The sequence below is a fragment of the Pholis gunnellus genome (genome assembly GCF_910591455.1).
Source record: "Pholis gunnellus genome assembly, chromosome: 24".
Taxonomy (NCBI): domain Eukaryota; kingdom Metazoa; phylum Chordata; class Actinopteri; order Perciformes; family Pholidae; genus Pholis; species Pholis gunnellus.
Window position 1 is genome coordinate 5,012,210 of NC_136551.1, and position 144,179 is coordinate 5,156,388.

The 144,179-nt window shown below is 46.6% G+C and overlaps 6 protein-coding genes across 9 annotated transcripts; all 6 read right to left on the bottom strand.

Annotated features, from left to right (window-relative positions):
- Positions 1-7,419: 7,419 nt before the first annotated feature.
- atp5pf (ATP synthase peripheral stalk subunit F6) lies at positions 7,420-9,071 on the bottom strand. The gene is made up of 4 exons (XM_079186058.1): positions 9,002-9,071; positions 8,350-8,519; positions 7,708-7,832; positions 7,420-7,524 (listed from the first exon to the last, which is right to left on the bottom strand). Exons 2-4 carry the CDS (start codon positions 8,517-8,519, stop codon positions 7,496-7,498), a joined length of 324 nt encoding a protein of 107 aa, XP_079042184.1. The 5' UTR covers positions 9,002-9,071; the 3' UTR covers positions 7,420-7,495.
- A 647-nt stretch (positions 9,072-9,718) lies between these two features.
- On the bottom strand, positions 9,719-38,575 carry appa (amyloid beta (A4) precursor protein a). 4 transcript variants are annotated; one of them, XM_079185859.1, is made up of 18 exons: positions 38,426-38,575; positions 24,687-24,854; positions 22,784-22,913; positions 22,542-22,654; positions 22,224-22,414; positions 21,844-21,895; positions 21,567-21,780; positions 20,499-20,666; positions 17,853-17,986; positions 16,760-16,834; positions 16,510-16,668; positions 16,265-16,393; positions 16,070-16,169; positions 15,061-15,273; positions 14,914-14,967; positions 14,393-14,484; positions 12,808-12,954; positions 9,719-12,276 (listed from the first exon to the last, which is right to left on the bottom strand). In XM_079185859.1, exons 1-18 carry the CDS (start codon positions 38,483-38,485, stop codon positions 12,175-12,177), a joined length of 2,301 nt encoding a protein of 766 aa, XP_079041985.1. In that variant the 5' UTR covers positions 38,486-38,575; the 3' UTR covers positions 9,719-12,174. The 4 variants fall into 4 exon arrangements, with proteins under 4 accessions (XP_079041985.1, XP_079041984.1, XP_079041983.1 ...); XM_079185858.1 differs by having other exon boundaries at positions 16,510-16,659; positions 21,567-21,895; XM_079185857.1 differs by having other exon boundaries at positions 21,567-21,895.
- A 1,220-nt stretch (positions 38,576-39,795) lies between these two features.
- cyyr1 (cysteine/tyrosine-rich 1) lies at positions 39,796-44,143 on the bottom strand (the record flags this gene model as incomplete). The annotated part of the gene is made up of 4 exons (XM_079185467.1): positions 39,796-39,929; positions 41,256-41,416; positions 41,769-41,868; positions 44,062-44,143. The coding sequence occupies 4 exons, from the start codon at positions 44,141-44,143 to the stop codon at positions 39,796-39,798; spliced, it is 477 nt and encodes a 158-aa protein (XP_079041593.1).
- A 4,135-nt stretch (positions 44,144-48,278) lies between these two features.
- On the bottom strand, positions 48,279-52,876 carry adamts1 (ADAM metallopeptidase with thrombospondin type 1 motif, 1; the record flags this gene model as incomplete). Its single annotated transcript, XM_079185943.1, has 8 exons — positions 48,279-49,020; positions 49,140-49,315; positions 49,518-49,696; positions 49,919-50,105; positions 50,293-50,750; positions 50,837-50,969; positions 51,097-51,437; positions 52,252-52,876. The coding sequence occupies 8 exons, from the start codon at positions 52,874-52,876 to the stop codon at positions 48,279-48,281; spliced, it is 2,841 nt and encodes a 946-aa protein (XP_079042069.1).
- Positions 52,877-58,820: 5,944 nt separating this feature from the next.
- adamts5 (ADAM metallopeptidase with thrombospondin type 1 motif, 5 (aggrecanase-2)) lies at positions 58,821-69,114 on the bottom strand (the record flags this gene model as incomplete). The annotated part of the gene is made up of 8 exons (XM_079186024.1): positions 58,821-59,508; positions 59,706-59,881; positions 60,328-60,503; positions 60,613-60,796; positions 61,845-62,128; positions 62,660-62,827; positions 63,104-63,236; positions 68,011-69,114. 8 exons carry the CDS (start codon positions 69,112-69,114, stop codon positions 58,821-58,823), a joined length of 2,913 nt encoding a protein of 970 aa, XP_079042150.1.
- A 3,571-nt stretch (positions 69,115-72,685) lies between these two features.
- On the bottom strand, positions 72,686-88,715 carry LOC306715451 (sodium- and chloride-dependent GABA transporter 2-like). Its single transcript, XM_079185827.1, has 15 exons — positions 88,671-88,715; positions 81,672-81,916; positions 81,060-81,194; positions 79,699-79,839; positions 79,501-79,591; positions 79,272-79,404; positions 78,749-78,883; positions 78,539-78,642; positions 78,063-78,187; positions 77,574-77,686; positions 77,332-77,469; positions 77,117-77,219; positions 75,283-75,383; positions 73,914-74,084; positions 72,686-73,825 (listed from the first exon to the last, which is right to left on the bottom strand). Exons 2-15 carry the CDS (start codon positions 81,883-81,885, stop codon positions 73,730-73,732), a joined length of 1,800 nt encoding a protein of 599 aa, XP_079041953.1. The 5' UTR covers positions 81,886-81,916; positions 88,671-88,715; the 3' UTR covers positions 72,686-73,729.
- Between the last annotated feature and the right edge of the window lie 55,464 nt (positions 88,716-144,179).

The following is a 144,179-nucleotide window of genomic DNA, read 5'->3' on the forward strand; positions in this document are numbered from 1 at the left end:
ATAGCATGTCAAAAACAGTCAAAAACAGTCATAAACAGTCATAAACAGTCAAAAACAGTCATAGTATAGCATGTCGAAAAAAGTCAAAAACAGTCGAAAACAGTCATAGTATAGCATGTTGAAAAAAGTCAAAAACAGTCATAGTATAGCATGTCGAAAAAAGTCAAAAACAGTCATAGTATAGCATGTCGAAAAAAGTCAAAAACAGTCATAGTATAGTATGTTGAAAAAAGTCAAAAACAGTTATAGTATAGCATGTCGAAAAAAGTCAAAAACAGTCATAGCACTGGAGCCGCTTTAGCAGATACTGTGTAAAACGAAAATAGACACATGAAGAAATGTGTCTTTTTCACAATAATTAGCATTTTAGTCAGTTTAAAAAGTCAAAAACAGTCATAGCATGTCAAAAACACTCATAGTATAGCATGTCGAAAAACAGTCATAGTATAGCATGTCGAAAAAAGTCAAAAACAGTCATAGTATAGCATGTCAAAAACAGTCAAAAACAGTCAAAAACAGTCATAGTATAGCATGTCGAAAAACAGTCATAGTATAGCATGTCGAAAAAAGTCAAAAACAGTCATAGTATAGCATGTCGAAAAAAGTCAAAAACAGCCATAGTATAGCATGTCGAAAAATGTTATAATAAAGTCATAGTATAGCATGTCGAAAAATAAATAAATATAGTCATAATATACTTTGCCATAAAAATGTACTGATATAAAACGTTGATAACCTTTGTTGTAGTAGTCATACTTGTATGTGAATGGTTGTGTGTCTGTAATGTGTTTTCTTTGCATCTCTGTCCTTCAGAAAACGCTAGCGGAGCAGCTGGAGAACCTCAGGGAGGCTCGTGAGAAGCAGCTCAGCTGTCCCAGATCTCAGACAGAGGAAGCTGTAAGTATATTTACGAATACGAATAAAGTTTGCACTCATGAAAACGTTGATAACCGTTGTTGTATTTATTGTTGTAGTATTAGTAATAATAATACATGTATGTGATGCATTTTATAATGTTGTCTTCTCTTCTCCTCAGATGAGTGCAGACCAGACCTGAGGACGACGGGGTTTCTGCTGCTGTGCGGTTACTCTGAGATCTAAAATGAGAGAGTGGGGGGTGGTTCAAAAGTTGAAAATTTGCTGTGCAGCTGACTTTTTAATAAACAAAACTTCCATAACCCTCTCCGTTCACTTCTCTGAAAACCCGGGAGGAGACGGACGTCTCGACTCAACCGGGGTAGTGGACATTGACGTCCTCACACAGGTGAGGAGCGAACCCGGGAACCTAGGATCCAAACCGGGAACTGTGTCACAACACCATCAAGTCACTCACGCTTTGAACTGTTCTCTTGGTATATTTGACTTCTGCCTTTGGCTGTTAGACCTCAAAAGCCACTGCACCACATAAGGATTGAACCCACAAACTCCTGTCTTCTAAGCAGTCGTCCATCACCTCACGCTATCTGATCTGTCACTCATGTGTGTTTCATTGCATATTTGTCTCCTCTGTTTTGACTGGTTGACCTAAACATGTAACGCACTACTGAAGGTACAAACTCATAACCTCCAGTAACTCATAACCCAGCCTCACTTGCGTCAAGTCGTACATCTTCATAGAATATTTAACTTCCTCATCTTTGCTGTTGGACTTTATAATTCACCGCACCCCGGGATCGAGCCCACAACCTCCAGACTCCTGATCAGTCCTCTATCACCCTGAGCCATCGGATCTGACACGCCGACCTGCTGCAGCGTCACACATTCTTCTGCAAAAATAAACTATCACTCTTCTCTATAAAGCTGCTTCAGCTTTGTTGTCAGTGTTTCACGTGTGGAGGAAACAGACTGGACCTTCCTGAAACACAGTTAGGGTTTCATCCTTTCACCTCATGTTGTCACGCACCACTTGTGTCGGAAGTTTCACTCAAAAATCTCTGCACCTCACAAGGAGCGAGCTCATGAACTCAGGTCTTCTGAGCAGTCTGCTAACTGACTGAGCTGTTTGGTCACACCACCTTCACGCAGCTCTGAAACACAGAAAACCTCTGAAAAAAACTAACATTTAAGCTACTTTCCAACAATGAGAGATTGTTCTGCACATTTACAAATAAAACACCAGCTCACATTATGAGTCATCTTCAGTTGTGGTGTCTCTAATCGGTGGTGGAAACAGACCGGACCTTCCTGAACCTGAGTCTGGATTCGGTCCCTTCTCCTCAGGGTGCCACGCGTCACTCACTGTCAGCTACTTTTCTCGGTGAGCTATCCCTGAAGCTCGAGGCCCGTTTGTTCTGGGCTTTGTTCTCCACACTGCTGCTATATGAGCTTCTTCAAATCACACTTCCAGACCGCGAGTCGAGAACCGGGCAGCATGAGAAAACCAGGAATCCTTACCGCTTGACCATCTATGACGTTTTTAACGCTAATGATAACCTATACTAAGTAAACGATGTGAAACATGCAAACATTTAAAGAAACACAAGGTTTGATAAAATACAACATTATATACACAGTTAGTAAGAATACATATTTTAAAATAATAATTTAGATGTTAATATTGGATGTTTAAGACATACTATACTGTAAGTTTAGTATACTTACTATTGTTTACTTAGGATTAAAAACGTCATAGATGGTCAAGCGGTAAGGATTCCTGGTTTTCTCATGCTGCCCGGTTCTCGACTCGCGGTCTGGAAGTTTGATTTGAAGAAGCTCATATAGCAGCAGTGTGGAGAACAAAGCCCAGAACAAACGGGCCTCGAGCTTCAGGGATAGCTCACCGAGATAAGCAGCTGACAGTGAGTGACGCGTGGCACCCTGAGGAGAAGGGATCAAATCCAGACTCTGGTTCAGGAAGGTCCGGTCTGTTTCCACCACCGATTAGAGACACCACAACTGAAGATGACTCATAATGTGATCTGGTGTTTTATTTGTAAATGTGCAGAACAATCTCTCATTGTTGGAAAGTAGCTTAAATGTTAGTTTTTTTCAGAGGTTTTCTGTGTTTCAGAGCTGAGTGAAGGCGGTGTGACCAAACAGCTCAGTCAGTTAGCAGACTGCTCAGAAGACCTGAGTTCATGAGCTCGCTCCTTGTGAGGTGCAGAGATTTTTGAGTGAAAGTTCCGACACAAGTGGTGCGTGACAACATGAGGTGAAAGGATGAAACCCTAACTGTGTTTCAGGAAGGTCCAGTCTGTTTCCTCCACACATGTGAAACACTGACAACAAAACTGAAGCAGCTTTATAGAGAAGAGTGATAGTTTATTTTTGCAGAAGAAAGTGTGACGCTGCAGCAGGTCGGCGTGTCAGATCCGATGGCTCAGGGTGATAGAGGACTGATCAGGAGTCTGGAGGTTGTGGGCTCGATCCCGGGGTGCGGTGAATTTTAAAGTCCAACAGCAAAGATGAGGAAGTTAAATATTCTATGAAGATGTACGACTTGACGCAAGTGAGGCTGGGTTATGAGTGACTGGAGGTTATGAGTTTGTACCTTCAGTAGTGCCTTACATGTTTAGGTCAACCAGTCAAAACAGAGGAGACAAATATGCAATGAAACACACATGAGTGTCAGATCAGATAGCGTGAGGTGATGGACGACTGGTTAGAAGACAGGAGGTTGTGGGTTCAATCCTTATGTGGTGCAGTGGCTTTTGAGGTCTAACAGCCAAAGGCAGAAGTCAAATATACCAAGAGAACAGTTCAAAGCGGGAGAGACTTGATGGTGTGGTTACACAGTTCCCGGTTTGAATCGCAGGGTTCCCGGGTTCGCTCCTCACCTGTGTGAGGACGTCAATGTCCAGTACCCCGGTTGAGTCGAGGCGTCCGTCTCCTCCCGGGTTTTCAGAGAAGTGAATGGAGAGGGTTATGGAAGTTTTGTTTATTAAAAAGTGTTGTTGTTGTGGTGGTTGTGGTTGTGGTTGTGGTTGTGGTTGTGGTTGTGGTTGTGGTTGTGGTTGTGGTGGTGGTTGTGGTTGTGGTGGTGGTTGTTGTTGTGGTTGTTGTGGTGGTGGTTGTTGTGGTGGTGGTTGTGGTTGTGGTTGTGGTTGTTGTGGTGTTGTGTTGTTGTTTGTGTAGTTGTTGTGTTGTGTGTGTAGTTGTTGTGTTGAGTGCAGACTTTCCAGACCAGACCTGAGGACGACTGGGTTTCTGCTCTTCATCCACGTCGTCGTCGTCGTCTTCTGCTGCTGCGCGGTTACTGTGTAACCACACCATCACTCACGCTTTGAACTGTTCTCTTGGTATATTTGACTTCTTCCTTTGGCTGTTAGACCTCAAAAGCCACTGCACCACATAAGGATTGAACCCACAACCTCCTGTCTTCTAACCAGTCGTCCATCACCTCACGCTATCTGATCTGACACTCATGTGTGTTTCATTGCATATTTGTCTCCTCTGTTTTGACTGGTTGACCTAAACATGTAACAGTCAGTCAAAAACACTCAAAGTATAGTATGTCGAAAAATTTTCAAAACAGTCATAGTATAGCATGTCGAAAAAAGTCAAAAACAGTCATAGTATAGCATGTCGAAAAATAAATAAATAAAGTCATAGTATAGCATGTTGAAAAATAAACAAATAAAGTCATAGTATAGCATGTCGAAAAATAAATAAATAAAGTCATAGTATAGCATGTCAAAAGCACTCATAGTATAGCATGTCGAAAAATGTTAAAAACAGTCATAGTATAGCATGTCGAAAAATGTTTAAAACAGTCATAGTATAGCATTTCAAGAACACTCATAGTATAGCATGTCAAAAACACTCATAGTATAGCATGTCAAAAACACTCATAGTATAGCATGTCGAAAAATGTTAAAAACAGTCATAGTATAGCATGTCGAAAAATGTTTAAAACAGTCATAGTATAGCATTTCAAGAACACTCATAGTATAGCATGTCAAAAACACTCATAGTATAGCATGTCGAAAAATGTTAAAAACAGTCATAGTATAGCATGTCAAAAACAGTCATAGTATAGCATGTCAAAAACACTCATAGTATAGTATGTCGAAAAAAGTCAAAAACAGTCATAGTATAGCATGTCAAAAACAGTCATAGTATAGTATGTCGAAAAAAGTCAAAAACAGTCATAGTATAGCATGTCAAAAACAGTCATAGTATAGCATGTCGAAAACAGTCAAAAACAGTCATAGTATAGCATGTCGAAAAACAGTCATAGTATAGCATGTCGAAAAACAGTCATAGTATAGCATGTCAAAAACAGTCATAGTATAGCATGTCAAAAACACTCATAGTATAGCATGTCAAAAACAGTCATAGTATAGCATGTCGAAAAATGTTTAAAACAGTCATAGTATAGCATTTCAAGAACACTCATAGTATAGCATGTCAAAAACACTCATAGTATAGCATGTCGAAAAATGTTAAAAACAGTCATAGTATAGCATGTCAAAAACAGTCATAGTATAGCATGTCAAAAACACTCATAGTATAGTATGTCGAAAAAAGTCAAAAACAGTCATAGTATAGCATGTCAAAAACAGTCATAGTATAGCCTGTCGAAAAATGTTAAAAACAGTCATAGTATAGCATGTCAAAAACACTCATAGTATAGTATGTCGAAAACACTCATAGTATAGCATGTCAAAAACACTCATAGTATAGCATGTCGAAAAATGTTAAAAACAGTCATAGTATAGCATGTCGAAAAATGTTTAAAACAGTCATAGTATAGCATTTCAAGAACACTCATAGTATAGCATGTCAAAAACACTCATAGTATAGCATGTCAAAAACACTCATAGTATAGCATGTCGAAAAATGTTAAAAACAGTCATAGTATAGCATGTCAAAAACAGTCATAGTATAGCATGTCAAAAACACTCATAGTATAGTATGTCGAAAAAAGTCAAAAACAGTCATAGTATAGCATGTCAAAAACAGTCATAGTATAGCCTGTCGAAAAATGTTAAAAACAGTCATAGTATAGCATGTCAAAAACACTCATAGTATAGTATGTCGAAAACACTCATAGTATAGCATGTCAAAAACACTCATAGTATAGCATGTCGAAAAATGTTAAAAACAGTCATAGTATAGCATGTCGAAAAATGTTTAAAACAGTCATAGTATAGCATTTCAAGAACACTCATAGTATAGCATGTCAAAAACACTCATAGTATAGCATGTCGAAAAATGTTAAAAACAGTCATAGTATAGCATGTCAAAAACAGTCATAGTATAGCATGTCAAAAACACTCATAGTATAGTATGTCGAAAAAAGTCAAAAATAGTCATAGTATAGCATGTCAAAAACAGTCATAGTATAGCCTGTCGAAAAATGTTAAAAACAGTCATAGTATAGTATGTCAAAAACACTCATAGTATAGTATGTCGAAAAAAGTCAAAAACAGTCACAGTATAGCATGTCGAAAAATGTTAAAAACAGTCATAGTATAGCATGTCAAAAACACTCATAGTATAGTATGTCGAAAAAAGTCAAAAACAGTCATAGTATAGCATGTCGAAAAACAGTCATAGCATAGCATGTCGAAAAACAGTCATAGTATAGCATGTCAAAAACAGTCATAGTATAGCATGTCAAAAACAGTCATAGTATAGCATGTCAAAAACAGTCATAGTATAGCATGTCAAAAACAGTCATAGTATAGCATGTCAAAAACAGTCATAGTATAGCATGTCGAAAAAAGTCAAAAACAGTCATAGTATAGCATGTCGAAAAACAGTCATAGTATAGCATGTCGAAAAACAGTCATAGTATAGCATGTCAAAAACAGTCATAGTATACCATGTCGAAAAATAAATAAATAAAGTCATAGTATAGCATGTCGAAAAATGTTATAATAAAGTCATAGTATAGCATGTTGGAAAAATGTTATAATAAAGTCATAGTATAGCATGTTGAAAAATAAATAAATAAAGTCAAAGTATTATATATAGTTTGCCATAATAATGTCAAACAGGAGGTCTGGTGTTCACTCTGTCTGTGGGAACTCTGGAGGAGTCTCCAGAGTCCAGGTTTGTCCAAATCCTGCATATTTGTATCAATTCTCCACTTTCCTGTGTTAATGCTAACTAACTATACATTATTGTTGAATGGTTTCTACTACTGACTGTGTAGACTTTTTTCCAGTTATAATTTAAGCATCACACAAAAGTATAGACAGAAATTGAATATTTGATTTTATCCATATTCATACAACAGAGTGATAGTATGTGGTAACCATCAGGGGCAGCTTAAAAGGTACAATATACAGGAGTGGGTGCATTAATATAGCAACAGACTGTGACAACACCGCCGTGGAAGCGAAGCACCCACCCTACGGTTAGCGCTGTTAGCACAGTTACCTCAGCCGTCGGCCATGTTGAGCGTCCTTCGGAGGCAATAGATGAACTCCAAATCTCATACCAAGTACCTTTAATTGACAACCAGTGTAACATGGTTCAACTCATTATCTTTTTATTAAATACAACACATGTGTGACATGTAGGAGATATACAACATGGACAGCATTCACTTGGCCGCTTCTTCAAGCTTGGGCTCTGTAAAAAAACAAAGAACCGTTAGTGATAGAAATCTCTGAATGTCACGTATTTAAAAACAGTCAAGTCATTTTAAGCATTTTATTGTAATTTCAAAGCTGTGGCCGATCACAATTCATGATTTTACCCACTCACTCACTCACTCACGGTACACAATGTAAACCAACATAAGCTCAAACTAACCTGTGAATGTGATAGTAGGGAACTTGGCGAGGTCTCCTCCGCCATAGAGCCTCTGCAGTTTGGTTACCTCTTCGGACACGTTCTTCTGGTAAGCTGGTCCGGCTTCCACAATGCCACCCGAAGACCTGCGGTGAGCCAAGGCATCACATAATATTCAATAGATGAGCGTGACGGCGATGATGGAGAAGTAAATGCAGAAAGCAGCAAGGACTGAAATTCAAACGGCATGCTGAAGAAGCCAAAAAAGTAGCTTTTGTCATTTTTTTTTTAAGGCTAAACTCTGAGTGTCTATCTTTTAGGGATGCCGCAAGAGAATGACTGATTAAGATGTGGTTGGTATGTTGTGGATGTTGAGCTCCTCATGTCCAGCCAGTGGCTTCTTCAGCGAATATGCAGCTGGTTACTGCAGTCAGAGATTGACCACAAATGACCCGACACAATATATAGCTGGCGCAAAATTGATGCAACACAGGGGATAAAAATCGGCCACTGCCATCGGCGAATGTACCTTATTTGCCGATGGCAGCCAACATGGCGAATATCGACAAAACGATTCATCCCTACTGTCCTCATATCTGGACTCTGATCAGTCCAACAACGGACATGTGGGTATTTGACAAGAGTTATACATCATCTACTGACTTGCTCTTGGTTTTGTAGTCCCGGATCTTGTCCAGGAACAGCTTCTGGATCGGGTCGAGGTCCTTGGTCCGGTTGAAGAGGACCGCAGAGAGCCCGATGTTCCTGCGCAGGGTCAGGCTCACGGCGGAGCGCAGCACGGAGGACAGCTGGAATAAACGGTGAAGCGCCATCTGAAGGAACAAGAATGCCCAACAGTTACGTTACGTTGTTATCTGGACAACGAGCTGTGCCGTTGGTTAGCTGGAGCAAATAATCGTTAAGCGCTAGCATTGCTAACGTTCGATGAGCTGCCGTCGTACCTAGCTAACTATAGCTGAATGACTTTGAATTGGCTAACATTACATACTTAACATGTGCCACGTTATATTGTTACTTATAATACTGAAACAAATATTTAGTTGTTTCAACACCATCGTGCAAAGTTCATTCTAGCAGCTAGCTAAAGATATTGTTTGCGTCAATCACACACCTGCTAATGCTAACATGCTAAGATAGCTTTAGCTTTCAAGTGTCCTAAGTAGTCTGCAGTAAGCCATGCTAACGTAACACTCACTAAAGATAACATTTATTCATCAGTATGTACAGTTATGACAAATAGGGCACAGTTACATGTTTAATTGCATTTGTTTTAAACCTCAGTAACGTTACTCACCTTGGGTTTGACACTTTCAGTACACGATCCAAGTGTAGATGGATGACCGCGGTGGATTGTGGGTGTTGTGGCATTCGTGGACGTCAACATGGCGCCTCCTTTGCGCAGCGCTGCGCATATATAGGTTGACCTCACATGACACCAAATTATCCCAAATCGACCAGAGCGGAATATGCAAATAAAAACCATTGAATTTAAATAATTGTTTTACAACATCTGTTGCTGTTTGACTTGTGATAATCACACCATAAGGCACAATGTAGTATGGGCATTTCATTAACCTCGGGAACATATAATCTTCTACTTTTTATTTAGACTTTTCCCACTGCTATTGTAGTTTTTACTTTTACTGTATGTAATTTCACCATGGCTAAGGTCAGGCACCCCAATCTAAAGAGTGTGGATGCGGTCGACCTAAATCATAGATTTGACTTCAGTTTAATGCAAAGTAATTTAACTTTAGGCAAGAATACCTGGGTTCATCTGTGTCATGAAGCCCTCTGATGTGTCCATGAGCAACACACTGAATCCCGGTCAGCTCCAGTGTGCGGTTTTATGTCTGAGACTGACCTCTCCTCTCCTTCAGAGTATCATTTTTCACATTGACACCTTTCCAATTATTAATACTAAAGATCTAGACATCAAAGTATTAGAATAAAACAGGACGCACGAAGAAAGCTGGTGTGCGTTAAACATCAAAAACACAACGACACAGCATTTGTATGTACATTCAAAACTTTATTATGGAATACAGTGTAGAAAGCGTTTTCCCAGTCAATGCAAATGGCCTGCACAATATTACACAGCGGAAATCGAAACCAATATTTAACCCACAGAAAAAAAAAAAAGATAGAAAGAAAATCCTGCTTCCTCTTCTACTCTACTGCCCTCTGTTGGGCTTCTAATGAGCACACTCTGAAAACCAAGGACCCACCCCACTGCAGCCTCCATATGAACACCATTTCCTCACAGATCTTACTCGCCATTAAATGTATTCAGAGTGAGAGGTGACTGTATTTATTTCCATGTAACGTTGGGATGGTGACAAACCATTAACATGAGCTGACTGAATGAAGACGAACGGGAGACTCATATTTCATCCCTGCTTTCACATCGCTGCCCCCTGACTCGCTTGCGGCTCTCTCAATGGTGAACGCCGACCATCTAGATACAGGCGACGGCGCACTGCCTCCCGAGGAGTCAAGTGTGCGTTGATGGCGGAGAGGTGAGCAGCATGCCTGGAGGGAAAGGAAGGCAAAGGAGGGAGGGGAAAGGAGGTGCTGGGGAGGGAAAATCCATTACAGGCTGGCTGGCTATCCATCTGGAACTGCAAGTCATTTCCTCTCTACCTTGCCCTCTCTTTCCTCCTCCTCCTCCTCCTCCTCCTCTCAGCACTCCACTTGTTCTACCAGCAAAATGATTACCAAACCAAAAAATAGACCGTCGGCTTACAACTGGACGAAACACCAGACTGAGAATGAGAAAACATACACGCAGAGATAATCCTAACCCATCCCCCATGCCGGATGCCTCCCATTTTTTTCATTTCCTTTCCCGCTCCCTGTAACCTTCACGCCCACAACATGCCCTTTTCCAGAAACAAAGCAACATGAAATCAAATAAAAAGCAAAAGAAATAATAGATATATTTATATATAAGGGGGTGATTTCTGAGAGCCCCCTATGCATGAGGATTTTTAACACAATATATTTCAGTGAATGAGAATAATATACAAACAGAGATGAAGCCAGCCCCCCTCCTGTAGCTCCAGGAACGTAGCGTGGTTTTAAAAAAGAAAAGAAAATAAGAAAGAAAAGACATGAGGAACACACTTAAATTCCAAAATCACAGATCTCTTTTAAATGTGTATTTTACATGATATCAAAGCAGAGCCCGTTCATCTAGATTTATATATATTTTTTTCCATTGTTTGAAGTCACGTGACCACGAGAAGATACTAAATGTACAATCTTGCTAGAATGACAATCTATACGTGAGAAAGGATCTCAAGAGAGAGCAGCGTTAAGATCTTGGTTTGTTTTTTTTTGTGTTTTTTTTCCTCCAAATCCTGTTGTCATTGTTGTCATGCACTACATAGGAACAGCTAAGACTTCAGCATTACTTCAGTAACATTACACGCAATTTAAAAAAAGGACTTTACATCGGTTGACTTTTTTTTCTTTTTTTTCTCTCTCCTCCGTTTTCATTCTTTTTTGAAAAAAAACCTTGAAACGAAAAGAGAAAAAACTCTAAAATAAAAACAGCTCATTCAGAATACATAGTTATTACCGTCGTCATCAACATATTCATTATCATCAGCATCTCCAAATATCCTTAAGAGCCTCGTGTGACTTAACACAGCGCAGCTATCGTAAGAATGCCTAAAGAAAAGAGGATGGAGGGGAGGGATAGAGGGGAGGGAGGGAGGAGGGAGGAGGGAGGGGGTACTCCAGTGTAGACTGTACACAGTAGTGCAGTAGTGGTGCAGTTAGTGGGGAAACAATGGGCTTCATTTAGAACAATTCATTGCCCGATTTAGGCCTACTTTCATCATATAATCATTACAAAGAATATGATAGAAACAAATGAATATGTCCAAAGTTTGAATCATGATTTCTGCAACCAATTTTTGTCAATGAGGCCCAGGGTCAGCGTGCGCCTAAAATCCCACTGATCCAGTGGTCAGATTTGCCTACACAAGTCCACACCGAAAACTGTCCCACGGCAAAAAAAGAAAGAAAAAAAAACCCGACTATGCACTGGCCCTGAATTCAGCGTGGAGAGAAAGCGCTTCTTTCCCCGGAGAGAGGGTTTGTTTCAAAGCGCTGGGCGGGGCCTTTCTCTCTTTCCGTTATGTCAGCAGGCCCAGACGGAGCAACGTGTAAAAACGCCTTCTTTAATTAAAAGGCGTCTCGCTCCGATAAAGTGAACTGGCTTGGCCACAGCGTCCGCCCAGGCAGAAATGAAAGCAAACCCCCCCCGGCTACAAGTCGCTCCAGGCATGGTCGTAACCGACTATTTCAGTCACTCAATGATCTAAGACACACTGCCTTGTGGAGATGTTGGGGTTATTCGAGGAGGGGGTGGGGGAGGTTTGGGAAGGGATGGGAGGGGAAGGGAGGGGAGGGGTTTGATGTGTGGGAGGAGATGTCTGTGTACACGTGACAGTCTCCTCAGTTCTGCATCTGCTCGAAGAACTTGTAGGTCGGGTTCTCGTAGCCGTTCTGCTGCATCTTAGACAGGTGGCGCTCCTCGGGTGTGACGGCAGCGTCCACCTGGAGGGGAGCCAGAGAGAGAGGGTGGGGGGGAGGTTAAACACACACACACACACACACACATACACAATGTGGTGTTTACAAATGTAAAGACAAACTACATTTTTAAGACCTTTTTAATGCCTCATTGGAAGAGTAATCGGCAAAAATAAAGAAACACGGCCGCCATAACCACCGCATTTTTTAAAAATTAAACGGCTAATGGAAGTTCTGGAGTGATAAATGAGGATACTTAGAAAAAAGAGGCAGGAAATTAATTGTTAACTGGCATTAATCCCCTCAAATTTAGTGAGCAGAGTGTACAATACCATCCCAACTCCACATTCGACTCTGACAACACCTGTACACCCGATTCATACATCCACAAATACACACATTCATTACCGAGGAGCAGCATGTGCACAGCAATCACCCCCCCACACACCAGATTGACGGCGTCTAGAACAGCTTGTGTGCGCACACACACACACACACACACACACACACACACACACACACACACGCACACACGCGGGGTCAGCCGCTTCCCACCTCGATGACTCCGTGGTGGATGGAGGTGTACTGCTTCTTCCTCAGCATCACCAAGGTGATGACGATCACGGTTGCTATGACGACGCCTCCGACCATCAGGCCGATGATGGCGCCCTTGTTGGAGCCCACGTCCTCGGCGAAGAAGACCTGCGGGGAGTCGAAGGACACCACCTGATCGGAAACCGGCGCGATGGTTTTTCATAGACCTTCAATGCACACCAAGGACTCTCATCGTGCACCGTGGACATTATGCGCTATTGTGTGCTTGTGACACTGCTGAGTAGCGAGTGCGGCGTCAGCGCAGCAGGCCTGAGAGTTAATTGTGCTCAGATGGTTTGCATGTTACGTCTCCCAGAGATCCAATGTGCTTTGAGTCGCCGCGTCTAGTTTCATTCCACCATCTTTGAATACCACTGAAGGAGGAGAATGCTGCCGGCATTCAGAGTTACAGCCCATTTACTGCTGTTTTCGTCTACCCAAAGCATTTTGCAGTGCATGCTGTGCATAATTACCAGTACATTTCCCGAAAATGTACCTGTGTTTGTCATTAGAGAGGCAAATTTAGCTCGAAAACAACTGACGGGGAACAAAGACGCAACACATAAGAGCACATCGACAGTCTGTAAGGTGACTTGTTTTTGAGAGGGGGTTTTTTTTCATGGTGGAGAATTTTGGCTGTTAGGTGATTTACAGGAAGCAGAGCACACCATAAAGCGACACTGATGCAGTATGACTCAGCTCCAACACAATACTAAGACACGTGATTAAAAAATAAAAAGCAAATGAAGGCTTCAGCTCCTCTGTCATGGATTACGCTGCTCCGTGGGAATAAATAGAAGCAAATGGCAGCTTCTGAAGGGAGGAAAACAACCTATGCGGACGCCAGCAGGGATAATGGGACGGAAGCCTTCGCCACCGCCACTAAACTGCAGATAATCTGACAAAAACACAGCTCGACTTCGAAGCGCTGCTACCTCTGCTGGTGTCAAACACTGCAGCGAGTGTGGACTTAATTTCAGGCTGGCGAGCCTCCTCCAGAGGACTCCTGCAGAGCGCTGATTGGGGTTACGGCGAATATCAAATGAAGGAGCTGACTCAAGGAGAGCAGCCTGACGCACGCCGGCTGCTCGAATGCAAGAAATGTGATATGTAATAAAATGCAGGGATTAAAGAGATTAAAGCCTTTAGGTGAGAAGAATAAGGTACGCGGATTTGGATTTGACAGAGGACGGAGTGAGGTTTTTTGTGCTGGCGTTACAATACTGGATGAGATTAATGAATGAATGCAGAACTGGGTTAGCGCCTGGTATCGTTTTTAGCACTTATGGCTAACCACAAAAATACACGCACACACGATCAGAGGCCGGTGGAATTTAGAGAGGAGCAGAAGTGTGACGCACGCATTACCGCGGTTGTCTCCACGCCTGTGTGTGTGTGTGTGTGTACTTGCAGAAGGCAGAGTGACTGCATGTGTCCGTAAATTCACCTTCATGTGTGTGTGTGTGGTGTCCCTTCTCTCTGTCTGGTCTGCAGATACAATGGATCGGTGAATATCAAATGAGCTTGCTCCCTGTCGTGTGTTTACCAGTTTCTGGTGGTGAACTTCGTATTCGGTGCTCTGCCTGTCCTCTGTCTCCATCCGCAGCTCAGGAACAGCTTCCATCTTCATTCCAGTCACTGGCAAAGGGAAGGAAAAGGACCATCTATTATGGATGGTGACACTCGGCCGCTTTCCCCTTCTTAAACTCACTCGCTAAAGCGGGACGGACAGCCGAGTGTTGGCTGCGACAGCGGCATGAATTGAATATAGCCCATATATAGCACAGCATTAACAGCACAGTATGGACTCTGTTCCTGCGTCACAAATCTAACAACCCCGGCGAACGCCTTAATGGAGGTCAAGTGGAGTTGGCTGTGTGCAAACAATGGCGGAGCGAAGGAGAGGTAATGGAAAAATACTGTGCTGACTCTACTTCAAAGCAACCTTTTAAGAGGAGACATTACTTAACCAGAAGAAACATTTGATATTATTAGCCTGAAAGCTACTTTAACATAGCAATAATGGTGAAAGTTAATCTGAAGCGGTGTACAATAAACAGTACCAACCTGGCCGTGTGGGAATGCCTCTGTCAAGACTGGGGCGAGAGTCAACTGGCTCAACTAGAGAGAGAGCAAAAACATTTTGGGTGTCATTTTTGTTTGTCAACTTTGAACCAAAATGTAACCGACAACCCCCGGTGCTTCAGTAAGTACCCTGGTTCTCGGTGTTGGGCTGGTTGAAGCTCTCAGGGTGGACGAAGCCGACTCCCCCCAGGCCAAGTGTGTCCTCCTGGGTCAGCAGGTCGGTCTGGCCGTCCCCCATCTCCTGGTCGGGCATCAGGGCGTCGTTGCCGTAGCTCACCCTCACGTCCGTCTGCAGGTTGGCCAGCTGCTGGGCCATCTCGGTCTGCTCCTTCTGCAGAAGCTCTGGACGGAGGCAGGGAGGAAGGAAGGAAGGACAGAGGTCAGAGGACGCGAGGGAAGTGGAAGTAGACAGAGGGAAGGAAGGAAGTCTCACTTCATTTATCAAACTTCTTGTATCTTGTCAGTTAGTTTCAACATAAAATGCTCCCTATGGTGAAAATATGATTGTGTTTCTATTTATTTGTGCTTAAAGAAAATATTTTATCCAACTGTTGCTCAACCAGGAGGGACAGACGGCCTCCAAGAAATGTTATGGAACGCGGTGCTTTTTCTTCTGTGCATGTTTGTCCCGGTGTGTGTTTTGCCGAGGCAGCGCAGACTGTGACAGTCTCCGAGACAGAGACACAGATGGCTGCGTGACGCACTCAACTCCAATAAACCCAAAAACACACAGAAAACATAGCGATTGCAGAAGCGGGAGGGAGGGAGGGAGGGAGGGAGGGAGGGGATTTATCTTCCCGCGGAACAGTTTCATTTGACTCCGAACAGAAGAATTAGGCCAAATCGCTCCCATGCCCTTATCAACACAAAAAACATTGCATTTTTGGGGCGAGCTGGAATTTGGAACATTCAATCTCTCCATAACACAATCAGGACATTGTGTCTTCTAATATATCTTTCTCATGCCAGGGTCAACAGTCACATTTGTTTTGTCTTGTCTCTCTACCGACACTGCTCTCTCAGCTCAAACCACCTTTCCATCTTTCTCTTAGTTTCTACTATGAATTGGATTCTATTTTTACACACATGTCATGTTTTAGAGTGAAAAAAACGAGCGTCTTAATTGTCACAAACTCACCAACTTGGTCCTGGATGTCGTCGGCCACGCCGGGCACCTTGTAGAGAAGTCCCAGAGACTGGTTCATACGCTCCTCAATGACACGCAGGTGGGTCAGCACCTTTTATACGCACATAGACATAGGTAAATACAAAGAAAAAAACCCTTCATAATACATGGAGTAAAGTGGCAAGATGACATCATTTACAAGGCTACCTGAGGTCTGATCTGCGCGGCCTTCTTGGGATCCACCATGCGGACGTGTTCAAAGTGTTTGAGGGTGTGCTGCCTGTCCTTCTGCTCCGCACGCACATACTTCTTCAGCAGGCTGAAGACGTGGCGAGGCTGCAAAAGACAATGACGGGTGGTTAGGAGCCGGAGGAAGGACGGGGCGATATATTCATATACAACGCAATCCAAAATCAGTCAGCGTTGCCGAACGGTGTATGTATATATCGTACCCTGGGTGGGTCCTGCTGCAGCGCCGTCAGGTAGCTCTCCAGAGCCAGGCGGCGGCGGTCATTCAGCAGAGCCTCCACCCGGGCCATGTGGGTCTCCACCAGCTGCTGCCGCTCGCTGGCCGCCTCCTGCTCCAGCGCCTCCACCTTCTCCTGGAAACGCTGCACACATTGCAACATATAGGTAACATTTTCTTTCTTTAAAAAAAAAAAAAAAAGGACGCGACGCATGTCCTGTATGCGCATGCATTACCTGGATGACGGCCTTCTTGTCTGCACGGGGAAGATTCTTAGCTTCCCTCTCGGCCTCCTCCCACTCTCTCATCACCTGGGTACAGCAAATTGAACGCAACTTGTCAATCGGCTGTATCTTTGCACACGTTCGGCCACAGGTTGATTTTACACTTGAGGGAAACATCTCGTTGCTCTTTGTGGTCTTTTCACGGCTGTCCAAATGGTAGAAAATCTGACATTTTACACGGCTTTGAAAAGATAACATCTGAGCTGCAGGGGGAGGGGGGAATATCAGCTCCTTCTGGTCTGTGTAAATAACCCTTTCTGATGGAGAATGTTGAAATGGTGGAGTGTCTGCTTTTTAAATCACAGGGGGATTTACGTGCCAGGTCAAAGTGCAGTGTGACGAAGGAAGCAGAAGTCCCAAATCAACAGTTTCTGTTCCCTTTTCGGTCGGCTTCGCCCGCTCTGACTCACTGGGTGAATTCTTTAGTTCGACCCAGGCCTTTACCAAACACATGACCTCAAGAGTATCTGTAAGGATGAAGTGAACTGTGTGGAATCCGATGATACTGCGGCTGTAGCTACCCACGCAAGAAAAGCCATCTAGAGCGGTGCACATACTCTGGCAACAAAAAAAAGAAAAGAAAAGGAAAATAGCGCTTTTAGAGCCACTAGGTTGTTATTGCTCCTGTCTGGAGCTTTGAAACCGTGACATTGCTGTCGGACCATCTGGCTCTCTGCCGGAGCGCGAGCCGGTTGATTAAAGAACACAATTAAAGTTGAATTGGCTCGGTCGGCTTACCCGGGAGGGATTAAAAAAAAACAAAAAAAAAACGCACCTATTCGTTTTTACTTGACACACCCTTTCTCCCTCCACTTTCAATTGATGGGGGGAAAAAAAAAAAAAATCTTTGTCCTCTCTCTGCAACAAAGGAAATCCACCTCTCTGTTCTCCCTGCTCAGCCACCGTCACGGATTCATGTGTACACAGTGACTGCTGATGAGCTTTCAGTCTGCTGAACTATCAAAACAAACAGCAAAAACATAAAATCCTCCCTCCTCATTTATTCCCTTTCCTTCCTTCCTTCCTCTCCCCTCTCCGTCAGTACCTGGGACATCCTCTCGCGATGCTTGGCCTCCAGGCTCTCTTTGGCCTTCTGGAAGTGGGCGTGTTCGTTTTCATCAGCAGGCGTCTCCAGGTAGTGGTCCACGGCGTCGGGGGAGCTGGGCGTGGCTGTGGGTACTGCGTGAAATGGAAGTAGAGGGAGAGAAAGAGGAGGCAGGTGGATGAAAAGACTTTCTACTGCACGCTTTCACTTGGATGATCTGGGGACTGGCTCCGTGTTTTGAAAAACACAAACCACAGAGCCTGAAATGGGTTAATATAGGGTTAGTGTGAGATCAGGAGAGAAGGAAGATGAGATAGCAGCTGTAGCTGGAAGCCAGCACCCTCCAAAAAGCAATCAAATGAATGCTTCAGATGACCCGTAGTCTTTTGTAGAATAGGGACAAAACCCATCTCTCACTTATATAACTTCATTCAGAGCGTGATGCGGCTCACATGCCAAGAACACCGACGCTGGAATTTATCCTCTGGGCTCAAAAGCAGGGACTGGATTTTGGTCGACTTAGCAGCAAGAAACAGAAATGGACCACATACAGCGTGAAACCTGGATTTAAATCCGTGGAAAGTTGATTATCTTCCACAAGTATGCTATCAAGAGTGGTTGGTAGTACTCGTGTGCGTGTGTGTGTGTTTGCATGCATGCGTGAAGGTCGCACGTCATGTGAAATCGGTTATGTCTGATGAGAGCGCATGACTGCACAAGACACAACAACAACGGAGAGATGTTATTCACTTTGACCCAAGCCCGAGTGCTTTTGTTAGCCTCCATTCCTCAAAATCATTTAAAGGATCAGTTCTCCCCAATTAAGATTTCTCACTTGCCTCTCGTGGTATCATGCAGAGAGTCTGGTTATTGATGGGGTTTAGAGCGGTCTATCAATGAAGTACAACTTGTGTCCTTGTTATTTTGGATAATCCCTCAAATACACTGAATGGTTTTTTCATTGGGACTATTTATTTGGTGGAAAGTAATGAAAATTGATTGAGGTCGGTGATAATGTTCTTTTTTTTTTTTAAAGCTGCACTTTCTCACCTCCACTATACTCCGCAGAGCAGAAATCCCAAACCTAAGCACGCATGCACACACACACTATCGCACGTAAACACACACCGTGGATCAAATTAGATCACAATATACGGAGATAGCATGACTCCATTTTGCTGCAGGGCAGATCGTGCACTTCCTGTCTGAGATGCGCGTGCACACACACACACACACACACACACACACACACTCACACATATATCAAGCTAGGTCACTGAACCTTACACAACACTAAAATCAGCATCAGAGGCAAACACTTAAACCGCCTTCCGCTCCCCATCTATAACACAAAACTCCCCTCTGCGCGCAGCGCGCAACACACACACACACACACACACACACACACACACACACACACGGTAATGAAAAAAGCCAGAAGAAAAATAGGTTGGCAATCCAAGACTGAGCAACTATTTGAGATCCAATCACTTCCCTTTGTGACTGAATGATCACGCCTGGCTCATCAGCAAGTGGCGAGAAGTACTTCTCCTTTTAAAGCCTTCGTCTTTCAGAAATAACCTAAAGGCCAAATATAGCAACACGGTGTGAAAGCCATCAAGCAATCATCCCCATTTTCAGCCTCGCCACCGATAATCAATCATCACAATGTGATGCCGAAGGCGGGTATCCAGGAGCGTAATGACGCATTGATGAGTATTTCCTTACCGCTACCTAGTGAACGTGTTGCATTTTTCTAAATTGCAGCAGGGTAATTTGACATCTGATTGAAGCGAATGCAATGAATTAACCAGAACCTATATTTCCTCAGTGATGTGGAATAATGTAAGCAAGCCTGCAACACGTCAGGGATGTAAAAGGACAAGGTGCAGCGAGGGGAGGATTATTGTTAAAGAATTCCTGCATGGATGGTTTTAAAACTCATATTCACGTTAAAGAAATACATTAGTTTATGGCCATGAAACGACTGTAATCATGGAAAAGACAGCAGATGCTCTATAGGACAACAACGCTGTGCCCATGAGTGTCATTAAGCCTTTAAAGCAAACTGTCCATGAAAATGAATCCTCTGCATCGAAGCGCTGTAGTTGGAGCGTATAGCTTCTGGTGCCACGTTGCACGGCTTAATTCTAATGGAAACCTTATTCTGAAACATCAAACCTCGTCACAGAGGATTCAGAGAAGCCATGTTGTAATACAGGATTTCTTTTCATCGCTTTAATATTTCTGTCTCCAGCTCTATAAAACAAAACTCGGTCCAGTGGTCCAAACTGAAATGTACTGCAAAATGTAAATGCCTCACAAATAGAAGGAGCTGTGAGTGTGACAGTGACGGGAACAGGCAGCGTACAGACGGTCAGGTTGGCGACTTTAAGGATCCACGAGGGATTAGTCTGTTTTTAGTGCAAACACATTTATTTGTGACAGACACGGAGAGACGGCGGCGGCGGGGAAAAGGTGAGCCAGGAAGGGACCCGACAGGTAGGGAAGCGTCTAGAAGAGAAGCACGCCGTTAGTGGACAGCCGCTAGTGGACAGCTTGGAAAGACGGCGAGTAAAAAAAAGCGAGGGTGAGAGACAAACCCGGCTGCTGGGCGGGGTTTGCCGCTGTTCGGGCGGGACTTACTGACGCTGCTGCAGACAGACAGGCAGTACTCCTCTGAGTCAAAGTTATTCCTGTTGCCTCCGCAGCCGCCGTAGATAAACTGAGCACAGCGGCCCTCCTCGTGGTCAAAGTACCAGCGGGACAGCATGGCCCGGCACGGACCGGTCTCTGCATTGGCCCAGCACACATCTTGGAGGACACACACACACACACACACACACACACACACACACACACACACTTCGTCATCACTCACAAAGCAGTACACGGCCACAAAAGTCTCTTCAGCTCACCAGACACCATGTAAGTGCCTCATCGTTTTCTCGTCTGTTCACTTGTAAAATATGCCACTAAAATCCAAGGACGTATCAAAATAAAACGTTTTATGTCTCACACACACACACACACACACACACACACGCACACACACACACACACGCACACACAGTGGCATGTGAAGAAAGCCAGGTTTGAATTTACACATTTAACAATAAAGAAACAAAGCCGGAACAAGCAGTTCTGACGCTAATGGAACGTAGCTAATGAACGCTCTGGAATGATAGATGAGCGCAGTAAGAAAAATGACAGCTGGGAAATTAATTGCTGGGGAACATGAAGTTCAATTGTGTTGAGCAAAGCATAACAAATTGAGAGAGAAGCACGTTTTTGTATGTTGTACAACTAAGCTTGTTCCACCCTAATCCATATGAAAAGAAACCTGTCATCTGATTAAAGGGACAGTTCACCCCACAGTCAAAAATACATCCTCTTGCCTCTAGTGCTATTCATCCATCTACATTGTTTTGTTTAAATGGTTTTGGACTACTATAAGGGGACTATATGGTACTCTGCTTGTGGCGCTCAAATGACCCAGTTATACGAAATAATCCACGGACCTCGTCGTGAGCCGTTTCATGTAGGAACTAGTATCTACACAGATAAATAGCACTGCAGGTAAGATTGATTTGGGGTGAACTGTCCCTTTAAAAGAAGCCCTCCAGATACCCCGATTATGAAAACATAAAACGAGGTCTATTTAGAACAGAAGACGAGAACCAAAACTAGACACACGTAAGAAATGCTCCTCACCCCTGACGACCTCTTCCACAGACTCGGTGGTGGTGGTAGTGGTGGTGGTTGTCATGGCAACATTGGTGGTGGGCTCGTCGGCGTCATCGCCGTCGTCGAGCGCGTCGACGATATCGTCGTCGTCTCCCTCCTCCTCTTCCTCCACCACCTCTTCATCCTCCTCCCCGTCTCCATCCTGGTCGTTGTCCAGCGCGTCCTCTTCCTCCTCCTCTTCCTCGTCATTTTCCTCAGCCACCTCCTCCTCCTCCTCCTCCTCGTCCACGTCCTCCTCTACCACAGATGGCCTGGCTTCCTCTTGCTGCTCCGCTGGCTCCGGCTCCCGCACCATACTGGGAGAGAAAAGGGGGAGAGGGGGGGAGGGAGGGAAAGGGAGTAAGGGGACATATGGAGGAAACAAGAGCAAATGGGCGGAGGAGAGGTGACAGAGAGAGAGAGGGATGAGGAAATAAGGAAGGCAAAGAGGATGAATGTGAAGGAGGGAAGGACAAAGACTGTAAATTACAACCAACCTGCAGTTTTACTTCAAAGGAGAGAAATATATCCTAATGGCAAAGGTTCAAAATGAAAGTGGCAGTATCTCATCTGAGCGCTGATGTATTACTCTGCCGCTGCCTCATTTATCCGTGTATGCGATTGTGTGAGTGTGTGTGTGTGTACCTGTTGTCGGAGTAATCAGTCTCCGCTCCACCCCACCAGACGTCGGAATCATCAGCGTCCTGCTCGGCGCTGTCGGCGTCGCGCTCCGCCTCAGCGGGACAGCACACAAACTCCACTCCTCGGAAACGGTCGATGCCGCACGGCAACAGCATCCCGTAGTCGTGGAGATTCATGGTGCGGTCTCCGCAAGACTGCGCAGACACAGGGACGAGAAAGACACACACGCACACACACACACACACACACACGGGCAGAAGAATAGATCAGTAACTGTTCCTGCTCGTCGGTGCAGCAGCGTTGGTATCGGCGTGTGCTCACCTCCTTAGCCACGGTGTGCCAGTGCAGGTGGCTCTCACACTGGTCCATGCGCTCCTGGTGCAGGAACTTGCACTTGTCAGGAACGAGCAGGGCGTCGCTCACAAACTCTCCCACTGCAGCAAAAAAAAACCCAACAAAAACAACATCCATATTTATAATAATTCATACCCGATGGGCAGCGTAAAAGCATAACTGACTCCTTGTCTGTAGTAACTTGGAGTAAACACATATGTGGGCCTCACCCAGGCAGCGGTAGGGCACCACGATGTGGATGTGACTGCGACACTGCTTGCGTCCCTTCTTGCACCAGTTCTGGATGCTGATTGGCTGGTTGGCCTCCACCACATTGGTAATCTGGACCTCTGGGTACACCTACACACACACACACACACACACACACACACAGTATTATATTTATCGTAAACGAGACGAAGCTGAATGAGGGTATAGTTTCGTCTGCCTCCTACACACACTTACAGCTGCAATTATTTTGGACAATTTCTACTAATTTACTTTGTTACGTAACATATCCTGCTCCCTTACTTGAGGGATGTGTTTTTTCAGTTTTTTTATTGTTGCATTGCAGCTTTCCCAGGTCTCTGCTTGGCAGACTCGGCTGTGTTTACCTCCACGTTCCTCTCATGCCAATGCACGACATCTGCCTCTGCACATTATTCATAGTCGGCGTGTCATCCCTCTCCAAGCACATCGCCCCTCCGTCTTCATCGTGACACCACCCTCCTACGTTTCCGCTCCCCTCGTGCCTCTCCCAACGCAGAGGAAAATCATAATAATTCCAAAATGCCGGATCATCAAATCCCATTCTTGGTTTGGCGACACTCTCACATTTGCACGTCGACTCTTCTATTCGGCTTTGGGCAGAAAAAGTCTGGAGGTTCTCCATATCTCCATTTCTCTTTCTGATATTTGAAGTTGAACGTGTGGAAACAGTTTGAACCTGGGCCCTCAGGCTGATTCGGTGAGCATTTGTTTGTTTATCACTGGATTTGTTATCGGCGGTAACAATGGAGGACTTATCTTGCATGCTTTTCGGAGAAATCTCATTATGCATCACTTCTGCTTATCAGTAAACTCCCCTTTTTTCATTTTTTTCCCTCTTACACAGTGTATTCATGCAGGGATCACCTACAGTACACTGCTGGAATATTCCCCAAAGGAATGTGGTCTTGTGGTTGGAGTTTTGTTTTCGGCCAAACAACAACACAGAGGTTCACTGTGTTGCATGTGGTACGTTCGGTTAGCTTCACGCTGCCTAATTAAAAGCCATCCAGAGCTTTTAAAGTAAAGTCACATGGACTTAAGCAGCTTGTTTACTGAGCCGAGTTTCGGCATCATGTCATCCTGCCAAATTAGGGATTTCGGTGAATAAAAACAAATCTGCTTGCAGTTCCTGCTACCCACTCATGATGCACTTCTGTGCTCTTATATTCTCTCGAACCAGCAACAACACATTCCTCCGCTCTAATATCTATCTAATAGTTTGTGCTTTGGGTTAGTTGGTTCGGATTGTAAAGAAGACAGAAACTCATGCATTGTTTTGGTACCACCAAACACACCAAAAAATTAAACTGTAAATCTGCCAGAAAAAGAAAATGAAGATCGTCTCATCCTGCTTGCTGCACTGCTACCCGCTCAATCATTGCAATTTGCTCTAAGAGACTCAGCTTGATCGCTAAAATGTAAATGATCAGACCCAAAAAGAATCCAACTACAATGCCATGACTGTAAAAGTTTATCATCGAGGCTTATTGCGCACTCAAAAACAAACACTGGGTAATTACAGTTTGAGTATTTCATATATCGCAGCATACGTGGCCAAATGAGAGCCGTTTCCAAGGCATGTCACGCACTACAAATGATTTCAAACGGTCTGGGAGGAAATGACTTCTCTAACCCCTGCTGCAGCCTAAAAGACACCGTTTTACCGTCACACTATTATGGTTTGTTCAGTACTATCTGCACCCCTTTAGGCTTGTTACTATAATACATACATTAACGATTCATATCAGCTTTAAAAGGGTGGATTAATATGATCCTGTAATATCAGACTTAATTAATTCCACAGGGAGGGGGGGGGGGGGGGGGGGGGGGGACAAACAAGTTAGACCACTCCCACCACTTTACCTCCTGGCAGTACTGCAGGATGCCCTCCTTGGTGCCGATGCAGCTCTTGGTGCCCGAGGGGTCCGGCTCCCACTTGCCGCTCTGCACGTTGATGTGCATGTTGAGTTTGCCGCAAAACATGGCCACCTGGGGCTCTGCCAACAGACCCATAGAAACATCTGTAGGCACCTAGTGGGGGGGGGGGGGGGGGGGGGGGGGGAGAGAGACAGGCAAGGGAGAGATTTAATGAGATGTACCGCTCACGTCTTCTGGAGCACTTGCGCTGAAAAATGCAAGACGGATGCAATTAAATTTCATTACTCAGATAGAGGGGGAGGAGGGGAGATTAGCGTGTGTGATGAAAAGTTAGATGAGGTAAGCTGGTTTAAGATGAGAGGAGAGAGAGAGAGAGAGAGCGAGAGAGAGAGAGAGAGAGAGAGAGAGAGAGAGAGAGAGAAGAGGAAAGCGAGAGGAGTGTAGGAACAGATTCTCCTCCTCTCCTGATTCTATTTCACATTGTGGGTTTCATTTCTGTGCTCCTATAATCAGGCATCAGATCATCACGTTCAAGGCCTCGGTTCATGTTTGCCATCGGGTGTTGTCAAGTGTTGCCAAAGATCTCACTGAAGAACGCTAAGAGAACAGAGCGAAAAGAAGGCATGGAACGTCAAAAATCAATAGCTTTGGAGGAATAAATTGCCTCAAACAGGCCTGGAGCAATCCAATACACCCTCTATTGTTTATGATGTCCACGCACAGGCACACACACACACACACCCACTCACTCAATGTGCAATGCCATTTATGGGAAGAGTGTACATCTCTGTGCCCATGCTGGCTTTTTCGTAGACGGTTCGGTGTTTATATAACCCTCTGTTGATTCATTTTGGGGTTTGTTTCTCTCCGTCAGTGCAGCGACACAGAGAGCAAGCTGCCTGCAGGCGAGGGGAGGGTGTGTGAGCAAAACATGTGTGTGACAGAGGAAAGCCCGCCTTTGGCATGAATGTATTAATTTACGTGTTAATTTCTGTGTTGGTTTGTGTGTGTGTGTGTGCTGTCTGCCTGCATAAGGAGGTTTTGTGCTCCCGCAGGAGAGGAGGCGCAGACAAACCACTGAATGTCTGCATTGTACTGGCAAATGAGCTAGAACAAAATGGGAGGGAATACAGGAGGGGGGGGGGGGGGGGGGGGGGGGGGGGGGAGAGAAGTAGAGAGAGGGAGGGGGAGGAGAGGGACTGTCGCCATTGTGTGCTCCCTAATCTTGTTAATGGTTTTGAAGGCCCTGGCAGGCAAACAAATGTTGTTTTGTGAGACGGAGAGCATATTTTTTCCTCCAGACTTGATTCTCTCCAAAACAGCCGGGGGCATAAAGTCCTCTTCCAATCTGAGAACAGCTAAAAGGGGAAAGGGAGGGGGGGAGGGGGGGAGGGAGGGAGGGAGGGAGGCAGGGGGGCACATCGATGTAGCTCAATTTGAAGTCGAAACCTCAAGTGTTTGGATCGATTTAGCAGGCATGTATCTGGTGTATCGGGGGAAAGATAAACTCTGCCAGCTTTCATTATATTGAATTTAAAAGATATCGACAGAATTTACACACTTGGCAGAAGGAGACCAGACAGCGTTCTCTGGTTATTATACATTTTAGAGTGCACTTAATATTTTGTGCAGCCTCCATAAGTGAAGCTGTAAGGGTTGCTATGCATCCACTACCAGTAAACACAGGCTTTGTTGTCATGTATTCTAAACAGCTGATATGGAGCATATGATCCGCCGGACAAAAACACGTTTACGGCAGTCAAATGAGGATGAAAAGATCACAGATCAGCGCACAGGTCCAAAAGTTCGCAGGTCAACATGCTGCGGGAGGGAATCAGTAAATCCCGCCTCAGCTCCAACACATGGCAACTTAACACTGGTGGCAATCAGTGTTGACACCGGGCCATCTGCACCTCGTCGGGTTATTTAGAGGCTTTGCGGCTCGATTCCCACACGGCCATCTGTGAGTGAGGAGCGCCCAACGGGGGGAGCAGAGCCGATCCCGTCCCGCTCATTAACAGTTAAACCCAAGGGCGAAGTGGGAGCCTAAACTTTTCAAATAATCTTTAAAAAAAAAAAAAAGAAGAAAAGTTGTGTGCTATCTTTTAATTAATTCACTTTCCCGGTGCCCGGTTTCATTTTGACCTTATCCGCTCACCCTCTGGCCTCTCTCTGTCGCTTATTGAAAGAGATAAACCAACTTCCTCTCTGCTCGAGGCACAGGTAGTTAAATCGGAGCCAACTGCTCGCTGACATTCAAATTCTTTGTGTCGTCCTCTTTTGGCCGGCAAATCATATCCTCGCCAATCGCTCCTTCTTCTCCTTCCTGCGTCTCAGCCTTTCCACCGCTATCTCTGCACCGCTCTGTCTTCTTCTGAAGCAGGAGGAGGAGGAGGAGGAGGAGGGGATCAGCCAAGGCTTCGCTGCAAGCTTATAAATCAGAGTCCCAGGATGATGGCGGAGGCAGGAGCGGGAGGAGAAAGTGAGAGGAAGAACAATAACCACAATGGCGAGAGACGGGGAGAGATTGGAGAACAGATGAATTGGACAATAAGCCTTCGGGCTCGAGTAGAAGGTCAAGCGCTCTGTGAAACCGAAAAGGATGTTAGGGATGGAGGGCCAGGGACAGAGAGGGAGGCTGATGGAAAATCACGGGGAGGCTTTAAAATGGGAAAAGAGTGGTAATTCTGGTGTCAGAAAGAGGGATTTTTTTACGTCTCCGGTCAGTTAAGCTTGGTGCCGGCTTCGTCGACATTTCCCAAAAAGATCCTCAGTGGCAGCAACGCCACTGATTATACCGCGTGCCGAAATAATCACTGCAATCACGACGGGAGAAAAGATAAGAGCGGTGGGAAGAGGAAATGGCTTCTTTTTCAAGCTAGAATCTACTCTGAGCAGGCAACAGATGGACTCAAAAGAAAAGCCAGACTGACAAATGGTGAGACACGTCGGGCGGCAGAGTGGTAGACAAATGTATATCGTAAGAGGAGACACCAGGCTTCCCTCTTCTTCTCCTCCTCCTCTCTCCGTCTTTATCCTAGCTCAGCCCTGGTTCACATTACTGCCAGTCTACCAGCCGGCAGGGAGAGGAAGGAGCTGTAATCTGGGCACTGAGGATTAGGACGGCAGCCTGGTCAGGAGAAATATCCCCCTTTGGTCTCAATCTGGCATGATAGCCATCACCGGAGCGACGGGGAGTAAGCCAAGGGGGAGATGATCCATCAGATTGACCCCTGAGTCAATTAAGAACCCCCCCCGTCCCGTCCCGTCCCGTCACATATTGCTTAGCGAGCTACTTCTCCCCCCAGCACAAATTACAAGGGATGCAAATAAAACCCTGATCCATCAAAAAAACCTTCTCCAGCTTCTTGCCGCTCTTATTAATCATGCTAGTTGATGAAACCCCACGGGGGTTGACAAAAAAAAAAATGAGAGCAAAAAAGTTGCAGTGGAGAAAAAGCTGGCAACGCCCGAACAAATTCCACCATAAAAAGCATTTAAGGAGGGTGAGATTCATGGCCGTGTTTTGGTGCGCTACTCGGAGAAAAAAACATGGCAAAATCGAGTCAGTCACGGAGAGAAAATACAGACTTAAGCTAGCGGGCCTGCTGACCCATATGGGACCACAAAATTAAGTTGCAAATAGCCCGTGTCCAAGTTGTTAAAGCTTGGCATGCCATGATGGCTTTTAAACTACACGGAGCGTTCAATGTCCTCATAATAATTTGAGGTTGAAATGGAATTAGTTCCCCCCCCCCCCCGAGGGAGGCTCATAAAAAGGAAAACAGACACTAAAGAAAAAAAGACACAAAACAGACAAACCGACAATCTAATAATGTAATGCAATAACATCCAAGTTTGTCGTACTAAAGCGATTAAAGTCAGATTATTTGCTACTGCAATTTGATAGAGTGGGTCGCTACTCCAAGGAGGTTTACCGCGAGCTCACGGCCTGCGGCCCACGTGAAGCGTCCACCCGTGCGCGTGTGTGTGTGCGCGTGTTGTGATTTTGCAATCACAGTTCCCATCTCAGACGGGCGACCCGGTTCCACAGCTGGGAACCGTGACCCAGATCACATCCAGGCGAACCCGAGACACACGCAACGTGATCTTCGCCTCGTCATCGTCCGCCTGAGTGTCGTATGTTCAGCCGTAAAAAGGATTACTAAACACGTTTATATCTAACAAAAAAAACCCCTTACAAGCCTGTCCTCCCCTTGGACTATTTTGACTTTGGGAGAAATTCTACAAACTCAAAATATTCAGCCAGAAAAAGTCCTTTATCGTCGGAGTTTCTGCCCCTCGCCTCTCAGAGGCGAGAACATTCTCATCGATCAACGCAACCGCGCAGCACTCCCCGTGTGTAGGAGTTTGTAAAGACACAATAACTCTTCTTCTCCCTTTATGTAAAGTCCCATCTCAAAAGTCATTTTGTAAAGGGACTGTAAAATGTGCTGATATGTGTGAATGAGCCCGCTTACGGCTGGCGCCCCTCACAGATGAGATCGGCGGATAAAAAAAAAGAAAAAAAAGCCGGGGAAGATGTTTATTACCCATTAAATGTAAATGGGGGGTTGTCAGAAAGAGAAATATCGCATCAAACACTTACAAACTGCAAATATATCCATTCTACACACACACACACACACACACACACACACACACACACACACACACACACACACACACACACACACACACACACACACACACACACACACACACACACACACACACACACACACACACACACACACACACACACACACAGACAATCTTTGAAGTGTCCCCCCATGGCTGCTGGTCCTGCGGTGCTATTAATTGTGCAGTCTTATCTGAGTGGCCCAGGCCTGCCATGGGGAGTTGGAGGTGGTGGGGGTGGTGGGGGAGGGAGGGGTGTCTTAGATCATCTCTCATCCCACGGGGGGATCTCCCCCCCACGGAGAGCGAGATGTGTCGCAGGAGCCCTACACACACACACACACACACTCTCTTTGACACACATCTTTGGCTCAGTCCAAGCTAGCAAGCTAACAAGACAGGGCTCTATTGTCCGGGCTGGGACACACTGAGCGACAAGATAATGTCAACTGGTGACACGGCTGTGTGTGACTCAGACACACAATCGCTGCGTCGACGAGACAAGAGGCGCATCTCCTCCTGCGAGTGGCAGTGACACAATGCAAATAAGGCCTTTATTGTGTTATCGCTGGCAGCCCTTAAACATTTACGAGCGGGATAACGCGTTATGTGACACGGCAAACTTATATTGCCTCGCCCCCGGGGTCGTTCATCAATCAATCGCGGTGGAATCGAGCACCGGGCCCCCGGCTGTCTGTGGGGTTGTTTACAAGACGCATCGCAGTGGGGAATGTGTTTGCTTAGCTTGGGAGGATGTGTGACGGCGGAATTAGATAAGACTGGCGAGGTGACAGACGTGCCCGGCGCTCTCACGCACAGCGGCCAAGACACACACACACACACACTCTGTAATCACCATGGCAAGCAGGCCCTGCTGTTACTTAAAACCTTCAGATCGTCTTTGACTGGATTTAAAGTGAGACTGCAATGCTACCCCACTCTGGTGTGTGTGTGTGTGTGTGTGTGTGTGTGTGTGTGTGTGTGTGTGTGTGTGTGTGTGTGTGTGTAAAGCGATCTGTGCCTGATTTAGTGGGAAGTGTGTTTCAATGATTACAGGGCAGCCAGACCCTCCTTCCCCCCCCTCCCACGCCTTGCCGGACAAAAGTGCAATTACAGAGCAGCTGTAATATCAGACAGAACGCCTTTCTTCAAATAAATAAATACACGCTCTGAATATGTGAAAGAAACAAGGGAATAAACATCTGGATGTGGGATGGATTGACTCGAGCGCCTCAAGAAACACAGAATGCGTCTCAGATCTGTTGTCAGTTTGGGAAAAATATCGATCTCCTCGCTTGCTGGGCTTAAGAAGGTCAAACTGGCACAATGAAGCGGTTCCTTCAAGTCAAACGACCAATCAATGAAGTGACCCCCCCCCCCCCCTCCCCCTCACATTTAGAGAATCTGCCGCCGTGCCTTTTATTTCTCCGTCTCGAAAAGTTCTCATCGAGTTTGTGCGGCGGTTAGTTTGAAGCGTCATCTTCATTCATATTCAATTCAAGCTTTTTGAAATCTGATTAGAAGGGTGTAAGAACTCATGCCCATTTAATTTCTCTCGCCGTGATGGGGGGGGGGGGGGGGGGGGACTCTCGGTTTCCTTAGTAATAATCACCATGGATACAGAGCCTGCTCTCAGCCCCGAGGGGACTGCCTGTTATAACCCCCCCTCTGTCATCGCTGTGGCAACCCGAGGCAACACCATTATCCGAGTCACCTGGGAGGAGGAATTTCATCAGCAGGGTTGGTGCTTTTGTGTGTGTGTGTGTGTGTGTGTGTGTGTGACCTGCATGTAGCCGGGCGTGCATGCAGGTGCGTCTGTGTGCCGAAAAAGCGTAATGACCGGCTCATTCAGTAACGACCTGCTAAACTGCCTCTGACCTCAATGGTATTCAACCGGGAGTCACCCGACAGTGGGCCGCCAATATACACAGATGGAGCAGTGATTGCCTGCACACACACACACTGATGATACCTGCAGTGATCACACTATGAACTGTGGCTACTGGGATCAGAAATGACACAAAGCCGTTGACAGAAATAGCTTCATAACGGCTGTTTTTTTTAAACCATTAAAACCTCAGCGGTGCTGCACGTCGACTGCGTCCTCTTTGTGTCGCGTTTGCATCATCAGCATGTCGCCGCGTCATACGCCACACATGCATGTTGGCCCCGTGGCCGGATGCGTACACCCTATACGCTCATCGTCATCAAAAAGATTCAACATCTGTAGCAACAGCCTCGTCATTCTCCAATTAGAACGGACTTTTCCTAATGTGTTTACTTGCATCAATAAGGCTATGGGCAACAATTTTTGTCCCCAGAAAGCCATTTAAAAAAGGCTGATACCAGAAGCCTAATAGCGTGTTTACAGCTGCATACAAATGATTTGCGGCCGGATGAGCTCATCCGTGTTGCTACTAGGAGTCACTGTGAATCAGGGCCCTAGGGTGCTGATGGGAGTGTTATCTGGAATTGTCATCGGCGGTTACGCGCACCTCCTCCGGGGAGGGCCGGCAGGTAGACAGGAAACACAGTCAGCTTAATTCTAAATCAAATGACTAACTGCTAAAACAAGGAAATTATGATTAATACCAGCTTAACAAGGAGAAAATTCTATTTCCCAAATCCCAAATCTAAGAGACTTGGGGGGTTTTTTCTTACAGAGCGCGCTGTCGATTCCAACATGAGGGATTTTCTAAACAATGGCTTCCTACCGCACGCACAGCTAGTTCTGCTGGCGACTGTAATAACACAGGAAGTCCGCCTCTTGCACGGAGGCCAAACAGGAAACCGATCCAGAAATAGCAGGGCACAGTCAATAAGGCCCGTCCATTTTCTGACGCAAACCTCCATCTCGCCCCTCTCTTCTCGTTCGCACACACACACACACACACACACACGCACACAGCTTGGCATTTCAAACAAGTGTTCCAATTTCACACTTGGACTCCAGGAGGACTTGTCATCTGCAATTGATGGGCGAGTCGCCCGACTCGGTAATAGTTTCATAAACCCTCCGAACTGTGACTCTCAAGCCGAGGGCACATCAGTAACACGCTGTATGGATGACACAGCGTTTCAGGAAGAAGAAAAAAAGAAAAGAAATAAAAGGCGAGAGTGCGAAACTGCTCTGGTGGAAAATGGTAAAAAGGAGGGAGCGAGGGAGGAATGGGTGGGAAGAACGACGGGAATAACACACAGCGGCCTAATTATAGTGCAAGTACCAGGCACCTGGGGGAAGGCTCCGGCGCTATGGAAGCCCTGAACACCCAGGACGGGGAGTGGAGACACAGGAAAGAGACAAGTGAGAGGACGGGGGGGGGGGGATCATTTCTGTAAGTGGAGAAATATAACCCTCGAAGAAACGAGGACCCCCGCGGGTATTTTTGTGTGCGAAACGAAAAGGACTTCCACAAGAAACTCTCTCAAGACGATTCTTCAAAAATAATGAGTCGGCGAACCTCTGCAGGAATCAGCGATGCGGCGGCGTCTGAGTGTGCGTGCGTTTTCATGGAAAGAAATAAGCGCGTCGAAATGTTGGAACGATGGAAGCCAGGAGAGGAAAACAAGACCGCGGAGAGTCGAGCTCCACTGTGGTTCCAGGAAATATTCATGTGGTGGAAGAAATGGTTTCGAATGGAAAAGCTTACATTTGGATTTGTTCGTGAAACTGCGGAGATTAAATAAATAACAAAAGGGCTTGTCCAATTCTGCTCATAGACACAAAACAAACCATGCAAATACTGAATCCAAAAACCACCAACCACACTTCTAATACCCCTACTTGTGTTTGATGGCTATTTTAAGTTTTTAATTTATATTTCTGACCTTTTGGTCGGGAACATCGACAGCATCTGGCCCACGTCTGGAGTCGGCAGTGGCTGGTGAAGCTCTCTTTGACATGTGGCTGACTAATTCAACTCAGATATTGAATAAATTCCTTTCTGTGGGCACTAATATTATTTGAAATTGTGACATTTTGTTATAGAAGGGATGTAGTCTTTTACCTAAGCCTTGTTATTGACAGTCGGGGGGGGGGGGGGTGTACAACATGTGCAGCATGCCACTCTAGTTCTCTCTAGACTGACTGAATTTGTGAAGCCACTTCATGTCAACGCACTTCACCCAGAATAAATGTCAAAGTCGCAGGCACAATAGTGTGTGCGTGTGTGTGTGTGTGTGTGTGTGTGTGTGGGGGGGGGGGGGGGGACCTCCGCTGGGATGCTCAAGCTTAGAGGTGAGCTGATGTTTCCTTGGTTCGTTACACCTCCAGTCTGGGATCCAGCAGAGAGGACACGAGCCTCACAAATGGAGTCAGACACCTCCGAGCGGCGGGGGCGGGTACGAGTCGCGGGCGCGGGGCGACAAACACGTGACATATCATCATAATGCAACAAATGCACACTTACATTTATATACCAGACTCATCCATCACACGTGGTCGGCCTTGGGTCAGATTATTACAGCCGACGGGGTCGTATCTCAGGGGAAGGTCGGTCGCAACGCGAGCGCAGCCTTGACTTGGACTCGTGGCACTTGTGATGGAGATGCGACTATAAACACATTGGTGCCTGAACAACAAATGGCAGGAACATGCATCAGATGGAGGCCGTGTGTGTATGAATACAGTGCGTGTGTGTGTGTGTGTGTGTGTGTGTCGCTTCCCCGCTGATTGAGGTGAACGCTACTCGATGCTGCTGCCGAGTAATTGCGCAGGTCGGAGCGACTCGTTCCCCGGCTTGTTATTCACATTCCGTACCAACAGCTGCTTACTCAGCAGCGGTAAAAGGGAAGAGCACTGCTGATGTTTACAGATGGGGAAATAGCGGTGCGATGGTGATGAATGGAGATTGACTCTAATATGAGGAGTGGGGGGGGGGGGGGGATTGTTACGCGTTTGACCCAGTAGAGTGGGATACTTAAGCGACATCTCCATCCAGGCCCTCCTCGCTGTGAATCAGAAAAGTTTCTCCGACGAAGCTTCTTATGCCATCAGATACTTGTTGGATCTAATCGCACCTCCCCGGCATTCATCCACAGTATCTCAGTCAGAGGCCAGGTTGCACTGCACAAAGCGGGCCTTTGAGCTACGCAGTGGCCTGTTACCACTGAAAGCAGCGCTGCCAGATTCCTATCATGCTTTGAAATGGGGGGGGGGTGTTACCTTTCAGTAGGAAAACCCGGTATGGACGCACAAACTCGGGAGAGTGACGATGACACCAACACAAAGACACTAGGAGAAGAGGGTAACACGGAGGAGGAAGCAAAGTTTAAAACAGGTGAAAGCATCTTCGGTGCTCCAGAGAACAACGAGCGCACCAGCAGCGCCATCCTCGTTTTTTCCGGGACCATGACGACCAAAACAACAGTATCAAAAAGGTCAGGAATTCTTTTCTCCGGGACAGACAGAGGGAGGGGGGGGGGGGGGGGGCATTAATTGGGGAGCGCTGCGGTGTCATTGCTGTTGTTGACACAACCAAGATGGACAATGTGCTCTGTTTGGATTTTTTTACAGCCATCTATTTGCACCACTGGGCTGAGCATGAAGGATTGTTTTTTTTTTTTTTTTTAAAAGCAGGGAGCGCTGGAGACAAACTCCTTTCATGTCTCATTAAATACGAGGACATCCAGTCCTGCCACGGGACAATGTCCACTGTTCACTGAGATGAGGAGAGACGGGCACATGGAGAGCGACACACTGATAGAACCACAGAGACCGGTGGGACCGGTTTTTCTGCAGCTGCTGATTATTTTTTTCCACATTGATTTATTTGTCCTGTTCAAAAGATTTATTAGTAGTTCGTCGAGTTCTGAGAGCAAAGGGGTCGTGTTTAAATTGCTCATTTTGTCCAGACAGCAGTCCAGAACCCAAAGGTATTCAATTCACCCTTGAGAAACGAGAGGGAAAACGACCGCATTTTAGAATCGGAAACAAGCAAGTTTGGCAATTTTGCACACTTTAGATTTACTGAAATGAATCTTCAACTATCAGAATTGCTTTTTGTGACTTGAAATGCGTCGTTTTGACCCAACAACCAACTCAAAACACATTGGAGAAGCCGCTGAATTTTAGCCATTGTTGCTTGAAGAAAATTAACCTAAATCATTAACCAATTATCCAAATGGTGCCGTCGATTTCCTGTCCAGGGACAAATCAATTCATTGATCGTTTCAGGTCTGGAGATGGCATCACATACATGTCCAACAGGAGCCACTCTTGAGCTTGATAGCATACAAAACCCAAGCGCAACCATCAGGTATTTGGCGTCAGTCTGTCAGAATCAGAGCAAAGGCTTCTCTGTTAGCAGGTCAGTCAACAATCAGGAAATAAAGACCCAGATATTAGCCTCAGTTGACCTGATTTCAGCACATCCATGAGACATGTTTCTTTAGAATAAAAACTACCACAGAACTTCAGCCATCTATGGATACGCTGGACGCTCTGAGTTCACTCTTGTGTGCAACAAAAAGCCAAATAAGAATCTGGAAAGCGAGAGGAGATATACGTCAGCGCCAGGTGGAGTTCATCCTTCTGAAGGAGTTGAAACTGCAGCGTGAGCAGCGGAGAAGGTGCCAATAGAGAAACACTGGCGGCGGCCAACAGGCATAATGGCATTAAAGCCGCTAATAAGGGGAGCGGGCTGGTCCGGGCCCGGGGCTGAAAGACTGCAGTGTGTGCACACAAACAGACTGCCTGCACCCATCCAAGGGCCATTTCCCAAGGATTCACAAATACACAAAAGGCTGGCATCCAACTCCCACGCTCCACACCGCCAGGCCGTCTGAGAGGGGGGGGGGGGGGGGGGGGGGGGAGCAGCAGCTTCCTGCGAGCTGTGTTTGATGTGGTGTGCGGCCATGGAGGCTATAAACAAGCCCCAACAAGATATTAAAAAAAGAAACTCGTCTCATTATCAAGTCTGATTTAATCTCGCTTGTGTCGTTCACCGAAACGACTTGTTCCATCTCATTTCATTTGACATTTGTAAAGTAAACACTCCTCAAGTATAGCCACAGCTCTGCTTGATGAACAGCCCAAACTATTCATGGAGAGTCCACTGATTAAAAAGCGAACAATGAACGCCTGCCGCCACGTCACACCTGATTCAGCCGGAGGAGAAATGAGCAGAAATGGCCCGAGACAGCAAAAAAAAAAAAAAAAAACAAGAGGCCCGAATGGAGAATAACAGCCATTGTTTGGCACCATCGATCGGTTACAAGTCACTGATGGTGGACACACGGACAACGTGGAGCTGCTGCTCCCGTCTGAAACAATGTGGTTACAGGAATGTGTCATTCCTCTCACAACGGAGGCCTCGCTGTGAGATGAATGGAGGGAGAGAAAAAAATCTCAGTTGGGGACATCCCCGTGTTTTAAATGGTGTTTTCCAGAAATAAAGTTTATCCTATATAAAAGGTGGTGGGGGGGGGTGAAACTGTTACAGCATCAAGAACATGATTTCTACAAACACGTGTGTGCTGAAAATGCCTGAATTTGATCAATTATTATCACTTTTAATTTCAGTGTCATATCACTACAAGATCAAGTCCCTGGAGTGTTAAAAATAGCTATTTTTGCACTGCATATGCACAAAGCCCTATTCTTGGCAGAGGCGCTTGGGAAAAAAAAAAAAAAAAAAAAAGGATGAGCAGTGATTTTGTGAAACTAGGTCCGCTGTAGAGATATTAATAAAGAATAGCTCGTGTATAATAACGGCTATTATCACAGCAAACCCTGTGATGGGTTAGAAAAAGCAGCTTAAAAAGGCAAACAATGAGAATCAAAGCTCCAGTTGGCTTCCCAGCTTCCTGACCCTCGCTAAATGCTGCAGTGCACCGCCGCCATCTTACTTCTCTATTCTCTCTACCGTCTGACTGAAATATGACGGAGAGCGTTCACAACGTTTTTTTTTTATTTGGTATTTGCTTGAGGATGCCGTCATCTTAACGGGTATATTTGCGCCGTTAAAAAAAAGGCCAGAATCAGGCGTCAAGTCTTCATTGTGAAGCAACGAGACGTCTTATTGACTTATTTTTATTCCCAAAACACGCCCACTCCCTTAAAACGAGCCCTCGGGATACGGAAAACGACACAATATGCTTTTCATGTACGCCCTGTAATGACTTTAAATGACATTAAATGAGCCCGAATGACCCGTAAATACTCGTTTTATGACGACAGCGCTGAGACTCGTTTGCGCAGTGCTACTCGGGTACATTAATTTGTTTACAAACACTGATTACTTGTTTGTAACGTTTTTTTTTTAAATTGGAGGAAAAAGCTACTGGCGTCAATGTATCAAACAAAAGGAAAAGGAGACATTGTGGGTCCAGCTGTGGATCAAATGTGTCGGACGTTCTCGTCATTGTTACACAGAGTCTATAAATCAGTTACAACACGCTTAAAGGGAGACTTCGCCTGTACGGAGCATCGGAACAGCAGAAGTCTACTCCAAATAAATACGCGTTTATTTGTCATTATCTCGTACTTCTAGGGGTGTTGATCACAAATTAAAACCGAACACAAAATATCTAAATGTTTGTTTTTTTGGTGTTGTAAAACGGTTTAGAAATACCCACGAATTCACAATAAACTGGCCACGCTTTAACACAACACTTCCGGTTTGAACCTTCAACATAAAGCTCTTTATTCATACAATGGGCCACACCAACTGTGTACAGTAAAGTAGCCAAGTAAACACAATGTATTCTATTACACTGATACCGGCTAGTGTCTGTTTTGCAGGAAAATGAAGTGGTGGACACAGAGACATACTGCAGAATACGGACTGGGTCGTTACAGCGTATGGTTGTGCTTTTATTTTCTTATTTAATATAGAATTAATTAGCTGTATACAAGTCTGTGTTATACAATGACAATAAATGATCCTTCCATCATTCAGTTATTGAACGTGGTAATCCCCTCCTCCCCCTTCAGCACATCCCAAGCTTTAACTCTGGAGGTAGGACCGCCTAGCTTCCGGTCTAGCCGCGGCTAACTCTATCCAGCTTGACGCAGCTGACAGACACAATATGGTGGAAATACTTCTCCACATCTCGCACAAAAAAAGAACGGGTTTTCTTACCTCTGCAGCCAGAGCCGAAGCCGCCACAGCCAGCAGCAGTAAAGCTACTCGGTCCCCCATGTCGGTTCGCTGTCACGACGCTCCTAAAGGCAGCGTTTCTCCGGACGGTCTCAAAACGTTAAGCGTCGGGTGAGAAGCGTGTGCGTTCGGCGCCGGTGACTCCCGTTGTGTGATTGTGAGCGACGCCGAGGCTGCACAGCTGCTCAGCAACGGATCACCTGACCACGGCGGAGTGGGATTAACACACACACACGCGCGTGCGCGCACACAGTATATGCGCATACACCGTCTATCCCTCACACAAAGTATCTTTCTGACGCACGTGCACACATTTGATCTGTTATGTGAGCTCTGGGACTCTTATCTGACTCACGCGCATGTAGACTACATAAACCGCCTCGCGCGCATACATTCCAGATTTTATGCACAGACCCCCCCCCATATGGCCAACGCACATGCACACATGCGCGTTCATTATTGAGCGTTCATATGAAGAAATGGAGACCGTAGACGTCATTACTTTAAACAATTAAAATACAGACACATTTTAATCACATCTTTTATTTACAAACAAAGCCTTTAGAAAATTAAAGAAAAAAACCGGACAAATATTACAGCTAAAACCTTTCCGTCATTCACAGTCATGTAACAGTCATAGCACAGTGAGGTCAGTTCACTTTTAATTACAAACCTTAATTAGCCGACAACTGAAATAAAAAATAAGGATTGCTTCACACTTGAAAAATCTGGCAAAGGCAAAAAAAAATAACACTACTAATTTTCAAAAGCACAGTTTTCACATTTTTTTCAAGTAAGGCAATTAAAAAAAAAACACAACAATAGACTGTAACAACCCAGTCCCTTTTAAAGTCAGTTCAAAGGCATCATGTCCAAGTCTTTGTGTCCACACCTGAATGGTTTGAAGCAGCTTTAATCATTAACTTCCACCTCAGACATAAATCAAGTCCATAAAAGCAGAGTCCACACTGCGCCCTGGAAAGACTTTTGTCCTCCGGCGGCGTGAGGTTCCCCTCCCGTGCCGACAAAAGTGGTCTTCAACCTCCGTCAAAGTGGCCTTTGATGTGCACAGCCGAGGAAAGATAAGAATATTGGTTATCAGTACCAGCTGCAGGCCTCGAACAATTAAGTCTCTCAGAATGTGGGGCATTATTCATTTCCTCACCATTTGGCCCAGACTCCAGCAGGACATTAACACACCTTGCTAAACAATATTGCACTGGGCCACCCTGAAATTGTCTTTAACCCCCCCCTGACCCCCTGACCCCCACCCCCATCCGTTAGAGGCCAGAGACGCACAGCCATGAGAGCTTCCTCTGAGCTGGCCGGCAGATGATCTGTGCTGCAGGGGTTCACTTGCGGGTGCAGCCGGGGTACGGAGGAGGCGGCGAGCAGTTGGCCGGCCGAGGCTGAGTTGGGGTGTAGGGCGGGGGGTGCAGCGACGGAGGGTACATCTCGCCGTCGTAGGTGTATGGAGGTGGAGGACCTGAGGTCGAGAAAGAGAAGTGAATGAAGTTCAGCGGGTAGAAAGCGTTTAGTTCCTCCATCATTACAAAAAGGCGAGGGAGGAAACCGGCCCCCATTTTACAAGGAGTCTGACGGGACTGTTGCACCCTCTTGTGGTTGAACCGAGAAACTGCACCTTCTGGTAGACGAGACTTTGATTATTAAAAGATCAGAAATGTGGCAGCCAAAAAGTCCTTTGCTTGAACACAATGCATCAGCCTCACCGGGGGAACTTGCATTATTCACTGAAACATCAGAGCAGCAGAGATCAAAGAAAAGATGAATGGAGTTAGTCGAGATCGACTCCGAACCAAAGCGTTGCATCAGCAAAACCTCACATTTATGACACTAATATTATTAATAACCTACAGTCTAGCATCTTAAAGGAGGAGCTGTTTTTCCCTATAAAGCTGTTGCAAGATGAGAAAATAAGCCCCTAGATGAACATCCTATACCTGTAAAAAAGTACCATTACATAAATAAAACATATACTAATACAATAGCGCCGCACATGCTTTATCAGGACAAATAATTCATATCACTGTAGCTGCATGCATGCACTCTTATTGCACGGCTTCTGTGCGTTTGAGCGCCGTGTTTATGAAACATGATCAGAGCTGCAGGGCGGAGCTAAGAGCGCCGGGTCCAGCCTAGCATGAAGGCGATACACAGGGGGGGGGAACCGAAACGTGATGAATAAATGATGAGCGGACAAAAAAACAACAACAGTATATTCCTGGAGCTGGAGGAATGACACAGAGTACAGACTGTGATGTACCTAAGAAGCACAACGCGGGAACATTGTCGCCGCTTTGCTCCCTTTTGGAGCGGGAACAGGGTGTCACAGGTGTGAAGTGGTGAAAGTCTGCGTGGGGGGGGGGGGTTTGGGGGGGGGGGGGGGATTTGGGGCGTATGCTGGAGCGGTGTGAGGGCTTCTGAAAAGAATCAGCGCTCTCTTTGTGTCGCTCGACAGGAATTGTGCTCAAGGCCGAGGTGGATCCCGTGACGCGGTACACACCTATGCTTTTCATATCTGGTCGCCTGAGGACGGGAGATGAGGTGACACAAAGCGAAATGGACCACTCTGGTTAATCATCACGATGGGGCCACTATCTGTGTAGTGATCCTATATAATAAAAAAAAGGTCTAACTATTGCTTTATGGATATGAATACATTTGTAATTGATGGATCAGTAATGAAATTGAAATGAATCCTCGTGGCTCATCCAGATCTTTTTAAAAAGTGTGCGTGTGTGTGTGTGTGTGTGTGTGTGTGTGTGTGTGTGTGTGACCCCTGCAGACCGACCTGGGTAGCCCTGGGTCACGGTGTTGATGTAGGAGGTGCTGAACACGCCGACCCGCGCGCCCCGCCCTTCCTTCATGCACATGCACACGCACAGGATCAGGGCCGCCACCGCCCCCATCAGAAACACCACGCCGAACACGATGCCGGAGATGGCCGTGCCCCTGGAACACACACACACACACACACACACACAAAAAAAAACAACAACTGTGAGCCACCCGAGTGCGAGAGGACTCAAATAGACATGCGACCAAGTAGCGAGCAATTAGATAAAACACTCATCATTAACAGGTAAAGAGAAGTCTGAGATGTGGTTTAAGCAGCTGTGCTGAATCAGCGCAGGCAAGGGTCAAAGGTGAGATCCTCTAAAGGCTCTTCTAGCATGTTTAAAAACAGCTGGTGTGAGTCTTTATGTCTCACTCCAGCCAGAACTGCACCAAACCTTTGGGCGTGTGTGCAGACAGACAGTCAGTGTGTGTGTGTGTGTGTGTGTGTGTGCGCGTTTTGACTCACGAGAGGACGTCCCCCACGTAGGCGTAGTAGGAGCAGCAGAAAGGCGGCGATCCATTGCAGCAGTACTCCATGCAGCCTTCACACTGGGCTTCGCTGCTGCCTGCAACACACACACACACACACACACACACTGTTTTAGAAGCCGCTAATGCACGGTGTCGAATTTTGTGCAACCGGAAATCACAGGCAATTCCCCGAATCGCTGGTAGAATAATACAATTAAAAGGAAAACGGAGAGGGAAGACATTTGCACAGAGAAAGACATTATGCTCAGACGAACACGGTTACAAGAAAAAAATAACCGTGGCACGTATTATTTACGTATAATAAAAAAGAAGCGCTTGTCTTTTCATCTGGGATTTTTCAACCTTTCCCCCTTGATGACAAATGAACTATAATGAACCCTTTTTATGAACTAACCTCAAAAGCACACAACCTCAGCCTACATTTGCACCTTCAAAGGCCGGTTATTATGCGCTCAGAGAACTGGAAAAAACACCCGTCGCTTTTGAAAAGAAGAAGCCATCAATACCCGTGGAGCGTCCGGGGGCAATGAGAATAGAAAACGGTCAGGGTAACGAACACACAGCGACCTGGGGTTTGGTTCCAATAAAAACCAGCCCACCCCTGTCGGGTCAGGAACCCAAATACATACACTGTGTGGGAGACTTTAAATAACGTGGCAACAAACCCCCCCCCCCCCCCGTTGCCATGTGACAAGGCGTGCAACATTTCACTCAGGTGACGGTTGACATGCTTGATTTATTTTCTCCATTTGCAGGATGACTGGGGCAGCAAATCAGTCCGCATGGCCGACCGGCTGAACCGAGCGCCCCCGGAGGCTGCGAACTGACAAGACGAGACGATGACGCGGCCTGAAAAAAGTTAGCACATTAATTACGAGCGCGCGGCATTTAGTTCTGTTTTTTGGGGGAATTTGACGGCGGAAAAAAACAGTTCTGTTTGGGAAAAACAAGGATATTTTGGTCGAAACGTTTAGATAATAATAATTTCTAATTAGTTGCAACCCTAACGAGGACAAAGAGATGATTCTAGTAGAGTTTTGCAAGATCAAATCAATGAAATACGATTGAAACGTTGTCTTTCACTGAGGTTTAAAGGGGCAGTCCAACATTTACACACACGGGTATGTTTATACCTCATTCGGAGGACTATACACTTAAAGAAGTCTGAGACAATAACTCTGACCCATGTCAGACAGAGCGGCATCATGGGAAGTGTAGTATCCAGCACTACTCTCAAACGGTGATCAGAGACAGAAAGCTGTGCATGATGGGACACAGACTCGTGAGCTCTTCCATACAAGCCTCCATATTCAAAAGCCTACACACACAGCTGGGCCTCTCTGTGCACTCGTCTCGACCTGTTGCCCCTTTTCATCTGAGGGCCTTTTTTGATTTTCCTGCGGACTCTTTTGCAATCCAGAGCGTGCACTAAAAGACACAGCAAAGAAAACAAGCTCTGTGCGCGCGTGTGTGTGTGTGTGTGTGTGTGTGTGTGCCTTTGCTGAAGATCTGCTTTCCCTCAGCAGTCACTCACACTCGAACGACGTGCGGCCTGGAGGCATATATGCACGTTTCCAGACTTCACATAGCGGTAGAGGAGTGCTGCCTTTTAATTAGTGCAGGAGGATGCTTTCCTCCTCAACAACCAAAGTGTTATGTGAAGTGGGGACGCAGCGGAGAAAAAACTGACTGTGCACACCTTTAAACTGCAGAAAAGTCTATTAAATATAAATTCACATTGTTTATTGTTGTTGCAAAAGACAGAAAATGTCTTTGTTTCCGAACTGAACCCACCTTTTTGATTTAACACCACACACACCCTGCAGAAAAGCTGCGATATTTCCATGTAAATGCCCACAGGTGGTCCCACCAGCAGACCTCTGGCTCTGCATGGGTGGTCCTCGGGGGTCCTGGCTCCTGTCTCTCCACACGCTTGGAGACAATTGCACTAGTCCTTCCACCCCCACCCCTTATCTAACACACACACACACACACACACACACACACACACACACACACATACACATAGCTAGTCCTCCCCCCTCCACAACACCACCGCAGATTTGGTTCGGATTAAAAGTGCTTCATGTTTGGTCTGTGCTTAATTTGGCTAAACTGAACCGAAAAAGGGGATTTTCTTGTCTTCCCCAACACTCCCGCAGCAGCACATCTGGAGGAGTCACGTCATTTTATACAACATAAAGAATGGATTGTAAACATGTGGCCGCTCGGAAAGGTGGACCCGTGGCACTGATTGTGAAACTCACCGGCGAGTAAACAAAGCAGCAGCGAGTTCCTCAGCAACTTCCATCGCACCGCCTGCGCCTTCGTCCTCCAGAGGTTTTCCATGACCCGTCTCTCCCCGCGCGCCTGCACTTTCCGGGTTCTGCTTTTATTGTCTTAATCAATGGCAGGAGATCACAGAAAGCGCGTCTCTGTCCAGTCACCTATTTGGCTCCTCCGGGAGCATTGCTGTGCCACCCACTAATGACGTACACCGACTGCTCCTTATGATGTCGGGTTATTTCAAATGTCCTCAGTTTCTTCCTCCACGTGTGCGCGTCTTTCCTGCCGCTGTTCCGTCCTGTTCCCACACCTCTCTGACTGACTGCTGAGGCTTTTTATTCCACTCCCCCCCCCCCCCCTCCCCCGTTTGCTCAAATTACCCTGTTGAGGTTTACGCCGAGAGAGAGAGAGAGAGAGAGAGAGAGAGAGAGAGAGAGAGAAAGCAGTATGAAGTCAGCCACAATATGGAATAAAAGACATCTGCGCGATATTTTCAGAATAAGACTCTAATTGACATGGCAGTGTACACTATTTTGAAAGAATTCAGATACATTGATGAATTGCCTTACAAATGAATGATTATAACAATTTAGAAAAACATAGTAAATGTAGAAGCATTATTGTATGTAAAGGTGGTCGTAGGCATTAGAAGCCTACTGGGTTTAATAAGTGATGTATATTAGTAACACTCATATTTAATAGATTCTAAGCGCGTTTGTGCTTTTATTTTGAAGGCACAACTGTCTGTTTTATTGTCTTATTCCAGTTATGTCTGTCGGGCTTGATGCAGCAAGAGGATAAGAGCCCGTGCATGTGTTTAATGCGCGCGAGTCCCCCCTGCTGCTTCGCGTGCCGCTGTCACATCACGACCTCGATATAGATGAGAGAGGAAACCGGACTGTGACGAGCCCGGGGCGGCGCAGCGGGCCGCTTCACACCTGTGTGCCGACACGCCGCCCTACTTTCCTGGTAAAAGGTTTAAATCTGTCCCAGAGCCATTGTGTCAGGGATGCGGTGAGGTGAAAACGTGTTCCAATTAACACACAGGTGTCATGTCCAAACACAACACCAAGGACACACACCTGATTAGAAGATCTTTTTGCCAGAGGCCCTGATGCAGGTTCGAGCTTTGCTTTGAGCGTCACCCTGTATATGGGAAAGAAAGCGTCATCAGCCATGATTTGGAACAAATGCAATGTGCAAGTCAGGGGGGGACACCAAAGTTGCAAAGTTAAAAACGCCACTTGTGCTAACCTGTAGGGATTTAAATACAGTCATAAAACTGACAATTAAAAAGTTAAGCTACTGCTCTGAACAGGCCCCTGGTAGGCTGTGAACATTAGCCACCGTAAAAAGTCCCCCAAACAACGGATGGTGCTCATTCAAGAATAACATGGGCTCTGACAAAATGATCACACGTCGCACATTAAAGACATTTGTTCGACCCAGTGGAGCTTTTAGCCATCGTGGCTTTCGAGTCAAAGATGTGAATGCTGTCTCGTTTCTTTTTCGACAAGCCTTTATGGGAAGCCAAGGGTGGCAAAAAGGATGAAGGTAATTTAGCTCTCTGAAATGCCACCCACATTGAGCAGCCGCGATTCATAATGCCTTCCAGATGTTCCCTGTCAGCTGCAAGTGATGTGATGCTGAGACAGGACAAAAGAAACAAACAGGTATAAGAAAGTTTCATCGCAGGCGTGTGTATAAATGCTGTGTGTGTCCTTTCTTTGCCAATCGCAAAGTCAGAAAAACGTGCGGCGCACATCCTCGTCCGTGCCAGTTGTTTAGGCTAACCGGTGACACATTATACCATTACACAGATTACAGAGATGGCCGATCTTCCTCTTAACCAGCCATAATTACAGGATAATGGTTTCCTTTGTGCTACAGTGGGAGCCTCTCAAGGCGGGAGATCAGCTTCCTCAGGGCCCGACAGGAAGAGACACGCGGGCTTCAGCTTTTAGTGACGGCGCTGAGGTATTTTCTGGTCCCGCCTGGGGTTCAGAAAGTTCAGGGAGATGCCTCACTCCAGAAAAGGCGAAAATACATCACTGATTGACTAAAGGTCATTTCTGCTTTATCAGGCTTAAAGGTAGGACGGTGAATTCGACAGCTTTCTGCAACATTCATCACCTAAAACAACTGACATGTTGTAGCTCTACGTTACAAAGACTGAGTGCTTGTTTTGTCGTATCAGAAGTCATGTACTAGTCTAGCCTTGCAGTTGCAGTTGTTGGTCAGTCTGATTGGTTATGCGGATAAGGGTTGGTTGAGGTTTAGGTAGGGGGAAACACCGGCCATGACCAGACTGCCCCGTCCCTGCAATGCGTGGACACTGTGGAGGGATTGGGGAATCAAATTGGATGGTATGCTGAAATACTCCCATCTAGTGGTCGAAACCTGAAATGCAAAAATGTTTTCACATATTGGGTCGGTGCACCAAAACTATAATCATGGGCCACTATGGGGGATCCGGCGGCATCTAGCGGCGAGGCTTTATATTGCAACCACACTGAAACTTCAACCGTGTGCGAAGCGTGTAGGAGAACTAAAGAAGCTATCCAGAGCCAGTGTTTGGTGTGTCCGATCTGGGCTACATGGCCTCTGTCAATAGATGCCCTGAAATGCTAGACACCGTACCTTTAAGGTCTCATCGGGGGTTAGCTGTTTCTGATAAATCAAGAACCTCTTCCTGGTGGCAATTGTCCGTTAGCAAGGGTCTGATTGTGGATTAAGGATTCTGACATTTGGCAGCCTTGGACATGTTCACGAACTGTCTTCTAGTGGGTTTCGATTGGCAGGCTTACCGATGAAAAGAGCTCGACAGCTGGTGAAATTTGGTTCCGTCTCTGCTCTAACAGGTAGCCTGGCTGCGTGCAGCAATCGGTGGATTCAAATAAAGTGTGTGTGAGCGGAAATCAGTGCAGCTTTCAACGTTAAACAGACAAACCACTCAGGAGACAAATAGCTTCACAAGTCAATGTGATACTTTATTCATGAACCTAGGACCATATATTTATTTATATATATATATATATATATATATATATATATATATATATATATATATAACACTGTATAAATACTCTATATATTCTACTCCCTTCTGTGATCTCAATAACAAATAAAAAATAATATTAAAAAAGCCACATGATTATATTTAACAGGCTGTACAAAAATAAATAATGTTTGGATATTCTGTACAAAAGGAGAAAACTTGATAGAAAAAAAACCGAGGTGCCTTCGCAGAAGGCAGGAGAGACTTACTTATGAAGTAGTAGCAGGAGACAAGTCCCTCTTTAGATCTCCACACACACACACACACACACACACACACACACACGCACACACACACGCACTCAATCACTCACTCACACAGACACTCCTCTTTGGTCTTTGAAGAGTTCCCTCATTGAAGGCTGTGTAGATGAGGGCAAGATATGGCTAAAGGACAAAGTACGGCGTACTGAGGCATTTAGAGACAACTGGGTATTACAATGTGCCGCTGGCAAAAAACAAAGATGAAGTGCTACAGGTTTGTGATAAATAAACTGGCTTGAACATAAACACTATGACTAATAGCTATCTTTATTTCCATACCTGATGGGGCGAGTAAGTAGAATATGAGCTAATCGCTTTCATTTTTCAGTTTCTTTATATACTCTGCAATAACATCCCCGACCCCAACCCCTTATGTGTCTGTCCAGCCCAGCTTGGACAAACATCAAATACAAGCATTACAAATTTCACACACACACACACACACACACACAGTCTCACACTCACTCACGCACACAAGTCGTAAGCGTGACATTGGCACGGTAAGCAGCATGCTCCTTTAGGAAATCAGGAATGTCCATGCTTTCTCTCTTTCCCCTGATGGGAGGCATAATGTGCCACTGTTGCGCTGATGCCAGACAGGCAGCAAGCTGTAATCAGTCTTTATTGCTTCAACTAGGAGGCAGTGCCACCGTGGACCGCCGTCTGGCCCCAAAATGGATGGAGGGAATGGGTACAAATTGGCCTTTATTGACGCAGTCGTGTTGGACCCATCAAGGGACTGTTAGACTACCTGGAACCCATGAAAGCCACCCTTGCTCTGGATGTAAACACTCATCTGCCTCTTTAGTTTGTCCGTGTGAAAAAAGGAGGCGGTGAAGGTCAGAGTTTTCTATCTGGCTTGATTGGAGAGCTCTCCTTAACAGGCACTCTGATTGCACAGTTCCAGCAGAGGTCGCGGCCGGTCTTTGGAGTCACAGCTGTCGTGGGTTAGCGTGCGAGCGTCGTGGCCGATGCAGCGCAGTTGGCGTTTGCGGAAGCCTCGGCCGCAGGTCTTGGAGCATACCGACCATTCGCCGAGAAGCCAGGAGGGACAGGACTGGGTGGCGCAGGACCGAGAGGCCAAGGGGCGCAGCTCCTCCGGGCAATCTCTGGAGGGACGACCATGGGGATCTAGACACACCACCTCTCTCTGCTGCACACCTCCGCCACAGGTCTGGGAGCACGGACCCCACTCCCGCAGGGTCCACTCGGCTCCACCCACCTCCCTGATGGCATTGATGGAATGGCGGCGGCCTCCATTGCTGTTGGAGACTGAATCGGCATTGTTGGGTCTCGGGGCAAAATAGCTGTACTTAACCCGGGGCCTCGGGGCCTCCCCCACGGACAGCACCTGGATGGTGATGGGCTCGGGGAGCGGGGCGAAGCTCCGGATGCGCTCCAGGGCGGCGGAGGAGCCGCTGTATCGCAACAGTGCCCCTCGCAAGGCGATGTCGGTCTCCATGGTCATCAGCTTGTAATCGCCATTTAACAGGTAGGTTCCATCCTGGCGACGCACTGCCAGGTAGCTGTTATCGTGACGACCGTTGCCCGGGGCACGCTGCTTGACGTCCAGGTGGGTGGCACCAGCAGGGATGGTGACAACATCCTGGTAACCAGGCCTAAGAACAGAGACACACGGAGGTCAGAGTGAGTCATGAAAATGACCGTACTATGATGTGTCAGTGTATATTACCGGACAGTATATTTGTAGATGAGGAAAAGACAGTTAGATATGTACCTGGCACGCTCCAGAGAGCCAGACACTTTCTTGCAGGTGGAGCCGTCTCCTCCACACACACCGCACTTATCAAAGCGCCGGTTGGAGCCGATGACGCGATCACATCCCGCCTTGACACACTGGCCTTGAACACAGACTGAGGTGGAGTCGGGGCTGCAGGGCGTGCCGTCAGCCACCTGGGGGCAGCAGAGAGACACAAATGCTACTTGAGACCTATGTCGAGTAAGACTGTTACATAAGAGTCGAATGGAAGCAGGTTAAAGTCTTCCCCAGCAAGACAGTAGCCAAGGGGATGAGAGAAACTACAATAGCTGATCATTCACCATTCTGAAACAGTTAAGAAACAAAGTTTCTCAATATAATCGAGATAACTCTCACCTTAGATTTGAGGACAAAGAAGTATCCAGTCCCCTTGGCCCGGCACACCAGCTTACAGCGGTCTTTGGGTGAAACTCCGGCATACTTGGGCACCCACTCGACACCCTCGCCTGAACCCAGCGACACTTGGGCTGACATGTCGTTGTGGGCCAGGCACTGTTCCTCGCGGAATGACAGGCCTGAGAAAGAAACAGAGGGGTCAGGTTCACTGCTTGTTCAGCCTGACCCGCGTGCTAGCTTTCACACCAATGTGCAAGGCACATCAAAACGTGACGTCTTCCTGAGAACAACTGCAGCATGTGGCGCAAAGACTTTTTTTGGATTTTCATGACGTCAAAGAAAGCGTTTGGAACAAATTTCTCAAATCTGATCTGAGATAGCAGGTAACAAAGGCGTCTTACCATCGGTTTCAGGGCAGGTGTCCGTGTTACAGGAGCGGTACTGGATCCTCTTGCCCTCGCAGTACTTGCCACTGTTCTTGGGCAAAGGGTTGTCGCAGGAACGAAAGGAATACTGCACCCCTCCACCGCAGGTCCGAGAGCAGTCGCCCCAGGGACCCCACACTCCCCAGCCACCATTGACAGGAGTCTAAAAAGCAACAGGGACATGAGCATTACTATTTCGTACTTAGTTGGAGATGATTGATTCAAAGCTGGGAGGCGTGAGACAATTTTGCAGCATGCGATGGTGCAATATATCGTAACTGCTTTGGATTGTACAGTGTTTTGGGTTGTTTTTTTGAAGGGTAATTGGTTTAGGTCTGCTTGGTTCCTACCTGGTGTTTGGCGGCTTGGCTCTTAGTGAGACACTGTCCGGCCAGGCAGTAGCTGTCATGCCCGCACGCCGTTCCATCAGCCCAGGGGAAGTTCTTCGTCTGGCACACCAGCAAACCATTGGATGTGGTCACGGTGCACCACAGAGCTGCGCACGTGGTGCTCAGATCGGGGCAGTGCTGGGAGTCGTCGCCAAAGGTAAGCCGACACTGGTAGTCTGCGTCATACACCGTCCCGGGCAGGGGCTGAGGGAGCGACTGAGGTTTGACCGGTTTATCCAGCAGGCACTGACCATGGCCGTTGTCCAGGAAGGTAGTGACCATGAGGGCGGAGCAGGGGGACCACGGCTGCTGCTGGTCCAGGTTGGACAGGGTGGAGGCCATCATGTGGGAGCCCCAGTGGACACCGTTGACCCCGGAGCACAGCTGGGAATCATCATGAGGCATGTTGAAGACGTGGCCTGGAGGACAGACATGAGCGTTCTTTGATCACCTCTTGTAAAAGTGGCATACGTGATTATTGAGGAGATGTTTTGCTTCCACTTACCCAGTTCATGTGCCACAGTAAATGCTGCTTGCAGCCCATCGTCCTCAATGATTGAGCAGCTTCTGTCGGGGTCGCACACGGTGCCAACATCTGCCATGCCCAGAGTGTCACAAGAGTGGGCACCACACAGGTCCTAAACAGTCAGACAGAGAGCAAAATGAATGTTTGAATACTCTTGAATGTTGATTCTCTTCCTCCTTGTCTATCACTAATCCATTCTCTGTTTTAACACGCTTCCCCTTCTCCCCACTCCAACTTACCGTCCTGGTGAAGAGCACAGCGGTGTCATAATGCTCAGGGTGGCGGTCACTGGGTGGGTTGTGCTGCCGCTGCCACTGGCAGAAGTTGCGGAGGGTCATGGCGGCGTTCGACGACACCTGAGGGCCTCGCTCCTCCTCGTACACCACCAGCAGCTTCACCACCGCCAGGCTGATGGAGTTGTGGATGCTGGGGTGGCGGTAGAGGCGGGACGCCACTGCCATGATGGTCAGGAGGTAGGGCTTGAGCCCGGCGCCGTGGAACTCAGCCATGGACTGGTCGGCCACGAGCATGATCTCCATGTAGCGAGGGGTGGAAACAAAACGTCTGGTTCTGTGGTGGTCTGAAGGGAGAGAAGAGAGACACAGAGCGGTCAGACCAAACTAGGTTCAGGTCATGTGAGCAGATATCAGGTTTCAGTCCTGATTCTACTGCACTGTTGTTTTTAATAGGCATTATCCAGTTTGTCTGGAACAGTCTGCACACTGCAAAACCCGACCAGTGTTCTAAATAGCAGCTACAAAGGCTCATTTTATTCAGAGGCATGGAGGCTCCAAGGAGAGCTCCGGATGTGCCTGGAGGAGCCTGGCTTCCGTGACTCAGCGTCACACCACCGGTGGCTCCTCCCTCCTCGGGGTCCACATTCCTAAAATGACCTTCTCTGGTGGAAAATTATGCGAAGGGAGAAAATCCTCTCTGGGGGGAAAATGTCTGCCGGTGCGAGTTGTACCAGGAGGCGAGTTCACACGTCTCAGCACCACCGGGCTCTGCCTGGCCCCAACCCCGCTGCTCCCCTCCCCTTCCTCCGCCACTCCTCCTCTTTCCCCTCCTGGAGAACTTCGCCCCCCCCTCTCCCCTCCCCTCCCTTCCTCATCTCTGGTAGTGCGCAGACGGCGCTGTCAAAAAGGTAGCTGGGATTCAATGCGCATGCTGTGCTCTTTGGCACACGCACAACTCCAGCGAAAAGCAGTTTGGGCAGCGTATACACTATAGCCTTATATAAAACGAAGGTGATCTTGTTTTTGTATACATTCTACGGAGTGAATTAATCACCCTCTCTGTATTTATTGCCACTTTTAAGGTTGCTGGTCTAATATTTTCAGTTTGGTCTACTAGTAATAGCGCGTAAAATGCGCATCGTATTTCTGCAGCCTTACCTGTCTGGTCTGCGTTAGCGGCTCCGTGCTTTTCTTCTCTCTCCAGATTCTTTGGCACCCTCTCCTCGTCCTCGTTGACCCCGCACTTGGCGCTCCCCTCCTCAGTAAAAGTTGCCCGACCTCTCCGGCGGATCATGTGGACATCCTCCTCGGTGCCTATGAAGTCACTCGAGTTAAGGGGCTGAATAAAATACTCTTCCCCCTGAAAGTAGAATCCGCCCCGGAGTCCGTGGCACAGGTTGAGCGCAGCGGCAGAGTGTTCCTCTCCGTTCACTGTGCCAGAGAAGAAGCAACCCGGCTCGGCTCCGCTCTTGGGTTCCCGTGTCGGTCCGGTCTCAGGACTCCCCACAATGTGGAAGACAAAACCGGGCGCCAAGAAGGTCTGGTCAGGCTCTAGCTGCAAGACCAGCTCCTTGCCAAATACGTCCAACCGGTACTCCCTCATCTCCGCCTCCTTCTCCTTTTCCTCAGCGGAGAGAGTCCGCCACGGTTCGGTTTCGCTCTCTGACCGGGCCATTGGGTCTATTCTGACCGGCACCACGGTGCTCTCCTCCCAGGAGCTGTGCGCCGCGCCGACGCACAGAGCGGCGATTAAACCAATGGAAATGTTTAAAAAACTCATCATACAACTGTGAAATCCGACAAGTGGAAAGACCAATTGATAATAAAGTCTCTACGAGGAAGCAAATAAATCCTTTAAAAGATTTTCCACTACAAGCTACAAACCCCAAGTATTTGAACTTCCACAAAACTGTCTCCGAAATTACGCACACGCATAAAAATCTAAAAAGGGATCAAATCCAGTGCAAAAACTCGTTTAAAGTTATGTGCAGGTCTGGCTTGTTGCAAAAAAAGTCCTTTCATTTAATGAAAATAAAAGCTGGATCTCGGTAGTAAATCCAAAAGGTCTCTTCTCTCCAAAACTCAGCAGATGTCTCAGTTTCTAGCTCTGTTTAAATTCGGGGGCAGGTTTTTCCTCTGCTGACCCGTTAAGTCTGTTCTCTGCTCTTGCCTTGCAGTCAGAACAGACCAGGTCCCTCCTATATATCCCCCTGCCTCGGGACCACCCCTTTCCTGAGGGCCCTTTGATGTGAGAGGGGCCAAATCCCGTGCGCAACGAAAACGCACCAGCGACCTGGAGCATTGCCATAATAATCAATCATTGCGCAGGATAGAGAGCTTTGGGCAGAGAAACATTTTCTTCTTCAAACTCTGCTAGTCTGCCACAAGATGTACTAATACAGCCATAACCCACGAACATTACTACTGAATATATTATTATAATGTTTGTCACATAATCTAATTTTACCCAAAAGGCTTCCAAGTAACATTAGTACACATTTACTGAATCACTGAGCTACATGTCTTTTATTAAACTGCCCATTCCAACATAAATCAGGGTGACAGGCAGCAGTGGCTGATGTGGAGCAGTGTTGTAGTGTTGTAGTGTCAGTGCAACTGGAGAGGGGAGATGGCAGCGGATCCGGAATGGTAATATCGTGCTGGCCACGGCTCCGGGAGTCGTACTCACCTCCTCCGTGCCAAGCCGGCTGTGGTGCGCCGTGGCCGGGGTTCGGCAGCGCTGCTCCCCGGGAACAGAGAGGGGCCGCCGAGGTCTTAAGGTGGAGCGGTTCTCCCAGCTGGCTGCCACTGCGCTCAAACCAGGGCAGACAGAGCCCCTGTCCTCCGGTTTACTCCCCCCCCACCCCTTCATCCACCCACCCGGACTGTTCCTTCTCTCGCACAGACGGGACGAGTTTACGCTGGAGTTTCATTAAAGATAACTGGAAAGCAGAAATAATATTATCTAGAGAAACCACATCCAAGTGAAACTCAATTCAAAGCAGTGAAAACACTTTTAAAAAGGACCAACTATTTAGGGAAAGTGAACCAAAATACTCAATATTGTAATGTTTTGTTGTTATGTTAAAATGACGACATATATATATAATAGTACAATATGTTATTGCTCTGTTTTTTTTTCTAATGAGTACATAAACACATACACAACTTGCACTGCAGTGTGTAACTTGTGACTCACTGGAGCAAACGTCACTGATCAGCCTCTGAAGGGACCGATTATTGCAGTCCACCTTAAAAGCAGCAGGTAATAAAAAGCGAATAGTTGTAATTTCATAATTTCCCAGAAGATGGTAGGCACGAGTAATGGAATTTCCCCAGACTGCTGGAGAGATTTTCCATGACTAGATGGCCCAATCACAAGTTGAGCCGGCAGGAGGCGCCTTAGCATCACATGTGGGAGCTTGTAAAGGTGGAGGCCGTGAGCCACTGACCTGAGGGAGGCAGCACTGGTACACTGATGTACTGTGTTTAGAATGCTGCTCCTGCTTGCTGCTCCTGGGTCACAACTGCAAGTTCATGAGATGATGAATTTAGGCGAGTTGAATGAAACTATCCTATGTTTTTCTATTTAATTGAATTTGTGGACTGACACAGATGAAAAGAGCTGATCGTGGCTGACATGTGACCACTGGAGTCGATAAGGATCTAACTGGGTGAATCTGTTTGGCAGAGATTACTGGATTACCACCAAACTGCATTTCCTTAATTCAGTTTTTAACTGGGGAGTCAGATTGAAATTGGAGTGTGTGAAATCTGCTGTTTTCCAATCTGAACCTAAATTATAATGAGTTCCATCCGGACCCGTGAGTTTTGTTTATTGTAGAACTGTCAGGAATCCAAAACCAAAGAGTGAACCATTCTGTAACAGAATATTTGTCATACATGTTAAATAACAATTAACGTGATGTCAGTAAATGATGTTCAGTGTATTTGAAAAGCTGTAGGAGGCCTTCTTCTGCTGCTGGTAATATATTTATATGTACGTCGTTCAGTGGTGGAAAGTCATTTATTACATTTAGTCAAGAGCTGTACTTCAGGCAAATATTGAGTATTAACAAGTATTAATACGGTATTAATACAAGTATTCATTTCATTATGATACTTCTTCTCATTCGCTGCATTTAGGGTGGACATGTTGCACCTCTTACTCCACTGACAGCTACAGTTACTTTGCAGATTAGTATTTTACACGATCGCCTCTTAAATTATTCTGCAGTTGCATGGAGTGATCGTCCCAACAACATTAAAATGCTGCTTACATGTTGCATCATCAGTAATATGTAACAAGGGGGCCACTGCGGATGTTTACTTTTGATACTTTGCACATATGTACTTTGCATTGAATATTACATATATTGCTATTGTTTAGGTCTGTACTTTGACTTAAGTTGAATGCTTTTTTTTAAACATGAAATGGAGCATAATTGCATCGCAATATTATTATTTCAGTACTTCTTCCACCATTGCTTCTGATCGCGATGGATCCGCAACATTTAAAACACAGGCAAGATAAATAAAATGTATTGATGCCGTGGCAACATTAACAACACAGACACGGAGATATTTAAATATATAGATTTTATGTACATATATTCATGTGGATGACTAGAAAAGAAACACTATATTCTTACAAAGGAATGATTCTGCACAGTCGTATTCCTAAGTCAAATAGTAATTTGATACAAAATTACTATAATAAATAAAACTCATCGCATTGTTTTTTTTATTCACACACACACATACCAGTTGTACAAACAATAAATTACAAGTTCAGTGCTGTGTTTCTGTCGTTCAGCGAGCGGGGTTTCCCCACTGGAAGAGTCAGAGTAGATTGTGTGTGTGTGTGTGTGTGTGTGTGTGTGTGTGTGAGAGAGAGGGTTTCTGAAATACTCAAATGCTTTGTAACTGATGGGTTGTTTTTCGGTGTGTCTGCATGTGTGCATTTCTGTGTAAATATGGTTGAATACTAACACGTATATGAAAGATCTACTCATCTTACAAAAAAATGTCTACATTGTGTAAATAAATCTGAACGTGCGTGGGAAGAAGAGAGAACAGTGTGCGAGTGGTATGTTGACCCGGGTCATGTACCATCTGAAGACCTTCCTCGTGGTCTCTTTTCTCCAGCACAGGTGCCAGATGGGTGAGGCTTGCCACACAGGAACATGTAAGTAATGCAATGTAAACAATTACAGGCAGGTATTTTGAGTCCATTTGATATGTAATGTACATTGTCTACACTCTTAATGCAGCCTTGATCAAATAACCAAATCAAAGCATGATATGGTGAGATTTTAAGGATTTTAAGGAAGGAGGTCCCCAAAATAACCATAAAAGCAAGTCTCCTCACTTATACCAAGTGGCATTTAGTGATGCAGATTGTTTGTTTTTTTTACTTAGTAAAAAAAGCAAGTTGGACATTTTGATTAACTTTCTTGAGTGATAGACGAGAAGATTGATACCACACTCATATATATCTGTTCAATATGAAGCTAGAGCCAGCAGTGCGTTAGCTTAGCATTAAAACGGGCAAATTGTTGTTTTTACACTCCGACTTTTGCACAAATTAAACAAACAATATTAAGCCACATTAAAAGATGCTGGGAGGCGTATTTTTATTCTTTGGACACAATCTCTTTCCCCTTGCTTCAAGTCTCAATGCTAAGCTATGCTAACCATTTCCCGGCTCTAGCTTCATATTTAAAAGGACAGGCACGACAGTGGTATCACTCTTCAGATCTATTTCTGAGCAAGAAAATGAACAAGTAAACTTTCCCAAAGTGTCAAACAATTTCTTTAAATCAACAGCAACATCACTTTCCACAATCAGTGTCCCAGAGTATCGGCACTATTTCTTTAGCAGGAAGTAGTTCCACGTAAATTGTTGACAGTGAGGTCTGTGGATTGTCTGACGTAAACAAGGCATTGTTTCTGGATTTTCTTCTGAAAATTGTAAATGTCACTTTTCAAAGCTGTTACGGCCGGAAAGGGAATTCCATTCATTGACTGGGCCGGTTGCACCAGAACGATATCTCAATATCTGGATTCTTTGTATTTTGGGTGAACTGACCCTTTAAAATCATCTACTCTGTGGCACAATCAGAATTTTTCGTAATGTGATGAACACCACCCACCAGAGTGGGAAACAGATAAAACAAAAGTAGTAAAATAGAGAACGAGGGATGAAAAGAAGGAGGTGAATTGCAAAAGGACATTAATGACGGCATTAGTATCTCCCTTGCTGTCGTTGCGAGTATCCAGGGCTCACATTGTCATACTATTGCTTCCTAAACAGATAAACAGACCAACAAACAGATATTGACCGCCAGTGAAGAAGCTTCAAGACGCACATGTTCACGGTTCATACTGTAATGTGCTTCAAACACAGGCCTGGATGAACGTGCAAGCACGTAACATGCACACACACACACACACTCATACACACACATACCCACACACAAATAATCAAGCATTGCCCCAAACCTGTAAGTCATCATTAACCTCCATAAATGTTAAGGAGTGTCGTGGTTACTTTGCCCCTTTGTCGATTAAAAAGTTTGTCCCTTGAAGGCCACCGTACGCTACCAGCCCATCACACCGTGCTTGTGTGTCAACAAGCTGCACAGGTGACTTGTGTCTTCTGGGTAGACTTTCTTCCCGAAACCTTTCAAGAACTTGAGCAGAGACGTATCTGAATAGTTTAAGACTGACTGGATTTGGGCCGCAACGCACCGTCCATTAACCAAATGTCTGGGTTTACCCATTCATTCTTGGTCACCACTATGGGAAATGGTTCATGTTAAGTCTGCCCTTCTTCTTGTGCTGCTTCTCGATTTTCAGCTGGACAGATCCGTCACACAAAGACACGGACCGCTTATAGTCGGGGCATATGGGTAGCCCTGATCCAGGACCATCATCATACGTATGTATATCTCCTGTCTTTTGGACATTTCGGTCTTTGAGTGGCTCATAAATGTATTTACGGGAAGAGTATTGGTAGGCAGCCAGAAGGTAAGGAGACCACCATTTCGGTTACAATACTGCAAGGATGCACTCAAGTTGGTTTAAGAAATAGACATCCTGAGCAATTGTTGATTTGACATGATTCGTTGCTACAAAGACTGCTACAAAGACTTTTCAATCCGGTGAGTTCATGATTCCAACATTCTGCCCCATTCTATGAGCTGTCCAGTGAGTGAAATGTCCAAGTCAGGGTAGTATAAGAGGACGCAGCGTGACTGGGCTACGATTCGGGCAGACATGACGACGAGGTGAATAACGAGTGCTTCCGAATCCCCACAGTGATTAGAATAGCATGAAAAAACAACAACACGACAGGCATGCCATTACAGGGCAACACACACTGAGCCTCCAGGGTTTGGAGACCTTAGTAAAGACAATCAGTTACTGTCCATGTGGAAAAGACATGCAATGGAAGTCGTTGGCTACGCCAGGGCGTTACTTGCCACTATCATACGGACACTGTCCACCGTTCTACTTGTGCTCTGCATAGCTACTATGATTCCAGGACATTCCTCTGGCGGGTACATCCACGACAATCTGTCTCTGGGTCTCTGCGTATCTGGTCCAGGCGCTATCAGCCAAATTTCACAGTCCTGTTTAAGGTTCTTAAATGGATTGGTCCATAGTCCTACATCCAGCACTTGAGACCTTTTATCAGATGTACAGATTAAACTCCTTCCGCCTCAACATTTCTTCACCAGACAGTGTTTAAAGGCGGAGGGTCGGGCTCCTAACGTGCAGCCCTTGGACAGTTTCCCATTCTGGTCCTTACACTGCACAGTCCGGCTCTGCCAGCCAGTGTCACAAGTCCTGGAGCATGTCATCCAGGAGCCCGTTACCCAACGGGGCCCGGGAGTTGGGGTGGAGGGACCGGGAGCTGTTGGTGGCCCTGGGACCAGGACCGAGGGAGCGGAGGAAGATGTAGTGGTGGCTCTGGTGGTGGTGGTGGTTGTGGTGCTTGAGACTCTTGTAGTGCTCTGAACAGGGGTCAACTTCGAGTTGGGGATGAGCGGAGCTGACGGCTGCTGTGGGGCTGTCCGTCGGGGCATGAAGAAACTATAACGAATATCCAGGGGCTTTTTAGCGTCCGTCGCCAGAATCTGGACCACCAAGGCTTCCTGGAGGGCCCCGGGACCCATGCTGTGAAGCCACTCGTCCCTCTGGCTCCAGCCGCTGTAGTTGAGCACAGAACCGTTGAGCGGGATGATTGTCTCGGAGGTGGAGATCATGAACTTGCCGTTTAGGAGGTACTCGTTGGGCCGTCGGAGGGCCAGGTAGGCGGTGTAGCGGGTCTGGTCCTTGGCCTTGTGCTGGCGAACCTTGACGTGGGTGGAGCCTGCCGGGATCTTCACCACGTCAGTGTAGCCCTTACTGTTTGGCAAGAGAGAAAGTTTTTTTTCAATTTTATGATATTAAGGTTTAAAAATACTTTCTCCTGAATTCTTTGTGTGCAAACCATCACTGAACCGAGACTCCCCTAAGACGCACATGTGCAAATGTCCGCATGTGCGAGATTCCCATGATACGAAGACGAATAATGCACTCTTGAAGACCTCTGTTTTTCTTACCTCTTCTTGGTGAAGTTGCCCACAACGCGTATACATCCTGTGCTGTCGCCTCCACAAATACCACACTTGTCGAACTGGAGCTTGGAGCCAATGATGCCGTCGCAGCCTGTCCGTACACACTTCCCTTTCACGCACACCGAGCTGCTGTATGGACGACACTCTGTCCCCTCTACCACCTGAAGACAAGCAGTCACAAAATCATTTTCCCACATTTTCACATTTCCATTAAAAAGGTCCAACGTGTAGGATTTAGGGGTCTATTAGCATAAATGGAGTTCATAACTATGTTTTCATTCGTGTATAATCCCCTAAAACTAAGATTCGTTGTGTTTTCGTTAGCTTAGAACGAGCCCTTCATTCTGCATAGGGTGTGGGTCCTCTTCACTGAGTCCGCCATGTTTCTACAGTAGCCCAGAACGGACAAACAAGCACTGGCTCTAAAGAGAGCCTTCCATTTTTTTTTTTACTGTACCTGAAGGCCACCATAGTTCTCCAACAAGCTTTGACAGGGAGGGTTTTTCAGTTGGTTGCAATCCTCAACCTCACCACTAGATGCCACTAAATCCTACACGCTGCTCCTTTAAATACACCGCGATCTTTCTTTCTTTTTCTACCAACTCACCCTCTGAGAGAACACCACATAGTATCCTGTTCCTTTTGCTCTGCAGGTCAACTTGCACACATCTTTGGGGAGGACTCCAGCGTACTTAGGCACCCACTCTACAAAGGTCTTCACCCCTTTCGGATCCGTCTGGGGGCCGTTGCGCACCTCACATTGCTCCTGCCGGAAACTCTTATCTAGAGAAAAGTTCCATTAAAAGAGGGTTGAAATGAAGAACTAAATGATAAATAAAAAATACCTTGTGCTATTCTACTCATGCATGCATTCTCGGGCTGTCACACTCACTCGATGCTGGACACGGTGTGACGTTGCAGGACCGATAAATGGCCCTCTTTCCCGTGCAGTAGCGCCCGTTGTTCCGCGGCGGCGGGTTGTTGCACAGGCGTTGGGCGAACTGCACCCCGCCTCCGCAACTTCTGGCGCACGCACCCCAAGGGCCCCAGGAACTCCAGCTGCCGTGGTTGGACGCCTGGGAGCCGGAGGAGAGGAGAGGGAAGATGAAAGAGGAAATAAGAGTTGGAGGAAATGACAGAGGAGAGATCAGAGAGGAGAGAGGGATGAAGGGGAAAGAAAGACAAAAAAAGAGAGGAGATGAGAGAGGACAATTAAGTGCTTATCAGGCATGTAAAGAAAAAATGTGGCACGCATTGTGGTGTGGAAAAGAGACAGAAAAGGAACGGGGGTATCTCCATGTGATGAAGCCTCTCATTAAGACAGCATGACTGGCTCTGTGGTGCAGCTCACATGCTTCCCCTGAGGACCAGTCTGAATGAAATCCTTAATGTCCTTATTTTGGTTTTTCCAAAGCCGCGCTACATTGGTCATTGGTGATAAAAAAGAAAAAGACTGGATAAGTAGCATTTAACATTTTATGATCCTGCAGAGCTTTTCCATTGAGTCCCACTGTTGAGTCTTTATGCAGTAGCACTTTCCACAGTAAATGCCACTTAATCTGCAATCACACTTACGAGGAATATATTCAGAGGCTAAAAGATTCTGAAGTCTAAAATGGAGGGGCTCAACGTTGCTCTGAGCAGCACACTGGTCGTCAACTTGGGCCGCATCCACACACACAGTCGTCTGCCAAGGATCGAGTCAGACCCGACAAATGTCATGTGACAAATACCCACAAAGAAAATATTCATTCCCATTCTTTTTGACATTCCCTCCCTAACACACAAACACACACACACACACACAGTGTCGACAGGCTGCCAAGAACGGATTTGGTCCTTTAACTCATTAAGGCCAAATTCAATTCAGATCTGTTTAAGCAAGGCCAAGAAAACGAACAGCACAGATCAGCAGAGGCCTAAATACAGCACACCACACAACGAAGAAACCCGTTACACTCTTTCTTTTCCTTTCTACTTCATCTTTTCGTCTCCCAAAGACGAGCTCTTACAATGCGGAAATGAGTGCTTCAAATATCAGTTTTTGAACTGTAAAAAGGAATCTATTTGTTGATTTTGGTCACCTCCTATCTCCCCGTCCTCCGCACTCCGATTGCCACTTACCGAGTAGTGCCTCTTGCGGGTCTTGTCCACGCACTTCCCCTGCAGGCAGATGCGTCCCTTCCCGCAGGGCGTTCCCTCCACGGCCGGCAGCTTCTTGGTCAGACACACCATCTGCCCCTGGCGAATCACGGCGCACCACAGGCGGGCGCACACGTCCATGCCCGGGCAGACGGTGTACTCGGGGCCGAAGGCCAGGCGACACTGGCGGACGGCGTCGTAGCTCTGCCCTGGGAGCTCCTCGGGGCCCAACAGGGGCTGGCGGGGAGAGTCCAGGAGGCACTCGGCTGTGGCGGGAAAGAGAGGGAGAGGGATGCTTTCAAAAAAGGACTCTGCAATCTGCATACTCTTGGCTGGCGTCTTCACAAATGAGGCCTGTATGACATATCACTCATAGAAGTGCTGGAGCAGCAGCAGATATGTTGTTACATGAATCATCCCGAAAGCAATTGAGTGTTTTCCTGACAGGGCGCCAACCGACAACGCTTTATGGTTGTAATGAATGACACCTTCTGATGAGGTATAACTCATCTTGATTGGCTGCCAGTGATCAGTCTTTGGCTGCAGTGCAGCTACATTCTTGAAGAAGTTAAGAGGCTTGTAAATCACTCTCTTTTAGTAGATCACAGCTTTGTTTTGGCAGTGAACCGCGCTCAGTGAGAAAAGCGATCACAAGTCAAATTCACATGGATGCAATTTGTTGCTGGGGAAAGTAAAACTTCTGCTGGCTGGGAAGAGTTCAAAGAGATGCGTAACCACAGGCCAATTTGCGTCGCCGTGCCCTGAATTGCGCCGCGTTTTTCGGCCCCCACACTCACCGTTGCCGTCGTCAAAGAAGTCCGTGATGGTGGCCGAGGTGCAGCGGCTCCAGGGTTTGGAGGCGTCGATGGAGGTGAGGATGGAGGACATGAGCCGCTTGTCGCTGTTCACCCCGAAGCGCTCCTCGCAGAACTTGGAGTCGTCGTGGGACAGACCCAGCAGGTGACCTGGGACGCACGGAAAGGAGTCGACAAGAGGAAGAGAGAGAGAGAGAGAGAGAGAGAGAGAGAGAGAGAGAGAGAGAGAGAGAGAGAGAGAGAGAGAGATGAGGCGTTTGCACATGCAGCAAGAATGAGAAAAGCAAACATGCCGAGCGCTCGGGTGTCAGGTGTACGACATCAGACAATGCCCTCGGGATATTAATCAGCACGAGAGGCGTGCTGACAGATGTGCGTGCCCTGACGCGTTCATGTCTTTGTTTGTGTGCGTGTATCCATGCCTACCTATCTCATGCGCGACGGTAAACGCAGCGTGGAGCCCGTCGTCCTCGATGACGGCGCAGCTTCTCTCCGGGGAGCAGATGGTGCCGACGTCCGCCATGCCGAGGGTGTCGCAGGAGTGGTGGCCACAGAGGTCCTGGACAAAGGAAGTACTGTAAGTCTACATGACCAAAACATTGTGGAAAACTTGAAGGAAGTGACTCCATCCTTTGCGAACACACAACCTCTCTCAGAATAGTTAAAAATGCAACATAAACAAGTACCAAAATGAACGTGAACCGAAACTCAGTTGACAGGATGCAGCAGAAACTCAACGGGTGGATATTTGGCTGACTCCCTCAGGCATTGAATTATTGGACTTTCATGCTCCCACGGTCCAAAAAACACTGGCTACTACACCTCCCATAATGCATGTTTTTGAGACATTCAAGTCCGTTGAGTCCTTTTCCAACAGGCTGAACACAACTTCTTGTGTTTTTTGATACGAAAGACTGGTGGATTGTTTTCTCCCACTGCTTTTTAACACCCGCTCCCTCCCTCTGCCTCCACCACCTCTCGGTCCGCCTCATCGGGTTCCCGAGTACATAGTATTGATCTTTGTTTGGATTCCCACACATGTCCATGCAGATGAGGCCCCCGGGACACCGGCCCTGCCCAGCGCCGAGATCAATCGGCTAATCGTGGCCCCCCCCCCGTGTGCACACGCACTGCAGCGGAACGGAACAGGGTGCAGACGCACATAAACGTATATGGAGGAACGTGCACGCCAGTGTGTGCGCGGGACGTCCAACGCTCTCTCTCTCTCTCTCTCTCTCCCGTGGAGAGGATGAATCGTCATGTTAAGTGGCGCTGACAGGCCTGCTGGCTCGTGGGTGAGAGCCTCTCTGGGAAGGCTGTTTACCCCGATGCCCGGCGGGTCGAGGCTTTTGGAACAAACTGCCTTGTGTTCGGCGCTCACACTCACACACACACATGACTGACTGGGTGGGACCACCTCACACACACACACACACACACACATAACTATAGGAGGTACACATAAATAAAGGGGTGCATATAAATGCACGCATGTACAGCAGATACAAATAGATGCACACACAGAAAACAGAAAGAGAGTGCCTGCTTCTGCCAAGTGACTGCTGGATACACAAGGAGCCAACAAAGAGCAAGTCAAACACACTCGCTGCACGCATGGAAGCTTCTCTTGGCTTTTTCCCCGAGAGACAACTATGGAAGGAAGAAAAGTTTGTTTTGAATGTGCACACATAGAGAATATTGTCTTCACATTTTGTCCGGCTCTCTTTCCCCGTTTCCCACACTCTTTCACCCCGACGTTCTGTACACCACCGCTTTTGCTTTTCGGGAAAACGCGTGGGAGAAGAGTAGAAAAGTGGGAATATCCCGTTAAGAGATGGAACGGCGACGCGGTGAGAGCATCTTTGTTTTCACGCAAAGGCCCTCTCGGGAGAGAGACATAAGCACGGGAATCAGACGCTTGGGATGGAGGGACGCCGGGTATTAAAGAGAAGAACTGAGAGAACAAGGAGTTACAGGAATATTGGCAGAAATAACAGGAGAACAGGTGGCAGGCTGGTCGTGAAGGTCAGGAGGCGATCAGAGCTCTGTGTGTGTGTGTGTGTAACAAGACCACTTGCGATCTAAGCCGAGGCTTGTGTTAAACAAACAGCCAGCCAGACCCAGACACCCACTCAAACCTCTCTCGCAGAGGGAGTTGCTCCGCGTGGTGAAAAAACGCCCTGCAGGCCGATCGCAAACCAAACCCGCTAATCAAAAGCAACAGAAAACAGCTCTCCGGCACTGACGGGAAAGGCCACCGATGACCCAGACACAGACACAATTTCATCCCCGTGCTATCCTGTACTTTTCAGCCAGAGTGCAGTTTAAAAGAGAGGATGGAGGATGAACTCTCTGGGCCGGTCCGCGTATGCCGACAGAGCCTGGGCGTCGAGGGTTTTTTTCGGGATCCGAGGGGGCGGTCTGCAGGTTGTCAACATGCGCCAGACGAAGTGTAGCACGTGTGAAATATCAGGAACGGTCAAAACAAATAGAGGGGCTAGCTGTGACGGGGGCGAGGGCTGGGAAATGTACACTTTAATGCGCAGACACACACATAAGCACATGGAGGAGGAGGGAGGAGTCCAAACTACACACATGTTCACATCGACGGTGAGACGCACAATGACATAAGGCGGAGTTGAACACACGTGTGGAGGAAATGGTTTGTGTCTACGTCAGTGTGTATCTTACATCAATCACCCTGACATCAGGGCCCTCGTAGTGTCTGCAAACGACTCGGGTTTATCAGCAATTGAATCCATTTTGTGTCCTTTTGAACGGGGCACGAACACACGCGTGTGTCGATCTCTGCGGCCGCCTTACAGTAGGGCTTTGTCCGCCGCCCAAGCTCACAACACGGCGACACAGCCACGCACAGCACTTCATGTTCCCACATACACAGACGTACACAGCCCGGAACAGTCCCCCCTCAATGTGCCTCGTTGTTTTGTTCCCCCCCCCCCCCCCCCCCACCCCGGTGCTGGTATGTGTGGAACTGGGTGACACCGCCGCACGGGTCAGCTCACCGCGGGTATACGGGGTGTTGGAGTAATTGGACCTGACCACAAAGAGACGAGTTCCCCTCCAACCCTGTGCTCTCCCCCCCCCCCCCCCCCCTCCTCTCATATGGGAACAATGGACTGGCCTGACTTCACAGTCACAAAGTCTTCAATGAGCTTCAGTTCTCGCTCAGCGGGCTACAGTAATCGGGTTCTACTTCACAGTCGCTCCAAATACACAGATGGGAAAAGGTTATTTATTTTCACGTGAGCTACTATGTGACACCTCTGACGGTCAATGGAATATCAGGCCAAGTCCCGTAACACAGCACGTCCCATGAGCCACTGGAGTTCCTGAGAAAAGCGCTAACGCTTTAGCACGCCTCACAGATCGAACTTCTTTTTCCGTCATTCTTGCTTTTGCGATCCAAAATGCAGCCCCTGTTGCAAAACAACAACACAGGACCATCCTCCTGCGGCGTTCGGCTCGTCCGTCCGCCCTAATGACCGACGCGGTAAACAAACGGCAATTCAAGCACTCAGCCGACATGGCTTTTTTATAGCCAGAGAGTTCAAAGGTCAACGTTAAAGTGGCCGCCTTTCATTGGCTTATAAAGGTTGCGACCCTCAAGAGTCGAGTCGTGCGCTATTAGCTATGTGTTTACTCTGCACACAGATTTAGCTGCAGCAGATAGGGATCAGGACCCCGCCCCCGGGAGGCGGGGGGGCCCCTGTGGTGCAGGGGGCCCTCTCGCGTCGACAGGTAACATCTACAGTATGGTGAAGGTGAGACGTGTGCGAGTGACGGTCGGGAGACAGGTTTGTAAATAATGCAAGCGCTGCGACAGGTGAGACACCAATGCACTGACTGATGTACTGGCCTTTTGTGCGGATGCTATTTTTTCAGGGTGAGCACGGGACATTTTAATAGGTCCACAGTCATGTTTCATTAGCTTCATGTCCAGTTGGACTCTCTGCCTTCCTGTCCAGCGGCTACCGTTAAGAGGTCTCTGTTTTCATGCCCTCTTGACCCCGCCAAGCCAAACCACCACCCCCCTGTCTGGGCTCGGTCAGTCTTGCCCCTGCAGGTTTTAGCGGCAGCAGCAGTTAGTGAGCAGCCACGAGGTGGTTGGCGCGCAGGAACTGTGCCACTTTGCCAGCTCGCTGACCCCAGGTATGCGCTACCGGCTGCCTTGCCAGTGCACGACGGCGGCGGCAACTTGCAGCAGGGAGCCTCGAGGTAATCCCGCCTTCTCCCACCCGAGCCACGACAAGACCCTGCATGAGCTGTACGCGATCCAACGAGGGCTGTCCGACCTGTCGACTTGGAGCCACACCCGGAGAGGTGAAAAATGCATGCGGACCCGCCGCTGCCCTGCGGGTTTTTTTGAGCAGGCAGGGAGGGACGGAGGAGGAGGAGAGGGAGAAGGGACGGTGAAAGACGGGATGCATGAGTGTGGTCGGGGTGAACTTGGGGCTTCTCACAGGGTGGATGTGTTTGTTTTTTCCTGACAGCTCCCAGCAGCTGACAAGCTGGAAAAGTAGCTGGGGAAAAATGTGCAGACTGGAATGATAAGGGAGGGAGGGAGGGAGGGAGGGAGGGAGGAATTGCAAGGACGGGATGACTACCTAATTAACTGCAGTTTCAAGGGAGTTTTAGGGATATTTCTGCAATACATCCAGCAGCTGATTTCAACCCCCCCTCCCCCTCCCTACCCTGGGAAGAATTTGTGTGCACGGCCTCGGGCACGCGCCTCAGATCACAGAGACTTGGAGGCTATTGGGCCGTCAGGGGACTGGGAGGGGGAGGCTGGAGACAGAAGAGCCTGCCTAGAAAAACACCAGGCGCAGGAAATACAGTGTTTTTTTTTTTTAATGGACTTTTGCAGACGCTGCTGCGCTGCATTACGCACGAGACATTCAGCAACAAGAAGAGAGAGAGAGGGAGGGAGAGAGAAAGCATATAGAAAAGGGCTGGAGACAAGCAGGGACATGTGGGCAGCAGCTTGTGCAGTTTCCACTTCTGATGGACTGTGATGCAAATGGGGACATGGTTCATAGTTGGCCAAAACAACCACTTAATGTGTCGCTTTTCGGCTATTGCTGTTATGTAAAAACGGTAATGTGTGTCAGTTGTTTCCACTCAGTGTGTTTTGCTGTTCATAAGCTATTCAATAAGCCACCCGAGGCTCTATCCGCCAAGTGCTTTGCTACAGCTGCCACCTCGTGCGCCTTCAAAATAAAAACAACCCGTGGCGTCACTCCGCCGCCTTGGCGTCACCCGCGGGGCCGCTAAGCCGCCTCTCCTCCGCCGTGTGGTGGAGTTTTGTTTACCTGCCTGGTGAAGAGGATGGCGGCGTCGTGGTGCTGCTGGTGGTCGTCGTCCAGCGGGTTTTGCTGGTTCTGCCACTTGCAGAAGCTCTTCAGCGTCGCCGCCGCGTTCTTGGACACCTCGAGCCCCTTCTCCTTCTCGGTGACCACGGCCACTTTCACCACCGACAGCCGGATGGGGTTCTCGATGCTCGCGTGGCCGTACAGCTTGGAGGCGATGGCGGCCAGTGTGAGCAGGTAGTGGTTCAAGTCCTTGCCGTATTTCTTGGCCATGGTGTCGTCGGCCACCAGGAGCAGCTCCACGTGCCTTGCGCGAGAGACTGACCGCTTGCTCCGCGTGCCATGCTCCGGAGCAGCCGCTTTGGTGAGCCGGCTCCACCGTGTTCGCCCGTGCGCGCCGTGGCTGCCCGCGCTCTCCTCCGCGAGCCCCTCTCCGTCCCGTCTCCCCTTCCCGCGACCTCTGTGCCGGCGCTTCCCCGCCGCATCCCTGCGTCCTCTGCGGCCGTCGCGCGTCCCGCAGCTCTCTCGCCCCTCGCGCATGGCCTCGAAGCTGAAGCTCTCGCGCGTGAACACGTGGAGCGCGCTCTCCGCGTCCTTGTCCTGCAGGGCGCGCACGTCGTGCTCGTGTCCCTTCGCCCTGATGATAGGCGTGATGGTGTAGCGCGCGTGGTCCACGGCGAAGAAGCCCTCGAGACCCCCGCCGCAGAGGTTGAAGACGGCCAGGGACTCCGGGTTGGAGTCCACTGTCCCGCGGTACGCGCACTCCCGCTGCAAAGCCGCGGGGCTGTCCCCCATCATAGCGAGCACATACTGGGGGCTGAAGTGATGCGACAGCACCAACTCGTCCCGCTCCATGTCCAGCTGAAACCGGCTCCCATCCAGGTACAGCAGGTAGCCCACCTTCCCTCCTCCGTGGTAAATCCGGTCAATGGTCCGCACGACCCCGTCTGTCCTCCGGGCAGGTGTGAGAAGCGACCCGTTCGCAGGTGGAAGATAGAAACCCTGGAAAGTAGAAAGCCCGGCTCCCAGCTCCAACTCCACGACGCACAGCAACAGTAGCCGAAACCAGAGCATGCCCTCGGCCAGAGCACCAAGGATCCGCACCATTGTTCATTCCAACCCGAAGAACATCTATGTATCTACTAAAACAACCCGGGGCTGGCTGAAGAGACAACTTTGAGCGTTTGTTCCTCCAAAAAGCGCATCCTCCCGGTGTCCAAATCCCCCATGAAAAAGCGCACAGTAGTAACCAACAGGCGAGCAAACAAAACCATTGAGGAGAAGAAGAAGAAAAAATAATAAATGGAAACGAAAAAGAGCAGCTGAAAGGAACTGTGTGCAGGCTGGAGAGCACTGAGCTGAACTTGGAGAACAAAAACACAAAGTTTGCTCTTAATAGGACCCGGAGAGAAAAAGTCCTGCCCCCTTTGCGCTCAATCACCACTCCTCCTCCCCCCTCTTCTCTCTCTCTCTCGCTCTCTCTCTGTCTCTCTGTGTGTGTGTCTCTCTCTCTCTCTCTCTCTCAAATCAGAGTGAAGTCAAGTGCTGGAGGAGAGGAGAGAAACCTGAACAATGCTGTCACTGGAGTATTTCCCATTGCCTCAGCAAAGGAAAGAGTAGACTTTGCAAGTCCATCAAAAACCCTCATGAATCCCTTTGAGAGGCAGAGGGGGAAAGATGCAAACAATCACTTCTCATTCTGAATAAATCCTCAAATCCACCTCATCAGTGACAATCACCCCCTGGTCATTAACTTCAGTACACCAACGTCACTCAAAGCCAGCGTGAAAAACAAACATCAGCAAAACAAGTTACCAAACAGCCACATGCTGCCACTCCCCAGGACCAACACCATTTATCCGAAGCATTAAACACCAGCCATGTTATTTTTACACTTTTACCACTTTGACTACTTTAATAATTGAAGGCTAAAAGTCCAACAGGACTTGACTGGAGAGTTGCAGCAAACTGGAGGGGGGGAATGGATAATTTATGGCCGTTCCCGAATAAAGAGTTGTGGGAGTTCACCGTTCCCGTGCGAGACATGTAATGGCATGCGTACAGATGCTGTCCTTGTGTACGAGAGAGTGACGGAACAAAATGTGTGTGTGTGTGTGTGTGTGTGAGTGAGAGAGAGATTTGCAGATGTGTGACTGTGCCAGGAACTGGATGTGTTTTGATTATTTATTGTACCTTTATTGGAAGTGTGCTTGGCGGTGCCAATGGGACGTCTGTGTGCTGAGAGGGATTTAGCCGTGTATACCTCACTGGAGCTGAAGTCACTGAGTCTCTCTCTCTCACACACACACACACACACACACACACACACACACACACACACACACACACACACACACACACACACACACACACACACTCACACACTCCAAAAGTTCCAAGACATTGCTCATTTGCTGAGTCACCTAACGCTGTTACCTCTGCACACCACAAAGGGGGTTTCAGTTGTGTCTCTGCGTGCCGAGAGGGAGGCCTCTCCGTGTGGCTGCCCCCCCCCCCCACCACCACCACCACCACCACCACCACCACCACCACCACCACCACCACACGCACAACCTGAGAGCCGATATTACGTTTCGACTCTGCTGCGTCAAACGCCCATGTCGCCTCCCGCTGCTAATCCAAAGCCCCTTACGACTGAGCGGTGTGGGTAGCGTGGCCTGGCACTTGCGGGGGAACGCGAGCCAGGGAGTGGGCGCAAGAGCGCGGGGGCCAAAAAGTGGAACACGGTGTGCTGCAACCGTTAAGTCCCCCCCCCCCCCCACCCGTCAAAATCCCACCGTGGTACGGTCCACGCATGAAACATCCCACAACGAGGATGCACTCTGCATTCAAATAAGCCTCCAGAGGAATGTTGACAGTTGCTCAAGAGAAGGGTTGCATTTTGGGGTGGGGTGGGGTTGGGGGGGGGGGGGGGGTGGGCTCGTTCAAAATCTCTGCTACGGCCCTGCAACCTATTGAACATGATGTCCTCTCATGCAGCATCGAGCTGAACCTCGCGTCCACATCGACTGTTATGCAACGCACCTCCCACTACCCGTCTCTTTTCCTCTCTGTCCTCACGTCTGGTCTCCAACTCCCCGCTGCCCCTTCCCCCGCCCCCCACCGCCTCACCTCCAGCTGCCGGCTGCATCTCCTTCACACCAAACTGTCAAGTGTATTACCTGCAGTAAAAAAAAAGGAAAAGAAAAGACGCCTAGAAAGACGGAGCAAACCCGAGCTGTGTCTGTGTGAGAGGATGTTTGATCAGGACGGAGTGATGTCAAGACAGACCTTCGGCACTTGTGTGTGTGTGTGTGACACGCCATATGCATGAGAGTATGTTGAGTTCATCCCCATGCGTGTACACAGTAAGGCCTGTTAATGCATGGGGTGAAGTGTACTGCAGCTGCAAACTAGTGGCGCTGATTCAGAGCAAAAATTAGGCAACTTTCCACAGCATCTTTCAATGCTACACTGAAACGACACACACACACACACACACGCGCACACACGCTCTGGCTCATATCCCTCCAATGTCCTCCTCTCCCTCCCTCTTCCTCTCTCCTCTTTGAATCTCACACACTCAGCCCATTGGATCGTTTTTAATCCCCATCATCTAAAAACCGAGATGGATGCCAAAGCAACCATATGGACATAAACCTCCCCCGTTATCCACACACACACACACACACACACACACACACACACACACACACACACACACACACACACACACACACACACACACACACACACACACACACACACACACACACACACACACACACACACACACACACACACACACAATTACACAGTAACCCGGATCACACGTGTAAAGCAGGCTGCATACAGTATTGAGCATCAACAAAACAAGTTGTGTGTGTGTGTGTGTGTGTGTATGTGTGAGAACCCGCGTGCCGAGCCACGTGTGTGGGGACCGGCCCACTCCCTACGGTGGCTGGGAGGGGAGGGGAATCCAATACGGTTAATTGACGGGCCGAGCCTTTTACATAACCGCCATGCTCTATCTAAGTGGTGGTGTCAGAACCCCCCCCCCCCTCCTCCCCGAGCACTGCAACAACTCTCCCTCCCTCTCTAGTCTCCATGACTCCCTCTCCTCTTCTGCACACACACACACACAATCCCTCTGTTGCGCCATCTCTCCCTCCGTCCTCTTCTATCCCTTCATGGATGTTAAACCAGTAATTCCCATCAGGATGAAAATGCTTCAGATGAAGGAAACGGCAATCACAGCGCTTGTTCTCTTGATGGTTGAGCGGCTAATGGAGTGTGTGTGCTCTCTCGCTTTTTCCTCCATCCCTCTTTCATTTCCTCTCTTTGTAGAAACCAGGTGTGTGCTTAGCATCTGTTATCACGGCGCCGAGAGAGAGAGAGCCACCTCCCCTGGGCGACAGCTAGCCTCCACCAGGTTTACGCTGTTCTGGGGAACACACACACACACACACACACACACACACACACACACACACACACACACACACACACACACACACACACACACACACACACACACACACACACACACACACACACACACACACACACACAGCTTTCTTTTGCAAGAAATAACAACACAAACTCTTTTATCCACAATATAAATATATATTCATATAAAAAAAAGAAATAAAAGATACATAGAGAAAAGAAACTAAAATATAAAAGAGGCACGTGTATACACCTGGAACCAGATGGGCATTAAATTAATCTCAGAGGAGCATCCGATCAAAAACCTGATCCAGGTACGAATGGCAGTGCAAGGAAACAGCAGTTTCAAGTTTGTTAAAGGAACTAGTTATCTTCAAACAGTTTAAAACACCCACGCTCACCCAAGACATTGCTCATCCTTCTGGTGTTTTGAGTTCCTCTTCTGCATGTCACAGTTTAGGACACGGTCATGTCCTCTGCGGAGAGAGTCGCGTTGGAAGTGGCAGAGTTATCTTCTCACTAAAAACCTACTTTAACCTTTTCAGTTGAACGCAACATGATTTTAGTCCCGTCAACGGCAGCAGCAGCAATATTTCAATGTTGTACTAATACACGCAGATTCAGCCACTATGACGGCGCAAAGAGGTTCTATTCTTCAATTTAGCAAAAACTGCACTTCAAAACTTGTGCATTTCAGAATCAACAACAACAACAAATCACAAAAAAAAAGTTATGTTTTGCCGATACAACTCTCGCATTACATGGTCTGAGGGTAAGGCCTGGTTTTGAGCCATTCAAGCGCCACGATATGGCGATCACAGATGGTGAAGCACGTACACGTCCAGACAAATCACTGTACAACACACGTCTGACTCACAGAGTCATCGGCTATTCAGTGGAGAGTCAAAGTGAAGCATGCGGTGATCTCTCATAGAGAGTAGAGTCGAGGGCCAGCTTCGTCATTAATGCTGGCAAAACAAAAGAAATACAAAACATCTAAGTGTTGTTATTTAGCTGCGTCCTGAGCCTTGGATGGCTACAGAGGCTGCTGTTACATGGTTCACAAGTACAGTGACTCAACTAGTGCATAAAAGAAGACACTTGAAGCTGAGGAGGTTAACGAGATCGAGGAGTGTTCCAGAATAAGCCGACTCGAGTAACCGGTAAACTGGGGGTAAAGTCAGCTGGAGCCTCTGAAGGAGCCACCCTCACGGGCTCTTGAGGCCGGATTTGCACCTCCTCCTCCTCCCCCAAGTGAGACCCCCCCCCGACCTCACAGAGAGCTCGGCTTCTCGGTCAGGGGCAGAGCGGGGCTGTAGGGGAGCGCCAGTGAGGTGCCTTTGGCGGGGCTGCACAGACGTTGGAAGCGCTGTTGGAGGGGGGTACAAAAAAGAAGTCAGTCGATTGTTTTACATCACATTACTCTTGTGTGTTTTTCGTTTTAAAAAAAATCTAACCTGCGGCAGGGTTCCCGGGGTGGTGGCCAGGGCGTAGACGGCCCAGATTGGAAGCAGGGAGACGGAGGAGAAAGTAAGGAGCCAGCCCAGCGTGGTGGCCCAGGACGGAGCGACCAGGCCTTTCCCCAGGCTCAACGGAGACCAGCTCACCAGGGAAAACACAAAGGTAGCCTGCGGGCACGAACAAGGAGGAGTGGGTCAGTGAGCACATCGGGTTGACACAGCGATACCGGAACAATCTGGGCTCAACCTGTATGACGGTCTGAGGTCTAATACCAGAGATGGGCAAAAATACATCAAAATGTATTTTGATACAAAATACAAAATACCCCCAAATAAATGTATTACAACAAAATACAAAATACAAAATACTGGTGCCAGAAAATGTAACAAAATACATGTATTTTGTATTTAAAATATAGGAAATACTTTTTTCTGGATTTTCTGTTTTCTCACAATTTGGTCTAGCAGAGCATTCAGGTTTATATAATGTACACAAAGCTCTGGTGAACCCCACAAACAGGAAGAACAGTCACAGAATGTCAGTGTAACTAAGCAAAGCTATTGAAAGACAACAACTTGATTATATATATATATATATATTAATGGGACTTAACAGCCCATAAACTTTGGCTTTGTATCAACAAGAAAATATTCATCACATATGACATACAAGCTCCCAATCTCCCTCTTCCTATAGCTAGCTACTCGACTGATAAGCTAACTTGCTAAACACTGGCTATGCACTAGCCTAGACAGCATGCTAGCGTCATTAGCATGTTAGCATCGCTCACTAGCATGATATTATAACCATCACCATGTATATACAATAGGCTATGTAGCCAGACCCAGACATGAAGTATACATCAAGCTAGTTGACATCTGTCACACTCAGATACAATATTTAACTTGACAGACAATCCGCTGAACTTGAAGATCTGAAGACTGAACTCGTGAACTGTTTTTTGATTCGTGGAAAAAGTATTTTGAGTATTTTAAATACAAAATTACTCCACTCTAAAGTATTTTGTTACAAATTACATTAGATTTTGAATCGGCCCTATCAAATACAAATTACAAAATACTCAAAAGTAATTGAAATACGTATTTCAAATACAAGTAATAGAAATACTGCCCATCTCTGTCTAATACCAACATGTTCAAACTAAACTTTAATCTCACTTCAGTGTTTTACTTTTTCCTCTTGATCGTGATTGCCGAGGGCACGTTTTCTTTGCCACGAGAGGCAGGCCGATTGACAGGCACATCGCGCTATTTTAAATGAAATGTGCGTACTATTTCACAGCACACTTAAGGGTGGGAAAGCAGGTCAGCGGGGGGGGGGGGGGGGGGGGGGGGGGTCACTCACAGTGCACACGGCCGGGGTCAAGTACTTCCAGCACAGCTTGAAGAAGGGCAGCGGCATGTAGCCGGTCATATGCTGGATGTTGGCGTTGAAGCGATCAGCTCCTAGTGGCCGAAAGAAGAACAAGGTTTGGTTTACGACTGGTTTGTTGACTTTAGTTGGAATAACTTTTTTTTTTTTGCTAGTATCCACCACTTAAAAAGGAACGCACTTGAAAACAGTCTTGAGCCTGATAGTAGTAGCAATGGCAGTGATAGTAGCTACACACGATAGCTGTAGCAGCTACAGGAGATGTAAGCTAGCTAGTGGCAGCAGTAGCTATGTAGCTAAAAGTCGAAACAGGAAGTAGCTCTAAAAGAGTGTAATCATTTAAAAGTTGACGTTGGTTTTCACTTAATAAAACTGCAGAAATGAGCATTTATGATGATGGTCAAAACGACAAAAAAATAAGACCCAGGTTGTTAGAAATATATACTATTAAAGAATAACTAAAAGCTGCCATGGGTAGCAGCACTTCTCCTGCTATATGTATTGACTCTCTGGAGTAGCAGCAGTTCTACGGTAATCTGAAGACATTCAATGCAGACTTTGAACACGATATGGAAATGTTACAAGAAAGAAGAGGACGGTAAAAGTGTGTGTCCCTTTTCTAAAATAACCCGACCCGTGGAGTGAGACGTAGCCAGCAGCAGAGGATTGTTCGTGTACGTTGGAGTGCATCAAAAACTGTCAAACCCCACAGTCATAAAGAGTGGGGGAAAGGTGCACTGGAGTCCTGACCGCTGTGTTACCCAGTCCACACACACACAAAACCCTCTCTGCACTGCTCACCTCCTGCTGGGAGAGCCATAAAAACGTCCTAATCATATTCACCAACACACACTCTGCTCATCTAATTGACTCATTCGCGATGGAACAAAGTACATTTTGTATTTGTCATGATGTCTGTACGTGGCACATCTCGCTCTTAAACAAACAATGTTTTTGGAGCCCCAGGTCTGGCTCGGATCGGGGCTCCCTGGGGCTGCCAGACTGAGACCGGGAGGCGACGGGGCCCGGGGGCTGATTTAGGGCCTGGAGGAGACAGACAGGGGCCTGGCGAGGAGCCAGTCTCCTTACAACAGTGGGTAGCTGCAGCCATGTTAATATACTGTCTACTGACTCTAAGTGGAATGTAGAGGGAGGGGAGGAAGTGGGCTGTGTGTGTTAATCAGATTATAGGAACTACTTTCATTAGTGGAGTGATAAAAAAAAAAAATGAGTTTAATTCTTGGCACTGTTCTGCCTTTATATTTCATGTGTGTACTGACAGCTATCAAACTAAGATTTATTTAGCCTATTGAGCTTCGACAGAATTTAATTAAATTCAGACATGGAATGGGATGGTAGGACATTTCTTTAAATATGAAATGAGTCTGCAATTAGAGGAGCTAAAGCATTTGGTGGGACTGTAGAGGACAGGAGACAAAGAAAGGAAAGGGAAGTATAGGCGATGAGGAAAGGAAAGGAAAAGAAAGGGAGAAGGGAGGAAGGAAGAGAATAGAAGAAAGAAGAGGAGAGGAGAGGAAATAATATAAAGAAAGAGTGAGAGGAGAAGAGGAAAAGGAAAGGAGGTAAAGAAAGGTATGGAAAAGAGAAGATGGTGAGGTGAGGTGAGGAGGAAAGCACATTAAAAGAAAGGAAATGAAAGGAGTGGAGGAGAGGTGGAAAAGGAAATAAACAAAAAAAGTATGACAGGAAAGAAATTGAGGGGGAATGGAAGTCAAATGGAAAAGGAAAGAAGAGGAGAGGACAGGCAAGGAGGAAAGGAAAGGAAGGGTGATGGAGAGATTTGTACCGTAGACCCAGCCGATAGCGACAGACTGGAAGATGGAGAGAAGCAGCAGGCTGGCTCCACTGCAGGAGAAGTGGTCGTAGATCTGGAACACATACAGACCACCCTGCGTCGTGGTGGACACAAACAAGCAAGAAAGGAAGAAAACGCCATTAATTATCATCACTAGAAAAGCTAATTCACGGAGAGGATCGTCTTCATCCTGAGTGGGGACCTACCGGCGTGACCATGACCAGTCCCACCAGGAAGCAGACGACACAGATGAATAGCAGCAGCAGCTCTCTGCGGTGGCCTCGGCGGATCAGATGGGGGTACAGGTCAGTCATAGACGTCATCAGGGCCTCCAGACTCACAAACTGGGTGACGGAGAGGAGACGGGGTCAGCTTTACCGCGCGCACAATACATCTACGCCATCGCGAGGGATTCATCAAAACTCGGTGTGTGTGTGTGTGTCTCTACCTGTGTGTCCAGCCCCAGCATGATGATCATGAGGAAGAAGCAGACGGCCCAGAGCTGGGGGACAGGCATCATGGCTACCGCCCTCGGGAAGGCAATGAAGGCAAGGCCGGGACCTGAGAGGATGAACCAACAAAAAATATAACAGTAAGTACATGTTATTCTAACATAAAAGCAAGACGTAACCAAGTATCACCAAAATACGTATTAAGACATTAATGGTCAGCTGAATGAGGTGTTGCTGGGTATTTTGTTTTTGATACAATGAAGACATTTGTTAGGGACTATTTTTAGTAGCGGAGTAGTACAGATTAATAGGTTGTGGCGCTTTATGGCACAGAGGATTAGAGTATTTCAGACTACGCAGACAATACCAGTTGGTAGGACATATTCAGTATCGGTTTTGGTCTTTTAATGGGATTTGTTGACTATAAAAAACAAAGAACTAAACCCTCAACACTCTCCGTCTCCATCCCCCCGACCCCGTTTCACCTGACTGCACCACGGAGGCGATGTCCACGCCCTGCTCTTCAGCCATGAAGCCCAGCACCGAGAAGATGGCAAAACCCGCCAGGAAGCTGGTGGCGCTGTTCAGGAGGCACAGGAGGAAAGAGTCCCTGGAGGGTCCACACGAACAAAACTCATTTAGCATTGTAGCGAGACACAAACTTGAAGAAACGCATGGAGAAGAGTGCCCGTAACAGAGCTCTGGCTTGTTAGTGTACATACAAGCCAAGAGTTAAGTGCTTGGCTCTTTCTGTGTGTGTGTGTGGGAGTCCTAGAGTGTGGGAAACATGGCAGAGAGAGCTGTTCTCTAAGGTGTGGCTCCATCAGTGTGTTTTCTCGGACCATTCCAGCCATTCCTTCTGGGAGCCACCTGACCAGCCGGGGCTTACATCCTGCAGTTCAGTGAATATGGCCTGTCTGAAGTGGAGAGGAAGGAGACGCGTGACGTAAAGGGCTCTCACCTATAGCAGTCGTTGTTGTATTTGTTGTAACTGCCGAGGGCTGTGAGACTTCCCAAACCGATTCCATATGAGAAGAAGATCTGGGTACCTGCATCCATCCACACCTGTAGAAAGAGAGAGAAGCGTTTACTAAAGCCAGAATGACGTCCCTGCTGTCTGTAAATCGACTTGACTTCCATGAGCTCTCATTAAGCGTGTGTGTTTTTGTACCTGCGGGTCTGCCAGGCGGGTGTGGTTGGGCTTGAGGTAGTAGATGATGCCCTGGGTCGCTCCGGGCAGGGTGGCGCCGCGCACCAGCAGCACAAACAGCATGACATACGGGAAGGTGGCCGTCAGGTACACCACCTAGAATGTACACAGCGAGGCAGGGGATGTGGTCAGGACGGCAACCGGGGACAGAGAAAACAGCGGGGGCAGGCACGCGGCTGTGATGTCCTCAAAACAGAGCGGACATACCAAAAAGAGGGAACCCTGGAAAATCTTAAAGCCTGTTGACAGATGGTGGCAGCCGCACAACAAACAAATCCGACAAAATTGCTGCAGTGGCCGGCTTCCTTTATTTCATTTGCCAGCCAAATGAAATAAAGGACAGAACGACGTCTGTGTTCAGGTTCTCGACCCCTTTTTTTTGTGTGTGTGTATTTTGGCAAATTCACACCATATATAGTATGCCGAATCAGCTATTAGCAGCTCTTGTTTGTAATGTATTCGTGGATGTACGGATCCCGCTCACCTTTCCGGTGGACTTCACTCCTTTCCAGACACAGAAGTAACAGACGAGCCAGACGAGGGCGAGGCACAGAGCCAGCTTCCAGCTGATCGGGCCCAGCTCGTCTAAACTACTGGAAAGACGGAGCACCTCACGCCTAACACACACACACACACACACACACACACACTGCTGTTAATTTATAATCAATAACACAACAAAAAAAAGTGAGAAACCAAGAAGCTACACTCACTCCCAAAACTCAATGACAGGGGAGGTGGCGTTCTCAGGCAGGCTGCTCCCATTGGCTGTCTGGTTGTGGTGGTCGAACAGCACGCACGCCTCTGCAGGAGAACACACACACACACACGCACGCACAACATTTTCAATTTGACCCGGTGGACTCAAAGTGCATCGACAAGACGCCTGGAACGTTCCTGTTGTTACCGACCAGTGTTCCACGTGTTGTTACAGTGCGACCAGGGCAGCACCGCCTGGAAGCTGTAGGACAGGTAGAAGAGCGCCCAGGCCAGGATGACGATGTAGTACACGCAGCCGTGCAGGATCATCACCTGGCTGGCGTAGCCGAGACCTGCGGGGGACAGGGAGGAAGATGGAAGCGGTGGATCCTGGTGCGGTGATTTAACACAAGCAGATCCGAAGGATTACGAGTGGTTGGTCACAGTAACACCTGCATAAATTCTATTATCAGATCACAGTCACTGGAGTTCCAGACGAGCGCGTCCATTAAGTGAGACACTCGACTCGCGGCCCACATCAAGCACATCTCCATTAAGAGTGAATGATGGTCTTGTGAGGCCTCGAGTGGGTTAGAAAGTGTGGGCTGTTTGCCGACACAAGTGGCTGTTTGTGGCGTCCGCTAATGAAATTCAGGCCTCTTATCTGGTGATGGCGTATTAATTGAGCAAGCCAGTGAGGGATTCCTACAGAAAGCATTTCTTTCTTTGTCTGCGTACAGACACGTATAGGCGAGGACGTGCTACATATTTTCACACGGACAGGCCGGGCAACAAAATACCGGCAAAACCCCGCGTGCGTGTGCAAATGTGCATCTGCAGGCCATATGGGCCGAGGGCCAGAGCAGCGCATTTTTGTCACTGACCAGGGTAAAATAAAACACATATTCTGTTTACAATGTTTTTCCCAGGTGGTCCAGCTGGCGCTGCTACTGGCCTCGGCTGCACCTGCACACCAAATGGACTTTGAGGTGTTTTGTGCTTGAAAGTTGTATGTTTCTAAGTTTCCTTTTACAAGATTTTTAAATGCAGGAGTTGTCCTTGTGACTTTAAAAGCGTGGTATTCGTGCTTTTACTGAAGTAAAAGATCTTCTTGCATCCCTGGTATTAATCACAGACACTGGCTCAGTGGGTAGCTCCTCCTCTTTCTCATTTTTTAAAAATAATCAGCTGTAGACCGCTGCATTGTTCTGCTATACGTACCGCGCACTGTGCACCGAAACGTACACTCGTATGGTGCTTAAGTGGCCTCAACCTGTGCACATAAAAACCAGACGTGACCCCTTGAAACGGTACAGCATGGTCGACCGCTGCCGTTTGCACTCATGTCATTTACCCACGTCTATTGTGCTGCACCTATAAATAAATACAGCCGGGGAGATCGACGGATCAAAGTCCCCCCTAGTGCCTTTACTGAGAACAAGGAGAGAGAAAGTGACAAGACAGATGTTGGCGAGGTTCCATCTATCTCGTAGGTTTGCAAGGTAGCTCCAGAGCCTGGGTACGTGTAACAATGTGCGACACGTCATCGGCACAAGCTGCGGATAAGCCTTACCTCCAAACAACGGACAGATGGTCCTCCAGGCGCTGACTCCTCCCAGGCTGGTGTACTGTCCCAGCGATGTCTCCAGGAGGAACAGGGGGACGCCGCACAGCACCAGGAACAACAGGTAGGGTATAAAGAACACACCTGGGCACACACACACACACACACACGGTTCTATCCTTGTGAGGACCTTCACTGATTACATTCAACCCAACATCTAACCCTAAAATAACCTTTACCCCAGTTTAAATTAAATCTGAACCACAAAATGAGCCCTGTTATAAAACTGCATTCATTAAATTAACCCTCACTTAAAATCCCAGTCGACCATCTGACCTGATAAAAGTAGTAAAAATCGGTGTAATGGACAGATTTTGGAGAACTTTTATCATATCACAGGAGTGAAAGTACGATCTAACAAACACCTTGGAGAGGTCATCCCCTAGTTTTAGAGGATGAGAAAAAGATGGAGGGGGACAACAAAAAGGAAAAGATAAGGGCAGATAACACACAGAGAGCCAAGAAAGAGGGGAAAGAGAGAGAGAGACAGAAATTTACAGAATGTTCTTCACACTCTAAAGCTGAAAGTCCCTCTCTTCTTCCCTATCCCACGCGCTTTACCTCCTCCGTTCTTGTAGCAGAGGTAGGGGAACCTCCAGACGTTGCCCAGGCCGATGATCTGCCCCGCCACGGCCAGGAGGAACTCGGCCTTGCTCGCCCACTGGCCCCTGGCGTGAAGGCCGTCCTTGGTGGCTAATTTCCCGTTGGGGAGGATCCCTTGGTTGAGTTTATTCAGCAGCGGGTCTCCTTGATGCGGAGGCAGCTGGTCGGCCATGACTTGTTCGGGCAGAGACACCCACACGCCCCTGAAGAGAGGTCAACACAAGCAATTAGGAGGGGAACGAATGAATGTAAACAGACGCAATCGGAAGGCCACACAAAGCACGGTTCACCCACATCGTTGCAGCCGGGATTGTGCGACAAGACCTTGGGGGTCCTTTCTGGCAGTTGGTTTGGCTGCCTCACTTATCTGTGATGTATAACTCATGACGAGTAGTCCATGGGCGTGAAGTCCTTTATCTGTACTCTGCAGCACTCTCAAGGACCAAGTTTGACTACTTTTCGCTTGTGCATTTGGCTGGAGGCAATTTCTCTCACCAGAAATGTGTATTTGTGTGAAAGAACACATATTTTCCCAGCAGACATTTCGACATGTCATAGCCAGCGCAGATATATGTCATGGAAGGAATGGAATTTCTTTTTACTTGACTTTAGAAGGCATTTATTGATAGTCAGACTTAAACCAGATGAATATATATTGATGTTTACAAAATCCAATTTAACTTATTGTTAGTATTTTGTCTCCTGTAATATTTCACTAATGGTTCTATAGGGATCTTTGGTCAGTTGATAGTATTTCTTTTCACATTTTTGTCATTTTATTTCCATTATTGCTGCAGGGGTTGCTGATGAATTTTCGTTATATTATTGTGTTATTATTGTGAACGTGACCTCGGTCACACTGTCTCATTTCCTCCACATGGTTTCCTGGTGTGGCCATGTGTACACAATGCCGAATACAACGACCACAAGCCGCGCTTTGTCCGCCTCCTTTCACTTGACACTTTGACTGACCGAAAGAAGAAGAAGAATTATGACATTGTAGCAACACATGGGATAAATCACCGGTTCTGTTGTTGCTGTTTTGCGGAATACACACGTAACGGTTCCGTGGGACCGGTTATGCTGTCCGTTCGGATCTAAACAAGAGAGGCGTGATGAAGTAAAACGATGCTCTGTAATAGATACCTAAAATAAAAGCTGACAATTTGCACATTCGTCCTCACTCGGTGCGTCGCATGAAAGGATAAATTGCAGAGAATTCGACAATGCGTTGCCTACCTCTGCGTTTCCTGTCGGTCTCCACAACGCGAGCACCCCCGTGTGCAGGTGGCGAAATGGTTTGTTCCAGTCAAGGGAACTCTGTGAGAGGCTGCTGGGCCAATATCCAAATGTATAGAGGGACTATGATTGGGCGCAGCCAGTCGCGTGGAAGCGTGCCGGTGTGGGTTACTCAATGATAGGTTATGAAATTACTTGTTTTTTATATAGAGCTCTGATAATAACAGATTATATCACAGGTGATAGGTAGTATTAAGCAGATCTTCTACATTATGATGTTTAGACGTTTGCATGGTTGCTGAAGATTGTAAAGATGGAATATAATAAAATGTACAGGAAATAAGTAGATGGATTGTAATTCCTTTTTTTTAAAAATCATATACATTTGAATCGAATATTATAATACAAATATATGGCCGGGACTATTTTGCAATTGCAATACATAACAATAATCACTGTCATCACTTCCAAGTCAAAATCAGCAGACACAACTTTATGTAGTCACTTCTTAGAAAAAGCAGAGTTGAATTCTTTGCATTTTTATGTAAAGTACTTAAACTCGAGTAAAGCAACAGCCTCCGGCTCCCCATTGTGGACTCTGTCCTGTAAATAGTCTCGGCGACTTAACCATTTAGGCCACCTCGCGCAGCTCTCAGCACATTTAATGGGCTGTGTCATTGCCTGTGCTCATTCAGCTGAGCATTTATAGCCATAGTAAAAAAAAAAAAAAAAAAGGTCCAGGCTCCATTTAGCACTCTGCTCCAAGGACTTCATTCAGAAAATTACATTCCACTGCATAGCCATATTAAGTTATATTAGTGGGTATATAAATCACATGCAAAGGTGTGCATTGTACTCATGCACACATGCCTACCAGTGTTTCAGCGAGGACGAACACCACTTTTTAAAAGTCACACAATTCTAAAGCCGATTACTCGGATTTCAGGGTCTTAATTATTCAGTGTATTCTACGCTGCATGTGTGCCTTTTGTCTCTACATCTTAATGTTTCACATTACAGCAGGAGGACTCAACAAATGGCCACTCTTACCGTCTGTATTCGCTGCATCAATTCATCAGAAATAAAAAAAAAAACGCAGCCATTGGAACTGGAATTGAAGATCAGCCTTTATGTAGATGACACACTACTTTACCTACGACTGCCTCCAAGCTCCAAGGAAAAGCTGGTTTTGATACAGCCTCAATCAAGCTTAATAAAAGATTGACTGAGTTGGTAAAATGTAGCTTATGTCTGCAATTAACTCCTTTTATGAATTTGTGTCACAATTTACTTTTGTCTCCCTCATTAGGCGAGAAATTCCCCCCCCCCAAAAAAAATCTAAAAAGTTCAGGGTCAAGCGTCAGGAAGTGGTAAAAAGTCATGCAATCATATACAATGTGCACATTCCTCAACCACACATGTGCACCCCATTCACATACTCACACAGCTTACATGTCATCTCTCAAAATGCAGATTCTTTGCTTCCCAGGGGCCAAATAAAAACACCAGCGGTAAGGGCCCTTCAATACAGTCGCCATTGTTCTGTCCTGACAAACCTGTAGCCCCCTGTAAATGTGGTGCCACGGCGTGTAACTCAGACCAGGCATAGCCATACACATTTACTGCGTGCTTTACGGCTGCTTTTATTGGTGTCTGGCATCCAGGGCGAGGGCAGTGGGCCGCTGATATACAGTGGTACGCATTGTGAAAGTCCTCAGGCCTGCATCCATCCTGTTGTGAAACGGCAAGGTTTTTCAAAACTTTTAGTGGGAAGCAACATTGCAGCAAACAGAATGTCGCAAATATTCAGCTTCGATGATGAACGTTGTGATGATTATGAACACCGTGTACTGGGCAAAACACTGTGCACACGTTTTGGGATTAGTCAATAAGATCATCTGAGAAGCGGAAGGTCTCGGGTTTAACTATGGTGTCCAACCGAATGGTATATGAATGACATTCAGCGTACAATAACATCACCATTCTTGGTTTTTGCGTGTCATTTTGTACTGTGTAGCCTGTGTACTGACTGCATTGCAAAGGCATAATGCTACACTCGCAGCTGCCTTGCTCAAAAGCCCCTCGACACAACGCGGATGTTTGAACACATGAGATCATCTATTTGATTACAGTCTGCCAACTATCAGACCAGAAAGCTGAGTGTAATTCAACATTTGGAGGATAATTCAATCTTTCTTTTTATGCACTCAGACCAGAACACATTCATCTGCAGCCTCAGCCTTCGGGTCAAACACGATATTTAAGTGGTCTTCTTGCCTTGTTTGAACCCTTTGAAAGAGGAGTCCCTGATGTGGGCTCTAACTCCTTACCTCCTTCCCTTACTCTAGTTCCCATGTCCTAAATAGGTAAACATTCCTGTGGCTTTACCCCCTTCCTCTTCAACCTATGAGAAAAACATACCTTGTAAAAGAGGAGTCTCTCAAAAGCAACCTCTGGCCTTACGTCCACACTGTACAGGGCTCCCCTGAGGCTTGTGGTGGGCCAGATATTCGGTGCTGATAATCTGTCCCGGAGATTTTATGGGAATGTTTTGAGGGGCAATTCCCTACATGAGTCTTTTAACCACAGTGGGTAGTCCCGTGATGTGTTAGTGCAGCTTTCACAGATTTGTGAAACCCCCCCCCCCCCACCCACCCTCCCCAAATCCGTACTATCATATCATCAAGCACGTAAACTTTTCCCCCCTTTTGGACTGAGCCAGGCTAGCAGTTCCTGTCTTTTATGCTAAGCTAGTTAGCGTGCAGAGAGTGGTTTCATCTTACTCACAGCAAGAAAGCAAATCAGCATATTTCCGAAAAAAATCCCCAACTATTCATTCAATATGTTACCGACCACGTTCTCCAAACACTCACTCATGCAAAGCAGAACAACGTCTGCAGCACAGAGAGTCCTCTTGACACAACTTCCGCAACTAAAACAAACAAAATACACCGAAAATGTAATTTAGAGAACGCTGTCTGACAATCGGGCTCCTGTCTGCACTTTAAATCCCCCTCATGGATCCAGATTATGGTGGTTTTATTAGCACCATAATCAAGAAGCCAGCTGCCTGTAAGTACAGTTCATCGAGTTTGAAATGAGCCCCCACTTGTTTCTAGGCAACAATGCACAAAGTTGTGATAATCACACCTCTAGTAACACATATTATTTGGTTAAGTATTAGATCATGCAAAAAGAAAGTCATTTTTTTTTTACCGTTAGGACTGTCCTTATGCTGAACTTACCTCGGTTCACGTGGCGACTCACTCAGCCTTCAATGGAGCCTTAATGAGACGGATTAATTAAGACCCCGTTCGCCCGGATCTTTTTGACAGAGAAGTGAGTCCACCCTGTCTCTCTCTCGCCCATCCAGCCTTTGCCTGTGATGAAACAGGCTCTCTGGGAAATCGAGGCAAGCTAAACAAACCCGGATTCCCGCTGCTCACTGAGCCTGAAGCTCGGGGCTAAAGGATCATGGGAGTCTCAGACCTCATCTCGTTTGACATGTACCGTCAACCCTTCAGCAACATGAACACTGGTCACTTTGTGTAAAGCAACAATGTTTGCAAAGTTTAACATCTTGCTTTGCCAGTGTGACAAATAAATGTAACACTGCCGCCACAACGATACATTTGACTTCATAACGAGTTGCCGTTGATACACAGTGTAATATTTGATACAGCTTAACTTGTACCAAGCGGTGCAAGTATGATTTAGCAGAAAAAAGGAAAAAAAAGAGTGCCAGGAAGTCAGCTGTACGGCGATGTGAGGCTCCCAGACATTCACACTCTGGGCTGAAGTTGCCCCAGGGAGGAATGCAGCGCTGGATTATCTCAAAGCATCAAATAATAAGCCCCCTGTCCGCCACCACTGACAGCAAACACAAAGACTCCCGGCTTTCATCCCAGTGGAGAATAAAGGACGTGAACTAAGCTCTGCAGGAATCTCATTTCGGAGGCAAGTTGATGAATTAGCGGGATGGAAGCTGCGATATTAAACCAACAGAAATATGAATTTGATTAATTTCCCCTGACTAGTACCCCACCGTCACGCACATGGCAACGTTGTGGGGTACCTGCAATGTAATTATATCATAACAGGCCATTGCATCCATTATAACCCGGGTTGATTTTTCTGCTGACTTGACAGCTCTCACCGGCGAGGTTTTGCATTCCACAGCCAGCCGTTTCATACGCTCGGATGACCTGGAGACTTAATTGAGGTTAAGCGCCTCAGTCAAGGGGCTCTGAGGGCCACACTGCTCCACTGGGGATTGGTGGCGAGGGGGGGCCCCCCTTGATTCTCTGACAAGGAAACAGGGAAGCGTGTTGTGACAAACCTATTTTGATGAGAAAAAGAAAGCAACACGTGAAGGGAGGGATGATAAGATCACATCCTCTGTACTGTATGAGGGTGTGTGGGCGTTTTAACGACCCAAGGAGGAGTTCACGATCTACAGTTACACACAAATGAATTACAATAGAATACTTAACAGTTCCTACTGGTACTTAAATGTAGATAGAGTGGAGGAAAACAAGACGGGGGAGTAAGGGAGTAAACTGGTAAGTGTTTTATTGCTATTTTGTTGTTTTTACACTTTTGGTGTTCGGAAAATGAAGAGAATTAAAAACAACTTTTTATATGATTTGTGCTGTGATGTGAGCGAGCGCAGGCCAGGATACTGAATCGCAAGCACAATGATTAAACCTACAGTAGAGAGCATCTTTGACACACACGTTTCCCATTAAGTGACCACATACCAGTTCCCTAATGAGAGGATGACACATACACAACTCAACACCCAGCCTCCTGCAGCTGTATTAGCTAATTGCGCACAGCTACGGTTCATAAAGACAGCGGCATCAGGTTCCTACTTGACGTACTGTGGAACTACGTGGATCATGGTGACTGTTCAGTGCTGTTGGGGGGGAAACTGGGCCCATAATATTGGTTTTTAGTTATTCATTTGAGGCCTCCTGCCAACAGCCCATCAAAGGGGCAGATTGCTCTACGCCGCCAAAATCCCGCCACACTGCGATGACAGAAAGGGGCATTTGCCAAATCCGAGTAGCTGCCTCAGCACTGTGGTCGGATCACACGAAAGGGTTGGAAACATCTGCGGTCCGATTTGGCAGGCGTTGCAAAAACCATGCCGCTAAATAGGGACCACGAATAAAACACAAGTGCTGCAACACAGATGACCTCACGTGGTCGTAGCACAGGGAGGGGAAGTAGGTCTTTAGGTGAATAAATGAACCAAAACGGTTCATTGTGTCGCATAAAAGTTCTATTCTGTGACCCGTTTTGACCCCGTCAAAGAATCAGAATCGATCAAATCCAAAACGATAACCAACCCCAATTGCCGTTATTTAATCTGTTATATGCACCTGTATCCTGTTACTGTTGTTAAGGATCAGACTCCTGCTTCACATTTTTGCTGTGTCATGCTGATGTGTGCTTAAAGCCAGAGCACAAGGAAGTCATTCACCCCACTACAGCATAGAGTAGAGGAATGTCATACAAATCCATACATGTTGATACAAGTTGATTGATTGCGTTAAAGTGGTGGAGATGAACTACGGACATTTCTTGAGCATTTCTCTTTTGTGCCACTTTGTACTTTGTACTGTAAAATGAATTACAAAAGTACACAAATTAGTTGAAATTGGCACACACACACACCTGCATACACACAAATATAAATATTTTAAACCCTACCAGTGGAAACGTGACACTGCTCTCGCTGTGTTCTCCTCAGGTGTTGGATCAAATTGGTGCAGGAACCGCAAAAAAAAAAGAAAAAAGAAAAAAGAAGCAGCAGATGGGACGGGCAGATAGGCTGAGGGCACGGAGGAAAATCGCAGGTGTGTTGGATGAAGGAGGCAGGTATACTACTACTCAACTCTTGCTCACATTGTTACTCTTTTCACTGGGTTCTGGAGGTGTGGTTACAGCAATTGCGCAAGGTTGCTGGGGCCTTTGGTGCTGGGACCCAATGTGGTATTTTTACCCCAGGGTGAGAATCCCTGGGGGCATTCCTGCACAGTATCATCGACAGTGTCAATGCAACACTTAAAGAGTCAATTTTAACACTGATTCAGTGAACATGGTCCCGAGCTACAGAGTGTTAAAGTAACACTGGACATAGTGTTACATTTTTAGAGTCAATTTAACACTGGTTAGAGTTAATATTTTACACTACACTACACTGAGAAGTTTTACTCAAATTTGACACTATGATGTAAATAACACTCTTAATTAATCAAAATTAACTCTAAATAACTCTTCATGAGTGTTAAACCTACTTGACACTAAGTGTTGATTAAGAAATTACTCCAAATACAGTGTTGATTTATAACTGACTCCTGCCAGTGTTAAAACATATTTCCTCTAGTATTTACTCCCTTAGTGTAATTCTTACCCAACACCTTATTTTCAATTTACTCTGTTTTAACTCTTCAACAGAACACTTTTAAGAGTTTTACATTTTCTACTTGACCATGTCCAGCTAACACTTCAAACAATAAAACAAAAAATGTTTGCAGGAGAAAAAACAACAAACACCATTATATCATATCTTAATAACAATTTATTAAAAATAAAAACATTTAGTTTGCATACAACTTTTCATTATCAGTTTAGAGATGCAAGTGTAACTCCCATTTGTGCTACATTGTGCAACAATTAAACCTCACTTTCAGTTTCAAAGATGGAAAAAAAACATTGTTCTTCAAAGACACGGTATATTTAGAATAGTACAATCTTAACAATGTCTGTAAACACTGAAATATGTGTGTTTACAATGCATTTAGAGGATATACACAGAGAACAATTCAAGTCACCTGAGGTGAGTCACCTTTCGTCCGGTTGTGTTCCTTGACAATATCGTCTCCACCAGGTTTCTTGGCCAACGCAGATTTTTCCAACTGTGAAACGATGATTTTTGTTTTAATCACATGATGGTATCTGTAAAAACAGAAAAAGTGAAATGGCATTATGACCCACATCACAATTCATTCTGAGACAACACTGAAGTTCAATTTAACACTAACTAGCTTTTGTCAAACATTAAAAACGACTGAATGTAATTAGACAGCAATAGACAGAAAATAAACTATTCATTTAAACTAATTGGCTTTAAAGTGAATCCTTGTAGGAGTGCCCATGCACTCAAAGGGAAGGTTGAAAACAATACAACACTGTCAATCCTTCACATTGACCTCTCTTGCCCACATTGTGGAGTTTGATGTTAGCTAGTTAGCCTAGCTAACTTAATGTGCGAGCACATTTGAGCTAACGTTAGCTTTCAACTCGGTCAGGTTAGCCCTCTGCTATTCGCTATTTCAAGACACAAAAACAACTGGAGTCTATGTTGAACAACAATATTAAGTTATTCTAATTATTCTTTTTTGCTGAAATGCCAAAATGTGGTTTCTTAAGTGATTTAGAGAAACTTACCACCGTCTGTCGAGAAGTGCAAAATGGCGGGGCGAAGCTCATGATCCGTTTGAAAGGAGAAGGAGGTGGGAGGAGTTTAACTCTGATTATTTTCACCAACACTGGCCGATAAATTGGTAGTAATTACTCTTGCCATTGTTGTAATAACTCTGAAAGAGTCAATGTACCATGACACTGCATATTTGACACTGGGGAATTTGCTGTGTGGTTTAGGGTGCGGAGGAGAGCATCGCTGTCTCAGTCCATATAGCACGCACTGCTTTAATTGCTTCAACTGACTTCATTTACCATCAACGCTGATCTGACGTCCACATTTAAGTGGCAAATTTTCCCTTTCAGCTTCATCATTTGTGCCATAAATAGTGAGTATTTGATGAATTGTAGCTTGTGGATATATGTCAAGTTTTCTATTTAATATAGTAATACTGTCTCAGAGGGGAGAGAGAGAGGCAGGTTTAAAGGAGTGAAAAGAAGTCCAGAACAGAACACTACGTAAGGGCTCGTGGGATACGCAAAACATTCCTCACTCTCTCCTTATTAAGACGTCCACATTGTGAAGGTTGATCCTCTGTCATTTATTGTCCTGTCGTCCCAGACTACTGTGGCATGTTGATGATCCCCCTAGGGCTTTATAATCTCACAACATACCGTCTGTGCTCATGTAAACAGGTTTGAGACATTTCTGTGTGCCCCGAGCTTCACGTCATGTCATGTCATGTCATGTAACTTCCCACTCTCCACAAGTGTGGGAAAATGTTCTCCTCATTCTGGATTAGTGGCTTTACTGGCAGAACAGCACGCCTTCAAACATTATGAATCACCATGATTGATGACGCGAGTGTTGGAGGCTTGTCGGTCCGTCAGCAAATTCTGCCTCAAACCATTTGGCTCCGTGTGTGCGCTTGCATACTGATTGTAAAACCACAATTAGGTCAGTATTGGTTTCACCTCAGTGAGATGTCGACTAATCGAAGCCAAACCGGTCTGTCATTAGGAGTGCAGGGCTCCATGAAAACCAACATGCTCTAATAACCAGTTCCACTCAGCACTTAGCAGTAGAGGTAATCTAGTACCGGTAGAATTAAGGGAGAGTGAAGTGAAGTGCTTCGGGTGGACAGTGGACACTGCCCATTTGTCCTTCTGTCTGCTCCTTGTGTCCCCGTCTCGTCCCTGTAGGACACCACCATGTAACCTCTGCTCAGACTTGGTATGTTGTGTTGTCTGGGTACGTTGTATCAACATTAAATTATTTGGGTTTATCCCGTTCACCGAACCAGAGGTTAGGCTTTTGTGCAAAGCAGTCGCACGTCCTTGAGGAAGGTATTTCCCACACGTCATTTTTCACACGGCGACAGTTTCTTGCAAAACGGCTCAAGTTGGAAGAATTTGTTGCAATATGGAAAAAGAAAATTGGCCTAATTTGTCTATACTGTGATATTTGAGGCTGTAATTTGCGGTTGTGTCGGACTGTCTTGTTTAACAGCTGTTATTGTGCACGCCCAGTTTGTGTTGCTAGGAGTACCATCAGCTGTTTACACCAAAGGTGATGCATATTTAAGGGCCGTACATTCACACCGATTGTATGCTGCCTGATTCCAAATTCCATCAACTAATAACCCATTTGTGCAGGGCCCTAGAAATAAAAAACATAATGTTTGGGGCTGTTGGTTCCTCTGTAGCCCCCCCCCCCCCCCGCCCAGAGAAAATAGGAGAACCAATATTCTACTGCATCAGCCCCCTGTTCCACTCTGTCCGGTCTTTTTGGGTCACGGAGTTGGAACGACAGTGATGTAGAAATCTATTTGGCACGGCGCCGACCGAGGCAGAGGGAAGGGAAAGTATGCGGAGAAAACTGTTATGAACACGAGTTGAACCCGAGGCGCAGGACACCGACTGAAGGGTGGTGTGAGAGAGTCTTTCATTGCCACAAAGGATGAGGATGAGGGACTGATGCTATACTTGAATTACTGCATAGAATTAACAATCCTGAGTTTATACCACTGAGTGAGGTAGTCACATAATAAATAACCTTATTTGACACTTAGACATATGAAACAAATTATCAGCAAAAGTCCTCCCTTGAACCAGAGTGTATCATTTTGAAAAGCCGGTCCGGGGTGAGATGCGTCATTCCTCTAAGCGTCGATGATGTCATGCATGATGGACAGAATTAACACGACGCTGATCCTGCAGTTTCAGTGGCGCCAATGATCTAGTTTTTATTTTCCATTTCTGCAAGTGGGTCAAATTGAGATTTCTAAGAAAGAAATGGATACAAAAAAACAAAAAAACACGTGTGTGGATATTTTTGTGTGATTAAAGCCACACCCTTTCCCCCCTGGTGGAAACGCATTCCAGGTTTGCTCCAAGCAATGTCCCGTAGTCTGACACGCTGACGGCTTAGTCTGCAATGTCAGCCGGAGTGAGGGGAAAACAAGAACCTGAGGGCTTACAAGGTGCTTTCTTGGAGTCAGTCCAACACACACACACACACAGACGGCTTTCAGCATACAAACACATACAAACAAAGGAAATGACGGAATGCACAACAGATTTCTTACTTGTATGATTCATGACAAGGGGGTTCTCAGTCTGTCAGTCCACGAGATGTTCATCGCATCGAACCCTGTTTTGACGCATCTATGGCTGGCATGAACTACTGTTGCGACAGCTTTTTAAACTTTTCGTTCCCTCACAGACCTCAGTGATGATGGTGGCAGATGTACCACTTGACAGTTCATGGGTGACAATGGGTCGGGATTGGTGATCCATGTGGAAGACATGGAAGTAAAGAAACAGCCACTGAGCCCTGGTGTTATTTAACTTAATGTCTCTCAAATCTATGTATTGCTTAATGCAGTTATCATGACATTGAGAAGGGCATATATCAGCTGTCCTGTTCAAACACAGCTCCTGTAATCCGGCATTTTGTTCACGGCGGAATATTGACAAGCGCTCATCCGAGGGAACAAGAGCTGAGATTCCTTTATTGCAACCTTTCGACCACAACTTATTTAAAAGGAGTAGGTTTCTGTCTGCTAATGACACTTTTGGATTCCTGAGCGGTAAACATAAGGGCCGTAATCAACAACTGCAGTCCTCCAGTGTGTTCACATTCTTTTGACCTGAGGAGACGGGCGGGTGGTGGTGTAATGGAATGAGGCATGTGTTTATGTTTCTTTGGCAAAGGGCAAAGCTGGCTTTTTACACTGTATGTTGGACATTTTGGATCCCTCGCATATTTCATCGACTTTGTAGCCGCAAAAGTCCCGTCAAGCCTTCTGCTGAACAGAAGAAGACAAATGGGATTTGCGACCTACAGCGCGTTCATAAGTCAGAGCAGCAAAACAGTCAGAGGAAACATCTCTTAAGACTGGAGGGAGGGTCCACTTCTCTGCTCCAAATCTAGGCTTATAACCTCTGCTGGGACCTCATTTATAAAAGCCCTTGTGTGGTTTCTGTCCTTTTGCTCTAATCCAAGCCACAGTAGTGAGACGAGTGTTTCATTTTGAAAGGAGCTCGGTAATAAAACAGCAACCTCCTGCACGCTATCTGCATTACAAAAGCTCTCTATCCTTCTCGCTGCATAAATTCTCATCAAGGAAGCAATATAGGAATAGAAACTGGCTGTCGTCCGACACTTCATCATCATCATCATCACCGCCATCGTTGTACAACGGAGACCTCAAACCCATCGGGTGATCGTTCAGTGTCGATGAGCAAATTGATTAAGAGGAAGAAACGGAGGGGAAGGAAAAGAGGAAGCATGCAAAAGGTTGAAAACATGGCAGTGAAAAGGACCACGCACATGCATGAAGACAGACTTCGCAACACAACATAAGAGTAGAACTTACTCATTTAGGCTCTTTGGGGGAAGAGGTAGATCCTTGCACTGGCCTAAAGAGCGCAACGCACTGCAACTTAAAGGCACCCTGTGGAGCTTTTTACCACTAGTAGCGATATTGAGCAATATTTGTACAACTGGGTCACTTTGTTTGTGTCATTCACGCACCGGAGCATGCAGGCGGCACGATAAACATCGTTGCTGACGTTTTTTCCTTTATTTCCCTGACGTACAGTCGGTGGCTGCATGCCAAAGTAGCAACGCGCCAACAAAGGCAGGGAAGAAGAAGACTGCTACGATTTTAAATATAGACATTTCTACGAGAAAGAAACGGCATTCAACCTGCATGTTTGGTCTTGTTTGGTATGTTGCTAGATTGGAAATACCCGTAATAACTGAAAGAATCAGGCTCTAGAGGTGAGGACACACGCACTCTTTTGCACACTTTGACAGGCCCGGCACGTCCGCGCTGACTTATTGCTCTGGCCTGCCGCTCGTTTGCGGTTTGGCTGGATTTACAGTCGCCCCTCGTGTCCCCTCCTGGCTTTTCATTACCTTTCCCCTTGTGATTAATGGCCCCGTGACACAATGGGAACCCACTGTCCCGCGATGCGTCTCTCTCGTCAAAGTGATGGCGCTCTTCAACGCCAGGAAAAGCATGGAACCTTTTGGGAAGTCTTTTTTGGCACACTTGAGCTACGATATGGGCACGGGCTCATCTCTTTGATTCCCCTGTGATGCCGTGACCATGAATCTATCAAACAAAAGCCAGCGGTGTCCCTGTACGGCTGCTTTGTCTCGTTTTACTTGATAAAAACCAGCGCCGATTGCCTCTGCCGAAAGGAATGCCCTCAAAGTAAAGCAATGCATCAGGAGAATGGACTTGACCCCTCAAGAGGACGAATTTAGCTTTAAACGCTTTATCTTGTAAGCTGCCGATATTCTATCTCATAGTTTAAACTTGACCTTGCACGACATCCCACTGCTCATGTTTTCTATGGAAGATTTTTTTTCTTTTCCTGAACTTAAGGGCCTCTTTCCTATCTAAGCTCTTAATAGCCCGCCGAATAGCATTCCTCGACATTAGCGCGTCATAAAACCAAAAAAAAACGTCTTTCCTTGTGAATCTGAAGCTCCCCTGTGCTCGGTGGCGTTGGCACCGAGGCCTAAATAAGAAGTTCAAAATGAAGCCTCTAATTAAAGCCATAATGCTGTGATTGGAGATATGAAATGCTGGCTGTATTATTCTTTCATAGGCATGAATAGTAAAATAGATAGCTACTTTGAACATGTTCAGTTTAAACATACAGCAGCTCAAACAGGTTACTTGATCTATTTGTGGCAGCCAGTGATTTTGTGGTATGCTGCCCCGGGAGAGGGATGAAAAATGCTTGGATGTAAGGAGATCTGTCTGGAATGCCGTTTGAGAGAATTCATGATGGGAAAACAACGCTAAAGGCAAACTCTGCTCGGCGTCCCGCCTGGCCTGCACCAAAAACACAGGAGCTTCGGAGACAGAGACCCAGACAGTGGTAGGAGATCGAGATAGTGGGAAATGCATCACAAAAATGCTGCTTAACCCCAACAGAAACAATGCAGACCCCCCCCCCTGACCAAGAAAGATCCCACAGACGCCTCGGGTTATCAATCATGATCATTTTGTGGTGTAATGTTATCTGAAATATGAGCCCTTGAAAAAAATACAGTATACCTGCGGGCAGAAATCCAACATACTGCTTTAGAAAACAACAAAAGAAACATAAAAACAATATCCGAACTAAAGTCTTATTTTACCCAAATCACCTCTAGTCACGAATATCTATGTCTAATATATATGTCAGCCTCCAGCCCAATACAAGGGAGGTGAATGGAATTTTGTTCTAGGAACTATCTGCATGAACACTGACCGTTTCTGATGACATACGTTGTATTTTACACTGTCAAACATCAGCTGCAGTAGGGTGTTACATTGAATAAAATGTTGAATTAGTCCGTTTCTGTTTCCCCCCACTGGGGGGTTTTGTCCCGAGCATCGTTTCCTCTGGGAGGATGTTTTGACAGGAAATGGAACTGGTGCGGGCATCCCTCGCGGGGTTCAGGCAGCCGTTTCCTGCGCCAACGTAGACCAAGCGTGCCAGCTTAGGGCTTGGCCCAGACCACCGTGAGAAAAGCAGTCTTCAACATCCTCTGGGAAAGGAGGACTGGGCCTGCCCTTCTCCTGCCGTGGTCTCAGGAAAAAAAAGAAATGACCACCACTACACCTCCCAGATCCCAGCGTTTGCAGGGTGGATGTATGAAAAAAAGAAGAAAAAAAAATCCAGACCAAACCGGGTTTGGAGTGTCTGACAAACGTTGATAGCAACGTATCGACGTGAGAAGGTGCAGATAGTTGAAAAAAAGGGGAGACGGAAGAAGTTCTTCGAGGTTCTGTGACTTTGAGGAACTGATAAAAAAAAAAGGGGGAAGAAGCAGAGAGGTGATAGCGTGGAGGGAACAGATGGAGGGATCCCAGGGAAAAAAGAGCCAGTTGGAAAACAGTGAGGTGGAAGGGGGGAGAGCGGGAGGAAGAAGGGAGGTTCGGCGGTGAGGGTTTCCCTGATGAAGCACAGCTGACGGTGCGAACCTACAGCGCTCTCATGACAGGCCTCACCACATCAACCCGTTGACATTATTATGCAGCCGTCCTGGGGCCCACACACACACTCCTGACCCGCTGCACTGGGCCGCACCGCCAAGCATGCGCACGCAAGTGTGTGTGTGTCCGCTGATTCGCAGGCACGCACACGGTGGAGCGATGCTTATTCATGCTAATGCAATCAGGGATACACACCGAAGCCATGGCACACTCTCTCCACGCGGTCTATGTTCTTTGGGTTTTGGCTCGGCTTCTTTTGGACTGAATTCTCACCACGCAAATTCTTGCACGTGTGTGTGTGTGTGTGGGGGGGGGGGGGGGCTCTTGGTGCGTAAGGAAACCTGTTGAAATGCAGATTTCTACGGCGGCATTGACATGTACGAGCGAAGCCATCTCTTTACACAGCCTTGGTTTTCGTGAGACGTGTCTGGGTTTGTTCCCAATCGGCAATACGAGTGCATGATTTGACCTTCTTGACAGTCTGTAGCTGCACCGCAGGTAGCCAGCAACATACATCACCTGACGAGCCATGTGACCAGTCAGCCCCCTCGGTAAACACCGCGGACACACACACACACACACACACAGATCACTCATCAGTCCTGTTATCCCCAAAAAAAGATGGTCACTGAGGAAGTTTTCTTTTAAGTCTGCGGGGGATTTATCCGTTTTTTCCGCCCGGTGTGATTGTGGATGAAGAGTGCATGTGTGTGATGATGTGTGTGTGCGCGCTTGACTCTTGACCCCTGCCTGTCTTTGTGGATAGAACTCAGCAGACCGTTGTGCCGGAGGGCGAGACGAAAGATGGATGGCGGGAGGGAGGCGGGAGGGAGGCTGTTTTCCTGTTTTGCTAGTTTAATGAAGCACAGATGCACTTACACATTAAAAATAATTGATCAAAAATACTGCTCCTAGTTAAAGAACGGGGAAAAGCCTCTGGATATGACATTGAATTCCTGGACTCTTTCCTGGAATCGCATAACTTATAGTCATTAATACATTTAACAAGCTTTTTAAATTCAAAATTGTGACTTCACATGACTTTACATAAGTGTCCAATGCGTGTGGTGTACGTAAAGCAGAGAGAACATAAAGCTTGTCCATGGCTTCCATGGGGGCGTGAGAGGTGGAATGTTAAGCGGCTGCTTTTCCCATAGCCTTGAACACATATGCACGCTCACACACACACACACACACACACACATTCAAACACACGTGTGGTGTGAGGGAGCAGCGGTGACGGTTGTCATCCGACTCTTTTATCCTTTTTTTCTCCTGAAAAATAAACACAGTATCTTGAACAACAGCTACATCGCTGCTCCAAACACATTCGAGGCACGCATCAGTCAACAGGGAAGCAAAGTAACACGCGTGCTGCTCAGTCTGTGGTTTTTTTTAAAGTGAAATTATTTAGGGGCAAAGTGCAAAATCTGTAGCTTTGAAAACTTGAAAATAAGGGAATAAAAACGAGATTCTACTCAAGAGGGGAAGATTTTAAAAGTTGGAAATGTATTGAATGAGTCAGCGATCATGCGCACACACAATGAGGTCATACATCCGATTTCTGTGAAGGAAACACATCTCTGTCGACCCGTGTGAACAATAGGAAGCGCCAAGGTTGAATGAATGTGCACAAATTGTGACGTTGGCATCCTTGTCCTCTTCCTGTCAGTGGGAGTTAATTAAACGCACCCTCACGCACATGCAAGCTCACATCATCGATCCATCGTCCAATGCAGTGCTGGCTTCGGCCCTTTTCGGAGGAAGAACCGTGACGGAATAACGCAGGGGAACGACGTGGAACGGCTGCCCATCCCTGGGCGACAGGACCAGTGAGGCCTGGGCTGAGGTCTGGAGGGTGTGGGGCGAGGAAGCGGAAAGCTTGGAAGGGAGGGTCCTCCCCCCCCCCCTGCTGAAGGATCCTTTTAGCTGCAGCCAGGGAGATCCTTCTGCGGTCACACACATACACACATATATGGAAACATACTGTTGCATGTTGCTCCTCTGCCCGGCGACAGGAGCAGCTTCCTCTTTCACACACACACACCGGGCCAATATCAATACGCCCACGTTGTGTTTGATCTGCGTCGGGGCCATAAGCGCAGCCACGGAAGCTTGGAGTCCTCCATTTTTCAATTTGTTAGCAGAAACAACTCCCTTAGCTGCAGCGCTGCAGAGGTCACCGAGCTCATTTCTTCTGTTTCACTTTTAAATGGGAAAGAAACGCGTATCCTTGAATAAATCGGGTCAATCAAGACCACTTGGGGAAGTGGTTTCAGTCAAAGCATTCGCATGCCACCCAACATTAGTGTTTTTGAATGAATTAGCAGGGCTCATGCGTGAGACGCGAGGACGTCGCAGCATTTAAAATGACCGTACGTCAGATCAAACCAACCAGAAGCACTCGCAAGCTGGCCTTTGACCTAATCACACGCAATGTCAATGAATTCTACATGACGCCTGTATTTACAGCGCGGATGACAGTGAGAAATGTCGGAGATTTTTCAGCATATCATTCCAAACCTTCCACAGCGTAGTTTCTTAGAAAAATCCCGCCATGTGGTTTTGGTTTTTGTCTTCTGGGAAGTCGCTGACAAGTATGCCGTGCAGGCTGCTCACTGGTCCAGACCGCTGGACTGCCCCCGTACTCTACAAGAATGCCTCTCCGCCTCCAGAAAAGATGCCAGTGATGACGATGACGGGCCAGGGAGATGTCACTCGTGGGTACCGTCTCATGGTTACCGATTGGTCACGGAGTTTGGTCACCGGAGTGGAGATGTCAGATGGTGCGACCGATGCGATGCTCGCGAGCAACGAGTCGGGTAATGTCAAGAAAATGATTGTCGGCAATGTCATTTCCTTTAAAGGGATAGTTTGATGGGATCGGTCCGCAGCTGGTTAGCTTAGCTTAGCATGTAAACAGGCCCTGTCGAAAGAAGATAAAAGAACCGGCCCCCCCTACCACCTCTAAGGATCCATGAACATGTTACATCTTGTCTCATGTCTTGAACGCCATCGTATTTAAAGTACCGATCATGTCCTGTGTAAGTGTGCATATAGAGCTCCTGTACACACAGGATTTACAAAGCCGCACCACTAATAGGCCTCGCCCACCACAGCACCTGCTGCCAATAAACGAAGGATTAACAGGGGGTCCCTCTCTGGAACGCCACCAAAGCTATTCTCACTGAGGAGGCCATGGCGGTCGCAGGAATGCTTTTCATTCTCATCCAGCGAGGATAATATGTGCAGACATATCTGATATCTGATAGCTGCCCTTTTTTTTTGATCTCATCTCTCTTTTTAACGTATCCTGTCCTTTCTATCCCCTCCTCTCCTCTTCCCAAACCAGACACCACATCTGCCGAGGAGGGACAAAACGTTTTCCAGAGGACATTCAGCTGGCAGCTCGACTGTCCTCTCATCTTTCTCCCTCGATTTCTATTCGTCTCGCCACGTCGGGGGACAAGCGAAGGCGTCCATCTTCATCCTCGACTAGTGTCTCTCTCTCCGTCTGCCTGCCTCTTCTTCATTCCTTCCACCCGTCACGTCTTTCCGCTGTCATGACCCCCGCATGTAAAAGCAAGGGGTGGCACGTTGCTGTTGGGCGTCCCATGAAAACACGTCAGTCAGAACTGAGTCGAGAGGGAAAACACAGCTGGAGCGTGTTACAACGGTTAACAGATATTCAAAAGAGGGTGCGATCCGACTTCATATGAGAAGGTGAAGCTGAGATCTGCCATTACATACCCAAGAGCAACAACACGCAAATAAGGTCAGACGACACCGTTCCCCTCGACCTGACACTGCTGCCATTGTTTCCCACATTACAGCTTGAACGAGGAAGTGCGGCACTTCCTCTTCTGTTTTTATGACGCTGCTGAAGACGATACCAGGACTCTAGAGGCCCATCATCTATACAGGGTGGTACTAATGTGGCTTTGAACTCGGCCACTTTCAGTCTTGCTCTACGGACGCATTTTTCTGCTCATTAAAAAAAGGCCCAGCTGTGCATCGGTAGACTCACCGCTCAGCCCTGCATCCATGGTGGTTTTTGTCTGGCAGATTGTTTTCACAGAAATTGGAATGGGGTGATGAGGTCTCTGGGAGGAGGCCTTTAAAAGCACCAACCGTTTGTAATCACATTTAATAGGAGGGAGTCTGACGTGGGCAGAGAAAGTCCAGCCATGTTGGTCTTTAATGGGGAGCTCTGGGATAGTTCATTGTCTCCCATCGAGATAGGATCTGTGAGAACCTCCCTGTGACGTTCGCCGGCTGGTTGCGGAGATAACCCTTCACGCTGACCCCTGCAAGATCTTCAACGTCACCCTAAAAGCTCAATTAAATTCTCAAAGCGCTTCCTTAATATGATATATGTCTTTTTGTAAATGCACAAAACGTTGCTCATACAACTCCCACACACTCTCTTGATGAAGCGGATAAGAGTTTCGGGCCGTGAAACCTCCAACAAATCACAAACAATTCATGTTTTTACCGCAAACTTTGACCACGATTGTTGCATATTTACTCATGAAAATGTAAGCGGATAGAGAATTACAGTTTCCAGGGGCTTTACAGTGCAGTGCATTGACTTTTAATCTTCTTTACACCATATATTAGACCCCAATATTCCTTTTACATGCAAAGCACAGGATGCATTTGTGATATAATACATATATATATATATTAATATTTGAACTGAATTCAATAGTAATGCAAAAAGCAGTACTTCTGGACTATTTCCAGAATTAGATTACTTCTTACAGCACTGATTGTAGATAAATTGCAGGACTAAAGCACATCAAACTGCACAGTGAGAGTGTGTGTGTGTGTGTGTGCGCGCGCATTCATTTGAACGCGCGTGTGAGTAATCCATGCAGACAGACAGCCACGAGCCTCTCATCTGATTCAGCTTGACTTCGTGACTCTCCCCTCCGCCATTGTTACCCTATTTATGTCTCCCTCCAATTAGACATCTGGAGACGATCTGCGTGTTTGTGTGTGTGTGTGTGTGTTTCAAAATGCTGACAGTGGAGTTTTCAGGGGGAGAGGGGGGGTTGGGGGGGGGGGGGGCACACAGAGTTGAAAAGCGGGTAATGCTGTTCAAGGAATGGAGGAGCTCTCCATCTTTAGCGGTGGTACGATGAGTCAGGTTGGTCGCTTTGGTCGCGTTTGAAGAGAGCGATGAAAGACGGTTAAATGACTTTGCTGCTTAGTGGTCGACTGAAGGTGATTTACGCTGCGTTTTCCCATCACAACCTCCTCTTTTTGAGGCGTGTGTGTGTGTGTGTTGATTTCCAGTCGACGGTACGCTTGCTTAATCACACACATGTGAGTTCTTTTTCATTGCATTAGCGTGTGGCAATGTCCGCCGCGGCTGCCAAACCGTCGCTCTCATCGCTGGGATTGTGTAAGCAAGAGCCGGAGGACGAGGGCCGGAGGACGAGGGCCAAGGGGACGAGGTCAGCGGCCGCAGCTGTTCGCATGTCCTCATCCTGGAAGCAAACCATGACTTCACCGCGGCCGCCGGTTCCGCCTCGCTTCGAGCGCGAACTCTGCACCTCACACTCGGCAGACCTCAGAGATCTGCAGAAATGTTGTCCCGTGTCTTTTTCCTTTCATTTCCTTCTGCTGGGGTGCCTTTTCGAGCGAGTCTCTCTGGAGCGGCGTGGACACGCTCTTAATAGCATGTGGAGTCATTTGCATCGTGTCAAGGACTTGGAGCGCTTGCGCTAGCCTTCGCTCTGCCAGATGGGTGGTTCCACTCCTCCACCGCATGTCAAACGGACGTCAAAATATAGCTGAATTCCTTCTCCAGCAGTAGCAAAACCACACCCCAATATCTGCCGCGAATCCATTTGAACTGCCAATGCGTCCCTGAAATGATATGTCCTCTCTTGTGGAACACATCATGGAGGACACATCCGCTCTTACCCCCACCATCGCCTCTCCTTCCTCTCACTGTGACACAGTCCAGAGGGCCGAAGCTCTGTTTCTCTTCGCCTCCCTTTAATGGCTTCTGATGCTCCCCAGCTTCCAGGATCGTGTTCCCGCCCACGCTAATACCCCCCCGGACGAATGGCAGAATTAGCTAAACACACCCGTTTGGATTCCTTCCACCGAGCTGCTCTCAATTATGCGTGGCGGATTGTCCCTTGCGTCTCCACATTGGCCTTTGAAATGCTATATACATCTTGGAGGAAACAAAAAAACAAACACACATTGTATCTTTGGATATGGATGTTTTGCAGGCGTTCGCTCGCTGGCCGCTCACTGGCCGCCTGTCTATCAGCGTGTCAACCCTTGACTCTGGCTGTTTATTGTGCGTTAAGAGGGAATTCCTCCGATGGACTTGGCTTCTCCACATGAAAGGCTGTTATTGGACATGCGGGTAAAAGTCGAGTCGGCTCGTATGTGGCAGGGCTCTCGTGTTTACTCAAGCAATTCCTTGCATTTTCAAAGGGCTAAAACATGATACGGACAAAAACACGTGGGCGGGGGTTGAAGTTGATAATACGATTTTTTTGGACTGTGGCCAGCTCGCTGTGGCGGGCTGCGATGTCGTGCCGTGGTCACTTGCAGGCTTGGCTGCATGTGTAGGAGAGCGTGCAGGGTCAGCGTCTGCTGGCCTGATTTAGCCGAGAGGACAAAAAAAAAAAAAAAAGAGCACTTCCTGTTGTTGTGTGTCTGGATCGCACGGTCAGTGACCTGGGAGTCAAAGGTCGAGTCCCGTCCGGCTGACTTACAGTACAGTAGACCGTGGACACTTGTGACAAGTGCTTGAACGGGTGTGTGTGTGTGTGTGAGTGGGGGGGCTCTTTGTTGCAGCTATCAACGTGCTCTTAAGTGTGTGTGCGTGCGTTGTCTGACAATGATTGATGACAGGAAGTCGGGAACAACATTGGCAAACTGTGTCACCCGCCCCCTGTGAAAAGACTCCGACACACTGACACACTGACAGACTGACACACTCGTGCAGAAAAACCCACCAACACACACACACACAGACAGACACACAGAGAGACAGAGAGGCTGGTCACAGATAAATCATTGTGAGCGGTTTAAAAAGGGCAGCAAGCTTTTGGAGAAGTAGGTCAGGGCTCGGGGGCAGTGACCAGCCTTGCCAACATAGCACAGCAATCAACACAACAGCTAACGCATCCTATTTGATTAATCTGGACACATCGGTTTCATTTAAAAGGAACATTCCAGCCTAAAAACAGCCTCTAAATCACTGGTAAAGGAGATAATCGGAAAAGTCACGACTATAAATAAGTGCGCCCCTTCTGAGGATTCCAAATCCATGACGTTTTCACCGCGAATCACAATGGCGTGAGGTGGAGGAACACACCAGCGTGCGGCCTCCTATTGACTATCTGGTGTCAGCTGGTGTGACTTCCTTTGACCTTGTTGTGCTGAGTAACGCGTCTCTGAATGAAAGCGCGGCGACCGCTATCTGCCACAGAGCGCGGAGCCGTACGTCGCGCGCACTCTTCGTGTCAGAAGTTTCAAAAACACCCCGGGGTTTGTGAATGAAGCCACATATATGTAGAAATAAATCATACATACATAAATGGACATTTTTTTTTTCCAGGGAGGCTGCAAAAACAACACGTGTTTAGAGCGTCTGGTGTTCAGTTCAACAACACATGCTTGGTCAGAGAGGTTAAAATCATACAGCACACACACACACACACACACACACACACACACACACACACACACACACACACACTGCAGGTGGAAAAACTGAGAATTCACCACATGCTGTTGAATTCTATGTATTTAAATACCGGGTGTGGGTGTGGGTGTGGGGGGGGGGGGGGGGGGGGGGGGGGGGGGGGTGGGTGGGGGGGGGGGGATGTTATGGAATCGGTCATCCATCATGGAGTGAAATCCCTCATCTGTGGATGCTCTGAAGTGATACACTGTGAACCGGAGTGAGCTGCTCTGGAAACAGCCGGAGTCCGTATCGCCTCTGCTCGGGATCCCGACTCTCCGCGGGAGTCAGGTGTAATTTATCTAAGGATTACAGTATCTGCCGGAGTGCAAACTATTAACAATTTACTGTCCCACTCCTTTTCTTTCTTCATCTTTGTCTGTCTGCTCGTATATATATTTCCCTCCTCTTCCTCCCCCTCTTTTTTTTTTTGTTTTTTTTTGGTTCATACTTTCCTCTCCTCTGCTCTCGCAGAGATCGCAAAGGCTGGAATGTGTTTTTGTGACCCATATTCTTCGAGCGTAAGACGAGCAAAGAGGGCAAAGCTGCTGACTTGCCCACGCCCAAAACTCTCCTCCTCCTTACTTTCCCCTTCCCTCTCTCTCTCTCTCTCTCTCTCCCTCCATACTTTTACCTCCATCCTCTTGACCTGCACTTCACCAAAAAGCCATATTTCTGTCCATTTTCCTGTGCAGCAGGAAATCTAATCAAGCAGGGAGTGTCCGGGCAGACTGTTCAGGGTGAGAGGTTAGTTTCACAAGACTGAATGTGTGGAAGAGGCGTGGATGTGTTTACACTGGACACCGTTTCATTTATCGAAGGAAAGACGCACAAAGGCCACAAGCTATATTTCCCAGCAACGTCTCCTGCAGTTTGGTTCCGTGGCATACGACGGGTGTTAAGGAGCATTCTGTTGTTCGGGTCAAATTCTGGTTATTTTACAAACTAATCTGCATTGCTGAGGTTTGGGAACGAATCAACATGTGTTTAAAAAAAACAACCAATTACTTGTTTTGAAGTGGAAAGAAAAGGCCAGCGGTAGAGTTGTTAGACAGCTTGTTTGCTCAAACCGTCCATTATGCAACCCCCTATTTCCTGGTTTGAGTTTCACATGATAGCCAACATTTAGAGTTGTTGGTGTCCCGCTAAATAAGTGGTTTGGATTGGGGATCCTGCCCAGGGGTTACAACATGAAAACGTTTATCCAATACTAAGCGTCTCTGAAAATAACGAGGAGGAATTTAGTTGCCTACTCCATAAAATAAGTGATGAAAGATAACATCATCCTCATGTCCTGAGTGTATGCGTCTGAGGCATGTGTGTATTTATAATAGGTCTCTCTCTGTGTCCATCTTGTATGTTATTTTAAACGTATGGGTGGGTGTTTTTTAGTCTCTGTCCTCCTTCCCATTAAGGCCCTGACAGAGATTCCTCCCTGTCTGTCAGCAAAGCCCCATAAATTGTTACGACTTAGGACTCCCCCCCCACACACACACACACACACACACACACACGCACATAGAAACTCCTCTGTCAGCACCTTTGATTAAGCCTTACATGTTTGGGGAGCGGACATAGATTATAAATTCCTAAAAGTACATCCAACACAAACATGAACTTCTAAAGAGCTTTCCCAATAAACAAACCGCGACGTGAACAGGAAACATCGTTACTTCCTGGTTTGAATGATGTCACTTTCTTATCTTGTTCGCGAGACAAATTCCATTGGGATCTACGTCTCTCGGTTCTACGTTCAATCTGATCCCGACTACAACAAGGAATGCTGAGCCAGACAGACAGACAGTGGTGAGGTCAGTGCTCACAAGGGTGAAAGGTTGCAGCCAGAGACTGTATATCTCCCCCAAGCTGTAGTCACTACACGAGGTAGGTTAGATGATTGCGTTGAGTGATGGAAAATAAGAGGAGAGTAATAAGAACGGAAGACAGGAAACGAAAAAGATACGCACGCAAAGTGTGACCTCGTTTCGTTGGCGTTGTTCTCGGCCTCTAATCTGTTCTCCAGACATGACAGACAGACAAAAGGAAAAGGCAAAAACAGAGAGATGGAGAGAGGAAAAGTTAGACCGGAGGGATTGATTATCATTATGAAAAGAATATGTGCAGATGGTGTCATCTTTCCGCTTGTCATGTGACTGAGATTTCAGTAAAAGTTCTCTTTGGGAACTATTTTCTACTGAAGAAATAGAAGAGGAAATCTGAAGAAGATGTCAATAAAAAAAAAACATTTACCAGCCCTTTTTTTCCAGAGCTTTCGACCGCATCTCACGTTCTTCTTCCTCGGTGGATGGATTTGCTCAGTTGCCATCACGCTCCATGCTTCGGTCAACGTGATGAGAAGTCTTGGAGTCAAGACTTTCTTTGTCAGCGTGCTGCGTGGATTATGTGTTTTATTGGATTCAACGTATGATTTGTACAAAGAACGATCGTGTTATTGCCTCCACCTCAAGTTACATGGTCCAGAACCAGCTACCTTTCACTTACAGGTGGCCTCCCTGACCTTCTCCCTGATGACAAAACCAACATGAATATGCACGAACACTCCCTGTACGAGGAGGTCTGCAGACACATCTACGCACAGACATAAAGTTTATATACCGTGGCCATGGCTGGCACCAGATGATGTCAGTGTGTGTGTGTGTGTGTTGGGGGAAACACCGGACTAATCCTGTGGGACGAGCTGTCTGTCTCAATGTGAAACATGAGTGATGTCAGGCTACTGCTGTATTCTCAGTAAAAGGCTGGGAAAAGTGAGTGTCCAAGTGCAAAAATGTGTGTTTTCCTGCCTGTGTGTGTGTGTGTGTGTGTGTGTGTGTGTGTTCAGGGTGGTGTGGGATTCGAGAATACCTCTCATCCGAACGTCTGCTGGCTGCAGTGAATGTCTTTCCACAGTCGGGGGAGTTTAAAGACACAACAAAGGTTCAAACTGACAACTCGCTGACGGTGCTTTTTGGGTAAAGCCCTTTGCGCCGGCGTGTGTAGGTGTGCGTCTGACTGTCTTCATCTGCCCGTGTGTGCGCGCGCGTGTTACAGACAGTTACAAAGTTCAAAAGCTTTCTCGAGCAAAAACATGTCGACTGCAAATTATGTTTAGAACCAACTACCATACATGTGAAGGGAGGAAGTCTGATGGACGCAGAGCTCACCGTTCCTTGCCAAGAGCTGTGGCCTGATATTTACCAGACAGACACGAGAGTGGTACCGATCTTCACCGATAACTCTCGTCACGAAAGATGAAGAGAAATTGCCCAAATGTCTAAATATTGCCCTAACTTTACAGGACACGGCAGCGCAACGCTCACACTTTGTTCACATTACGAGATACAACACTTGCGACACACTTGTTTTCAGCTTTGGGTCGCGAAAATGTATTTCCTAATGCAGGTAAGTAGTACATGAATGACAGTAGTACATGTATACGCTGTATTTTGTTCCTAATTGTTGGGTCTAGAAACTTGATTGACAGCCACAGTATTAATCAGGAGAGGGATATCATTACAGTATCAATCAGCAGAAGGATATTCTAACAGTATTAATCAGCAGAAGGATGTTATTCTAGCGTTTTAAGTGACTTCAATTAAAACTTCTTACGTTGTCTTAGCCGGTGTGGTGGACTCCCTGTAGGCCGGGAGTGGGCTGAGAGCTAACTGCGGTGCTACTTGGAGGGGTTTGGGGGATTCCATGGGAGTAGCTGGCTTTATATCCTGCCTACTGCAGCTGCTCTCTCACTTAACGCCGTCTGGCCTCCCGGTGGACATGCGAACCAAGAGAGTCCTGGTCTCTCTCAGGCTCAACCCTCCGTACAGTATCTCCTTCGCAATTGTTTGTAATTCATCAACTTTCTTGGATTTGTCTCGTTTGGCAATATTTGCACTAACCGTGTCAACTGAAAGCAAAGTAAATAAGAATGAGTTTCTCTCGCCTTCTCTCTTTCTGTCGTCTATTTTTTCTTTATTTTTCTTTATTTCAGTCTCCGCTGCTTCCGACATATCTCGGCTACAAACCACAAAGCCATATGTCTACTCTGCCGGGTGTTGAGCGGCAAATCCCCATCGATGCGGCCGAGTTGAGATTCCAACCGTTCCCTTTCCAACTTTCCCAGAGCACACTGAACTGTATGTATTTTCACCGCTGGCAGCGGTGAAACGCTTATTGTTTTACATACACCATATGCACATGTTGTTTATTTTGTATGTCTGGAATGGAGACGAGGTTGTGACACGGTTTTTTTTTCGATGTAATCTTTTAAACATATGACTATAAACTGAACTCCAATTGGCGGCGCATGGCTTGAATTTCTCAGATAGCCAGGACAGGAGCAGGGGTCTCCGTCCGAGGCACAGAACCAGCAGCTGGATAAACAGGACATAACAGCCGTGGTCTGTGGAGTGAGAGGAGGAGTGACCCTGCGTCTGATTGATGGCTCCTCTGCTCGCGGATCCCTTAATCAGCACGCGGCTGACTCACTCCCCTCGCGCAGGACTGACTGTCAGTGTCTTCATTAGCTGCACCCACAATGCAATCTGCACATCCACATGTTTGAATGAGTAACTGAAACATGTGATGTGCACATCACATGTTTCAGTTACTGAGTTTCCTGTCAGAGAGGATTGGTTTTATTTATCTCTTTATAAAGTTGGAGGAACTGTTTTTCCAGGCATCACTTTATTGCTCTTAGAAAAGGCTGAATTACAAACCAATTCAAAGTAGTAACTGTCTTGGGGGCCCCAGACCTTCAGGGGCCCTGAGGGCCCAGGGTCATTTTGGTGATTGTAATGTGCAATTTGAACAACCTTTTCGCTAGAAAAGAATGTTCACCTCATACAACTCTATTGCACGTAAATCATTATCTTCGCAGCTGGCTGTCAAACCTCAATACTTGTTTGTGGCCCTTTCAAAATAAGACGTGCCGAGCGTTGGCATTGATAAACACACTGAGGTACGATATACACCAGCAGGATGATGATCGAGTGATGACAGGGGGCTCAATTGGGGCCCACAACTCATTTCTTCCCTGGGGCCCCCTTGCCGATTAATCTGGCTCTTAAGGCACAACTATTTATGATTACAGCATATCTACATTCAGTCGTAAAAATGTCAATTCGGCGAAAAACATAATCCCAGGTATTTTATTTATTACACAAGTCTGCAGGAAAAGTCATGATTGAGGTTCATCAGGATAATTCCATTTCTATTCCACTGACAGTAATGAACTTAACCTGGGACACAGATGGCATCTTCAAACTGCGCCAAACCCCGTCCTAAACTACACAAATCTCCACACTAAAAACCGCCTCTTTGGCTCTACGTGAATCGCCCCACTGTTAGCGTTTTCCACTTTCTCCTCCCAGAGCCAGCTCGTCCTTTGCCCTCCCTGAAACGCTGTGAAACATTCCCGAAAGGGTGTAAATTCACTCGCGATTACATCACTTTCCATGGGCCTGACCTCAACCATTTGTCGAAGCAGATGTCCTTAAAAAAAAAAAAAAAGGAGTCAAAATGAATGAATGACAGTATATTGTGAGAGGAATGCTCGCGTAGTTCTTTGATCTTCGTTTGGAGTCAGTCTTCAATGGGCTTTTACAGACACCAGAGTGTATTTTTACTTTTAAAAGATCTCGTTTCTCCTTTATACAAGGCTGACATCCTCCTGAGGTGTGAAAGCTCAGGCCTCCTTTCTTTACTAGCGAGACAGAACCCTTGAATCATCACCATTGCCGCAAAGTTTACGTTACCTCGAATGCGACTGATATTTGGCCTGCCGCCGGCTCACCCAATGAGCATTTTCTGCTCATTTTTACGACCCGTTTGCAGCGTTTACTCCCCTGTAATTCCGGCGTTCCTCTGGCTGCCGAGGAATGCCCGATACTCCGAAAGCCAGAAGCTTCCACATTTAACAGTAAGCTACCGTCGTGTCGCACGTGTGTGTTAAAACGTGGTTCGACACTGACATTACACAACCTCATACTGCTCTCTCTCACTCACACACATGCGCTGAGGGCGCTACCGGTACCCACACGTGCTAATATGCCGTTTCCATTCTCTCACCCTAGTATTACTGGGAGTTAGCGGGCGAAGCAGGACCTCAAAACTTGCAAGGTAGAAACTACACGTTATGGCAAGAAATGCCATTTAGACATGAACTATAGCAGCTACCATACATTGTTTATATGAACTACAGCTAATCTCTCGATATTTCCGTATTGCACTCAGGTGCCGGCGTGTACATTACACACTTACATACATGCATGTAGAGATTTCCTGGCATGTAGTTCGCAGCCTCTGCCCACTGAGTCTCTGGTGCCCATGGCCCTCTTAAGCCACATCCTGTGAGACGGGACGTCCACTCTGCACAGGAAATGACCCTGATTGATTGTTACCCTGTGAAGCGGAGGGCGAAGCAGTCGGAGGCGGAGGAAGCGGCGAGTGAAAACGAGGCAATTTGCACAATGGGTGTTAGTGTGCGAGGTGTGCGCCGTGCATGACTCATGGGAATGTGTGCGTTCGAACTAATGGGAGTACATACTGGAACTGAGCATCCCATAGCATTCCTACTGTATTCTTTGTCTAATTTGTTTGAGAGCAAAATGCCTCAAAAAAACCACTTAAATGTCAATGAGGTTTGGTTTAATTTGGCCATTTATAAAGAAGATACTCTCACAGTGCAAGTTCTCTTTCCGATTGTCCAGTTGCATTCATGGTGGTTGCAACAGAATTCGATTTTTAAGCACTCCTGTGAGAACGGAAAATGATACTTCAGCGACTAACGGCCGAGGTTCGCATACGTGAGCGCATGTGTGTATGATTGTAATCTAATCTGGCCTAATGGGCATCCTCCCATGGGACAAAGCCAACACGAGCAGGTGCACCAAACAGAAACGTCCATCCCATTAGACCCCCGACAGCTGAGCGACTTCGACCGCACAGAGGAAGCGATTAATGATGACAAAATAGGGAGATTTGGTTTCACCAGATTGTTCTCTGTGATTCTCAGAGAGCTTTCTGAGATGCAAAAGATTTCACATTTTCTTTCCTTCTTTTTTTTTCTTCTTTCTACCATTACAGTTCTTGGTGGAAACTGATTGCTGAAGCCACACTTTAACCCAAGATGAAACTGGGGTCGAGCTCAGCTTAAGTCAAACTAAATGTTGACTTAACCCCGGCCTTCAATGTACACGTTGCCTGACCTTAAAGCTAGCCCTGACATTGACATTTTGACCTTTACTGTTTGGCTGGAGCCGGGCCGGACAGCATCCCGGCTGCCTGACGTGGGTTCGTTGGCAGGGGGGGGCGATGTTAAAGGGGGGGCCAATAGGAACAAAGCAGAGGGACGGGACACGGTCTGCCCTCAACGGGTCATGAATAAATACCTCAGCGAGGCCGGTTTAAAGGGACAGTTCATCAAAATCTGACGTACATTGTGTCCACATTATTCCAAACTAAATAAACTAACTCCTTGCTATTAACACAGTTTGTATAATTTGTATGCATGTGAATCTGACATCTAGAGGGTGAAGAATATCGACCTTGCTTCTGCATATCTCTTGGGACGCCCACTCGCTGAGGACACAGCATTAACCTCGTGGCCCACATGTGTATGAAGTTTGTCCCGCCGCTGTAAGAGCAGTTACTGCAGGATGATCTCACTCCTGGTGCATGGCTTTGAAACACCCCAGCTCAAAGCCGGCGGTGGAACACCAAGGTGATGTGGAAAATCCTGGAGGTGTCAAGGCCCTTTAAGGTTTCACTTAATGTCCCGACACCAATTAAATGGGTACAAACCACAATGTCAACAGAGAGAGCTTCACCCGGCATCACCTTCAGGGTTGCTGTGAAATGTAAAAGTCAGCAAGGACACTTATACAAGCTTTCAGGTGGCATCAAAGGTCCACGCTTATGGTCTTTGAGACACTCGATTTATTTTCCATTTGTGACAATGAGCATAAAGCATCGCCAATAAAGTTTTATATTTTGATGGGAGAGTATTTAATCATTGATAGAAGAGCACAGAATGGCACCGAGGGCGTTGTCATATAGCAGTTTAAAGTTAATAATAAGCAAAATCAACCTTTAATTATCTGCTTTTTCTCCTTGCTGAACATGAAGCAGGCCATTGTGATACAAAAAAGTCACAGAAAAACTTCTGCTATTCTCTTCTTTCCTGTTTTGCTGTACTTTCTAACGACCGTCATAAAAGTTGAAGTCACAGGCTGTGGTTTGAGATTTTCGCTCATGTTTTTTTTCCATCTATATTTTTCCTTTCTAGGAACCGGGGGACAATACCTTCTGGGCTTCTGAATAGCTGATAGCCCGCGGCGTATTACAAAATAGACCCATAAGTCAACTTGCTGAAAACATATCCTGGCGTAAAATACATATTTCTAATGAAAACTTAAATCTTTCCCTGGGGGCTACTGTGTAATAAATACTCCACCAAGGCCCCTCCAACTACATGTGATGTATGAACGATAGCAGAGGAAGAATAAATACAAACCATGTGTTTGGCGGTACATATCTCGGTCCGCATGAGGTCAAAAGTCACTGTACAGCCTAATAGAAGACAGACCGGCTCTGCCATTCAATTTATCAGTGATGCTATCCAACCAAACGGTTGTGTCTGCCCCCGAATGAGCCGTCTAACAACCACAAAAACAGGAGAACACGGTTTCACAAGGGTTGTCCCGCGTTGGATACCTCATACCAAAATACTCACACTACCCTGTAGGTCTCACCGGTAATAAACTGTTGGGGAAATAAACAGTCACTGCAGAGACTTTTAAATGGCTTGGCAGCTCAAAATAAGCTGTTCACCCTTTGTCAGTGAAGCAGAAATGTTGCCCACCATGCACCGGTCCCCGTCAAATGTGTACGAGGGACCACCGGCCCCCTGAAACCAAAGGACAACGAAGCAAAAACCCAGACCCGGCTGAAAGGAGCTTTCAAAATTTGGTTTCAGGATAGTTCAGAATGTCTTCTCTGCACTGTCGGCTTGTGTCCTCACTCGTTTTGGTTGATTAAAAGTGAGCTCCTCTATCAGCTCCTTCACCAACTGATGCTGCAAAAAACCGCTCACCTGCAGCACAGTCTCAGAGCATTTCTGTGGTCCATTTCTGACATCCACAGGACATTCCCTGGCAGTGAGAAGCTGGCTCATCTGTGGGGGAATTACACCCGGCGGTTTGTTGTGTTAATAGATCTTGGAGACCGGTTTCTCCGGGGCGCAAACTGTGTGGTCCGACGTTTCAGCTCTCCTTGTCAGGTGTGGGGCCGTGGCGTTATTTGTTAACTTTTCTAACCCCTTCGCTCTCATGTTTCCTCCCGAGGAATGTTGCGGGTTCCCTGTGATTTTCACGAAACGGTGAGTTTTCAAACCACAGCCATTACCACTGATGAGCAATATTCCCATAATGACGACGCAAGTCGTAAAAGAAATACCCTTTTGAAGTGTAGTTACAGCAATTAAGGACGTCAGCCCCTCTCATGTTCTGTGGGAAGAACGGCCGCGTTGTAGCCTACTCAACTGAACTTGATATTCGACAGTTACCCATAATCCACTGCTGCTAACGAATGAACGCACCAGAGTAACGTCAGAGGTGCGAATCGTTGCCTTTTTACGCATCTCAGTTCAGCTGTACAGAAAAACAAGCAGGCTGTTGAGAGCATTTTATTTCCCTTTTTACTCCCCCCACACACACATTTTTGAGCCCGGGAAACGAGGCTTGTTAACCGATTTGTAGGTCTCAGTTCTGGCCACCTCAGAGACATCACACGTAAGTACCTTTAAATTCTAGCGAAGAGCCTTTGATGCAAGTTGTAAGATAAGCTTTTCTCCCCTTCGGTATTTGTATGAAGCAAACGACCCCCCCCCCCCCCGGTGCTTCGTTGGGTTCCAGTAACATAAAGGTGGCTCTGTGAGTCGGGGCTGTTTTTAAGCTACTACACTATGGCAGCGGTGACATGTTCAACCCCGGAGGACTCTGGAATAAATATCTCTTTTCATGGCGACATGTCAGCCGTAGCTGAAAAGTATTTTTTTTTTGAGTAAATGACTTTCCTTCACGAAAGCCAAAGAGTCTAAACACGTCGTTATGTCATTTCGCATATTTTACCGCCGAGTCAGGGCGTGCAGCTTTTGGACCTTGAGAACTATGAAGCTAATTATTAGTATTTGGGGTCTGGTAAGCTTAATGAAGGGATGTTTCTCCATGTTTAAATGCTCTGTGGACGTGACCCCACCCCCATAAATGAACATGCATAAAAAGTGTAAAAATCCAAAGATTCCGGTGTTCGCGCCAGCAGCTATGACAGACTTATCTTAAAAGGTGTTTCCATTTGGCCCTAGAGTGACAATTTAATGTGTGTGTGTGTGTGTGTGTGTGTGAGAGATTGTCTGACGGTGGGGAAGGGGTGGCGCGGAAGTACCAGGAGGAGCAATTAGCCTTTTATGAGAGGAACTGAATTTAAAGTTGCCACATTATTATCGCAGAACATTTCATGGGAGCAGACCCCTCAAAGGGAGAGGGACACCCACGCAGAGCAGGGGAGAGAGAGAGAGAGAGAGAGACAGCCTGTACACAGGAAGAGCCCTCTTATGATTTAATGCCCCCTGTAAATAATCTAAAAATGTAGCCTGTTTACAGGATCCAGATTGGCCTCACAGTGGCTGCAAAACTTTTCCACGGTGAGAAACAGACCGCTTGTAAACTGCAGCATCGTTAACAAGCCAGCCAGTTAACATGGACAACATTGTTGTCTGTTGGGTCGAGTTGTATCCTGGCAATGTGTGAGGCCCGCAAATAGACTTGCAAACCTGTCCTGGGTGTTTCTCGGTGACTATTGGCCAGCGCGCGCTGGGATACGGCGGCTGCGACCCCAAAAACAGGAACAAGTAGTTAAGGAACTGAACAAATGAGGCGGGGACGGAATGTCGATAAACCTTCCAGGAAGAAATGACTCCTCTGTGAACTTGGTATGTTCCGCAATGAGATCAAATCTCTCGATAAAAGTATAAAACCTCAATATATAGGCTTTACAGTCTTACAATCAACAATATGCCATCATATGATAAATGTTTATGATGGCGTTATCTCTTTCCTGCTGCTCCTCACGTGTTGTACGGAACACAAAGTATCACACGAACCATTGTTTGAACGCCGTCTTGTTTTTCTGTTCTGTCCCTCACACTGATCTGAGGCCAGACTGATCTGAGGCCAGCTGACTGGGGTCGAGGCTCAGATCTCGGTCCGCACGGGGAGACATCTGCTGAGCGCGGCGAAACGCAGCAGCAGCAGCGGCGGGAAGCAGAGTTCAGCGCTTGCAGCAGGAGAAGCTTTTGCCCTCGCAGCACCCGGGCGCTTTCGGCTGACTCAGGCCTTTACGGCGAGCTTTGTGTTTTCACGATTATGATCTTAAGCTGCGTTCATAAACATACCTCCCCAAAGTGTTTTCCCCTCCTGCGCCTGGAACCGCTTTCATCTCCGTTTGATCCGACGTGTTCTCGTCTTTTTCTTTTAACCCCCTTTTCTTTGCTCAACTATGGGACGGCGAGCGTTCGCGATGAACACATTAAAAACACACATAAATCACCCTCAGAGGAGTACAGCCACAAAGCTGGGAGGTATTGGTTGCATAACTTTATTTATTGTCCATGACGATGGCTTTCTGTCGTACTAGAGCCCAGTATAAGAAGATATTATGGATATATGATGCAAACTTAATATGTTCAGAGGCAGTGAAGGAATCATTGCCTTTATGAACCGCGTTGAACTTTCTTTGTCTTAAACCACAACGCAATGTTTCTCCAACTTCAACCAAGCGCTCCAGTGTCTTCAAAATTAACTCAACTATAACTTTCATGACGTTGTAATCACCGCACGCATTACTAGGTTGGATGTTCTGGCAGAAATCAAATGAAATGCATCGTCGGTGAACGTTTTACTGCTACACTCAGGAGCACTTGCCAGACATTTAAACTTTTTCCTCATTATGCGAACAGAAAACATAATCCGTCTGCTGCAAATTAGTCGTTTATAAGCGTAATATCAGGGAGCCACGGTTGGCTGGGTGTTACCATCAAAACACGGGGAGCAGCTTAACGTCGTGATATCATAATCCTGGGGCAGATTTCTTGGCGGTGCGCTGTGTTCCTGGAAGGTGCTGTGGTTTGTTGTCAATAAACCTCATTTAGGAGAAAATGCTGCGTTCCGAATCGCAGGGCGTCGGCCATTCGCCGCGCCAAGCTCCACTGCAGAAGGAAGGCTGAGTCTCCGGGGTAGTAAAGTGTAGAATGCGAGTGAAGGAGAGGAGAGTTCGATGATGTCATTTCCTCGCCAGAGTGAAAAACGCGTCACGTTCAACTCGCAGCTGTGCAGAAGAGGGGCTATTTGCAATAAACTGGACAACGTGTGCCGCGGCTAAAAGCACAGTCTGTGTGTGTCCAACAATCGCAATATTTCCTGTGACCTTTTCGACCCTCGCGCTTCTGCCTCCATGCCGTGTTTGCGACCACCGTGACCTCGGATTACGACCGCACTCACGATTCAGACTCCTGTTTCTTTTTTTGGTGAAGTGCCGCCATAACCCAGAGTGAACTGCACACTGTGTCTTCTGTAGCTCTAAGGCCTCGGGCCTCTTAGGGGGGAAAAACCGCTCAGACTCTTTACCCGCCTCAACGTGGCTGGAAGTCCAGCTACGTTTCACCGAGAAAAGACGCAAAAGGCGAGAGGCTTTTTGGGGAAACCCAGACCCGGAGCAGACCACCGCCGGGGCTGTGAGCCGAGGCCAAGGCCAGATCCCAGGCTGCCAGATGTGGGGGGGGGGGGGGGTGGATCAGCGGCGGCGGCGGCGGCGGCCATGCCTGTGGCTGGCTGCACTAGCTGACCCGAGCCTTTGCGTGCACTGTATATACCTACAGTATGATGACATGATGTTGAGAGAGAGAGAGGAGGCAGCTACTGATTACTGTGTTTTCTAAGGCGCACACACACACACACACACAGTATGACACATGAAAAGTCTTGGCGGATGAGGAAATGTTTTTAGAGCATATGGACGAGCATGCACTTTAAGTGTATATGTGTGTGTCTGTGTGCGCACGGCGTGCTGTAAGTCGAGCAGCTCCCCCTCGGACTGCCAGACAGTGTTTGTGCAGCTGCGACCAGCCCTCCGTCTCCTCATCCTCCCCTGAATCACACTTCAGGTGCTTTCCATTTTCCTCTGTACTTCCTACTCTCTTCTCCTACTCCTCCTCTTCCTCCTCCTCCTTCTTCTTAATTTAGTCCTCTCAGACTGTACACCGCTGTTCTACCCACATTCTTTGAATTAATGCCAACGAGAGAATGACTGACAACCCCACTTGGCTAGACAGGCTTCTGACTCCCTCATTAACCCCGCGCTCCCATTGGTCGTTGGATTTGGCTACTTCCTGCTTGCTAAGCCAAACAGTAATTTGAGGGGTGTGCTTTGTCGGCATGACCTTGAGTGCATGCAAGGGTGTGCTTGCATAGCCTAATTTGTCACGAAAGCATGTTTTCCGTGAATAAGCGGACCATCTTTTAGCCATTACATGCTTTCCCAGCCTCGTTTGCAACGTGTTCTGTCTGAGCAGAGATACAGAATGCTGCTTTTCCACAGTTTTAACCAAATAAGACATTCTTGCCTCCTGGAACGCTGATTTTTCTCCCTGTAGAAATAAACTCTGAATTACGCTTTTTTGGGGGGTTTTCTTTGAATGCAGACCTGATAAGAAATACTTTAGCACACACATTTTCTTTTTTTCTAATATTTCTTAATATACCGCTTAAATGCAATTGGGAAAGTTGACAAAGTGCATGCCTTTCAGAATAAGCACACTTTTTTCTTTTTCCGCCAAAAGGCCAAAACCTCTACCTTGGAAGCTTTTTAACTGCGGACTGAACTTTCGATAAAATGTGAACTCACTCGGATTACCTCAAGCCTCGTTTCAATCAGGAACAGCTGAGATAAGAACACAGAGCCAGATAGAGGGAGCGCAAATGAAAAATGTGTTTTTCCCCAGAAGCTTTTGAGGTGCTCAATGAAATAGTAGAGGGTCTGGTTTTATCGCCTCTTTCAGGCGGAATGATGAGCCAGGCCAGGATAGCATCTAACACCGTATGCTACTTTGTTTTAACATGTAAAGACCTCTTTAGTCTCGGTGAGATACAGCGTTTTGGTAAAACCAGCATAAAATAGGGGGGAGAATTAAACAAGAGATGCTCAGAGTGCAGAGGGAGATGGAGGTGAGGATGTTTCCAGTACCAATGTTACTCCACGAAAGTTAAACTTCCAAAGTGCTCATTTCTTTCCAGCCACTCACAAGCCTTTACATCTCGGACCTCCAGCCTGCCAAAAACCACACGGCACTGACTGACAAAACCAGAGCGGGAAAGAAGCTGCCGTGTGGTGCTAAAGTCATGGCGAGCTTCCCCCCCGCATTCCTAACGGGGGGGCGAAGCGCAGAGGGAAGATGGGCGCAGGGTCAGGACCGCAGCACTGCAGTCACACAAACCTGCCCAACCCAGAATGCATACATCCATATGGGCCCAGTCATGCGCACACGTGCAATTAGTTTAATTGAACTGTATTTGTGCATTGCCATCCCCATCTTTGAGGCATTTAGTTTGTTCGGACAACAAAAGACATTCTTCTTCTTCGTTGAAGACACGAAAAAATATCTTTTCATGGGAGTTTTTGTTTTCAGTAATGAAATTACTGAAAACAAGGCCAATACCCAAATTCCATAAACCCCAATTAGGTGAATCATAGAAAAAAAAAGAAAAAAAACTCTGGCTTGAAACAAATTCTTGAAACAAGATTTGTGTTGGAACTGGGGAACTATTTCGCCCCCTTCTCCTGGTTTCACATGCGTAAGTAAAAAGGTGTCTCTCTTTTTCCAATCCGTCTTCCCATTCATTCTGCAGCAGGTACAGGCCACATTCCCAGGCTCTCTCTCTCTCTCTCTCTCTCTCTCTCTCTCGCAGCCCTCAGGCTGTTCTTTTTCCAGGACCAAATAAAGCCCTTGACCTGGGTGAGCTGACCTGCCGGTGACCAGAGCTGGTGGTAAGGAGCTCCAGGGAGGCCTAGGCCCCGCATTTACCATGCCTGGGTGGGGCCCAGCTGGGGAATGATGGTTGGAGGACGGTGTCTTCTTGCTAAAACAACATCCAAAGGGTCAAGTTTTTAGAAACTGGGGGCGAGTATATAGACCGTCATCTGAACCAGTAGCTTCAATGCTAGGGTCATTCAGGTCACTGAATTTTGACCGCTGTATTTATTTACTGTCTCCGTGCAAAACGAAGCCCTACCGAGTTGCATCATGGGAAATATGGCTAAAAAGAAGTGTATCTCCACTTCTGCTGATTTGATTGCGACTATTCTTTTAAAAGCGTTCTCTTGTGAGCCCCCCAACTTTCTAAAAGTAAAATAGTCAATTATAGGAGTACCCCTTTAAGTTTAGACAACTAAAAACACGTCAATACTGCATCAAAGTCGGACATGCTGCATGTCCATCCCCCCCATGCTGACCTCCACAGCTTTAAAAAGGCTGACACACATTTTTCCAAGTCAACACTCACCGGCCCCACTACTGAGGGAGGAGGAGGAGCAGAAACACAAAATCGTGATTTTGGACAGCCGAGTATTTAAGGTGCACATAAACAGCATGTGCGGACCAGGACCTTTACGGGAATATGATACAGCGTGTATAAAAGAAATGAGTCAACAGGAGATATATAACATCTCGACCGGGTAATAACAACTTATTTTGACGAGGTCTGCTGTCAAGTGTCCAGTAAAAGTTGGAGCGCGATCAACGGGTGCGCAGCCAAGTCACACTCCTGTGGAGCGCGTGCGACGGAAAGTTTATTTGAGGAACGGCCGTTTCTGTTTAGCACAGCCGGAGGCGCTCGACACACACACACACACACACGCACACGCACGCACGCACGCACGCTCTCGCACACGCGACCTCTATTGTGACAATTTGTGAGGTATTGAGTCGTGTTTATATGGTTTCAGTCAATCAGACGCGAGCATAAAAGTGTCACGGAGGCACGAGCCGTTCTTCCATTGCCTCAGAGAGGGCTCCACATGTTGACGCATTGTCTTGTGTCATATGCAGAAGAATGTCATTGGCTCAGAACGTGTTGAGGCAACGACAACAACTGGGATCATTGAGCAGCTGTTTCGTTTGTGGTTTTGGCAAACGATTAAGAGACAAGAGACAAGAGATGGATAAGTGGAGCGAAATACACACGAGGAAAAAGAAGCTCTGAAGCTCGATTCTTCCTCAAGCTCTTCTTCTATTCTCGGCAAACCCGTCCCAACATTTCCCAGAGGTAAAAAACATCCATCCAAAACACAAAATATCCCCTTTGGAACCTTCTCAAAAGGTATTTTCCTGATACAGAGAAAGCCAATTGAGTTTGACCTTTGAGCTCTCTGCATTAAAACGTAATCCACCGTGGATAGCTTATCTGTTCTGGTGTGCAGACAGTAAATCTCTCTGTGTGTGTAAATATCAAACACATATCGGAAGTGTATTCCAGAAGGGTTTAAAGTCACTCACCCTACAATGTATGCACAGCCTCGCATGTCAAGACTACAAGCTGGAGAAAGGCCTTGTTCATGCGAACACACACGGCGGGAATTTCATTCAGGTTCCACAGCCCACTAACTGCAGGATAAACACATATGCAGGCTTACTGTACTGCACCGCCTGAGTATTTGCACGTGTCGCTGAGCATGTATCCGGCCCCGTGGCGTAGACTGAAGCTGGTCTGCAGATTGCTGGGGGGTCAGATTTTACGCGAACAAAACAAGGTTTTAATTGGTACTAAAAGGAGCCGCACTGAGCCGTTCAAAGTCCTATTAATAAACAGATCGATTCCAGTTTGTACATGTAAACGATGAATCCTCTGTGCACTCCAAAAGGTAGTCAGGGAGTTCCACAAGGTTCTGTGCTTGGACCAATTCTATTCACCTTATACATCCTTCTTTAGGCAATATTATCAGAAAGCACTCCATAAAAATGTATTGTTTTGCAGATGATACCCAATTATATCCATCGATCAAGCCAGACGAAGCCATGAATTGGATAAGGGTCAGAGATGGGCAGTATTTCTATTACTTGTATTTGAAATACGTACAAACAATACGTACAAAACAGTTCACGAGTTCAGTCTTCAGATCTTCAAGTTCAGCGGATTGTCTGTCAAGTTAAATATTGTATCTGAGTGTGACAGATGTCAACTAGCTTGATGTATAACTTATGTCTGGGTCTGGCTACATAGCCTATTGTATAAACATGGTGATGGTTATAACATCAAGCTAGCGATCGATGCTAACATGCTAATGACGCTAGCATGCTGTCTAGGCTAGTGCATAGCCAGTGTTTAGCAAGTTAGCTTATCAGTCGAGTAGCTAGCTAGAGGAAGAGGGAGATTGGGAGCTTGTATGTCATATGTGATGAATATTTTCTTGTTGATACAAAGCCAAAGTGTATGGGCTGTTAAGTCCCATTAATAAAAATATATATATACATAATCAAGTTGTTGTCTTTCAATAGCTTTGCTTAGTTACACTGACACTGTGACTGTTCTTCCTTTTTGTGGGGTTCATCAGAGCTTTGTGTACATTATATAAACCTGAATGCTCTGCTAGACCAAATTGTGAGAAAACAGAAAATCTAGAAAAAAGTATTGCCTATATTTTAAATACAAAATACATGTATTTTGTTACATTTTCTGGCACCAGTATTTTGTTGTAATACATTTATTTGGGTCAATTGTTGTGACAGCAACTATAACCACAACAGGATTTTCCAACCAGCGGTTATAACATTAATGACATGGAGGCAGAAGTCCCGTCTGTCCTGACCTGTAGACTTGTAGGCCTTCTATACTGAAGGCCTGTCCTTTACACTGGTGACTCTTTACGGCCATCTGCAGTTATGTTTGATCAAGTTTATGAGAATTGACATGTAAATGTAGTATTACATTAGTTTTTTTTTGACACTTCAATCCACATTCCATCTGCTGTGTCTAACTGGAGTGGTGTGGCTCACTGCCATGCCACAATTACGCGAGGCAGATGGGCTGGTTAAAGTGTGTGCAACCAGCATCAGACTGTCGTGAACAACTACAGAACCCCTCCGGGTTTATGTGCACATCAGGATTAGGACGACCTCTGCAGGCATCTTGAATTGGCTGTCTGAGAAGCAGCCAAGCAGGGAAAGCACTACGCTCCCCTGCGGAAGAGGAAGGCCGATATCTGCTCTCTGAATAAGCACGTTTGACATGGTGTCCAACCAGCCCCCACCTTCTAGTCTTTACCACAACAACTTTAAATCCACATTCATTCTTGTTTTACCAGACTGGCTGTACAGTTTGAAGTCTGAGTAATTGAGTTTTTACTGTACAACTTCTAAATTCTACAACACTTCTCTGCGCCCAGATTATTTATCAACCTGCTTACACTGTCGGCTCCCATCTGCATCTTTGTGACGTTGAACCTGTAACAACATCCCTGATTTAAATGAAGTGTAGTGGACGTAAATTGATATTAATCCAGAGCAGTCAGGCGGAATAATTGGAACAGAAAACTGTTGTATATTGTGACATTTATTATCAGCACGAAAATAAGTGTACGGTCCATGATTAACAAATGAGGAAAAAATAACAAAGTATGACTTCTTTAGTATTTAGAGAAGGAGGTAATATGGTAATCAGACGCCAAAAATGAAGAAAAAATGTTTAAAAGCCTTATTGTTCATAAAAGGGAAATGATTTGGACATCGCTGAGAAGAGTGAATTTTTTTTTCTCAGCCAAAATATCTTTTCTGAACAGGTGGAGGCTCTGTCCCCTTCAAGGGCCGCTTCAAGCAACCAAATGTCAACACACCGCGTGTTAAAAAGAGGAACGGTGAGTGTGTCTGTGTGAGCCAAAGAGACACCACAAATCGGCAAGGGAAAACTGTCTGGGACGCACAAAGAGAGAATTTTGTACCAAAAAGACTGTCATTTTGGAAGATACCCACCTGATTTGTTGAAATGTCATAATTGGCTATAGAAGTCATTTTTACAAGAGCAAAAACTGTGGATTTTGTCCACCGTCGCCAACATTGTAATTGCTCTAGTAACTGAAAACATTAGACGATCATTTATATCAGTATTTTAAGATTTATATATGTATATATATATATATATACACATATATATACATATACATATATATGGTTACATATAGTTTCATTTCTTTGCCATATTTTAAGGATCATCAGAAATCATTACATTCATAAATTCAAAGATAAACATTCAATCTGGTATCCATAGTAACGATGCCATGAAGGACTCCATGGACAGAACGGTGTCATGACGACATCGCGGATTCTCTGCCTTTAATGTTGTCTTTGTGCCCCTCCTTAAGCCCCTCCCGCTGGTATTCAGCCCCCTACCCATTACTTCAAGTCTCACATATTTCACAGTAGGCAGTAGGTTGGTAAGTTGGTGCAGTAGGTTGGTAAGTTGGTTCTGAGACACATTTGACGATTCATATAGTTAGCATATAGACAGATATATATACATACGCATATACACCATAGTTAGCTCACATAGATTATTTCATAGATACACAGAGACAGATATATATACATACACATATACACCATAGTTAGCTCACATAGATTATTTCATAGATACATATAGACGGATATATATACATACACATATACAAGCAAATTGGTTCAGAGACACATTTGGCAATCGCAATGGAAATCTCACTGAACAAAAAAACACGACAGGTGCTGAAGGGTCAGCAAGAGGAGATGGAATTCAATTCCAAAGAGGTCGAACCTCCAATGAATTTTTATTTAAGTTCACTGGAGGAACAAGTGAGATGTGAACTGTTGGACAACGAGGCGAGGCTCACCCCTACAGGATCTGAGGGGAGAGTCCTCCTAGAAGTTGATGAAGACTGTCTGCAACATTTTCTAGATGTTCTCCACGAAAACAAAACCACAAAATCCACCGAGTGGGAGATGGAGATATCTAAGAACGTCTGTCAGGAGAAAGCCCCTTCTAAGGCTTTCTGTCAAGTCCAGATGGACAAACAGAAAGCGGAGACAAACAAGATCGCAGCAGCTCTGAAAGAAACACAGGAGCTGCTGGAGTCTGAGCGTCTCAAGTTGAAAAATGGACATCAACAATGGCACGAGGAGAAGTCTTCCCTCGTAGCCATGAACGAAAGAGCTCGTAAACTTTATCAAAAAGAGGGGAAGATCATAGCTGATTTTGATAGAGTACAGAAGGAGGCTAAGCAAAGGCTGCAGAGATTCCAGGCCGCACATGAAGGCCAGTTGGAGGAGCAGAGGGCAGAGACCAACAAGATCAAAGCAGCTCTGAAAGAAACACAGGAGCTGCTGGAGTCTGAGCGCCTCAAGCTGAAAAATGGACATCAACAATGGCACGAGGAGAAGTCTTCCCTCGTAGCCCAGAACGAAAGAGCTCGAAAACTTTATCAAAAACAGGGGAAGATCATAGTTGATTTTGATAGAGTACAGAAGGAGGCTAAGCAAAGGCTGCAGAGATTCCAGGCCGCACATGAAGGCCAGTTGGAGGAGCAGAGGGCAGAGACCAACAAGATCAAAGCAGCTCTGAAAGAAACACAGGAGCTGCTGGAGCACGAGCGTCACGTTCAGCCTAAAACCACCACCAAGGCTGAGATGGAGTTATTTAAGAACCTCTGTCACGCTAGGATTGTTGAACTGGTAGATGTCAACAGTAAGCTCAAGGCAGCTTTTCTTAAAGCTGACCAGGAGCTGAAAAATGGACATCGACAATGGGAAGAGGAGAAGTCTTCCCTTGTAGACGAGAATAAAAAAGCTCGTGAACTTTATCATACACAGGTGAAGATCATAGCTGATATTGGAAAAGCACAGAGGGATGATAAGCAAACGCTGCAGAGATTACTCGCAGCACATAAAGGCCAGCTGGAGGAGCAGAGAGCAGAGACCAACAAGATCATGGCAGTTCTGAAAGATACTGAAGATCTGTTAGCAGCAGAGCGTCTCCGTTTCCAGGAACAGTCATCCATCACGGCACACCTGGAAAAAACCTGCACGGACCTCGAAAATGCCCAGCTGAAGAACGTAGCTACTCATCGAACATTGGAGGAGAAAGCTACGCAGATGATCATAAAAGACCAGAGGTCTCAAGCCAAGTTGGAGAAGCAGAGAGCAGAGATTGGCAACATCTTGGTAGTTCTGAAAAAGACTGAAGATCTGTTAGAAGCCGAGCATCTCCGTTTCCAGGAACAGTCATCCCTCACGGAACACCTGGAAATCACCTGCAGGGACCTCGAACATGCCCAGCTGAAGAACGTAGCTACTCATCAAACATTGGAGGAGGAAGCTACGCAGATGTTCAAAAGAGACCAGGAGTCCCAAGCCCAGCTGGAGGAGCAGAGACTGGAGACAAACAGGATCAAAGCAGCCCGGAAGAAGACAGAAGATCTGTTAGAAACCGAGCGTCTCCTTTGGCAGCAGGAGAAGTCTTCCCTCCTTCAGGCCATTGAAAAAGATCTTCAGAACCAGAACACCGACAAGGAGAAGAAGAAAAAACGGTTCAAACTCTTCAAAAAGAGTTAATTAATGAACACAAAACACGAAGAAAAAATGAAGAAAAGACGAAGAAAAAGCAGTTTAAACTCTTCAAAAAGAGTTAACTAATGAACACAAAACACGAAGAAAAGACGGAAGAAAAAACGAAGAAAAAACAGTTTAAACTCTTCAAAAAGAGTTAACTAATGAACACAAAACACAAAGAAAAAATGAAGAAAAGACGAAGAAAAAACAGTTTAAACTCTTCAAAAAGAGTTAACTAATGAACACAAAACACAAAGAAAAAATGAAGAAAAGAAGAAGATAAAACAGTTTAAACTCTTCAAAAAGAGTTAACTAATGAACACAAAACACAAAGAAAAAATGAAGAAAAGACGAAGAAAAAACTGTTTAAACTCTTCAAAAAGAGTTAACTAATGAACACAAAACACGAAGAAAAGACGAAGAAAAGACGAAGAAAAGACGAAGAAAAGACGAAGAAAAGACGAAGAAAAAACAGTTTAAACTCTTCAAAAAGAGTTAACTAATGAACACAAAACCCTAATATGAAGGCAAATCACTGTCAAAATCCATAAATGAGATCCGTGCGTGCGTGTGTAGATGTCCCACGTGTGCAAATCAAACAGCCGCGCACGTATTTTACTTTGGCGAGCTCTTTTACATCGCTCTTTTTCATCCACTAATTACTTGTAAGTGAGTTTGGCAAACAGTTCATATACAAACAGTGGGTCCTGACCCTGGCTCCAGATTCTTGACCGGTTTAAGGATCTGGAGCGAGGCTTAGATCCCACTGTTTGTATATTAACTGTTTGCCAAGTAAGTCCTTACCGTTAATATACAAGCAGTCGTTCCGAACCCTGGCTCTAGATTCTTGACCGGTTTAGGGATCTGGAGCCAGGTTTAGGATCGCTGTTTGTATATTAACTGTTTGCAAAGTAAGTCCTCACTGTTAATATACAAACAGTCGTTCCGAACCCTGGCTCCAGATTCTTGACCGGTTTAAGGATTTGGAGTCAGGGTTAGGATCACTGTTTGTATATTAACTATTTGCAAAGTAAGTTCCCAAACTCAAATAACTTACAAGTGATTAGTGGATGAAACATTTTTCAGATCCTTCACTACAGTAAAAGCAATTTTGCTCGTGTGAGCACAGATCTCGCGCACAGATCTCATTTGCGCTCTCGGATTTTGACAGTGATTTGCCCTCAATAATGCCCACTCAACCCACCCATCAACTCTGTTCATTCTGTACACATGACATCTATTGCACTTCTGTCCATCCTGGGAGAGGGATCCCTCCTCTGTTGCTTTCCCACAGGTTTCTTCCTCGTTTCTCCCTGTTAAAAGGGGTTTTTGGGGGAGTTTTTCCTGTTTCGATGCGAGGGTTCTGGGACAGAGGATGTCGTATGTGTACAGATTGTAAAGCCCTCTGAGGCAAATCTTTAATTTGTGGTTTAAATTAAAAAAAAAAAAAAAAAATGTAATTGAATGCGTTTGTTTGAATTATTTCATGCTTGTAAATCGTTGTTGAAAATTCTAAGTTGTACTGCTGTCATGTTTAATATTTGAATGTGTAAAAATACATTTTGATGTATAAATTCAGGGACAATCACTGATGACTTCTCATTTGCACCCAACAGCCTGAAAATATACAGTAGGATAGCTCAACTGATTTGACATGTTGGTCCAAATATAGTGTCTTTAGTCTGTTGGTCATCTAAAGAGAATAATTCAATTAAAAACACCTGAACATTACTTTCTGCAACATTTAGATGGTTTAGTACGAGTCTAGTGGCTTGAGAACTTAAGGCAATAAGGTTCATTTAATGTCACAGCGCCTTTCAAACACAGCTGCAATTCAAGGTTTTATGGCAAGGAAATGCATTAGAAAGGTTAATATATCCCGCATCCAACAGCAGACGTGAGCAGAGGGCTGTAAAGACCCGCTGACGACATCATCAACTGTCTGCAGAGACCTGAGGCCCCGCCCACGCTAATGCACAGAGCGCCAAGGTTTGTATAGTAGTAATTATCGTTAATATTTATTCATTCAGATGGAGCGATACCGAAACATATTTCTGATATCAGTCCAAAACTGACTCAAATAGCTGAATCAGCTATCGGTGACGACATGCAGATCCGGTATTGGATACCAATATTTAAATAAATAACAATTCAGTACATTTTTATCTATGTATTTATTTGTCTAATTTTGTTTTTCAAAGTTAGAAAAGCAATGTTTAAGTCAAGCCTGATTTTGCCTTAGACATAAAATAGTGATCATAGGAACTTCCACACAGTGAGGCATACAGCGTATTAATCTAACACTGGTATCAGATTTCATGTATTTATTTATTACTGTGTTTATTTATTTGAACCCACGCCTCCATACAAACAAACGCATACTAACTTTACACAGGTTCAGGTGGTTATATGTGCATGACTACTAATCCTCAGATGAGGTGAGTGAAGGTAGGTGACTTTGGGCCTACCTGACTTCACAAAGCTGGTCATCTCGTGGTCTTCAAACTGTGCTCCCTTTTAAAACCAGGTCCCACCATCATTTGTCTTCGGATCGCTGGATCCACGATATAGGTAATGCCAATTTACGTCAACGTTCTGAAAGAGTTTTTACAAACAGTTTATCTTATCTTGCATTGGTTTTGTGCAAATGTTACACACTGAATGATGATGATGTCCATTCAGTTTTCCAGGTGAATTTATTGCGCTGTGAATACAACAAGACAGTCTCAGATGAATATCTGCTTCTGCGATCTCGACTGTCCTTTCTGGTCCAGCGAGCTTATCTTAGCCTCTTTACCCCTAGCACTAATTTTAGGCCTCTGCTCGAAAATTGCATACCCATACTCAAAAGAGTGTATCTCTCCAACTACAAGGTCTATTTGAATAATGTTGATGTTATAATAACAGAAACACTTGTGAGATTTGTTCAGATGTGGAAATATCAGTGTATATGTTCCTGGTTAATACTAAATGAAGATGGCACACAGCTCAAATTGAAAAAAAGCACTTTAATTGTGTGTGTGTGTGTGTGGGGGGGGGGGCTCTCGGGGTAAAGAGGCTGTTAGACAAGAATTACATAAATTGTGAACACACAACCTGAAATATACAGCCTAACAAACTACTGCTTATATCTGTCACAGGACACACCATGTATCTGTATATAACCTTACATGGGAACAATACAACTATCAGGCCAGGTTACTGATGTTACAATGGCGCTGAACCGCTAGCGCGCGAATGGCCTCGTTTAGCTAATTATGCTAGCCTCAGTTAGCCGCCCTACGTTTCAGTATTAAACACTTTATAAACGTCATAACATGGCACTACAAAAGCGAGCAAACTTAATATAAATGTATATGTCGCGTGTGTACTTCTCTCACCCGTGAATACAACAACAAGACAGTCTCAGATGAATATCTGCTTCTGTGATCTCGACTGTCCATTCTTAAGGCTGGTCTAGCTCGCTGATCTTAGACAAGAATTACTGCGCCAGTCATACCAAAACCCGCTACTGCCACCTATTGGCGAAAATTAGTATCGCCCTGCAGCTACTTTAGGTGAAAGTAGTTGAGTTTAAAAGTCACACAAAGCGTTTTAAATTAAAATAACCAGAAAATAATAGTGAGGGGGGGGAAGGTAATGACACAAACTAATACAATAACAATTTTGCAAATAATTGTAGCCATTAAAATGTCCAGGGTGCTACACAAACACATTGCTTAATGCACACTGGTTGTGACTTGACTACTCGTCACAGTTTCGTCATGACCACATTAGTTAAAAACATCGACTTCAAACCTACGGCTCCAGAGGAGCATGAACCTTGAACTCAGCACCCTGGGCCGCTCAGCCATCCTGACCATCGTGAACCAATATATTTGTCTTTCTGAGACAGAAGCCTGTCAGCTTCGACCCTGCTTTAAATCAGGTTCTATTGAGATTTTAACTGAGTTTTGGGAATTTTGGTAAGAACAACTATTCTGAAGTTTATTAACAGGAGAACTCCACACTGTAATTTGAGTACTTCTTACTGGACAGTATCAGGACCAATTGACCACAGGCTGTAATGCTAATGTTAATGCTAATGCTGTATTTGTAGCCAGACTGGTCATAAAAGAGTCCACGCTTGTTACTGATGTTCAGTACAGCTTCATGTACAAACAACAAAGAAACAAATACTCTGTCTCTCATCACCTACAACAAGCATAACAGTACTTTAATAGACCAGCAGTAGAATAACAGACGAGAAAGAAAAGTTTCGCTGTTTTCACCCGCCATGTCTCGTCTTTCTGAGCTCCGCTTAACTTCCGGGTTAAAGGTCATGTTACAACAACAAAAGAAAAGCTCGTCTATCATGTGTAAGACAAATGCAAAATGGTTACGAGCACGAACACAAGGTACCCAAAATTACAGTAAACGTAATGTATTGTAATTGCAGAAATAAACTAATAATAATACAAATTGCATAAATCAACTTCCGGTGTTGTCGTGGCAACGTTTATAACCGCATCATTGAGTGTGCTCTTATGAAAAGTGATGGAGGGAAGGTGTTGATGTGGGAAAGCAGGGTCAGGAAATAGTACAGACGACGAGGATGAAAATAGTCCCATTTTTAAGTTAGGCATCACAAAATGTTAATTCAGCTCATGCAGAAAGATGTTATAGTACCAAAAGATAGACAATTTAGAAAGCGTGTTGTTTTTTGTATCAAAATACATTTTGATGTATTTTTGCCCATCTCTGATAAGGGTGTATTTCATCTGTTAAGAATTCAACGTTTCCTTTGAAAGAGAGAGGAAGAATGCGTCATTTCGCCTTTTATAAGTTATACAGTCTTCCTTATGAAAGCTTCTGTTGCTGCCACGACATTGCAAAGAAAGGCTCAAACAAATCCACCTCTCCCCTTGCTTACAGAATCAGACCGGTACTGTACGCTTCCTTGACATGATCACTTCCTTATGCTTCAGTCTGGAGCTGATCCTGGGGCTCCACGGACCATTTCACGCACAGTACAATGTTGAAGATCAACTGAAAATGAGAAGACTCATATAAATAAAAACACATGCACATATTATATGCATGCACCACACACACACACACACACACACACACACACACACACACACACCATATGCAAAATGTTTGCATATGGAAGTTCATCCAGTGCTTTTTTTTTTATAGCTTGAAGCAATAAAAGTAGCTCGTTTCTGATGCCTGATTAAGACGTGACAATCAATTTGAATTTGTATGAAAGGGAACGGAGGTGAGTTCTGACGCATCGCGGATAGACAACCAAACCAAAAAGGCATTTTTTCAAGCTATTTGGCAGCATCTCTCGACTGTGTTGTTTTAAAGCGGCAGCTTCCCTTTAATGCCGCGTACTTGTTGCGGAAGCCGGCTATTTTCCCGAAGTTATTTTCTTAAGAGAAGACTGACCCGAAAAGGACATTATTTTCCCAAAAAGGAAAACAGCACAAATGCAAAATAAGATATCACATTTCTATGTATGTTTTTAAAAACAAGACGAAGAGGACATTGCTTGGTGGAAATTTCTTCATGGAAGGTGATGATTCAGGCCAGTCACATTTCCTCCCACACATATTTCCCCCAGACATGTGGCATTTAGTCAGTGACCAGAGTCCTGATCGGAAGCTATTTCATCCATTGTCCTCTACCATCCAGACTGCTGCGCTGCCTCCAATGTGTCCGAATGGCATCTTATTCCACGTGCCTCATGGAAAGTCTGGCTGTAAATGAATACACTGAACGGCTGCCAAGTGTTTGTTTACTTGCTGATTCACAGCTGGAGCCTCAAGATGCATGTGACACTGCATGGTTAAATGTGGAATGTACTTCAGAGGCTAGAGATGATACGTATAGCGGTCGAGGGATTAAAGTCGTTGTGTGTGTGTATGTTTTTATGAATGCATGTTGAACAGTTTCTTTCTCGCCTTTCTATCGTGCAGCCCAATGAAGAATCCCCATTAAAACCATTGCCAACTGTGCAATTATCCATTCAGGATATCAGCTCCTCAGTGGGGTTGTAGATCAAAATAAAAGAGAAACCCAGACAAACACACGCAGCATTGTCCTACTGACCCACTCTGTAGCCTCTGTGTGTGTGTGTGTGTGTGTGTGTGTGTGTGTGTGTGTGTGTGTGTGCAGTCTGGGGAAAGTGACAGCACAGCAGAGCAGACCCGGTTCCAAGCTGCGAGGCCCCGGTGAAAAACAGAGGCCAGACTCACACTGCAGGACTCTGAGCGGGTCGAACCACAGCCTGGGCAACCTTAAAAGACACATATGCAATAATCTGACATCACTTTGTTTTTTTCTCGGCCGTATTTCATGAGGTCACGCAGTCGAGCGCGGCTTGACGTTTTTTTTCTCCTTCTGTTGCAGTATTTGAATCAAATCAAGCCACTTCCACAGTATGGAAAAGTGATCATTCTTTCACCAGAATCCTGCAATGTGCTCATCTAAAGCTACAGCGGGCATGTGTTTTTCATCAGCCGGCAGATATGCATGCACGTGAAGGCATTCCTGCCTTTTCTTCATCCCCCTTAAACCACACACACGTCTGTGTGTGTGTGTGTGTGTGTGTTGGTTCAGCGGAACAGGTCAGTCTGCTGAAAGACGGCAAATATTGAGAATGCCGTGTTTACTTGCTCGCAGACCAAAACAAATGCAATTTAGCGGACAAAGTGCAGACCCGGGGACTAAAGAGCACGAGATGAGTAGAATGGGTTTGTCTCATTTCCTCACACACACACACACACACACACACACACACACAGCCTCTTCCCACAGCGCTGCCTCGAATGTGTTTTTGTGATTATGTGGTGCTGCAGGTAGCATGTGTGTGATGGGAATCCACAGGTTGCCCAGGATTTCTGGAGAAGTCCGGTTGGGAAACGTTACCGAGAATATATGATAAGATGAGTTCATATATGAACAGGAGAAGTATTTGATCTTAAACTTGATAGCGGGCTCTTTTTGGACCGTCGTTCTGAGATTTGCATTTTAGAATACATACGTTTTATTCGCATAAATCAGAAACAGGGGCTGCCTCAAGTGCCGCGTCGGCTTCCCCTCAACACATCAGAGTTTTGTTGAAAACTTCTCCACCCAAAGAGAAAGACGATCTCAAACAAATACAAAGTGCAAACACTCCAGACGACAGCTGGATCTGGGAACATTAGATGTTCCCTCATCTCTCTGGTATCCTTTTGTTCACAGAACGGCTGGGTGGGTAAACATGAGCAGCTTCCTAGCATCACGTTATGCGAGTTATTGCGAGTGAAGTTCAAACTGTTTTCCAATGGTTTACTGGTACCGCTGTCAGAAACACGCAAACACGCAAACTCACCTCGTGCCTCTCGAAAGTAATTATTTCAAGAAAGTATGCGAGAAGTCTTACATAGCGGGTTTTTTTTTAGTTTGAGTCGAAGGCTTTGAGCAGATTTTAGGCCTAAAGAGTGCAGGGCATGTAAACAGGAAGTGCTGGCATTGAGTGGAGGAAAATCAGTTTAATTCTCTTGTTGGCCACTTGTGAAAACGTCATATCGATCACCTTGACCAGTGCGAACCGAACTTGGACGTACCCGTCAAAAACGCTCATCAATTCATTCTTGAAAGCCCCGACCCTGTATGTCACAGCTGACATCAACAACAACTTCTGCGTATAGCAACAGAGAAAAGTGACAACCTTTGCAGCCAAGAAAAATAGCCACATTCTCACTCTGCCGCCGCTTTTCCATTTGTTTTACAGCTCCTCGTTAATGGCTGTTGAGAAGAGCCAGGGTTCGTTCCAAAACCAATAACCTGTCGTGTCCTCTGGAATCTTTCCACAGGGAGGGAAAGAACGTACGGAGAGAACGGAGGACAGTGAGGACAGTGATTGGCACGATGCATTCCATCGCCCCTTAACCCAACCTTCACCTTAATCCAACTGGAACAACCCTCAAACAGGCCTATTAAGAAGTGAGGACCTGCCATAATGTCTCACACACACACACACACACACACACACACACACACACACACACACACACACACACACACACTTTCAATTTATGTGTGTTTACGTGTTCTGTAAAAACTAAGACAAACTACCTGTACCTCGGCCTTGAAAGAGGCATATTTCACCCTTTGGCATAAATATCAATAAAACACACCTTTAGACGTGGACACAGATTTGTGTACATGCACACACACACACACACAAGTCATATTTTCCCCTGAGCATACCTTCCATATGACATAAACCAGCTGAAAAGGTGTGCGTGTTGTGGGTTTTCATAACCATTAGTCTCTCGTATGTCATTACCCACCCTGCTCCTGACACAAACACAAAATGTAATCCAGAGGGGGGAAAGTAATCCTGTGGATTACTTGAGTCATGTTGGAACAACAGGATGCAGAATTCAGATCAATGTGCTTCCTGATATCAGCTCTTCCTAAGCCCTTGTGGCACTTTGTGTTCACGTCTTCAGTGATTTAGGAGAGACGTAACATTTTTCTCTTTACAAATCTTACAGGAATTTATTCTTCCCTTCAGCGGTGGCCAAAGTGTCTCGTAATCCCACTCACGTCCTGTCCAATACATCAGTCACCATCGCGGAAAAGCTTTTACTCACAAAACCACTCGAAGGCAAGCTGGGAAAGTAAACAAGGCAATTAGGAGGGAAAAATTCCCAGAAAGCTTTGCATCAAAACAGGCTACGGCCCAGCTCTGACCTGTGAGCAGCCAGACGAGGCCTGTCTGGAGTGTGTTTGTGTACGGATGTGTGAGTGAGTCTGCAGATGGTTAGATCCACCTGGTCCAGAACTCCTGACCGTCAGCTGAATCACCTGGTCAATTCCCATTTAGAGTGCTCATGGGAATAACCCTCGAATCAAACACTACGGAGGCCTGTGAGAGTCAAACCACAGACTCCAGAAAAGTGAAATTCCCTCCTTCGCACGAGACTTCCTACGGTTAACAAGTCATTTCTTACGTCTCCGTCCGTCACGCTTGGACTCCATCCAGCAAAATTGACAAATTGACATGCCGAGGCCAAATCTAAACAAAACAAAGCGGAATGCGGGGCACGGATTGTGGTCCCTGCGGGCGTCTGATAAATGACTCCCCACAGAAACACACCTAGAAACATTTCTGACCACACCAACAGCCTCGTCTCGCTTTTTGCTTGTGCGGCAGAATTTCCCGTCCGCGGGGGGGGGAAGATACAGCGTGCGAGTACGAGGGCAATAACGCAGGCGGAAGGCATGCAGCCGATTGGGCATGACTGGCCTGTCGTCTGTGGTAATCGCAACCTTCTGGACGAGAAGAATGGATGTACAGAAAGATGGTAAAACAGCAAAGGAAAGCATGGTTTGGTCCTAATAGTCTCCATGCTCTGGCCCGCTTGGCACGCAAACAGTCAAATCTGCTCCCGGGACAGTGAGAAATGTGAAATGATGGCCTGAGAAGTATGACGAAGGGAGTGTGTGAGAGAAAGATCGTGCGACAGCAACCCTGTGTGACAAATAGGCTGTCACTCCGGCGGGTTTTTGGGGGCACGGAGCCAAATCATGTTAGAATAAAAAAAAAAACTTTCAAAAGCACTAAAAAGCTGCCTCACATGTTGACCTGATGAACTGGCTGTGTGAGCAGCCGCTGTGGGCAGAAAGAGCCCCTTTTTCTCCGCAGACCAGACGGGAAGTCAGAGACAATACAAAAGACAATAGTAAGCCACACACACACACACACACACACACACACACAATCAGCGAAGCACCTCGTGACCTCCAACGAAGGTAAAAGCCGTAATTATTGACATTGCTGTCATTTGAGTCAGCTCTAGCGTCCATTAACGTCTGCCTGTCTCCGAGATGGAGAGGGGCCCCGATGTCTGCCTGATAATGTCACGGAGCTAAAGTAGTGCGACACCAAATTAGGGACTTTGAGTAATAACGTACTCCTGCTGAAACAGCTGTCACATTGACAGCATAACAATGTGGAGTTGCTGTGTCAGCCAACCCTATTTGGGGATTTTGGCATCATCAAGACTAGAGTACATAAGAGATCTTGGGGGAAACAGGGAGCATTGAGCAGCTCACTGGCTAGTAATCCACCCTCTAGCTACTTACTAATACTGTGAGACAACTGTTAAAAAGGTGTGCGTCAGGTTTCCCATCCACTATGCATTAGGAATTAAAGTAGGGTCTGTGGAATGGATTCTTGCCGGTTTTATCATAAAAAGCAGAAGAAGTGAAGCCTGGAATGGATCATCCAGGATCATTGAGTCTTCCACCCCCTCCAAACACTGCTCCCATCAGGTGCGTTTGCTGACAGATTGACGTACCAGACGGCCTCTTAGCGTGCAGCTGGAAACACAGAAAAACAGGCAAAGAGCGCTCTCTTTCACTCTCCAACAAGCCGGGGCCAGGAAAACACACCTACGCCACGCTCTCCTGCTCGCGGCACACGGGCTCTGCAGAGAGAGGGAGAACAGAGCGGCGGTGAGAGATTTGTGGAAGATGAGGCATAACGTGAGGTGAAGCGATGAAGGAGGGGGGGCAAGTTGAGAACGAAAGGGAGAGGAGAGAAAGGATGTTTTGGGAATGAAGTCCTGAGAGATGTGTTCAGGGGGGGAAAGAGGAGCAGCGCAGGATGTTCAAGACAAAGTCAGGTGTGTGGTCTTTGAAAGTAATGCATCCCTTGCTATGAAACAAAGTTTTTCACCCTTTCAGTTAGTTGCCACTCCTTTATTGGATCGATATACTGAGCTTAAAGGTGAAAACAATGCCTCAGGAAGACATCTCAGATTCCAAAAGCTGCGACCAGTCTTTTCCATGAACGTCAACAGACGTTGTGCTCACGCTTGTTGCATTACAAATCCGATCCACCCTATCGCTGAAGCACAGACAACACATTCTCGGTGGGATTTTTTGGTCTCCGGTTCCCACTTAATCTGCCTCAACTCATGAGGAATGTCCCACCGCCGTCAGCCGTGTTGTGAATAAGTGCGAGTATCAGGGGTTGCGAAACAAAAGCCAACAACAGAACACCCTTTGGGCCAAAGGCAGATCCGACGGAGCCGTGTTGTGTGTGCCATATCTTTACCCAGGAACACAGAGCAAATACCTCGGAGAGCATTTCACTCATTCTGTGTCTTCATCAAGTTACAGCAGGCTCTTAAATTTCAGGCGAATAAAAGAGCTGAAAGACCTTGAGGAATTCGGCAGCGGGCATATTCCCCCCCCCCCCCCCCCCCCCCGGCTGTCACGCAGAGAGAAAGTTGGATGATTTGTGTTTTGACAGTTATTCATAGCTGCCCCAGGGGTGGACAGGAGGTGACTCCAGGGCTGTATTTCTGTCAACCTGCTGGGATACGCCCGCCCACTTTCTAGTAAAAAGGTCGAGGTCAACTGCACGGGCCTCGTGAACGACTGTCGGGGCTCGCTTTCACTCTGGATGCAGAGCACTCAGGCATCTTATCGGTTCCATGATGGAGATTCCACAAGGGAAGAGGATTTAGGAGAGATTTTGGATCCCAGCCGAGTCGTAACAGTGATGGGAGAGGAGACATAAAGGAATGCTAGTAAAGAAGCACAGTGTCAGGTACGAGGATGGGTTTCTTTAACGCGAACAATGTTAATGGCAATATAAAAACAACGTCAGGCTTTGATATATAAGTGGTTAGCATGGTAGCCTCATGTGGAAGGGTCCAGGAAGTATCTGCTCCCTGCCAAGAAATAGTCAAAACACATAACCTTTCATAAAACAAGTACAGATTCAACAACCAGAGCTCGTTTCCAGTCTTTATGCTCAGCTAATCTAACCACATACTTGCCCCGGCTACATATGTGCCCATTGGCCTTCCATTACAATCCTAGACCGTTTTGTAGGACTATGATGATGAGGAGGAGGCCGGGCGTGGCAACCAAACAAAACGTCACCAGCTGTCCTGATTTCACACCGGGTTATCAGCCAACTAGAGCGATGCTCAGTCTCTGAACTCGACTCAGTCAGCGGTCGGGATCGAGCCTCAGTCCGGAATAATCCGATATTCATTAACATCGACTGATGGAATGGAAAATGCGATGAGTGTGCGGTGAGCCGGAGTGGCAACGTTTGTTCCTGAAACTCTAGTGGACTCCTTGAATTGCAAATTAAGAAATGTTGAAAAGCTTTAGCTGGGGAAAAAAAAAAAAAAAAGGTGCAAGAATGAGAGCACAGCAGCTCCGGACTTTCTTTCTTTTCTTCCCACCTGCTCTCACACTTCCCTTCCTGGACCCCATGCTCTTTGATCCCGGGCCGGTCTGCTGGTATGACTTGGCACATCTGGCACCGTGCCCCTGCTGCCCTCCCCTGCACGAGGACGGGAGGGATGGAGGGGGGTGAGAAGGGAAGGGGGAAGAAGGGAGGGTTGTAACTTTGCACCTGCAGAACTCGGGACCTGTCCGGAGGCCAAGCTGTCGATCGCAATGCGGGGAATTCACCTGGACATAGCTTTCCTCACCTCCCATATTTCTCTCCCTGTCCCTCTGGAGGGGGACTTCGCGCCTCGTGACGGCATTTTGTGTCCGTGTGTCTCGCAGTTCGGCTTCAAATCCCCCCCCCCCCCCCCTCTCTCCGTAAAAACCACGAAACACTTCAAAGTGGCCTCGCTTCCCAGAGTCCCTTGCTGCTCTGACATCACTTGCTGCCTGTTTTCACAGCTGCAGCGCTCCGTGCCAACGCAGCCCACTCCTCACACTGCTGCTCTCTTCCGCCTCGGTGTGTGTGTGTGAGGCGTGCATGTGTGTGTGTGTGGGGAGGGGTGTTTATGTCTGAGGGTCATGTTGGCATGGATGGGAAGGTGTGTTTGTTGGCACTGCAACAGAAGGACTTAAAATGCCAGGGCGGTTGGGTTTTTTTTTACCCTTCACAATAAGATGCAGTCCTCTTTCTGTGAAGTATATCGCAGAACACAAGGCGTGGATGAAATGACATCAACATGACCAAAACGAATTGACGCTTCTTGCTGCAAGACACATATTACATTTCACCAAGGCAAAGTTTGAGCCAAAGGGCGGCATTCCCATGTGCCCGCTCGGGATGGAACAAAGCAGTGGACAAGTCAGCTGCACGATATGCTGCGCGGCGTGAGCGCCATGACAAGCAAGAGGGACTCATCCTCCTCTGCTCCCTCCCTACTGGTCTGATGTCAGCTTTTGGGTCATCCTGCTCGGGGCACGGCGGGGGATTCCCATTATGTCACCAGGCCCCCCCTGGGGGAGGGGAGGGAAGGGAGGGATGCTGTCGTCACCCAGGGCCGGGCGGTCACACGGGGGAGACGGTGGCATGACTTGGTGAGGAATGGTTTGGCTCACTGGCGTGGACCGCTCCGATGTGATGGACTGCGAGGCGCGTTATGAGACGCGGCATTATGCGGGAGGCCCGAGTGGCGTGCTCAGTGGAGTGGCGCCCCCTTGACAGTCGTTCCACAATGCACAATGATGAGCTCTCATGACTCTTTGGGCCATTGTAGGCGAGAAACAACTATGACACTATGGGACTTTCTCTCTGGGCTGATGATGTTTTGTGGATGATGAGTGGGGTCAAAAATGAAGGACCAAACGACGTGTGCAACTTCCTTTTTCTTTCTACCCTTGTCCCAGTCTTCCTCTCACCTCCATTATTGTTTTCTGCATGTCTAAATGTTAAGAGCTCCCCCTACAGGCCAGTCGTGGGAACAAAACAGCCTTCTTTCTCTTAGATAATGTGGTAAACATCTGCCAGTTAGCCATGTACAAGCTATTATTTAACACTGCTGTCTAACAACAGATACGCCTCTGCATGGACCATCAGTTTAGCATGCCAGGGGGGGGGGAAATATGTGCCATCTGACGGCCGACTCATTTGGCAGACATACAAAAAAAAAGGATCAAAGCAGGAGGTGTGACAGTTAGTGTCAGGTGAAAAGAACGTTTTTGGAATCAGCAGGGCAGTTTGTAATCGTATACTGGAGTTCCTCTGCTGCACGCTGAGTGTATCCCGCTTTATTCCACTGGCGCACCAAACAGTGGAAAACACACACCGACCGAAGTCTGCAGAGTGGAAGTCTGTCAGTAGGCCAGTGAGGCAACGGTCACAGGAAGTCCACTGAGTTCAGTCACAAGTGAGATTAAACTTCCGTTTGCATGACCCCACAAAGAGATTGAGAATCCCTGTTTCTTACTTGTCCACTTCCTCTCTTTAGTCGTCCCGAACAACAGTTTTGTTAACGCAAGAGCACTCAATGAACCCATTCGCTCTTCAAATAAATCACAGTAAAGAGCCTGCGTGCCTCACAAAACCTCATACCCGTCACATACTGCAGCTGTCAGCAGATCCTGGAGGATCTATTTTGTGGGGAAGCGTGTTGGCTTTGGCTCATCGGCGGGCCTGCTCACCAAGTGAATAAACAAGGCGCATAAACACGCAGCGTTCCACTGTTGTCAGCAGTTCGTCTTCACTTTTAGAGGTTTTTGAAACCGACAAAACAGTGAAATGTTGCATGATGTTGCAGCTTTTGTTTGTGTAAACCAGATCGTGCATCACATTGCAGATGGAGGAATTTAAAGTGAAACCCACTTTACAAGACAAGCAATCGGCCCGCATGGGTGGACCGCCGGTTGAAGTGTTAGTGCTTCGCAGTGTTTGCCGCCAGAGAATTTTAGGTGTAAGAGGAAACATGAGAAACTGGGCGGGAAACGGGATTTGCTGCCAAAATGTGACTCAAACAGCAGGTCACACCGGGACACAAACAAACCGACGCCTCGGGATTTGCCGCGCTAATTTGTTACGTCGTGTAATTGTTACTGAAGAGGCCCATGAGTTGCCGGAAAGACAAATAACACGTCATTCACATCTGGATGAAAAAAAAGAAGAAGAAAAAAAAAAGAAACTCTTTTGGAGCTTCCAGAAGAGTCAAGTTCAGAGCAAAAGCAGACATCTGAGAGGATAGGAGGAGAGGAAGAGGCGCCGATAAGAGCTCACGCAGGAAGCCTCTCTGGTTTATGGAAGGATGGACGGTCGTAGAGTTAGCAACAGCCAGGCTGAGAATGACCAGGAATGATAGATATGATAGGAATGAGAGTAACCGCATTGTTCATGGAGACAGCAGGGGAAATAGGCACTTCAGCAACTTCTAGGAAAACTTAAGGGTTTGGAAGTTTACTGTGCAATTGATGCAGCAAAGTTGGTATTTGAGGTATCAAATTAACACCATATGCAAAACCGTGCTAACGCAGAGAATAAAACAAAAACGACTATACTTCCTTCTATCACACTGCAGCCAAGCTTCCACTTTCACCTCCAGGCAGAGAGCTCCACCTGCTGAACAGCAACCACCGGGCAACGGGCGGCATCTCTTTGCTCGGGCTGCCTCCTGCAGGCCGGGGGATGAACTGCAGCGCCCCCGCTGAGTCCGAGGGGAACGAAGGCTGCTGTGCAGGCGAGCGAACACCAGGAGGCACAGGAAGGAGCCCCGGCTGCCCGAAAGTAGGCCAGCCAACACTGAGAATTGTGTCCAGAGGCCGTGCTTTACTTTTGCTCTCACCACTCACTTCTGATGTGTGTTTCTATCATTGAAGTTTAGGAATACAAGGAAGCGGTAGATGTATACAGGTCAAAGTGGCGCTTTTTATAAAAGGAAAAACTCTCTGTGTGATAAATGAGCATCGAGCACGATGTTGCATAATCTCCACATCAGCACTTTATTCTATATCTGTAAATATATGTAGACTCAACATCCCACAGAGTCAGCTTTAACCCTGAGGCTTCTCTCCCTCCATATCCTCTGGAATGTCTAGCAGTGTGTATCCCACCTGTAACACACACACACACACACACACTAATATAATAGAGATGCCATTGTCTTCTCATACAAAGCCAGACTTCGGGATGTACACATCATCATGTGGATTCAAGCACTGGCCAAGGAAATGCTTTTGTGACGAGCCTCCTCCCGTTTGTTTTTATTCAATTCCAATTTCTTTTCTTTCTTTTTTTTTTCAAACTTTTGGCGAGCAGCTGCGGCTTCGCGAGTCCCATGCATTCTTCCTTTCATACACATGCATGCAAACGCCCACGCTCGCTCCTTTCTTACTCATATTCAAATGAGATCAAATTTGTAATGACCCTTCTGGGAAAGTCGGGGCATATTCACACACACACACACACACACACACACACACGCGCACACACGCACACGCAGTGGAGGCAGGTGGATGTTTGGCCTGACTTTGGGTGGGTGTGAGGCTGTAATGACTAAAGCAGGACAGATTGGAAAACCACACCCAGCAGGGACAGAAGAGGAAGGCCGGGGCAGCTCGAAGGCTGAAGAGCTCCAAATGGGAGAAACAGGTGAGTTAATATGTGCGTGTGTGTGTGTGTGTGTGTGTGTGTGTGTTAGCGGGATTCTTCTTGTGCGAGGTAATGACTGGACAAAAGAGAAACGCTGGCTTTAGAGGATGAGTGAGTGCTCATAAAACAAAAGGGGAAAGAGGCTAATAGGGGTAGAATGAAGGTTCAACAGGAAGTAAGATTTTAATATCATCACCTCTCCAATTCAGCAACTCAGCTTGAACCAAGTTACACAAAATATAAAAGATTTTACACTTCTCTGCAGGGCCCTGCATGCCCAAATATATACATGCGCACAGTAGGTCACACGCTATCAAAGCCCTCATTGTTTACCTCCTTATCACTTTCCCCTCTGCTGTTTTTCCCTTCCTGCACTCTCTTACCTGCCCTTATCTCCCCTCCCTTTGATCTCGGGAGAGGCCTCAGAGCACCGGAGACAAAGAGAGCGGAGGAGCTAGGGGGGCATGAGAAGAGAGAGGAGACGAGGAGAAACGGAGAGGAGACGAGGGCCCGTCTTATCGGGGATGACATACACACACGTACGCGCACACACACAGGGGGCCATTGTTCGGTGGCTTTGCCCGCGGGGGCCCTGTGATCACGGAGGCGGAGACTGACGAACGTGTGGCCCCTCTTTTCTTCCTCGCTCCTCCTTTCATCTCCTTGTCCCCTGCCGCTCAGGAGAGCTCTCTTCCTCCTTGTATTTCAGAGCTCCTCTGGTCGCTCGTCGACAGGCGAAAAATAGCGGTGTCAGTGGACGGCGGTCCAGACTGCGGCAGGATAAGTGCGCACGTTTATAGCACGGATGGCTCCAGGGGGAATGGAAGGCCTTGCTAGATTTTCCCCTCACACTCTGTCTGCGTAATGAGCAGCGAGTTGGCAAAGTCAGAAAGTGTAAAGGTGATAAAAACCTAAACCTCCTCACAACTGCTGCTGCTGCAACGGGATTGGACAATGTCACAAAAGTGCTGAGCCATCATAAAGTGAAGGCTAACTCGCCGAATACAAGATGATTTTGGCTCCCGGAGAGAAATTCTTTTTTTTTAAAAAGGAAAACAGTGTCACGCCGAAACAATGTCTGCCTGTGTGAATTTCACACAATGCCCCAGTTAAAAGCGCTTCAGTGTTTTGACATTCGCTTACCCCGGTTGCCATGAGGACGGCGGCGCCTCCCTCCTCCACATTCCCAGCGTCTGTCATGAAGGACAGGAAGTGGCACGCGAGGAATGTGCGAAGAGTAGATGTCCGACAGCGGGGGGGTTTTTTTTTTTTGCCCGTCCCCCGCTTCCCGGGCAGCTCCTGACCACCCCGGGCTGCGACATCGTGACCTTTCAACTCTCCTCTGACGGAACACGCTTTCATCAGCAGACTGACAGCTGACCTTCAGGTGGGAGGGGGGAGAGGGGGGGGGGGGGGGGGGGATCCAGGTTGTACCGAGCTGACTGAGGTAGGTTCAGGTAGGGGCAATCAATAAGCCATTTGGTACCTTTTTCCTGTGCATTACATTTTTGTATTATTT

Coding starts and splice junctions, on each gene's coding strand:
- appa (XM_079185857.1), bottom strand. CDS start 38,485: ATGGGGGACCGAGTAGCTTTACTGCTGCTGGCTGTGGCGGCTTCGGCT. Junction 16,835..17,852: donor ATCGCGAGAGGATGTCCCAG/GTACTGACGGAG, acceptor TGCTGTACCCAG/GTGATGAGAGAGTGGGAGGA. Junction 14,485..14,913: donor AGGCATTCCCACACGGCCAG/GTTGGTACTGTT, acceptor TCCCTTTGCCAG/TGACTGGAATGAAGATGGAA.
- atp5pf (XM_079186058.1), bottom strand. CDS start 8,519: ATGGCGCTTCACCGTTTATTCCAGCTGTCCTCCGTGCTGCGCTCCGCC. Junction 7,833..8,349: donor GACTACAAAACCAAGAGCAA/GTCAGTAGATGA, acceptor GGCTCACCGCAG/GTCTTCGGGTGGCATTGTGG. Junction 7,525..7,707: donor CCCTACTATCACATTCACAG/GTTAGTTTGAGC, acceptor GTTTTTTTACAG/AGCCCAAGCTTGAAGAAGCG.
- LOC306715451 (XM_079185827.1), bottom strand. CDS start 81,885: ATGGCCGACCAGCTGCCTCCGCATCAAGGAGACCCGCTGCTGAATAAA. Junction 81,195..81,671: donor CTGCTACAAGAACGGAGGAG/GTAAAGCGCGTG, acceptor GTGTGTGCCCAG/GTGTGTTCTTTATACCCTAC. Junction 79,405..79,500: donor CCTGTCATTGAGTTTTGGGA/GTGAGTGTAGCT, acceptor TGTGTGTGTTAG/GCGTGAGGTGCTCCGTCTTT.